The sequence below is a fragment of the Schistocerca nitens genome, chromosome 6, assembly GCF_023898315.1.
Source record: "Schistocerca nitens isolate TAMUIC-IGC-003100 chromosome 6, iqSchNite1.1, whole genome shotgun sequence".
NCBI classification, from domain to species: Eukaryota; Metazoa; Arthropoda; class Insecta; order Orthoptera; family Acrididae; genus Schistocerca; species Schistocerca nitens.
In genome coordinates, this window is record NC_064619.1 from 340,399,501 (window position 1) to 340,543,679 (window position 144,179).

General features: G+C 42.1%; 2 protein-coding genes and 1 non-coding gene across 6 annotated transcripts; all 3 read left to right on the forward strand.

The window, feature by feature from the left end:
- Positions 1–12,391: 12,391 nt before the first annotated feature.
- LOC126262797 (uncharacterized) lies at positions 12,392–87,441 on the forward strand. Of its 4 annotated transcripts, none has more exons than XM_049959618.1 (10): positions 12,392–12,477; positions 12,595–12,750; positions 13,136–13,243; positions 25,649–25,747; positions 26,056–26,154; positions 34,977–35,075; positions 35,500–35,598; positions 46,677–46,764; positions 65,800–65,922; positions 87,079–87,441. In XM_049959618.1, the coding sequence occupies exons 3-10, from the start codon at positions 13,148–13,150 to the stop codon at positions 87,201–87,203; spliced, it is 828 nt and encodes a 275-aa protein (XP_049815575.1). In that variant the 5' UTR covers positions 12,392–12,477; positions 12,595–12,750; positions 13,136–13,147; the 3' UTR covers positions 87,204–87,441. The 4 variants fall into 4 exon arrangements, with proteins under 4 accessions (XP_049815575.1, XP_049815576.1, XP_049815579.1 ...); XM_049959619.1 differs by having other exon boundaries at positions 46,677–46,746; XM_049959622.1 differs by lacking the exon at positions 65,800–65,922.
- Trnat-ugu (transfer RNA threonine (anticodon UGU)) lies at positions 30,101–30,175 on the forward strand. The gene has a single exon. It is a non-coding gene; the product is annotated as a tRNA-Thr (tRNA).
- Positions 87,442–132,235: 44,794 nt separating the features above from the next.
- LOC126263100 (oligosaccharyltransferase complex subunit ostc-B) lies at positions 132,236–138,215 on the forward strand. The gene is made up of 4 exons (XM_049960109.1): positions 132,236–132,503; positions 132,589–132,662; positions 136,599–136,816; positions 137,788–138,215. Exons 1-4 carry the CDS (start codon positions 132,365–132,367, stop codon positions 137,804–137,806), a joined length of 450 nt encoding a protein of 149 aa, XP_049816066.1. The 5' UTR covers positions 132,236–132,364; the 3' UTR covers positions 137,807–138,215.
- Positions 138,216–144,179: the final 5,964 nt, after the last annotated feature.

Sequence of the window (144,179 nt, forward strand, 5' to 3'; positions counted from 1 at the left end):
GCGCTGTGGGCAGCACAAGACCTAATTTGAGACTTCCTGGCAGATAAAAACTGTGTGCGGGACGGGACTCCAACCCGGGACCTTTGCCTTTCGTGAGCTAGTGCTCAACCAACTGAGCTACCCGAGCAAAACTCACGACCCATATTTAATGCTTTACTTCCCCAAGTACCTCATCCCATAACTTCCAAACTTCACAGAGGTGCTGCCACCCATTTCATCAACAAATGGTCTTACACTCAGCCCGACAGAAAAATTGAAGCACACAGTAGACAACGCCGAATATCCACGTAACTTCGTACACGTACACAACACTGGCAGGTACGTAAATGATTAAGAGTAGTAGGGCATCACTGCCTTTACGAAATCATCTTCAAATGACTTTAGGTATCATATTACTGTCGATGCAGATGTGACTGTCATATTGAACGCCTCTGGCGAGACGTCTGAAGATCCCCCCTAGAGGGGAGGGGGGTGGGGGAAGGGAGGGTAGGTAGAGGTCGACCAATAGCATTAAACTGAAGTCAACATGCTGTCTGTCAATCGCTGTGGGGCCTCAGAGTATAGGTGTCTGGGACAATGGCTTACAATCTCAGGTCCCCACCCTTTGATCAATTTTAATTTTTATAATTCGATCACCATCATTTGCTGTATGCACTTCATGTTGTTGAGGGGATTAAGGGGCTGCACTGCTTTCGGGCAATATGCTCTCCATTCTAGCTGAGTTCTCTGTAGTGAGGGGGTTAGGGAGTGGGCATTTGTTATAACAAATTATTCCTATCACGTGATTTCCGTCGTTCGCTGCAGTGAGAAGGAGAGACAAAAATGGCGAGCAAAGATAGTTTGACAGAATAAATGAATGACATCGTAGCATAATAGGCAAAATAGCAGAAAATGTTATAATCGGACTATTAAGGTGAGGTTATGCCTGTTTTTTCACTGCCTGCGGACGTACACATCGCTGCCTGATATAAATAACATACCTTTATGGTTGACAGTGCTAGCCGAGCGGTGTTTTAATTTCCGAACACGTCGAGACGATGCGTATATACGCAGATTGGAACAAAATTGTGTGCCTGTCTGACATTAAGAAAACATATTAATTTTCAGCCGTCCAAGACAATGAGTTGCAATATCTGTCAGTAAGTATCTACCCATCTCCAATTATTACTATGGGTCAATTCCAAACACAGATGTACACATCAGAGCAGCAACAACAGTCCATAAGTGCATATGCACAGTCTTCTGCATCAGGATATTAGAGTTTATTTGGATTTCCAAGCAATCAAGAGAAATATCGTTCAATAGAACAGCTTTCACCCTCATAATAGACCTAAATATTAGAAGTACACCCCTCCACACGCACACACACCACTTCAGTCACTCACCGAATAGAACCTGTGACGATGCAAAATAATAACTGTCGGGTATACGGACAGAAAATCCCTGTTTCGATGTTGTTGCATTCGACCTGCGTAAGTTAAAGAAAAGATATGAAACAAAACAGACATGATAACACCATTCGCTACATACAACGCGGTTTAAAATATGAAACTGTATGTGCCAGCACTACCAGCTAATTGAGCTTGTGAAAGCTTGAGAGCCGGCCGCCGTGGCCGAGCGGTTCTAGGCGCTTCAGTCCGGAAGCGCGCTGCTGCTACGGTCGCAGGTTCGATTCCTGACTCGGGCATGGATGTGTGTGACGTCCTTAGGTTAGTTAAGTTTAAGTAGTTCTAAGTCTAGGGGACTGATGACCTCAGATGTCAAGTCCCATAGTGCTTAGAGCCATTTGAACCATTTTTGAAAAGCTTGAGAACCTTCTAACCGTCGGATTTTGACTGTGGCACATTGCAGTATTCTATAGCTGTATCACGTTAAAAAGGGTGTGTTCGTTGAAAAATGGTTCAAATGGCTCTGAGCTCTATGGGACTTAACATCTGAGGCCATTAGTCCCCTAGAACTTAGAACTACTTAAACCTAACTAACCTAAGGACATCACACACATCCATGCCCAAGGCAGGATTCGAACCTGCGACCGTAGCGGTCGCGCGGTTCCAGACTGTAGCGCCTAGAACCGCTCTGCCACCCCTGCCGGCGGTGTGTTCGTCCTCATATGTATGTCTAATAGGGTTGCTAGAAGAAGACTAGTACACACACAGTGCAATCAGTTTACTACATTGGTTTGAACTTGTGACGATGGCCGTAAACGTCAATACTTACCAAAAGTAGAGGCGATGTACCAGCTCTGTAACGACGTCACAGCAATCTTGCTGCAACATTGCTGCTACGTCACGCGGTGTGTGTCCATCTCGTCCACTGGTAGGTCTCGACAGACGGCATTCGCAGCCATGGTGGCCTTGGCACATGCGCCGCAGCGCCCCTGATACATGCAATACGTGCAGGCGAGTGTGTTTGCAACTATCTCCCTTCCGCCAGCCTTAGTGTTATGCGCCAGTGTGAAGAAATAATCATTCAATATAAGCCGTCAAAGTACCGAATTATTTGTTTCACATAACACACTGCCATCGTATTTTTTTGTTACATAATACACTGTCGTAATTACTCATCATTCTTTCACATCCCGGCGGAGGTTAGAGTCCCCCCTCGGGCATGTTTGTGTGTGTTTGTTCTGAGGATAATTTAGGTTAAGTAGTGTATAAGCTTAGGGACTGATGACCTTAGAAGTTAAGTCCATAAGATTTCACACACATTTGAACATACTTTCACATGCACCATATGATGAGCGACACATGTACGGCACATGGGAGCGCAGTATGATACCCGACCTGCGCGCTAGAGTGATAAGACCGCTGCACCGTTCTCGTTCCACTTAACTCTGTAGAGACGAATTCTACTTGTGGACATAATAATAAAAATTGGTTGTCTTCTACACAGCCTCCCCCTCCTTGATGATTAAACATATCTTTTAATATTACCTCCAGCGTCGAAAAAATAGTTATTATATTAAGAAATATAGGACCTATATTTCGTATATTGTAGCGTTAACCTAGTCAAATCACACGGCATTATGAATAAGTAAGTTTTCGAAAGCAACTTGTGTAGCTGCCCCCACAGCGACAGCAACCACATTACAATACTTTCACATTGACGCATCGATGCCTATGAGAACACATTTCCTCCCGTATCAAACAATAGAAGTTGTAGCCAGCGGACTTCCCACCTTATGTTGAGTTTCATTCATACAGCAATATGCAGAATAAAGCAACCCTCCTACTTCTTCTCACAACATATGGTGTGTTCAACAGAAGGAAACCCTATCAATGGCATTACAAAAACCCTGTCTCATAAACTATATAGGATCAAAATTAATATGAGTTTAATCAACGAAAAACGTTGCCTTCTTGGCTCTCTCTCTCTCTCTCTTCTTCTTTTTTTTTTTTTTTTTTTTAAACCTGATGTTAAAGAGGAAAAGCGCCTCACATTTATCCCAGTCCGATATTTGCGTAATCGGGATGTATTGTACTCCTATATACCAGTAATCTATCCGTGTCAGCTAATTAAAAAAATTGACTCTACAATCCTCGAGCGTGCAGTGAGGAATTTTGGCGCTACGGATAACTGTTCTGTAGAATGTTGTTCAATTCCTTCACATATAGCAATACACAAATTGTTTTATTATTCTGAACTGTTTCGCAAGCAACAAGCCATGAGATCTCAGCATAGCTACCTTCCCAGGTATTGTATGGTTCTTGTTTTGTGTTCGCGTGGAAAAGATGGTTGTCGATAAATCTCTTATTTACACGCCGACTAAACGATCGAAGTTGTGTACCTCATCATATCGTTGACGGTTTCAGAGAACTACATAGCTGTTCGCGTATATGTCTTGTACTAATCCAGAAGCCACAGGATGATGCGTGGCAGAGAATATCTGATACCACTACTAGTCATTTCCTTTCCTGCTCCACTTGCAAACGGCACGAGGAACCAAAACCAAAAGACTGTCTATATACCTCCATTCGAGCCCCAATTTCTCTTATCTTTGTGATCCTTACGCGAAATGTAACAAATCTAGCAGCCCGACCTAGTAGGGAATCCAAACAATTGATCAGTACTTAAAAGGGAATCGCACTAATGATCTATACGTGGTTTCTTTTACAGATGAACCTCACTACCCTAAAATTCTTCCTTACATGTTCGTTCGCCTAGACTGTTCCAAGCAGCACACTGTGTTCGAACATTACAGCATCTTTTCTGCCTAGTTATCCGCTTTTAGAGTTATTTAGCTGTCATTCATCAAATCCACTATAAATTTTTGTGTAAGTCATCTTCTATCCTCTTGCAGTTGCTCAGCGACGACACCGCAACGTCGTCCACAGATTCCTACTGAGATTGTCCGGCAGATCATAAACACATATAGAGAATAATAATAACGGTCCTAACGCACTTCCCTGGGGCACTTCTGACGATACCCTTGTCTCTGAGGGCGACGTACTGGGCTCTACTACTTAAGAAGTCTGGGAACCTGTTCACTATGATCGTTCTTTTGTTAACAGTCTGGAGTGGCACTACGTTTTCAAAATTCTAGACTTATGGAATCTGCATGTGGATGCAAAACACATAAACCTGCATCGTCGTCTTGCAACAACCAAAAATGAAAGCCTCTCAAGTTTAGTCTTGTTCGATGTTCACATAATCGAGATGAATTAACAGCTGGTCAACACTGCCGCATAGCAAGGGACAACAAACCAGTAATCTAACAATTTCAATTATATGTGTCATCTAGCTTTTTAGAAGTAAATTTTACTTCCGGTGGCGTCCAAGGTCGAGCGGAAGGCACACGGACGCGATGTACGATTCCTGTCGGCCCCCTTCTGCTTCTGAGAGGTGCGGTCGCACAGCAGTATCATACACGTGTGCCGTAGTGCCTATCAGTGCTGCGCCACTTAAAATAATAATAAAAAAAAAAAAAAAAAAAAAAAACACCTAGAACCTGGCTCGCACCACTGCTACTGTTCTTCTAGCAGACATCAATAATAAAAAAAGTGGTCATCTTCTTTACAGGCCCTCCTCACTAATTAAACATCTGTTCATATTCAGCTCCGACACCGAAAAAAAATTATTTTATAAACAAATGCAGTACCCGCATTTCATAGATTGTAGCGGTAACTTAGCCAAAGCACACCACAGTATTTAAAGTATTTAAAATATTGCTAAGAATAACAGCAATTCGAATATCGTGCATCACAGTGCACGCGTGAATTACTGGATTGGGGGGAAATGCAGTCAGCGGCTTTACTCTTCGCTCCCTCAAGCGTTGTACACATCACTGTGAACAGGCATCCAAATGCAAGTTCCGTAGATGGCTTCCACAGCGTCAGCAACCGCATCACGGCACTTTTGCACCGACACATATGTGGCTATCAGAAAACAATTGCATTCGTATCCAACATTAGATGATGTAGCCAGCAGACTTCCCGTTTAAAATGGAGTTTTCAAATTGTTCCTAAAGCAATACGCTCAATGAAACATCACTACTTCTTCGGCTTTCGCACTATTTACAAGATAGGAAGTGCTCTACTGAAGGAATGACCATATATGGTAGAACAAAAACCCTGTCGATATAATTCGCCTAACTATAAGTGCTTCTGTGGTGATTACTGTTGTGGACTGTTAAGGCAGCCAGTCCACAGTGAAGTAGCCGAAAGGGCACACGTACACACACGCCGACTGGCGCGAAGTCTGGAACAGGATTCGTAATGAATGTGATAAAGAAAAGAACGTAGCTACTAGAACACTTAACTTTTATATCGTCCTTTGGTATACAGCATTCTTGATGATACAAGTGAGACTATCTTGAGATACATGCAATGGTACAAATGGCGCCTTGCTAGGTCGTAGCCATTAACTTAGCTGAAGGCTATTCTAACTGTCTCTCGGCAAATGAGAGAAAGGCTTCGTCAGAGTAGTCGCTAGCAACGTCGTCGTACAACTGGGGCGAGTGCTAGTAAGTCTCTCGAGACCTGCCGTGTGGTGGCGCTCGGTCTGCGATCACTGCCAGTGGCGACACGCGGGTCCGACATGTACTAATGGACCGCGGCCGATTTAAGCTACCACCTAGCAAGTGTGGTGTCTAGCGGTGACACCACAATTATTTTATCCAATACATACATGGCACTTATTGTAATGATTATTGCTTCAACTGATAGTAAGGAGAGCTTTTGGTTTACGTTCGTTGTTCATTTATAGTGATTGTTTAGACTGAATGTGTAGCAGTGCAACACTCACCCCAGTCAACAGATAAACCGTGTGGCGAGTGGAAGCTTATACTTTCCTGGCACATTGATAGAATGCATAAAAGGATGAAACTGACAGATAACGAAATAAGAAATTTGCTTGAGAACTCAGACAATGAATTTAGTGAGCAACTATCCGACAGTTCAAGCAGTGAAACTGAAGATGTAGTCGTGGAACTTCCAAATCAAGTAGTTTCTGACAGCAGCGAGTCGGGTGAATATGAACAGGGTAATTATTAATATTTATCACTGTTTGCAGATATTATTGAGAATACTATAATGTCTGCCTCGGTAGATGAGCCGTTAGGGTGCTAGCTCGTAGATATTAAAGCAACAACCCAGGCCGGAGGCACAAATTGATCCCCTTGACAGAGAAATGGCGTCCCGGTCAAGTATATCCTGGAAGACAGAAGCTTATCTAAATCAAAGGCGGAGGTCTGCTGCTGACATGGTGAGAGCTCCAAAAGGAACCAAGCCCCGGCTAGAACCCGATGTACTTGGATGATAACATCTTGGATAATATTGTGATGCACGAGTAGACCAACGAAAAGCTAGACATTCTTTGGGAATCATGTGAAGAAATTTTCGTGAAAAATTCGAAAGCTTTTGAAAGAGAAGAAATTGTGTCAACAGTTGGAATTCTGTTAACTGTGGAGTCCATAGACAGTACAAGGACAATTTTTTTTAAAATTCCTTTATTTCAAAGAACAATGTGATACTTAACAACCCACTACCTCACTCATTAGTGGGTCGTAATTCTAAATCTGCATTTACAATTACCACAGTTAATTTGTTATTACTACAGGATATGTATTCTTAGTCCACTATGGACATTTCTTGTTTTAACTATCGTTGTTTACGTGTAACATTTACTGCAAATTTATCTACTTAGTTAGTAAGCTAGTATTCTTTGCTAAGTTTTACACAAAATGATACTTAGGAAACTAATCTATACTACATGCAACGTTCCAGGAGTGCCAGTGAGACATCTACACTGGTGGCCGTGCCCACCGAGCAATTCCAGTGGGCGTGTCTCTGGCACAGGGCTGGCCCAAGATCTTGAAATTCACTGCAGTTTACCTACAATTAATTTATCGTATCTTAATATACATCTTACCTATAATACTACAGTCATAATCGTGCGTTGTCCAGTTGGTAGTTGATGCACCCTCCCCCTGAGCACCAAACGTGGAGGATGCCAGCCATAAGGCAGCTAGCCACGCCCACACCCCAGTGGTACAGGACAGGTGCATTGTGTCTTAGTTGGTATAATTATTGTTCCTTAGAAACTCTTTTAGGACTCTGGTAGGTATCTCATTGGCAAGTTCACTGAGGATCTCAAATGTGTCTTGTTGCCTGAACAGGTGGTGCATGTCGTGATTGGGTAACTGTTGCCTAAGCCGAAATGCTACTAGGGTCACTCCAAAGGAAATGCACACTACTATTGTAAAAATGCAGTTTTCATTCTGCATGTGTGAAAGTTTTACAATGTGTAGATACATCCTTCCCGCTTGTTTTCAAACTTAGTTCAACCTGTTCCCGTGAGTGGCGCCGTCACAGCATGTCTTCAGGACGGCTGCTACACTAGACGTTCGTCAGAAGCAACGTGCTGTCATACAATTCCTGTGCTGTGAAAACGAGACAGTGGGAAACATCCACAAGAGGTTGGAAATGGTGTATGGAGATGCTGCTGTCGATCGCAGTACAGTTAGTCGATGGGCAAGCAGGTTCCGTGATGAAAGCAGACACGGCAGTATTGAGGATTGTCCTCGCAGCGGCACGCCTCGTACTGCACACACTCCAGACAATGTGCAGAGAGTTAACGAGTTGGTGACTGCTGACAGCCGCATCACAGTGAACGAATTGTCACGCTACGTTGGGATAAGCGAAGGAAGTGTTTGCAGAATACTGAAAGTGTTGGCGTTAAAAAAGGTTTGTGCCAGGTGGGTTCCCAGGATGTTGACTATGGCTCACAACGAAACAATAAAAACCATATGCAGCGACCTTTTGGAACAGTACGAGAATGGTGGAGATGAATTTCTTGGAAGAATTGTGACAGGTGATGAAACATGGTTCCATCATTTTTCACCAGCGACAAAGAGGCAATCAATGGAGTGGCATCATGCAAATTCAGCCAAGAAAAAAAAAATTCGAAACCACACCTTCTGCTGGAAAAGTTATGGCTGCGGTGTTTTTCGATTCCGAAGGACTCTTGCTTGTGGACATCATGCCATGTGGAACCACCATAAATTCTGATGCATATGTGACGACACTGAAGAAACTTCAAGCTCGACTGATTATAAAAACGCAGATTACTATATTAATCACTAAAACTTCCAAGAAACTTCGTATTCACAAACAGTAGCAACTAGCGTGACACTTTTTCCAAGAAAACAAATTTTGTTTACAAGCGCGCCTGTAGACGTTGAGCTATCGAAATGCGCTGTAGCAGGTTAACCAACAAATGAACCACATATCTCTCTACAAAACACAAAAAACCTAATTCTCCAACTGTGAAAGGGCCGGAGATATAAGACTTTCTATGAAAAGATCCGGAAAATTAATACATCGTGGCAGATGTCATTAAAATTAAAAAAAATTATTATTGCAGTTATAACTGATGGACAGTAATAAATAATACATATAAATGTTGACAAAAGAACATAGTATCTAATAACGCAAAAAACTAAAAGTTGATTGTTTGAAAAATTCCAGCTTATCGTTTCACCTACTCTACTGGCGTTGGCCAGTGCAATAAAAAGCAATGGTATGCAACTGTTAACATGAGATTTGTCAACAGAAAGTACACGTCTGATATCACGCACGAGTCGGTCGCGTACCAACTTTTCCTTGAGTACAGCTGTGTATCTGAGGAAAAGATATACGACAACTGTTCCCATTTTAGCGATATGCAAACTATGTAAACTATTTATGATCAAAAGTATCCGGAATCCATATGAGAACTATCTACGATTCGAATCGGAAAGTTATTTTACAAGCAAACACTTGCAGTTGATGGTTTCCTTAGATGCGGTATAAATCTTCGATATTATGCCTCTTGAAACACCAAATACTTCATTTCTCTTGGTTAACGAATTGTCTTAGCTCTGGCGTAAATCGTTCACAAACAACTACTCAAAGAATACTATTCTCACCACGACTGACACTTGCAACGTACTGAGGACACTGAATACGGACTGTTTATGATCAAATACAACACTGAAACCTGCAAGCTTCGGTCAAGAATACCATCATAACGACCGGGAGAGCGGTGTGCTGACCCCACGCCCCTCTTATCCGCATCCTCCAAGGCCTCTTATTTTTTCAAGTGGTCTGCGAGCTCTCTCAAATCTATACCTGGAAGGAGGTGCAGCAATCTGCTGACGATGTGGTGGTGTCGTCGCTGACTGATTATAAGAGGATAGGAGACGACTTACACAAAAATTTTTAGTTAGTGTGATGAATGACAGTTGAACAAATCTAAATGCAGATGAGTAGGGCAGAAACGATGCAGTAACTGTAGAATACAGCATTAACAAAGTGCTGCTTGGTACTGTCACAGTTATTTAATATTCTGAACAGCCAGAACATTATGACCACCGACCTACTGTCGATAAAAACCCATCCAAGCAATAACAACGTCTCCTGGCGAGGAATGACTGCTAGTCAGACACATGCACGGTGTATGTAATATCAGTGAGCGTGCTGCTCATGTGCAGAAAGGGGAAGGTGCGCGATCTTTCTGAGTTCGACCGAGGGCAGATTATGATGGGACGGAGGCTCGGCACGAGCATTTAGAAAACAGCACAGCTTGTCAGTTGTTCAAGGAATGCTGTGGTATCTTCAACACGTGGCGAAACCAAGCTGAAACGAAGTCCAGACGTCGTGGCGCTGGGTGGCCACCTCTCATTACAGATGTCGGACGTTGTAGGCTGGGTAGACTGGTAAAACAGGACAGGCGGTGAAATGTAGCGGAACTAACATTGGACTTCATGCTGGGGAGAGTACAAGTGTGTCTGAACACACTGTGCACAGAACACACCTAACGATGGGCCTCCGAAGCCAATGAGCCATGCACGTGCCAACGTTAACACAACAACATCGGCAACAACGACTGAAATGGGCATTTGACCATTGGCACTGGACGTTGGCGCAGTGGCAGAGCGTTGCACATAGTCTGATGAATCCCGATACTTTCTTCATCATGCCGTTAGTAAGGGGGGGGGGGGGGGGAGCACGAATCCATCGTCTTCTGGGGAAACAGCTCCTTGACACCTGTAACTCGGGATGGAGACTAGCTGGTAGCGGCTCCATTATGCTCTGAGAAACATTCACATGGGCATCCATGTCGGCAGTTGAAATCGCAAGGCACTATGACGCCCAAAGAGTACCATACACTAGTTGCAGACCACATACACCTCTTCATGACGATCACGTTTCCCGTCGACAGTGGCATTTTTCTACAAGATAGTGTACCATGTTACAAGGCCAGAAGTGTGATGGTGTGGTTCGAGGAACACAGTGACGAGTTTCAATGGATGTGCTGGCCCTCTAAGACACCAGATTTGATCCTGATTGAACACATCTGGATGTGATTGAATGTGGCGTCAGAGCTCATCGCCTCCTCCTCAGAATTTACGGGAATTAGATGATTTGTGATTGCAGATGTCGTGCCAACTCTCTCCAATGACCTATCAAAGCCTCACTGCTTCCATGTCATGACACGTCGCCGCAGTTATCCGTGCCAAAGGTGAGTATACCAGCCACAAGGTAGGTGGCGATTATGTTCTGGCTGATGTGGCGCGCACCACACTGCGTCTTCCGTACCTGTACAAGATATATTAGTAAACAGCTACGTAATGTCTCTGACACCGTTCAACAATATGATGAGTTATAGAACTTTATCGATTAGTCGGCGAGAAAATAAGAGATTTATCGACAACCATCTTTTCCATGCGAGCACTCAGTAAGATCCATATATTACCTGGGAGAATAGCTACGGGGAAATCTCACTGCTTGTTACCTGCAACACCTCACAGAATAATAAAAACCATCTGTGTATCATTATATGTGAGGGTATCTAACGACCTTCTGCAGAACAGCTTCCCACAGCCCTAAAACTCCGCACAGACACTTAAGGATTGTAGTGCAACTTTTCATAGTCAGTTGTTTTTAATTAGCTGACGTGGATAGGTTATTGGTATATTGGCGTACAATACATCCCGAATGGGCGAATATCGTACTAGACTAAATGTGAGATGCTTTGCCGCTATAGTTTGTGCGATAGGGTTTTTACTATCTGATAGAGCCTATTCCTTCTGTTGAACACATCCCCTGTTCTGAACAAAAGAAGAAGCAGGACTGATTTATTCTGCGTACTGCTGTAGGAATCAGTCCGAAAACACCACACAATTTGAGAAGACCTCTGGCTACAGCTTCAGTTGTTTAATACAAGAGGAAATGTATTCTCATTCACATCTATACAACAATGTGAAAGTAAAGTAATGTAGCTGCTGTCACTGTGATAGCAACTACACAGCTAGTGTTTGGAAACCTGTTCATACTGGTGTGTGCTCTAACTGAGTTAACACTACAGTATATGAAAGGTAGGTCCTGCATGTCTTTATAAAATAACTATTTTTTCGACGCTTGTGGTAATATCAAAAGATATATTTAATCAGCAAGGAGGGGAGCCTGTGTAGAAGATGAGTAACTATTTTTTATTAATATCTGCTCGCAGAATTTTTCTCTGTGTATGGAATGAATTGGAACAAGAATAGTGCAGCAGCCTTATCACTCTAGAGAGTCAGGCCAAAGTATCACAACACACTGTTGTGTGTGTGTGTGTGTTTTGGCTTATTGTGCAGTGTGTATGTACATATGATCAATTACTTCGAGAGTGCATTGTTTAACAGATATAATTACAGTGGTACACCAAGTCAGTGCATTATTTAAAATAAATAATTTGGGTGCTTTGACGGTTGACGCTGAATGATATTTCCTTCACGCTGACACATAGCGCTAGGCCTGCGGATAAGAGACAGTTGCTGACACACTCGCCTGCACACGTAGCATGTATCAGGGGCACTGCAGCTCATGTTACAAGGTCACCGCAGCTGCGAACGCATGCGTCTGTCAAACATCTACCAGTGAGCGAGATGAGCACACATTGCATGAAGTAGCAGCAATGTTGGAGCAAGATTGCTGTGATGTCGCTAGTGAGCCGGTATATCACCTCATTTTTGATAAGTGCTAATATTTACTAAAATTTTTATTGCATCATCATAAGTTCGAACCAAAGTCGTAAATTGATTGTGCTGTGTGTGTACTTGTCTTCTTCTAGCATGAAAATCTGTTGTTCATAAATATGAGGGTTAACACACCCTAAATTAATGTGATACAGCTATAAAAACTGTGATGTCCCAAGGCCAGAAGCTGACGGTTAGAAGGCTCCAACGCTTTTACAATTTGAGCTAAGTATTATTGCTGGCACGCACAGGTTTGTAACTCAATGGGTGACATTTATTAGGAATTGTATATCATATCTATTTTGCTTCATATTTTAATTTCGTTAACATATGTAGATCGATGACAGCAACAATTAAACGTGCATTTTCTGTCCATTTACCCAACGAAGTTATTATTTTTCATCATCACAAGCTCAATTCAGTGGAGGGTTGAGGTATATTGACAGTGCTATGTGTGTGTGTGTGCGTGTGTGTGTGTGTGTGTGCGCGCGCGTCTGTTTGTGTATGTGTGCGTGTTTACTTGCATTGTGGAATTCAGATCTATTAGTAATATGTGTGAGGGTGGAAAGTATTCTATTGACCGATGTTCCTCTTGATTGCTTGGGAGTCTAAATAAACTCTTATGTCTTGATGCAGAAGGCTGTGGATATGCACTTTTGGACTTCTGTTCTGCTGCGGTGTGTACATCTGTGTGTGGAATTCACACATAGTAATAACTGGAGATGGGCGGATACTTACTGTCAGGTATAGCAACTCATTGTCTTGCTGGGCTCAAAATTAATTTTCTATTTTGACGTTCGGCACGTACGCAATCGCATTTCAATTTGTTTATTTACACATCATCTCGGTACGCAATGTCGATATGTTACCTCATTCAATACACTGCTCAGCTAGCATTGTAAGTTATACAGACGTGCAGGTAATTCAGGTATTGACGATGTACCGGTAGCTATATATCTTAACTGTTGAGGTATCTGAATATATGTGATTTGTTACTCATTTTAGATGGCGTATTTACACATCGTCACATGGCATTCGTTTCGTTCTCACGCATTTTAGGTGGCGTATTTACACACTGTCTCAGCGTTTTCACAAAATAATACTCAGCTAAGGTAGCATTGTAGAGTATGAAGAAAAGTTACCTGTATCAGAGATAGTGAAGTGTGGAGACACATACAGTGTGAAAGCAAATGTAACATTACCTTATTTATTTATCATGTCAGTGTGTGTGTGTGTGTGTGTGTGTGTGTGTGTGTGTGTGTGTGTGTGTGTGTGTGTTTTGACATAATTTTACACAAAAGAAGACCAAAAGTTGGACAGTTAAAGTGCATTTGGTGCAGCTCTCATAAGGTCTTGCATGGTGCAGGTGGTTTGTGATGAGGAACACTGAAGGAAATGGCTGTTAGTCTGCTCAACGCCACACTGGCAAAGAACAGAGTCCACAGAGAAACCCCAAGTCAGCAGATTGGTCTTGCATCTCGTTGTGTTTGATTGTAATGTATTGAGAGACCTCCATATTGACCACGGATGTTAGTCTGCTCACCGCCACACTGGAAAAGACTTGAGTCCACAGAGAAACTCCCTAGTCCGCAGATTGGTCTTGCATCTCGTTGTGTTTGATCATAATCTATTGACAGACCTCCATATTGACCACGTCTCCGAATGTCCAGGGGGAAGTTCTTCCTTTGGAGCCATCCATTCTCCCAAATCTCGACATTTCTCCTGCCATCGCGATATCCTTGCCGCATGTGGATTCTCGATGAGAGCCTCAGTAGTTGTCAAGAAGCTCTTTCTTGATTTCAGCCTAGGATGTGCGGGCTGACGAGCATATAGTGGATGGGCTTCCTTCGTTGTGGCCTTACTTTTCTCATATCTCGCAGCTAGCTCACGTCTGATTTCAGGAGGAGCTATACCAGCGAGGCAATGGAGTTTGTCCACAGGAGTAGGTCTTAAGCAACCAGTGGTAATCCGGCAAGAATCATTTAGAGCCACTTCTACTTTCCTGCATGACTGGACTTGTACCAAACCAAACATGCATATTCAGCAGTGGAATAACAAAGAGCAAGCGCACATGAGCGCAGTGCATGTATTAGCACCCGATGATGTACCTGTCAGTTTTCGCACTATGTTATTTGTGGCTGCCACTTTGTGTTTGGTGTTTAGGCAATGCTTTTTATATTTTAGCGCGTGATCCAGAGTTATTCCAAGATATTTGTGAGTAGGATTATGTTCGAGTACGATGCCTCCCCAGGATATATCAAAGACATTGTATCAGGAACATTACCTTAATAGTCCGATAATGTCTTTTTTGATAAATAATTAGAGCTAATTCTCTGAGAGCAGGGGGTCCCTCAACATTTGCCACTGTGTTGTAGACTACGCTATGATGTCATTATCGTATACTGTCAAAGTATCATACCTCGCTATTTTACAGCGAATGACAGAACTCATGTTATTGGAATAACATTTGTAACAAATACCCACACCCTGATACTCTCAATACAGAGCACTGTGCTAGAATGAAGAGCATATTGCTCGAAAGCAGTGCAACCCCTTCACTCTCTCAACAACATGAAGTGCAGACAGCAAATGATGGCAAGCGAATTATAAAAATTAAAACTAATCAGAGAGTGAGGCGCAACTTACACGCCGTTGGCTTAGAAGTCAACGTCCCGGGAACCCACAGTGACTGGCAGACAGCATGATGATTTTAAGGTAAAGTGACTGGTGCACCTCCACCTCCCCACTCGTCCACCCACTCCTCCCTCTACACTCCACCTCTCCCACGTCCCCTGGGAAGGGGTGTGTGAGGAACCTAGGGGGTGTGAGGAACCTTGACACGTTTCACTAGTGACCCTGAATATGACACTTGCATTGCATTGACAGTAATATGACACCAAAGGTCATTTGAAGGTTATCTGATGCCAGTAGTGATACCCTATTTAGAGGTGCAATTTTCTGCAGTAGGTAGAATAAGCCAAAGTATGCTAGCGCTCTTTAGTGTTTTACAGGCCTGGTAGGACGTAAAGAGGCGTGAACAGTGTCAGATGTTTATTGATCACTAAAGGACAAGGAGATGATGTGTACTCATGTGAGACTGTGTGATCAGTATGTAACAGATTTTGAAAGGGGTCTCACTGTGGTTTTCCTTTCGACCACCTGGTCTAATCGAGGGATATTCAGATTTTTGGAGCATTCAGGTGTGACAGTAACACTATTGGGGACTGCAAGGGAATATGAAGGCAGGCATACTGGTCGTCAAGTGTCCGTGTCATCATGCATCATCAACACTATGTGGAAGCTCTGTATTATGCACCAAGGACATACTAACCCCTTCGCATCTGCGCCTAACGTCTGAGAGCAACTAATGAACTCCCTGCAACATCTTGTGTCATCCCGCACCCTTGGTCAGAGGTTAGCAGCCGGACTGGGGCATTACTGTCCCATGCATACGATGTCATTAACTCCACAACACAAATGGCTGCTTTTGCAGTAGTGCCATGACCAGGAAGTGTGTAATGCTGATAAATGGCGCCACATTCTAATCAGTGATGAATTGGGATTCTCAACTAACCTAGATGACCATCATCGGCGAATGTGGTGACAACCCATGGAGAGGTCTCATTCTTCCAATGTTTTGGAGAGACCTAGTAGTGTTTCTCCTGATGTCATGGTGTGGGGAGCCATTGGATATAATTTCAGGTCACAGCTGGTAGTGATTGAGGGGACTCTAATAGCAGAACAGTGTGTCATGGATATCCTACGTCCTCATATCTACCTCTCTTGCAACAATATGTTGGTGCGATTTTTCAACATGTGTCAGTATGAACTGACTGTATGAGTTAAGTTAATGCTGTGGGCAGCAAGATCGCCAGATCTGTCCCCATTCAACATGTGTGGGAACAGTTCATATGTCAACTAGGTATCAGTACCTGCATCCAGGATATCAAGGAACAGCTACAACACTTGTGGACAGCTTACCACAGGAGGCCCATCCGGCTAACTACGCGGTCTGATGCGCTGCTTCCTGATTGGGAAGCCGTGCCGGGCCCCTGCACAAATCCGCCCAGCGGATTATGTGTCGAGGTCCTGTGTGCCGGCCAGCCTGTGGATGGTTTTTAAGGCAGTTTTCCATCTACCTCGGTGAATGTGGGCTGGTTCCCCCTATTCCACCTCAGTTACGCTAAGTCAGCGATTGCTGTGCAAACACCATCTCCACGTATGCATACACCATAATTACTCTACCACGCAAACATTTGGGGTTACACTCGTCTGGTATGAGACATTCTCAGGAGGGTCCACTGGGGGCCAAACTGCACAATAACCCTGGATTCGGTGTGGGGCGGCGGTGGGCTGGGTGGACTGCTGTGTCCTGTTGTGGGGTTGTGAACCACTGAGGGCTACAGTGGGACGAAACCTCTCCATCGTTTCTAGGTCCCCAGTTTAATACATGCATGCATACCTCAGGAGAGAATAAAATGGCTTTATGACAACCTTCCAACAGAATCAATGTATGCATCCAGGCCAGAAGGGTGGAACGCCATGCTGTTAAGTGGACTCATACTGTCATGTAATCAGTGAAATAACATCACATGCCCTCTGAAGCCGCAAAGTTTCATTTTGTTTCCTCCTCTCCTTCTGGGTACTTCACTTCTTTTGTCAGCAGTATGTATTCACATCAAGATCCGCCTCTGCGATCATTTCTGTCCAGCCATCCTTCATATAGCTTTCAGTAATATCCAATGTTGTATATCTTGAAGTTTTCCCGGCGTATTGATTGGTCCATCATATTTCGGGCTTGCAGCCGGATCACGTTGACATCTTGGCACGATATTTCGGCTAACAAACATGCAGCCATCTTCAGGTGAGTACAAGACTGAAGATTACTGGTTTTTTTTCCTTTATTGAGTTTCGATTCCCCCTAAAGGGGGCGGGCTGGCAGCAGCTTATTACGCCGCTCTTCAGCCTACAGAATTTGTTGTAAAAAGATGAAGATAATAAAAAAAATAATAACAGTTGGCGATAACATTGGTGACTTAAAAGTAAAATGCCAGAAAATTCTGGAGCTTAAAACATAAAACACAGGGTGGATGATGCTAATAAAATACACAGGAAGCAGAAAAATAGTAGACAGACAATTAAAAAACACGGCGACAGTCTGGGTTCTGTTCGCAAGAGATATAAAAAGCACACCCAGTGACAGCATGATTTCTGTTCGCAACACTGTGGAAAGACGCACAACACTGAACACTCACTTAAACACTGCACGAAAAAATTGGCACAAATATGACATACCACACCCGAGAGCAGGTGAGGGGAAACTGGTCAGATGACGGGAAAAAATGGGGGGGGGGGGGAAGGAGAGGAAAAGTGAAGGGGGAGGGGGGAAGGAGCCAATGGAAGATGAGGATACATAAAAGGGGGGATGCTGAGCAAACGTGCCAGGGAGTGGGGAAGGCAGAGGAGGGGAGGACAGAAGGACACACACAGATCTGTATTTGCAGGCGGCAAGCTGCCACCACCCTGCACAAACCATGGGTTTGCTGCGTACTCTGGTGCACCGGGCACATGTGGTATCTGATAAGGACAGCCTTCCTAAAGAATTAGAACACTTGCAGTCCGTCTTCAGGGAGAGTGGATATTCCACACGCCAAATCCGCACAGCTGTAACAAAGAAGAAATGTAAAGAGAAACAAGAAGAAGAAGACAAAGAGGTGGTCAGGTCCAGGGCGTTTCTTCCGTATGTGGGTAACCTCTCCTCTAAAATAGGAAGGATTTTAAAGAAGCATTGTGTTAAAGTGATCTTCCGACCACCTACGAAAATATCGGCTTTCCTTGGCTCTGTGAAGGACGATCTGGGTCTGAGGAAGGCGGGTATTTATAAGATCCCTTGTCAATGTGGCAAATCCTACATTGGCCAAACTACTCGCACAGTACTGGAAAGTTGCGTGGAACATGAGCGCCACACACGTCTACTACAGCCCAACAAATCAGCCATAGCAGAACACTGTATTTCGGCGGGACACTCCATGGATTATTGTGGAACAAAAATTTTAGCGACAACTAGATCTTTTTGGGAATCCATTATCAAGGAGTCCGTGGAGATACGATTGGCAGAAGATCTTATTAATCGAGACGGCGGCTTTCAGATGGATAAAGCATGGGATCCTGTAATTTCTTTAATCGCTTCACAGAGACATGGGTCTGCATCTAGTGCGACGGCTGACGAAAATTGATTTTATACTTTCGACTACCGCGCCTCAGCTGCGCGAAGGCGCTTTACGACAGATAGCGCAAATGTAGGTACACCACTACGCATGCGCGGCCCGCTTCTGCTGCAGAGCGCCCCAAATTAGATAGGGGGCCCGGTATTAGCCTTCTCCACTGCGCAGGCGCCGCCGCACCAATTTTCGGTATATATAGAACGACGCGCACCAGTAATCTTCAGTCTCGTACTCACCTGAAGATGGCTCCATGTTTGTTAGCCGAAATATCGTGCCAAGATGTCAACGTGATCCGGCTGCAAGCCCGAAATATGATGGACCATGTGGTGTCACCGCTAGACACCACACTTGCTAGGTGGTAACTTAAATCGGCCGCGGTCCTGTAGTACATGTCGGACCCGCGTGTCGCCACTGTGTATTCGCAAACGTAGCGCCACCACAGGGCAGGTCACAAGACACGGACTTCACCTCGCCCCAGTTGTACGGACGACATAGCTTGCGACAAGACGTATCACGTCTTCCTCTCAATTGCCGAGAGACAGATTAAATAGCCTTCAGCTAGTCCATCGCTACTACCTAGCAAGGCGCCATGTGTATCATTGCTAATTGCTTACTACTATGCAAGAGATGTATTTCAACAAGAACAAGACTACATTAAAGTTAAGTATATTAAAATCTCTCTTCTTTTCTTTATAGTTTTTCATCCAGTCTCCTGTTTCAGAATTTACGCCCGTCTGCGTTAGTTTCGCGTGCACCTAGCCACTCATTGTGTCGAGACCTTAGGGAATCGACACAACAATATTTTGGCGCCGAGGAGTGGTGCCGCGCCCACGTTGCAGTCTTTGTGTTATACTTGCTCTAATTTGCTTGTGTCATGGCTTCGCCGCATTCTCCAGATGTACTGTCCGAATTTTTTCGCTTGCAGAATCAGCAGACGCAGGCGTTATTGGAAGCCCTTGGACAGCTCGTCCAGGGTCAACGTGCGCTGCAAACCGATGCGGCGGCAGCCGCTTCATCGCTACCGCAGCCACACAACGCTGTCGCACCGCCATTTAGGCCCTTTGAGGCCCATAACGAAAGCTGGACTGAGTGGGCCGATCAGTTCAACTTCCACCTCACTGCTTATGGAATTCAAGGTAAAGAGCGGCAGCCGTTTTTGCTTTCTTGTGTCGGTGTGTCTACCTACCGTGTGATAGTGAAATTGTTTCCCCGACGCGACGTAGCAACTCTGTCCTACGAAGAAATTTTGTCTGCTTTAGATGCCTATTTCAAAGAAACAGTAAATGTAGTTGCCAAACGGTATACGTTTTTTCGTACAAAACGTACGGCCGGTCAGACTAACAGGGAGTGGGTAGCAACTTTGCAAGGACTTACTAGAGACTGCGCGTTTGCCTGTGAATGTGGCCTCCCATATTCAGATACTATGGTGCGTGATGCAATTGCACAGAACGTTTCTGATGTTCGCATAAGGGAACAGATTTTGAAGCTAGTTAATCCCTCCCTGCAACAAGTGATAGACATATTGGACAGGCAAGACACACTTGACTTTGCTCAGGCATCATTTGAAACTTCGCCAGCAGTGTGTCACATTAATCGGCCCGCCGGGCCCGCTGCACGGGACGCTCAGCGGCCCTCGCGCCCGACTTCGCTGCGGCCGCCTAGCTTGCAACCACGTGCGCCGCGTAAGCAAGCAAATGCAGTGAAATCTTGCCCGCGGTGTGCAACTAGACATTCGCGTGAAAATTGCCCGTCACGCCAAGCTATTTGCTTTTACTGTCAAAAGAAAGGACATGTACAAAGTGTTTGCCAGAAAAAGCTTAGATCAGACAATCACACAAATTCCAGGCCCTTTGCTTCGCGCCGGCATCGAATCCAGGACAATCAGGCTCGTGGACCTTCACCCATGGACATTCATGTCGTTCATTCCCACCCGTCCAGTGACACTTTAGCTAACAGTGACTGTGTTCGTCCCACCCAAAGTGTGCGTCGACGTCGCCGGAAATCCCGTAAAGTTGCAAGTGCTTCTGGACCTGTATCAGTTCAAATTGCACGAGACAGTCGCTCTTGTCGTCAACAAGACAATAAACTTTTTGTGGACCTAGACTTTGCAGGCAAAGTGATACCTTTCCAGCTCGATACCGGAGCTGCAGTTTCATTGCTTAATCACGACACGTACAAACAACTGGGCCAACCGCCATTGCGTGCCGCAAATGTTAAGTTAACTAGTTACTCAGGACAGCATATACCTGTGTTAGGACAGTGCAGCCTTCTTGCAACATACAAGGGACAGACAAAACTTGTGTCATTTTATGTTCTTCGTTCCTCTAGTGCAGTGAACTTGTTTGGCTTAGATTTGTTTCAATTGTTTAATATGTCTATTGTAAATCAGGTCCTATCAGTGAATCAGACTGTGCCTTCCGCCAGTGTTTCTAGTCTTTGTGAAGAATTTGCAGACATTTTTGCACCGGGCCTTGGTTGCGCTAAGAACTATGAAGCGCATTTGGAACTGAAAGACAATGCGCAACCGAAATTTTTCAGAGCGCGCAATGTTCCCCACGCATTGCGTGATGAGGTCGCACGAACATTGGCCGAGTTAGAATCTCAAGGTGTAATTGAACGTGTGCAGGCTTCTCTCTGGGCCTCACCCTTAGTAATTTTGCCGAAACCTTCCGGAAAATTGAGACTTTGCGTGGACTTCAAGGCAACTGTGAATCCACAACTTGTGACTGCTACTTTTCCTTTGCCCCGCCCGGGAGATCTTTTTGACAAACTGTGCCCGGGAAAATATTTTTCAAAATTGGACCTAGCAGATGCGTACTTGCAAATACCTGTGGACGAAGAATCCCAGCGCGTCTTAGTGGTAAACACGCATCTTGGCTTGTATCGCTTCAAAAGACTGCCGTTCGGGTGTGCATCCGCCCCTGCTTTGTTTCAGCAATATTTACAAACTATTTGTGCGTCGGTCCCTACTGCTGCGAACTATCTGGACGATATTGTGATCTCAGGAAAGACAGAAGCCGAACATTTGCAGAATCTCCGGACCTTATTTCAGGTCTTGCGTCAGAATGGTCTTCGCTTGAGGAAGGACAAATGTGTGTTTTTTTGCTCGTGACTTACCGTACCTGGGCCATGTCCTTAACGCCCAAGGTATACATCCGAGTCCAGAGCACCTTCGTGCCATTCAGGACTTGCCGTCACCGCAGAACTTAAAACAGCTACAGAGTGTGCTGGGTAAGGTAAATTATTATCACCGGTTTGTGCGCAATGCTTCTTCCATTTCAGCTCCGCTTCATCGCTTACGCCGTAAAGGTGTTCCGTTCGTCTGGACGACGGAATGCGAACGCGCCTTTCGTCAGTTGAAATCGGCGTTACTTTCAACTACTTGCCTTACGCCATTCGATCCCCGAAAACCCCTTTTGTTGATGGTCGATGCATCGGATTTCGGGATCGGTGCTGTGCTTGCGCACAAGGATGGCTCGCATGATCGCCCTATTGCCTTTGCGTCCAAATTGCTCTCATCTGCGCAAAGAAATTATTCACAAATAGCGAAGGAAGCTTTGGCTCTTGTCTTTGGTGTAACAAAGTTCCATGATTTCTTGTATGGTCGTCACTTTACCATCATCACGGACCACAAACCTTTGACATCGCTTTTTCATCCGAACAAACCTGTACCTCCACGTACAGCGCAGAAATTCATTCGCTGGTCTCTTTTTCTCTCGCAGTACCGCTACGATATCTTGTATCGGTCCACTGTTAAGCACGGCAACGCTGATGCGTTGTCCCGTTTGCCTGCTGCTGAGGATAAAGCATTCGATTCTTCCGAACTTGCTTGCATGTTCATTGATTCGGAAGCCGATGACGTGGTCGCATCGTTTCCGATTGATTTTCGTCGTGTAGCTACAGCCACAGCTGCTGACCCTGTCCTTGCTACTGTTTTGCGTTTTGTTGCTACGCAATGGCCCTTGTCCAAGTCACGGATCGAGGATCCTTTGGTTCGCCGTTTTTTTGCTCACAAGGAGAGACTTTTTGTCCGACGTGGTGTTTTGTTGTTGCGTTCCGATAATGATCAATCCCGAGTCGTGGTCCCACGTTCGTTACAGTCCTCTGTCTTACGGCTTCTTCACCAAGGACATTGGGGTATAGTGCGAACGAAACAACTTGCTCGACAGCACTGTACTTGGTTCGGAATCGATGCTGCGATTACGAATATGTGCTCCTCTTGCGTGGCGTGTGCCGAACAACAATCCGCACCGCCGCGGAAATTCTTTGCATGGCCGAAAGCCACTTCCCCTTGGCAACGCTTGCACATCGATTTTGCTGGTCCATTCTGGAATGCTCGATGGTTGGTTGTGGTCGATGCTTTCAGTAATTTTCCTTTTGTTGTCCGGATGTCTTCCACGACGTCTTCTGCCACCATCCAAGCCTTGTCTGCTCTCTTTTGCATTGAAGGTCTTCCGCAGACTATTGTTTCCGACAATGGCCCACAATTCATGTCCGCAGAATTTCAGTCGTTCTGCAAGGCCAATGGTATTCAACATCTGACATCCGCGCCGTTTTCGCCTCAGTCAAACGGTGCCGCTGAACGATTGGTCCGGACTTTCAAGTCACAGATGTTGAAATTGAAAGAATCGCATTCTCGGGAGGACGCTTTGTTGCTCTTTTTGTCTTCGTATCGCTCTCAGCCCCGCGATGGTCGCTCGCCGGCTGAATTGCTCCATGGTCGATCTCATCGAACTCTGATGTCTTTGCTGCATCCGCCACATCAGGTTCCTGTGCAGCGGCAGACTCCTGCTTTTGCTCCTGGCGACGTTGTCTATTATCGCAACTATCGCGGTTCACAGCGTTGGCTCGCAGGGCGCATTCTTCGCTGCCTCGGCCGCGCGATGTATTTGGTTTTGGGGGCCTCTGGTGAGGTGCGTCGGCATCTCAATCAGCTGCGCCTCTGTCGTCGCCTGGGTTCTGCCGCTCCCCGTCTGCTTTCAGCGACGGAGCCGTCCGGTCAGCGCCTTGGGGACCCATCTACTGGCTCGCCTCATCCCCAGGTGTTACCGACGATGCCTTCCATTTTGCCTCATGGCGTCGCGCCGCCGCAGCCGCCGCCGGCGCCGCCAGCAGCGGACGCTTCGCTGCAGCCGCCTCGCGCCTCCCTGGGTCACGCGCCGCCGCTTGCTTCCCGTGACCAGCCGTCCTCCGCCATGGACCTCTTGCCCGCTCCGGACCAGATGTCGTCTTCGCCCGTCGGGTGCTCCGACCACATGGAGGTCGACCCCGCGGCTCCTCTTATATCATTCCGTGCGCAAACACCTCATGTTGACGTGCACCCTGGACTAGGTTTGCAGGCGTTTCCTAGCTCCCCTCGGACCGAATGGCCGGGTGCGGGTGGCACAGCCTCGCCTGTTGTTAGGCTCCCCACCTCATCGCATACGTCAACATGGGGTCCTCCCCACGGCGGGCGGAAGCCTTATCTCACGACCGTTCGCCGATTTGCGGGGGAGGAATGTGGTGTCACCGCTAGACACCACACTTGCTAGGTGGTAACTTAAATCGGCCGCGGTCCTGTAGTACATGTCGGACCCGCGTGTCGCCACTGTGTATTCGCAAACGTAGCGCCACCACAGGGCAGGTCACAAGACACGGACTTCACCTCGCCCCAGTTGTACGGACGACATAGCTTGCGACAAGACGTATCACGTCTTCCTCTCAATTGCCGAGAGACAGATTAAATAGCCTTCAGCTAGTCCATCGCTACTACCTAGCAAGGCGCCATGTGTATCATTGCTAATTGCTTACTACTATGCAAGAGATGTATTTCAACAAGAACAAGACTACATTAAAGTTAAGTATATTAAAATCTCTCTTCTTTTCTTTATAGTTTTTCATCCAGTCTCCTGTTTCAGAATTTACGCCCGTCTGCGTTAGTTTCGCGTGCACCTAGCCACTCATTGTGTCGAGACCTTAGGGAATCGACACAACAGACCATATCCAATGTTGTTATATGTGCATTGTTACATATTCACCACATTACAGATTCACCATACCTGAACAGTTTCTACTGCCATCGTTTCATATGACTGCATCTTCATCGATTACGTGCCCATATATCCACACGCTTCATTTCAGTGCCTTTATTTAATCTTTTCTAATCAGGCCTTTGTTTTTTCATTGACTCTCTGCAGGTAATCTTCATTCCTAACTCGATCTGTCCATCATGTCTTCAGTAAGTCTCCTGAAGCACCACATTGGAAAGCTTTCTCATAGTCTCATTTAACTGTCTTCCACATTGTGCATCTTACTCATCTGCACAGTGCTATATTCCAAACATAGCTTTTCATTCATCTTTCTCTGGCCTCGTGATTTACATTTTTGGATGTTAGTGGCTGTTGCTTTTAGTAGATTGACGTCTGGCATTGTGCAATGATTCCTAGAACGTCTTTCTAGCAATTTCCTTATCTCTCTGGTCTACTTCCAGTGCTAGTTGCACTGGATAGCTGTAAAAATAAATAAGAAAACACACAAGAAAACAAATGAAAAAGCTTTTTGGAGAAGAAATAAAGATACAGCGTGTGCACACAATAATATATAGTGTATATTCCCGCTCGGCCATATTCTCAAGAACTTAATAACTCAGGAATTTAGAAAAAGTGGTTATATAGTATTAGTAAATAAGGAAATATATTTCACCTTAACTGTTTTTTCACTCTATGACTTTGCTGTTTAGCACATTGCTTTCTTTCTGGTAACAGTGTATTTAAAACGTCGTGGGTGGTGACGAGAAGCAGCTTATGTAGGAGGGAGGGGAGTGGAATGGAACTCAAAAAGTCGCAATATTTTCTAATTCGTGGTACATACTGTATTTTTTAACGTAGAAATCTTATAATCTTCATCTCTTACGTGGATTTCTACAGTAATTATTGTTTTTCTGCAGGGCGAAATTGCCGGCGAGAGTTCACAAATGTTGAGTAGCATTTCAAAGGACAGTAACGACGGACAGCGGGCAGAATCAGAGGAAGTAGCTCTCACCAAGGTAAGTGGACAATTGAAACAAGAATTTTTTAGTAGACAGCTGCAATAAAGCCAATTATTCACATAGTACATCCAGATACGCCATAATAACTGTAAAAAAATATGAAACAAAACGATATGGAATGCATGGACGTGAAGGTAAAACTTATTTTACTCCCAGAAACTTATAGACTACAATCGACGCCTCTAAATCGTTCTGGCTAAGATCTGTTACACAGTTCTGTATTTGCTGTTAACAGTAGTAACACTGGATCACGCAGGGACGTTAGAGGCTTACACATATTTCTCTTCTGCTTTCGCTGTCTGCAGAGCGATGATTCCGGTGAAGGGCCAGATATGATGAGCAGCATTTCAAAGGACGCAAGCGAAGGAGACAACCAAGAAGAGGAGAAACTCTCTGTCGCCAAGGTATGCATCCAAAGTGGTCACAATGTGCTGGTAGGGGAGATCTGTCCTGGAGAAGGCAATACACACACAAACACACACACACACACACACACACATACACACACACACTCCTTGGATGCATAAACACCTATGAAACATGATTACTTCAGAAAAACTTGTAAAGACATGACAAAGAAGTATCATGTTTGAATGGCGGATGGACAGAGGACAACAACGGCACTTATTGAAGCACTGTGCTGTGGTTTGGGCAAAATCCATGTGATTATCATAAAATTTCTGATTCTATAGCTGTAGTTGCCCTTTAAGAATGGTCCGTTGAATCGAGAATCATGTGCTTTTAGTAAACACTGCAGCATACAAGGATGGTGTCGAGGTGTACTATTCTTTCTATCAAACGATTTTCAGTCAGGTCTCATTGTGAGCGTGATGGAGAGGCTACATGATGCTTCCGTCGAACTGTCCAACATGTTGCATCCAAAGGATCATTTGTGTATCTTTCTTGGCCTCGGTAGACTGAGGGAACTACACAGGTTTAACGCATTTCTTCTCGAAGCAAATTGCGTACAGATTAACGTCTAAACATCTAAGTCTCACGAGTAGTCATTTGTATTCGCTCAGCAATCCCAGTACAAAAAGGTCGCGCCCAGAATGTCAGCTAGGACCACCAAAATTCGTTTACAGCAAGCTGGTATGAGAGAAATATTTCCGCTGACCAGATGTCCTCTCGTACTTCATGACCATGTAATACGACTGGTCTATTGTAGGGTAATGGAATTAGAAGAAGGAATGGTGCTTAATCGTGTTTAATGATAACAACATATTCTGTCTTGAAGTCAGGAATAACGGTTTTTCTAGTGCGGTGATGCCCGAGAGAATGACAGCTGTTCTATTGTACAAGGTAACGACGTAGAAAAACAACTCTGGGCTTCATGACGTGTACAGTTATAGCCTAATATAAGTATATACTTCGGTATCTGCTGGTAGAACACTGTGCAATGAAAAATATATGCAGTACATCATCTATTACATTCTGCCCTTATTTCTACACCGATAGGTGGGTATGCTCTTCCAGTAGAATGTTGCCCGTGGGCACAATTATCGTGTTACCCTCCGAGAGTATTGACACAGTGATTAAGACCCTGGACTCACATTGTGCAGTAGCGGGGTTCAAATCCGTGCCCTGCCACACAGATTTATATTTTATGGAGGTTCTATTAACAGATCAAAACGAATGCCTGGATAGTTCCTTTGAGTACGACGTGAACTATTTCCTTCCTTATTCTTGTCCAACCCGAGCTTGTTCTCCGTCTCTTGACAGAATCGTCGTCGGCGAGACGTTAAAACTTAAACTTACTTTTTTCCTTCGCGTTATCCAACGCACTCTCCAAGATGCTCCCCTCCCCACGATGATCGTTAGCGCTGTGTCGTCCGAATAAGACACAGCCAGGGCAAGAACACCACACGCGCAAAGATGTGAGCTGGTGCCAGTGCCAAAGAGACTCCCAATTGGCGAGTTGCACCAGCGCCACAGGCGGCGCTGAGGATGAAGATAATGACTTCGCCTCGGCCAATTGCCGGCCTAGTACAATCCGCCAGTGACCGGACGACAACGGACAGGAGCCTACTCGGAAGATAGAAGAGCAGCTCTCACTCACTTGCTTACAGATCACCGTTCAGGGCTATGTTAGAAGGGAACGTCGTTTAGTGAACTCTCAGAAGTGAACAGACAGTTGTAAATTGCATTTGCTATGTACTGTGAAGTTTACCTACGATTATTTGCACTTAGCCATCGATGGCTTTATCTGTGTTTTTTACACACAGTGTTTCAGATTTCATCAACCGACAAGTCACGAAGATAAGTAAACACTAAACTCATTTGTGTGACTTTGTTACTAATTTGTTGAAGTGTTGTAGAACTCTCGTTCTCCTACTCTGTAACCTGACCCGGGGGCATAGCTGTGTAATAGTGGCAGGGAGAAATTGTCTTAGCGGTGCACTGCACCAGAAGCCGTTTCACGCTCATAAACTCTGCCTAGCGTAATAACAGTGGCAACTCTGTCTCCCCAACAGTAGTGACGAGGCCTTTACAAAACTGGCGCCGAGGGTGGGATAATCGCACCAATCTCTGCAAGTCAGTGGTCTTCCCCAGTAGTTTATGTTCGCAAACCATCAGGTGAAATTAGCATTTGTGCTGATTTCAAGGCCACTGTCAATCCTCAGATAGTTACCCAATGCCTCGCCCTGACGAACTATGGATCGCTTAGGTGCAGGTCGCTGTTTGTCAGAAACTGATCTTCGCGATGCCTACCTCCAGGTTGCTCTTGATGAATCTTCGCAAAATGTGTTTGCCATCAGCACATATTTAGGACTTTTCAAGTTCCTTCATTGGCCTTTTGGTAGCGCATCAGCATCTGTCATTTTCCAATGCTACCTAGAACAGCTGACTACTTCTGTAATCTCATGTACAAATTAGCCGGCCGGAGTGGCCGAGCGGTTCTAGGCGCTACAGTCTGGAACCGCGCGACCGCTACGGTCGCAGGTTCGAATCCTGCATCGGGCATGGATGTGTGTGATGTCCTTAGGTTAGTTAGGTTTAAGTAGTTCTAAGTTCTAGGGGACTGATGACCACAGCAGTTGAGTCCCATAGTGCTCAGAGCCATTTGAACCATTTTGTACAAATTACCTGGACTGGCCGCACAGCGAAACAACTTATTTCTAGTTTTCTCTGAGGTCAGACTCAAGTCTAATAAAGAAAAATGTGTCTTTTTCCAGACGGAAATAGAATATTTAGGTCATGTTATCAGTTCTCGAGGTGTTCATGTGACCACAGCAGTTAGACCTGTCCCTCATTGCGCATGCATGAAACACAATAAGGACACATCTGGTTTCATCTGCTTGACCGAAGCGTTGTTTCACCAATATTACTTAACATTTGTACCAATGACCAAACACTTCCGACAAACACAAGCAGTTTCCTTTATGCTGATGACCTGGCATCAGGGAAACAAGTGAAATCTTTTGAAGATATTGAAGAAGTTGAAGGCCACGTGACAGGAGCATTGAAAGAGTCTAGTGTGTCTGTTAATCTGACAACCACTTCGTTCAAACCCAATTAAAACTGATCTTTGCGCGTGTCATCTTAAGCTCAATCACACACTTCGCAAAACTCAACATCACATGGGAAGGGATGAATATGATCCATTCTAAACATCTGGGAGTCACAGTGGCTCGTAGTTTGATGTACAAGCACTACTGTGCAAGTACCAAAATGAAGGGGGAAGCCAGAAATAATATTCTTAGCGAGATCAGTGGTAGTATATGAGGTTCTCGACCACAAACGCTGAGAAGGACAGACTAGCAACATGAGACAGTGCATCAGAGGATACATGGCCAGTCTGGTACAAATCTACCCATGCAAACATACTTGACAGGGCACTAAATGAGACATGTAGACATAGTACAGGTTGCTTGAAACCTACGACACCTGTAAAACTCTACCAGTTCGCAGGTATAGCACCATCAGATATTCATCGTGAGGTAGATGCCAGTGCGGAGAGAACAAATAAAGATCACCAGGAAAACGATGCCTTATGTGCGCACGTTCCGGCGACCTCAAGGCTGATGTCCAGAAGAAATTTCCTCGAGGTTACTTCAATTTTTCAAACAAGAGCACCTACAGCGAGGAAACAATTTTGGATTTAACTATATATGGCGGTAGTATCTGTTCCCGAACGAACAGTTACCGTGGATGACCATGCAGCTTTGCTAGAAATGAAATGATCATTAAATGGACACCCTAGCTGCAAACCGGCGTTGATGTACTTCATTGGGGATGGGCAAACATCTTTTAGGCGCACTACGAATGTAGTGGTGTGGACATGTTGGGAATGTGGATCTTACGGGGAGCGTGCAAGGGATAAGTCCCTGCAGTCGCACTATCCTCTGTGCCCGCGGTGGCTCAGATGGATAGAGCGTCTGCCATGTGAGCAGGAGATCCCGGGTTCGAGTCCCGGTCGGGGCACACATTTTCAACATGTCCCCAATGAAGTACATCAACGCCTGTTTGCAGCTAGGGTATCCATTTAATTATTATTTCATTTCTAGCAAAGCTGCATGGTCATCCACGGTAACTGTTCTTTCGGGAACAGATACTACCGTCATATATAGTTAAAATATGGCTTCCCGGCCATTGACCTTCTTGTGCGAACGCACACGCTATGTCCGAACTCGTACGGGACTTGGTAGATTAATCTGCCACGAGTAATGAGTATGATGGGCAAACATCTATTAGGCGCACTACGAATGTAGTGGTGTGGACATGTTGGGAATGTGGATCTCACGGGGAGCGTGCAAGGGATAAGTCCCTGCAGACGCACTATCCTCTGTGCCCGCGGTGGCTCAGATGGAGAGCGTCTGCCATGTGAGCAGGAGATCTCGGGTTCGAGTCCCGGTCGGGGCACACATTTTCAACATGTCCCCAATGAAGTACATCAACGCCTGTTTGCAGCTAGGGTGTCCATTTAATTATCATTTCAATTTTGGATTTCTGGACTTGGGATTAACACTATCTGGCGTCTCCCGTCGGAAACCCATCCCATCGAAGCATGCACAGAATTGGATCGTGTGGAGGGCACTCAACCGTCTTCATTCTGGAATTGGGATATCCACGAGTAATCTCTAGAAATGACCCTTCCCTGTGGATACTACCAACTGTGAATGCTGAGAAGCACAGGACATGTAACACCTACTAGATTGTCTGCTATGCCTTGCTTCTTGCATAGATGAAACTCTTCCGCTTGTGACTCTGAGCGCAGTTGAGGTTGCAAGATTTTTCGCAACTGCAGTTTGTCTTGGTAATTTTTCTTTCATTTGCTTGTAATGGTAATTACCATGCGATGTAATTTGTTTGTACACGAATAAAAAGAAATCTCTTGACCGGAAGTAACCCTTGAAGCAGTCACGACAATTGAAAGTAAAATGGTGCGCCTCCGTAGATGACTTGTGACACTCTTAAGATCGTTGCAGGACTGAGGAAACAGTATTACATACTGGCAATCTGTCCTTTTGTGAATGATGCTGTCATTGCGATCATACACTGAATACAACTTGCACAGTTTGGGAACAAGGCGTCATTGGTGTGCGTCTCTTGCTTTCGGAATCATTTTATTTGTCTGCAAGTGTATATTCCGTACAAATACTAACAACTGAAACTTAACCTGCCGCAATGTGAAATAGTTAAACAAAAAAGTATATTAGAAGGTCGATACGGTTCCGTCATTTTCTCTGATTATGTCTTGACGCTGACTTCTTAACAACACAACGGCATTATGTGCAAAGCTAGCTGTATGTGAACCTGAAGCCACTGCAAAAGATGAACTGTGACTGCGACAGGAAATTCCTCAACTGCGCTGGTTTCTTCAAGCCCAATCTACCTACAAACCACGTGGGAATCAGGGAAGACAAGCCAGATGACATAAAAGACAACGGAGCTTGTTGGTGTCGCAGAACTAAAGAATGCATGATTCCCTGCGGTCTATCATCCAAAAGTTGAGTGACATTCACACATCAATGAGAGTATGACTGACTGGAAGTATGAATTCACATGATTTAACTGGTCAAAAGTTTCGTCCAGCCATTGGAATCTATCCTTTGGGTCACTGAGATGGGTTGAAATAGCGCTCATTCACCTCATACATGTCGTTGCTCGTTGCAAACGTTTATTTATTCCACAGGTTTGCGCTTCTCGTACGGATTTATTAAGCCCTATTTTAATGCAACACATTTTATTTTCTGTGAAAAGGACATGCACACTTACTCGCTCTACCGTGCTCTGACATGCACCAGCACACCTCTGCGTATGTGGACTGCTGCCAGCGCCACCATGCGACGACCACAGGTCAAATGCACCGCATGGTCATCCCCCGAGGTGATTTAAGCCCGCAAACCGCCCACCAGAGCGTTGTTTCACCATGTATCAGCATTATGCTTAATTTATGAGTATGAGTGTAGTTCCGACTTACAGTGCGGGATCACAAAGAATATGTTCTCGGACGGCAGGTGCGGATGTGAATTGGTCACAATGTGCTTGGTGCACAATATGGTGATCCTCCCTATTCGTGGGCAGATATAGTCAACCATAATCTTGATAATGAGTGTGCCTGACCCTCTCCCGACCCCTGCAGTGCAGCCTGGGGCACAGTCACACCTGAATCCTTCACAAATCTGGATGTTGCACGATTCGACCAGCTGGCCAAATGGACACCAACAATTAGACCCCTTTCAATATCTATCACTTTCTGATAATGCTGTAGTTCACGAGTACATAGTATCTCCATGTCCTTCACATAGATCTCTCAATATCTAACACTTGCACTCCGTATATACCCTACTAGGCACCAACAACACTAATGCACTCTGATAGACATTCTGTCTGTTACATGCCTGCTATTGGTGTGTACTTTTTATCATCATTTATTGCACAAATGGTTGAAATGGCTCTGAGCACTATGGGACTTAACATCTGAGGTCATCAGTCCTCTAGAACTTAGAACTACTTAAACCTAACTAACCTAAGGACATCACACACATCCATGCCTTAGGCAGGATTCGAACCTGCGCCTGGAACCGCTCGGCCACACCGGCCGGCTTTCTTTGCACATATTGTTGTTGTTGTTGTGGTCTTCAGTCCTGAGACTGGTTTGACGCAGCTCTCCACGCTACTCTATCCTGTGCAAGCTTCTTCATCTCCCAGTACCTAGTGCAAACTACATCCTTCTGAATCTGCTTAGTGTATTCATCTCTTGGTCTCCCTCTACGATTTTTACCCTCAACGCTGCCGTCAAATACTAAATTTGTGATCCCCTGATGCCTCAGAACATGTCCTACTAACCGATCCCTTCTTCTAATCAAGTTGTGCCACAAACTCCTCTTCTCCCCAATCCTATTCAGTACCTCCTCCCTAGTTATGTGATCTACCCATCTAATCTTCAGCATTCTTCTGTAGCACCACATTTCGAAAGCTTCTATTCTCTTCTTGTCCAAACTAGTTATCGTCCATGTTTCACTTCCATGCATGGCTACACTCCATACATATACTTTCAGAAACGACTTTCTGACACTTAAATCTATACTCGATGTTAACAAATTTCCCTTCCTCAGAAACGCTTTCCTTGCCATTGCCAGTCTACATTTTATATCCTCTCTACTTCGACCATCATCAGCTATTTACGCCCATGGCAGAAGACAAAACTATACAAATACTACACATACATAGAACATAATGAAATGATTAACACATCACGGTCACGAATCATGAGAAAATAGTTGTAATACCACAGAAATTTATTACATGTTTGCCTATATACTTCTGTCTAGGGCATCTTCAGTGCTGGCTGTTGGATGTGCTTCTTCCAGAGTCGCTGAGGTCCTGTCTCACCACCTCGTCCGCGGACGACCACTTGGAAGTCTTCCAGTGGGCTGGTGTACAAATACTCTGTTAGGGGGAGTGCCCTCTGCTGGTACAACATGTCTACCCACTTTACCCTTCACCTTATATTAATTGACTTCCGGAAGGCATACGACAGCATTAATCGGGCCGCCCTCTGGAAGATGGTGCAGGAGTTCAGCATACCAGTGAATTACATTAGACTGATTGCAGTTTGTTACAGCGGATCAAATTGTCAAGTACGCTTTGTAGATCATTTGTCAGCACCATTCTCAGTTAAAAATGGGTTGAGAGAGGGCGATCCTCTCTCACCAGGTCTGTTCAACATAACGCTGGAAGAGGTGAGACATGCAGTTGGCCTTAATAGGGTGATGGAGATAGTTGGAAGTGATATGATCCTTGCATTTGCAGATGATTTGGTGATTGTGGGCGAAACTCTGAATGGTCGGCCGGTGTGGCCGAGCGGTTCTAGGCGCTTCAGTCTGGAACCGCGCGACCGCTACGGTCGCAGGTTGGAATCTGCCTCGGGCATGGATGTGTGTGATGTCCTTAGATTAGTTAGGTTTAAGTAGTTCTAAGTTCTAGGGGACTGATGACCTCAGAAGTCAAGTCCCATAGTGCTCAGAGCCATTTTAATCATTTTTGAAACTCTGAATGAGATGACAGTAGATACCTCTAGATTAATGCTAGAAGCGAGCAAACTAGGTTTACTTGTCAACGATGAGAAAACAAAGTATACAGTAGTCTCTCGTTGGCAAAATATGCACTCCAGTATTATAGACGGCCACAGTTCTGAAAAAAGTTGAAAAATTCATGTATCTGGGGGCAATAATGTCGAACAAAAGTGAGACAGAAAAGGAAATTCGACAAAGAATAGTAAGTGCGAACCGGGTGTACCACAGTTTAAACTACCAATACATGTCATGCATCGTATCCCAAGAAAGCAAAATACAGCTATACATGTCACTGGTGCGACCGGTGGTATTTTATGGTTGTGAGACTTGGGAAAGTACACAGACAATGGAAGAGCGCATTTGTGGGTTTGAGAGGCAGATTTTAGGGAAGATTTGTGGCCCAGTATACAATGCAGAAACTGCAAGATTGGAAAGAAGGCACAACGAATGTCTGTATCGGTGCTTTAAGAAAGCTGATATTGGGAGAATTACTGCAAGAAAAAGGTGTGTACGTTGACGAAGTTATATTGACATCCAACCATGTTTTCGTGGTATTTCCCTTTTGTGTATTTACAGATAGAAATGAATGATGTTTATTGGAAATGCACTGCAATCCAAAACTGCCTGTTTTTTGACCAGTATAGAGTGTTCAAGTGCTTCCTAATCTCTTACTAGCATTTCTACCGTTTTTATCTTTTTAATAGAATGAAGGCGTTGGCGTTGACCCCCAGATGCTGAGCAGCGTTTCGAAGGACACGGGAGATGGGATGCAGCCACAACAGCAGGAGCTGTCCTTCAGCAAGGTATGCACACAGATCTGATGCTATCATTCTGCTGATCAGGCAGTTAATGAAGTTACTCACAAGTATATACATACACTCACAAATATAAAGACACACACACTCACATACCTACTCTTGTGTTCACGATAATGCCATGTATTTGCTAAATGTAAGTGTGTTCTTTTATTACTAAGTAATACTCGGTGTCTTTTTTGGACATCTCCACTTCTTTTGTGTAGCCAAAAACTATGAAACAATAGTTACATAGATTTCAGAAAAGACTGACGGTTGTCTGACGATGACGTTCCCAAGCAGACAGTTGGCATTGTGAAAGATGTCGATTCCATTTCCAGCAAAGAATATTGTAGCTGGTTTGGCTCTTCCTTGACTCAGTACACAGACCTCTTAGGTATGTTTCACCTACGTCTACTTTTTTTTCTTACAGAGAGAAGGAATCGGCGAGTACTCCCAGATAACGAATAGTTTCTCAAAGGACACGAGTGGCGAACAGGGGTCACAATCGGAGGATGTCGCTTTCGCTAAGGTAAGCAAACAACTGGTCTTATAACTTAAAACATTTTTCTATTGGATGTTCGTGTTTTGCAGTCAGTGCTGTGTAGTTTTCTTCTCATTTTTGTTCCTCTATTTTGAGGGTAGTGCAAATGTCAGCCAATGACAACCTTAAACGTCTATAATGATCAAAGAATGCGCTACCAACTTGTAAAGTTTACACTATAACCACTGAAGATGCTCCAAAAAAAGTGAATCGCATCTGCTGAATAAGCTTTTCAGTTTACACTACGCTCGAGACAGGAAATAAACAATTATGAAGTTAAATTTCCTTTACGTCTAAGGTCAGTACTGCTGACAAGATGACTCTTGCATATGCTGTTATTTATATATACTTGACGATGCCGATGCTGACTTTGTGTTTAACATTTGACGATATCACCACGGGTGCAGTACGTTAGGACATGTTTTCAAGAAACAGGTCAGAAGGTGGACATCATAGACCGAAACCGGTAGTCTGTCGACAAAAAATTTGTGACCGTAGACGTAAAGTAAAGGAAACTTATTCTGTATTCATGTCATTGTTTTATTCGCGACCATGTCACAGCTTGTGAAATTATGACGTTTATGGAAGAGGAGGGCCATTGAAATAATTATCCCTGCCTTCGCCACGTCTTTTAAGCGTTAGCTGTTCTCTGCATATGTGAGTTCATTAAAGAGACATGTCAACTGTGGAAACCTGTTCTTCCTGCTGCTAGGATAATTGAGATTTGACAATATCACAGAATGTGTTTGGGAAGTCTGTAATGTTAAGTTACTTCATGGAGCGGCACAGAATTATCCTTCTAAATTCGCTAGATACTTTTCTCGTCATTTTCATTGAATACTCTGAGTGATTTTCTCTTAAAGTGTGAGACCGAGTTAATAAATTTAAGATTTTGAGCCGAGAAAGATCGTTTCACGCAGTAGCTACAACTAATCTCATTTTTTGCTTTGTGAATTATCACTGTGGGCGTAAACACGGCTGGTAACATTATCACTTCCTGAAGTGTAGGCTGCCTAATCTGCCAGTTCAAATCTCACTCATAAACTAAAGTCATTTTGCCTCCCATCTCTTTCTTTTTTAATCTGTCAGGTAGGAGTCAGAATGAAATTCACTAGAGAAGCTAGAAGTAGCGTTCTTACTGCTGTGTTGATGTAGACTGAATAACCATTCTGATAATCTCCAACGTTCTGCTTGTCTACGAAGAACCTTCACCATTATCTACCATGAAGCCTATAATTTTGATGGTTTTCAATTAAAAATAAATTAACATAACTAACCATTTTAACATACACTAAAAAGACCTTCTTCATGTCTGGCAACATGAAGTGAAAAACAGAACCCACGTAAATGCTCAGGTCGTCTATGACCAACCGTAGTGAAGCCTGCTTAGGTCAGGAAGACACAGAGACAGAAGCCATTGTACATTTAAATTCGGCCATCCGTAACCATTCCTGTCACACTAAATCAGTATTGTAGTGTAGTTACAGCATCCAGTAAGTAAGTTACATATTTTACAACGAGAACGAACATTGCGTAGCACAGTCCCACTAAATAATATTACTGAAACGAGTTAAAATGATTTTGTTGACGTCTAAGTTACTGAGTCGGACGCGAAGTGTATGTGTGTGCAATATTTTCCTACATCATTGAAGTGGAAACTAATTACATAAAAATTCTGCAATATTTTCACTAATTCGAGAGACCACAGAGCTCTCTACAGCCTCTGTGACAGTGGCGAATATTTTTTATCTCCTGAGTTTTTGACACTGAACGGCGTGGAAAGCTGAGTTTAGTTACATGAAAACGGATAAAGCTTGTCGATATTTTCCTTCTTATACTACATGAAATTACTGGTGTTGAGCAGTCTGAACATTTTATCTGCCAGGAATTACCAGTAACATTTAACAGCTGACATTAACATCTTTGGCGATTTGACTTTGCGTTTTCCGACAGTCTTGGCTGGTTGGTTGATTTGGGGGAGGGGACCAAACAGCGAGGTCATCGGTCCCATCAGATTACGGAAGGAATGGGGAAGGAAACGGGCCGTGCCCTTTCAAAGGAACCATCCCGGCATTTACCTGCAGCGATTTAGGGATATTCACGGAAAACTTAAATCAGGATGGCCGGATGCGGGTTTGAACCGTTGTTCTCCCGGATGTGAGACCAACAGTTTTAGCATTTTCCAAATGTCGCTACTAAGATCATGATGATGAATTAATTCAACTCAATTTCTGTCATAAAGTAATACCTTGACCAATGAATTTAGTTTAATGAAATCTACGAATTACTGGAGATACCTGATTTTAACTTCAAAAGTATTTCGTACTTAAGGAAATTATGGAATAATTTACCAGATTTGAAGCAACTACTTCTAGAGCTTCTCTCCGATACGTGTAATGATCATCAGAGCTACGACGGCAGGAAGCGTATTTACATCCCGCTGACAAGAGACGGCAGCAGTTTCCGTGTCGGAAGCAGTGAGTGGAAATTGAAAACGCACTGAGTACTAACTGTTTAATAGATAGCCGACTTTTCTTCATCGCATTTAATTTGTAAGCGGTTTTTAATGCCACTGTCAGAAAGCATGCAACCATTGCCAGTTAGAAAGCTAGTATGAAACGGTTTCCGTGGGGAAACTGCAAGGAATTGTTGTATGTGAGTAGGTACGGGGCATGTCGAAAGTACGTAGAATGTAATGGAGGTAGTTCGAACAATAATGCGATAGATCCCAGAAGTGAAATGTATCGAAGAGGCAGGAATCGACCTTCAGGGAGTCGTGGGAGATATTCTGATACTATGAAATACTGAACACACCACGCATGGTCGGCAGCAGTTTGGTAGGTTGGTGTTTCCATGTTATGATGAGGTTTCAAGATCGATTCCCACCTCAGGCGACCATTTTTAACCGGCGGCAATAGACTTTCAAATTTCTTAACGTCAAAAAATAAATAAATAAATAAAATAAAATAAAAATAATTAAAAAAGTGCCAGGTTGCACAGTTGTTAGGAATGCCCGTAAAAAACCCGGCGTTCCGCTGGTAGCAATAGTGGCGACGAATAGAAACTACGTCACCGATTAGCCCTGCTTAAACGATAAAATTTGTTTAATTTTATGAACGAATCGTCACAGAGCAGTTATTTTTTACTTCATTTGAGCATGAGATGTGATAATTTTCATACCTGACTGGATGCCCCTTTCTACGGAATTTGCCTCCCCCGAGCCGATAGTTCCATTATTTTGTTGTTTTCACTAAAATTCTGAACGCCTCAGCGTCGCTGCGAAAGGGGCGTATCTCAGTTCGAATCCCGGTCTGGAACGCAAATTATCATAGTGTCTTTGCAAGTTCTAAGTTGCGCACAGCCAACTCTTGGTGAAAAAGAATTCTATTTTTACAGTTTCCTCGTGTGTAGACCAAAATGAGAATATGTGCTGGTTTCGATTTCCAATCAGACAGAAAATTTCATCACTTACTTCAAGTTCTATTAGCTGAAGGGAAAAAGAATTCAATAGGTAGAGGCTGCATAGCCAACAAAGACGACAGGTACGGGGTTTAAATCCTAATCAGACATAAAATTTTTCGTTTTGTCATTCCAGGTCCGAATGACTCGCTTCTGGTGTAAAAAAAATCAGATACATAACATCTAATCCTGCTTAATTAATAATCCGATTAGTTTTGGGTTCGGATTTCCGTCGTGCACAATGTATTACGTCAAGTCATTTCAAGTTTAAATATGTGCACACATTTTAACTTGCAAATAACATCTGTGCAGGCTTAGTTAAAAAACGCAATAGAGGCTGGTCAAGAATCCCGGTTTGGTGTACAACTTCGCGTCTAGACTTTCTAACACGTTGATGCAAGCGAGAAGTCTGATATTTGATTAGTCGGCAACGATGATATATGCTGTGTCGAGGAGTCTTGTTCAGTAACGAAGGCTTTGATTAAGTGATATTTTCAGGTTCAAACATACGCCGATGTCGCTGATGGTGTAAAATTCCGTATGTAATGGATGACCATTCTTAGTTAAGAATGACTACGAGTGCTGGGTTTGGATCTAGACCCCGAACAAAACATTTCCTCTAGTCATTTAAAGTCCAAGATTGAGCGCAACTACCTCCTGTTCAGTATATTTACCACCTATTTTTGCTAGATATCAAGGGCGATAGGTTACTTTCGAACAGCACATAGATCCTCATGGAGTTATGAACACAGAGGAATTAATATTGATAACCTTGTGCCACTTTATCGACCGGAAAAACGGCAAGATCTTCCCGATCGAGCAAAGACGGGACGAAGCACGGCTTCCGAAAGCTAATCGCAAAAACCGGTTACTGAGTAGTCGATTCTGCGGTTAATGAGCAGTGGAATGTTAGGCTTTCATAAAGCGCTTGAGACCGTTAATAGCGGTTTTTTTAACATGTTAATTCATTAAGCAGATTATGTAAAACTACTCGCCGTGCGAACGACGATTAATAGGCGACTGAGAAATCGGTAAGCGGGTAACGGTTAATTTCCAATCCCTGGTCGGAAGCAGACACACGGTGTCAGTTTACTGCGTTCCCTCTTCTGCGTGAGAGTCGAGTCAGCGGTTACCGAAAGGGAATCTGCTCGGCCGGCATCCCCTTTTCCAGTCTGACTGTATACAAAGCATCAGAAAGACTGTCTGTCCGCACTACACGATTTATGTTTATTTAAATTTACTTCCTGCAGCGATAAGGGCACGGTTCGCTACCTTTCTGAAAAATATTTAAGCAGATCTGTACCTTTTAGAGCAAGAAAATATCGACTTATGGTAGAACTCTGGCAGTCCAGGTATTTCTACAAAATTTCTTATTGACATATAATTTTATTTTTGAGAAGATTAATGGACGAATTATGTAGTAGAATCACGGGTATTGACTGTCTCAGATGCTTCAGTCATTGTAAGAAATTCCTGTTGCTAACATTAAGAGATAGTTTACGCCGCGATGAGTCTGGAGAGGCGACAATTCGGGAGTGACGTTTTTCTGAGTATGGAATGATGTGAGAGCGATCGTCTGATTCTACTAAAATCCGAATGTAGGTCTATAAGTTTTAAGTTGGGTTGGGTTGTTTGGGGAAGACCAGACAGCGAGGTCATCAGTCTCATCGGATTAGGGAAGGACGGCGAAGGAAGTCGGCCGTGCCCTTTCAAAGGAACCATCTCGGCATTTGCCTGGAGCGGTTTAGGGAAATCACGGAAAACCTAAATCAGGATGGCCGGACGCGGGATGGAACCGTCGTCCTCCCGAATGCGAGTCCAGTGTATAAATTTTAAGTAATACACTCCTGGAAATTGAAATAAGAACACCGTGAATTCATTGTCCCAGGAAGGGGAAACCTTATTGACACATTCCTGGGGCCAGATACATCACATGATCACACTGACAGAACCACAGGCACATAGACACAGGCAAGAGAGCATGCACAATGTCGGCACTAGTACAGTGTATATCCACCTTTCGCAGCAATGCAGGCTGCTATTCTCCCATGGAGACGATCGTAGAGATGCTGGATGTAGTCCTGTGGAACGGCTTGCCATGCCATTTCCACCTGGCGCCTCAGTTGGACCAGCGTTCGTGCTGGACGTGCAGACCGCGTGAGACGACGCTTCATCCAGTCCCAAACATGCTCAATGGGGGACAGATCCGGAGATCTTGCTGGCCAGGGTAGTTGACTTACAGCTTCTAGAGCACGTTGGGTGGCACGGGATACATGCGGACGTGCATTGTCCTGTTGGAACAGCAAGTTCCCTTGCCGGTCTAGGAATGGTAGAACGATGGGTTCGATGACGGTTTGGATGTACCGTGCACTATTCAGTGTCCCCTCGACGATCACCAGTGGTGTACGGCCAGTGTAGGAGATCGCTCCCCACACCATGATGCCGGGTGTTGGCCCTGTGTGCCTCGGTCGTATGCAGTCCTGATTGTGGCGCTCACCTGCACGGCGCCAAACACGCATACGACCGTCATTGGCACCAAGGCAGAAGCGACTCTCATCGCTGAAGACGACACGTCTCCATTCGTCCTTCCATTCACGCCTGTCGCGACACCACTGGAGGCGGGCTGCACGATGTTGGGGCGTGAGCGGAAGACGGCCTAACGGTGTGCGGGACCGTAGCCCAGCTTCATGGAGACGGATGCGAATGGTCCTCGCCGATACCCCAGGAGCAACAGTGTCCCTAATTTGCTGGGAAGTGGCGGTGCGGTCCCCTACGGCACTGCGTAGGATCCTACGGTCTTGGCGTGCATCCGTGCGTCGCTGCGGTCCGGTCCCAGGTCGACGGGCACGTGCACCTTCCGCCGACCACTGGCGACAACATCGATGTACTGTGGAGACCTCACGCCCCACGTGTTGAGCAATTCGGCGGTACGTCCACCCGGCCTCCCGCATGCCCACTATACGCCCTCGCTCAAAGTCCGTCAACTGCACATACGGTTCACGTCCACGCTGTCGCGGCATGCTACCAGTGTTCAAGACTGCGATGGAGCTCCGTATGCCACGGCAAACTGGCTGACACTGACGGCGGCGGTGCACAAATGCTGCGCAGCTAGCGCCATTCGACGGCCAACACCGCGGTTCCTGGTGTGTCCGCTGTGCCGTGCGTGTGATCATTGCTTGTACAGCCCTCTCGCAGTGTCCGGAGCAAGTATGGTGGGTCTGACACACCGGTGTCAATGTGTTCTTTTTTCCATTTCCAGGAGTGTATTATCATGACTCGTGACCATTCTTGTAACGTAATTTATGGAAATGTTGGGTGAGTAGTAGTTTTCTGCTTTTTATTTAGATATCGATCTTGGTAAAATTCCTAATCCTATGGAATGGACAGAATACGAAATACGTCAGCGTATTAATTGTTGCAATATATTTCTACAAAGTACACAAATCCGATATTTGAAAATACTCATAGTGAGTAGAACATGTGTGCTAGCTAAACTGGGATGTGAAAAGTCACGTGATGGCGATATGCACATATACAAATGGTGGTGGTATCTGGTACACAAGGTATAAAAGGCGCAGTTGTCTTTTGTACTCAGCTGATACACGTGAAAACGTTTCCGTCCTGATTACGGCCGTACGACGAGAATTAGCAGACACTGAACGCGGAATGGTAGTTGGAACTAGAGGCATGGGACACTGTTTCGGAATTGATAAGGGAATTCAATATTCCGAGATCCACAGTATCAAGAGTGTGCCGAGAACACTAAATTACAGGCATTGTCTGTCACCACGGACAATTCAGTGGCCGACGGCTCTCACTTAACGGCCGAAAGCAGCGGTATTTTCGTAGAGTTGTCAGTGCTAAGAGAGAAGCAACACTACGTGTAATAACAGCATAAATCAATGTGGGACGTACGACGAACATATCCATTAGGACAGCGCGGCGAAATTTTACGTTAATGGGCTATGGCAGCAGACGACCGATTTGAGTGCCTTTACTAAAAGCGTGACATCGCCCACAGAGCCTCTCCGGTGCTCGTAACCGTATCAGTTGATAAGAGCTGATGGTAAGGTTCAAGTGTTGCACAGACACCACCAAGCCGTAGATCCAAGTTGTCAACAAGTCACTGTGCAGGATGATGCTGGTTCCTTAGCGGCGCGGGCTGATATTATATGGAATGGACTGAATGGAAATAGTTGTGTTCGGTTACTTGGAAGACCATTTTCAGCCATTCATGAACTTTACATTCCCAAACAGAGATGTCACGTCACTGCACCGCAGTCATTGATGGTTGGTTCAAACGGCTCAGATGTCTCTAAGCACTATGGGACTTAACATCTGAGGTCATCAGTCCCCTACACTTAGAACTACTTAAACCTAACTGACCTAAGGACATCACAGACATCCATACTCGAGGCAGGATTCGAACCTGCGACCGTAGCAGCAGCGCGGTTCCGGACTGAAGCGCCTAGAACCGCTCGGCCACAACTCATGATTGGTTTGAAGAACATTCTGCACAATTCGAGCGAATGATTTGGTCACCAAGATCGCCTGTCATGAATCCCACCGACAATGGGACATAATAGTGAGGTCAGTTCGTGCACAAAATCCTGCACCGGCCACGCTTTCTCAATTATGGACGGCTATATTTCTGCAGGGAACTTCCAACGACCTGTTGAGTCCATCCCACCTCGAGTTCCTGCACAACGCCGGACAAAATGAGATCAGACACGATATTAGGAAGTATCCGATGATTTTTGCCACCTCGCTGTAAGGTCCCACGATTTACGAACACACTGCAGGTAAATTCACTGAACTAAGCACTTTTAGTTTGTTTATTGCAAGCTGCCTCTTCTCTTTCTTTACGACTGGACATTACCCAAATATTTTTCGTCTTGTTTGTTATTATGATAGTTCAGTGTAAGAGTAATTCTTAAATTACGTTGATTCAATAGGCCTAATAGGCGCTGAGAATGAAATCAAAGACAGAAACAATCATATTAGTTTTGTTTTCATCTTATGCGTCTTTTGTGGTGAAGTCAGTTCCGAATAGGCATACTTCATTCTTTCGAAGAATTTTCTTACCCTCTAGACTGCAAATGATGGAACCGAAACGGTGCTGTTAAGTGTCAGGTCCTTTACACTAAGAATATATCGAATTGTCGAAGAATTACGGAAGTACAGATATTCTTGCAAATAACTCATTTTGACTAGGCGTCCTGAAGGAATTATGTGATAGAATTACAGATTTTATCTATCTCAGATACTTCAAGAAATCCTAATCAGAGTGGAAACATGTTTGAAATATTAATAATTAAAGAAAATTGAGTTTACATGTGTTAAGGAGTGTCCCGTTACTAATGACGCGATTTCTGATGTTTGCAACATCGTAATATTAGTTTAAATCTACGTCGTTCGCCATATAGGACAGTGTTCCCTGTGGTTATCCTATGATATCAAGTTAGATTAGCCACACAGAATGTACCACCAAGTGGCTAGAAAACCTAAACGAAAGCTTTGTTGCATGCATAGCAATCAGGACGACTGCCATTCAGATCGTTCGAATTTTTATGCTTATGTGTAAACTGAAGGTGGAGGGAAGGAGGGGAGCAGAAAGGAAAGGAAAGGAATTACTGGATGTCAGTAGCGACGAATGAAAATGTGTGCAATACCGAGATTTGAACCTGGGATCTCTTGCTTACTGGGCAGGTGGATTGAACACTGCGCCATCTGGGACTAAGTGTTATCGGCACCGCGCAGACTTTTTTGGCACGCCCAACTGCTGACCCACATTCCCAACGAGCCCACCTATCCACATTGCCTGTCCATTTCCTCCATTCTCGCTACTTGCGCAGGAGATCGGACGTACTTTTTCATCCGCACTGAAGAAGGTGGATTCAATCCCCATCAAGGCAATCAACTGAATGAATGCATGGTGACAAAGAACGATGATTGTCACCTGTGCTTGTTTGCAAATGTAATGTGACGTAACGACGTGACTGTCATTGAATATGACTTTCTTGAATAAAAGAAGTATAATTATGTGTATTTACCTTTGGAGAGAGTCAACCCCCTCCCTCTCCCACGCTCTCCTTTAGTGTCTCTGCACTCCTTCCTGCCTTGTCTTCCCTCTTCACCCCCCCCCCCACCCTGCCAGTCTCCTGCCTCTTGGTGCGCCCCCTGCCCCCCTTTTTCCTCTTCCTCCCGCCACCCCCCATCCCCCCTGCCCTCTTTTTCCCTCCTCTCCGACCTCCAATCCCTCAGCAGGTCCCTACAAGTGGTTTTTTATTCTTTGTGTTTCGTCGTTTCCAGTGGTTTTGTTTTTTAAGTGTTTCGCTCTGTGTGAATTTTACGCTGTGACCGACTTTTACCTTGTGTTTCACTCCAGTGATTTTAAGTACGCAACAAATTGCTGGCTGTGTTCTTTTAAATTCATGTCGACTTTTTAATTGTCCCCCAATGTCCCCGTATTAATGTATATTTTAACTCCCATGATCTCCATTTACTGTATTTTTATGTCATCCTTTTTACCCTTTTTTAAAATGTAAAAGGTCCCCTTGCATTGTTAAAGCCATTTGGCTGAAGAGTGGTGGACTGTGCCTTTGCCAGCCATCCCCTGCCAATATGGCGCAGTGGAATGAAATTACACTAAAGGGAAAAAAATTGGAGTGAGTCCTTGTTCAGTCCTAGTCGCATAGCCAGCTTAACCACCAAGACACATTATGATAGTTCTCTCACTCGCCAGCAGATTCAGAGTGAGTCATAAATGGGCAAAAATTCAGTATATAGTTACTGAGCCACAAGCGCATAACTGTTTTCCCATGTTGCTATGTCAATGCCTGGAAATGCAACTGCAGTTCAGAAGATGAAGAGTGTGAATGCGTGAGTGGTCCCTGTCTGCGTGTGTTAGCCACAGGAAAAGTGCGCCAGGAACAGACACCACACATTCATTTAATTGTTCTTTCGGACATGTCAGGAAGACCCTACATATTCATATAACTGACTCACCTCGAGGGGCAATGGATCCATCATATTCGGTGCGGATGCACAAGTATGTCTGACCTCCTGCGGGAATCTCAGAGTAGCGAGCATGAAGGAAATGGACAGGGACTGTGGCTAGGTGGCGTTTGGTTGGTATGTGGGTTGCCTGTGAGGCGTTCAGACAGTTCTCACAGTTGCGGTAACACTGTGTCCCAGATGGCGCAGTGGTTAACGCACCTGCCTAGTAAGCAGTAGATCCCAGATCGGCACACATTTTCACTCATCGCCACTGATCATGTGTAATGCCCCTATGCAGCTGACGTCAGTAATTCCTTCCCTTTCCTTTCTCCTGCCCCCGACCCCTCCCCACTCCACCTTCAATGTACATACAATGTATCACAGCTGTAGATTCCGCGTGGTGCCTGTTCTTTCAGACATGTCCGAAAGAACAGACACAATGCGTTCATATAGTTCGTGCTTACCATAGTACCATCGTAAATGGGTAATTTGTATATGCTTTTTCTCCTTATGTATCACAGAATGAAGCTCACCTTGCAATCATGTACAATGACAGCAACAACTTCACAATATAATGCAGTCGCATTGTGATTTCCGTCTGCTTGCAGGTGGGAGCCGTTGGAGAAGACTCATCTGCCGGAGAGCAGGAACCAAGTGGAGACTCCAGTGATGCTGCCGGTGAGATTTCTGTGCAAGGTGAGTGCTTTGCACGTATTGTAAGCACTTACCTTTCAAGTTGGTAAAGACAGCAAGTGTGTTAGCATTATTTTGCTTTTTGTGCCGAATTTTCCAGACAGAGCTGTCTGGAAGCAGTATCCATGTTTTACTGTTAAACGTTTTTTCTACTCATTTGGATAGCGAAAACAATTTCGAATGCGTGGGGACGCAAAAATGTGTTTGTGTGGATTAGAGTATGATGACAACCAGTCACCTGTGCTTGCTTGCAGATGTATAGTGACGTTACAACGTGACTGTCATTGAATATGACTTTATTGTGTAGTCACTTCTCTGAAGGAACAAGTCTAATTCTGTGTATTTACCTTTTGGGAGAGTCCTTGTGCAGTTCTAACCACACAGGCAGCTTAAGGACCGATACTCATTACGATAGCGAAGACTTCCTTTCTCGCTCGCCAGCAGATTCAGAGTGAGTCACAAATGAGGACAAAATTTAATATGTAGGTTTAATTTAATTTGTGGTAAGTTCCTATTGGACCAAACTGCTAGGGTCATCGGTCCCCCTAGCCTTACACACTACTTAACCTAACTTAAACTAAGTTACGCTATGGACAACACACACACACCCATGCCCGACGGAGGACTCGAACCTCTGACGGAGGAAGCCTCGCGAACCGTGACAAGGCCCCCCTGACCACGCGGCAACACCGCGCGGCGAATACATAGTTACTGAGCTACAAGCACGTAATTGTTTTTCCCATGTTGCTATGTCAAAAAATGGAAATGCAACTGAAGTTCAGAAGACTGAGGAGTGTGAGCTTTTGAGTGATTCCTGTCCGCCTGTATAAGCCAGGAATTTATGCACTTTTGTAAGCGCTGGAGGACTTGCATTGAGCGTGGGGGAGATAATGTTGAAAAGTGACACAGCTTTGTACCACTTCTGCACAATAAATAATATTTAAAAAAAAACATTTAAGGTTTTCATTTGACTCACCCTCGTATGGTTGAATAAATGGTCTCTATCATGAAACCATGCATTGCTGGACATACGTTCATTAGACCTTTACTGTTCCGCATCTTCTCATCCATCAGTCCCTAGAATTTAAACACAGTGGAAAAAAATCTCCCTGTGTATATCTATTAAGTTGGCAAGTAAGGGAAAAAGAGAAAAAATGCCTAATATTTTCCACCAAAAACTACAAACGGATAACGTGAAAACTAAATCTGACTGCTACCTCTCAAGATTAATCACCATTTGAGACTAAACTGACCAATTTGAATGAAACGGAATCCAACAGGAAACCTGCTGCAACTTGTACTCCCCAGAGTTACTAATCGCAAAAGCACCAAGTTATCTCACCAAAAACTGTAATCTGGAGCTGGCAGGCAACAGCACCAGGGCTGCGCCGTAGTACCGCGTGAGCAGGCCTGGCTACCACACAGCAAGACGGCCTTCGGCCGAGTGCTCCAAGTCGAACCACTCACTACGGAGGCCGCCGTCTGCATCAAACTACCGGAACGGCGTGTGCCGTCCGAAACTAGAATCTCGACCTACGGTTATCGCCGTCTGAATCAAACGCCTCCCTACGATAGTAGCCTGCTCAGAACAAAGTGCCTCTATATCCGGCCACTTCTGTGTTTGCACCACAACACAAACACTATGCAATACTCAAAGAGCGTCCTAAGACGGCACCGATGGTAAAATTTCACCTCAAGACTCAGTTTCCCATCAACATGTCTCTAACACACTGGAGCCAACAGCATCTCTGTCCACTCCAGCGGCGGCAAAGCGTGCTCCGTGACTGGTGTCACAAGGTGTCTGTCCAATCGAAAATTACGCTCCAGCAAAACTAGCCCCAAGCCTCACCTCACAAAAATAAAATAAAAAGGTGGATGTTATGCGTCTACACTCGGCACGACGAAGTTGTGGGTAAGTCAACATCAAAAGCTTCTAACACCGTCGATCCTACGGCTATAACCGCTGCTGTTTAGCAAGTGGGTTCCAGTTAATGGCTCGCGATCAGAGCGCTCCTTTGAAAGAAGCCAGCCTCTAAGACGCCGGGTAGGCTCCAGAACTGGCGAGGTCGTGCCTTGGTTGTTCTCCACAGTCGCTCCATAGTCCATAATTCTTCGAAAGCAGTCTGCGCTTCCTCCCCCTGCGGGTTTTGCAACAGGAGCGCCGCCTGCTAACAAATGGTTCAAATGGCTCTGAGTACTATGGGACTTAACTTCTGCGGTCATCAGTCCCCTAGAACTTAGAACTACTTAAACCTAACTAGCCTAAGGACATCACACACATCCATGCCCGAGGCAGGATTCGAACCTGCGACCGTAGCGGTCGCGCGGTTCCAGACTGTAGCGCCTAGAACCGCTCGGCCACTGCGACCGGCCGGCCGCCAGCTAACACCTACAGCGTTAGAGCACGGCCGCCGCCTCCTAGCGCACCCGAAAGCCTTTTCCACACTCAGAACGAAGCCTCCAGTAGCAAATTCATCGAATTTTTCCAAATAATGTTAACCTTCTGATACAGCTGTTGATTCAGATCACTGTAATTAGCGATTGTCAATTACTGATACCAAGGTACAAACTCCTAAATGACAAGAATATCAAACTCTTAATAAAATTAATCTGAGTGAAAGTAGGACTGTTAAATAAAACAGTTTAACGTGATCGTTATACCACGTAGCGAGTGAGTACTGGACCTGGAGGCTGAAAAGTATACTGACAAGTTCAGGAACGAGTATTAAACGTGGATGAGTGTAGCATACGGCAGTCAATGGCTGTTTAATTAGCGTGTTAGTTGGCAAGTAATTTACAAAATCACGGCAGGTAGCGATAGTTTACCGAGAACTCCTTCGGTGCAGGAACTTACTCTTGATGCACCGGAGTAGAACAAATCCTCCCACTACACTGTCACCAAGTTCCCACAGAGCGAGAGCAAGCGGCACTATATGCAAGAGCAAAGGAGTGAGGTCACAATTTGCAGAAAGTAGGAGTTTTTTATTTACGCAACTCCAGTTGTGTAGTCCGGGTTAAATCGAACTAATCTCGCTTTTCATTCAGTGCAAAACTGTATCACAGCACATTCTTTAGACTGTGTCAAGTAAGAGGATGGTATTATGAACTATACTAACGTCGATCTTAACCGAAAAGAATTTCAATAACGTATCCTAATACAAAAGTAGCCCTATCACAGTCAGATTCTCTAAACTGTAGGGAGATCCGAAAAGTAAGTGTGTAGCAACTTTTAGTAACACATGTGTCCTTCCCGACGGGGTAATTTTAACAAATCATTAGCGCACAAAACTGAGTGGAAGTATACAGGCTCTATGGGCCTCAGTGTTTACATGTTTACTCTTGAAACAAGTAAATATAGGAAGTATCTCACAAACTTAAAACAATTTGCCAACAAAGCTTCTCACTCGACACCCATGAAATCAGCGTCACAGGCGGTAGAAAGTAATATAAAACACAGTGTTTTTCATAAAGATTAACCCAGTTTCACAAGACAGTACTTTCTACACGAATGAAAATAGGGACTTGGGGTAAATTTTAACTTAGTTAGGTTTTTATTTTCAAAAGAACCATCCGATTGTAGAAGGACATATATTGTCGCTCATGTACATACAAGCTTGGTGTACCTTTTACAATGTTGTTTAGGATCAAAGTTATCATTTACCTTTCACAAGGACACACGACGAACATCCAGATGATAGTCAGATTCTCCCCATAGTTATTGAAAAGCGAGTGTTTGACCAACATATAAAAATTTAAAAACCACACATACCATAATGTCGTCTGCCTCGAAGCCGCACAATGTAATACGAGATGTCCTAAGCCCATACTGCCGATCCAGCTCTGAGGTTGCTCATTGTTAACAGATGTTCTGACATCACACTGCACAGTTCTAATTCATGGAGAAGCAATCTGCCTTTTGTTTGTGTGCTATCCCTATCCGATGTACGCTGCATAGTGAACGGGCTAACAAGCTAACTCCACCAAAGAGACCCCTCACGGGCAATCACATGATCAGTAACTTAGAACTGGCACCAAGATATTTTGTTTTGTTTCGATGCATAAGCTGAAATTCATCCCAAATTTCTATCTTCATTCGTGTAGAAGATATACTCTTGCAAAAACTGATAAATATTTTTTAAACATCCTATATGTTGCCCTGTCTGGATAGCCGTGGATCTTAAAGCCCCGCTTCCGTGACGGGGAGCGTACTGATCCCTTATTGACTCCATACCGCGGATTGACAAAGAGGGTGCGTGTGCTGGCCACCCTGGGTGTGGTTTTTAGGTGGTTTCCCACATCCCACTAAATGAATACCAGACTGGTACCCAATGTTAGTCTCCGTTACGCGATTCACAAACATTTAGCAAACTTATGCTCACTTTCACACGAATAAACTACACGGAGTCAGTTGGGGTACATATATCTGGTTTGGGGACGGGGCCGGCCTCTGTGGCCGAGAGGTTCTAGGCGCTTCAGTCCGGAACCGCGCTGCTGCTACGGTCGCAGGTTCGAAGAATCCTGCCTCGGGTATGGATGTGTGTGATGTCATTAGGTTAGTTAGATTTAAGTAGTTCTATGTCTAGGGGATTGATGACATCAGATGTTAAGCCCCATAGTGCTTACAGCCATTTGAACCATTTTCGGGGACGGGGGACGGGGGACGGGGGGGGGGGGGGGGTTACGGGGTGGCGAGAGGAAGGGCATCTAGCCATGCCTTAAATTACCCATGCTAAATGCGTACAGGAAGGGCATCCTGCCACCCCTTAAATTAACCATACCGAATCCGTTAATCGATGCCGACCCGACCCTGCTTACAAGAAAAAGAAGAAACGTCGTGCATGTTGGTATTTCTTTTTTAAGAATAAATAAGTAGTCTGCAAGAATAAATAACTAATCTATTTAAAATTATTAAATATCTTGCTGGAAAAGGAATATTAATACACCTGGAAAGACAACGTCGATTTTGATTCGATGACGGCATGTTCCACCTCCAGATGTACTGATAATGGTTTCAACGTCGACCATCAACAGATAGCGTAGTGGCATAGCTACCCGAACCAACCTGTGTCTACATTTGAGTACGGAATGTTCACAGCCAGAAGGCCGAGTGTGCTACAAATTTGTGGGGCAAGCAGGCAAAAGTGTTGTGGAGATGCACGCGTGCTTTCTACAGTCAACAGAGCCAGTTGAAAGAGGTCAAATTGTGGCTCTGCGAGTGGAAGATGGTCCTCTCCGAGAATTGCCACACATGATGGACGTGCTGCATCACTTGTACGGTGATGCTTCTATCAGTGGTCATTTGAACATTCTTATACCCACAGAAGAGGCTCAGGACGTCCACATAGCACTGACGCCCGCCAGGATCGTTGTATTGTAAGGGCAAGCAGTGCCAGATTGAACAGCTACCACAGCACAGATTAGAGGGCTTGTGAACACAGACGTTCAACACAAACTATTGTTAAACAGTTATTAGCAGTGGGACTACGGGCACGCACACACCTCTAGCCCGTCTTCCACACACTCCCCAGTGTGGACGTGCACTGCTCGACTGGTGCCGTCAGAGGATCATTTGGAAGATGTAATGGCGCGCTGTGGTCTTCAGTGATGAAAGAAGAGCCTGCCTTCACTCAAGTGATGGTCGTCTGCTCGCATGACGTATACCTAGTGAACCTAGTGAGTTATAACAGGAACTAGTAAGAGCTTTTAAACACGGGTCAATATATGGTACCTCAGAACCGCTTGTGTTATTGATCTGTAAATGTAAACATTTCATGTACTGCGTAAGCACTGTTGCATCAATAAGTCTTGAATAACCTTTAAAAGGGTGTACTAATTTTTTTTTTTCCTGGCAGTGTAGGAAGATACAGGGTGTTTCAAAAATGACCGGTATATTTGAAACGGCAATAAAAACTAAACGAGCAGCGATAGAAATACACCGTTTGTTGCAATATGCTTGGGACAACAGTACATTTTCAGGCGGACAAACTTTCGAAATTACAGTAGTTACAATTTTCAACAACAGATGGCGCTGCAAGTGATGTGAAAGATATAGAAGACAACGCAGTCTGTGGGTGCGCCATTCTGTACGTCGTCTTTCTGCTGTAAGCGTGTGCTGTTCACAACGTGCAAGTGTGCTGTAGACAACATGGTTTATTCCTTAGAACAGAGGATTTTTCTGGTGTTGGAATTCCACCGCCTAGAACACAGTGTTGTTGCAACAAGACGAAGTTTTCAACGGAGGTTTAATGTAACCAAAGGACCGAAAAGCGATACAATAAAGGATGTGTTTGAAAAATTTCAACGGACTGGAAACGTGACGGATGAACGTGCTGGAAAGGTAGGGCGACCGCGTACGGCAACCACAGAGGGCAACGCGCAGCTAGTGCAGCAGGTGATCCAACAGCGGCCTCGGGTTTCCCTTCGCCGTGTTGCAGCTGCGCTCCAAATGACGCCAACGTCCACGTATCGTCTCATGCGCCAGAGTTTACACCTCTATCCATACAAAATTCAAACGCGGCAACCCCTCAGCGCCGCTACCATTGCTGCACGAGAGACAATCGCTAACGATATAGTGCACAGGATTGATGACGGCGATATGCATGTGGGCAGCATTTGGTTTACTGACGAAGCTTATTTTTACCTGGACGGCTTCGTCAATAAACAGAACTGGCGCATATGCGGAACCGAAAAGCCCCATGTTGCAGTCCCATCGTCCCTGCATCCTCAAAAAGTACTGGTCTGGGCCGCGATGTCTTCCAAAGGAATCATTGGCCCATTTTTCAGATCCGAAACGATTACTGCATCACGCTATCTGGACATTCTTCGTGAATTTGTGGCAGTACAAACTGCCTTAGACGACACTGCGAACACCTCGTGGTTTATGCAAGATGGTGCCCGGCCACATCGCACGGCCGACGTCTTTAATTTCCTGAATGAATATTTCGATGATCGTGTGATTGCTTTGGGCTATCCGAAACATGCAGGAGGCGGCGTGGATTGGCCTCCCTATTCGCCAGACATGAACCCCTGTGACTTCTTTCTGTGGGGACACTTGAAAGACCAGGTGTACTGCCAGAATCCAGAAACAATTTGAAAGGTGGCTACACTGAGCCACAGCGCCAGAGATCGCGCTAGAGAGTATTGTTTCGCCGCCTCCACTGGCAGTGATTATTGAGAACTCGTAGCAGAGAGTGTGTCTTGAGATGTCATGGAAGGCAGTGCTTGTTAAGAACTCGTAGCAGAGAGTGTTTGTTGAGATGTGCTAGTACGGAGTGCTTGCTGAGATGTGATACTGAAAAGTTCTTGTTGAGATAGCGAATCGGTGTGGAGATATATTGTAATGATTAGAGTGATTTTGGTCAATATATGAAGGTAACGAAACTTGATTTATTTTTCATTGTTTAATGTCGTAAGTAATGCTTCATTACAGTTTCAATCAACAAAGCATCTGGCTTGTGTTCTTGGATTAGAGTGTAATTCTGGTTCTCTTGAGTAATTATGGTATTTTTATTTTCTTTAATTAATTCAGTATAAATGATATTTAAAATTTCTTGTGTTATTGAAGAAGAACCGTGCCAGATGCGTACGTTGAATCACACTTCCACACACAGAACAGTTATACTTGTGCTTTGGTTTCGTAGGTTTTATAGTTGCTGGGGACTTAATTAATTAATTGTGTTAATGAAAATTTCCATTTCATTCTTTGTTGTTGTTCTATGCAGTCAGATTGCGTAATAATACTAGTCAGGGCCAACCGTTTACGAGACTGCGTAAACGGACAGACAGCTACTAAATCAAAAAATTAAAATTATTTGCGTTTTATTATAATTAAGCCCCCATGCACGTGGCGACCGCTGCTTCGGATCGTCCCTTGGAATTCTTCTGATTGTAGAAATAGTAGACAGTAGGATTGTGTAGTAATTTGTAGTTAGTAATTGTAGTCTATATTGCATGTGTAGATTTGGTAATTGTCATTCTTCTAATGGTATTTTTTTTTTGGAAAATTTTATTTTTTGTTGTCTTGTCTATGGGTGTGACAATTTAGTGCAATTATTTCAATTGTTCGATTAATCGTGTTTGAGGGAAACATTTCGTGTGAATGGTATTGTTGGAGATAAAGAGTTTTTTATGTTTTGTAAATGATTACGCGATCGATGAAAAAGGCAAAAATGATGAATAGTGAGAATGACGAAGTTGTTGACATGGCGAACTCGCCAACACAGGAGAATTGTATGTTGAATAATGAAGTGGAAAACAATGTAATAAGTCGGGAAAATAGTCCGGAACCATTTCAAAATTTTTCTCAATCAGAAAATTCACAGAATACGAGATTAACGATAGAAGATTCTGAAATAGTATCGAACACAGATAGCTCTACAGCTATGACGAAAGAAGTTGGTTTCGCGGGAAATGTTAGGGGCGAAAAGAATTTCGAACCGGCTATTATGGAGCAGTTGATGAGTGCTATATTAAATTTGGGAGCACGAATGGAAACACGGTTAGACTCAGAGGAATCACAAATGGGAACAATTAAAACAGAGATAGGAACAATTAAAACAGAGATGGGAACTTTGGCAACACGTTTAGAAACTGATATGGGAAGAACGGAAACACGGTTAGACTCACTGGGATCACAGTTGGGATCTGAATTAAAAACAGTGGGATCACAGTTACGATCTGAAATTAAAACAGAGATGGAAACAATGGAAACACGGTTAGACTCACGAATAGGGACATGTTTCAAAAACATGAAAGCTGAATTAAAGAAAGAAATTAGAGAAGAAGTACAACCGATTTTGAATTCTCACAATAATAGATTAATTGCAGTAGAGATTAGACAAAGGGAACAGGATAGAGAACAGGAAGAAAGAGATCGCGTGATAGTACAGAAATTTTCAGAGTTAAATTTACAACGTGCACACGATAAGAAAGAAATATTTGAGAGAATCGAGGATTCCGTACCAAATGACAGATTAAATAACCTAACACAACAGTATGAACAGTTAACTACTAAATGTGTTAATACTGAAACCCGAGTCGCGACACTTATGGAAGACGTAAATAAACAGAAAGAACAATTAGGTGACTTATCGGAAAGAGTTGAGGAGATTTCAGATAAATTGACAAGTCTTAGCTTAAATGGGGACAGAGATTTGGATGATACAGCTCCATTACCATTTGCAGAAACCGAAGAGTACCAGAACATAAATAAGCATGTTGAAAATCAGGGAAAATTTAATGAACGCGTGAAAAGGGAATTCGAGGCATTACGAAAGCAAGTCAAACAAATTGAAGGGGAAATTGAAGGAAAAGACAGCAAAAGAAATTTGGAATCACAGATAGCAGAGGGGTTTGAAGAAAATAATTTGTTTCATTTACGGGATGCAACAAGAGAGCGCCAGGCGCGCGAACTTGACAATAATCGACATTCACACTGGGACAGACGCGGTAGGTCTTTGTCGCCACGAGGCGAAAACTTTGACTATAAACACTTTTTGACTGTTCGGAAATTTAAGATCTTCCGCAATTCTAAGAATGACATACATCCATGTGCATGGTTAGATCAATTTATGTATGCACTCCCACCAAATTGGCCACTAAGTCACAAACTGGAATTTATGTGTGGATATTTAGAAAACGAACCGGCGACGCGGATGCGTGCACTCATTAGAGATTGTAATAATCTGAATGATTTTTATCATGCATTTCTATCGGCATATTGGTCCGAAAACACACAAGACAGAGTCAAACATAGTCTGATTATGCAGCGTAATTTTAAACAGTCTAAGTTCCGCACGCCGGCAGAATACTTTGAAGACATGATTCGAAAGAATCAGTTCCTGTCCAACCCTTATAGCCCGACTGAATTAATTCGCATTTGTTTAACTAAGCTGCCACAATCCATAAGACAAATTGCTTTAGCCGGAAGATGTAAAGACGACATTGAGACTTTTAAGACTTTGTTACAAGAACTTGAGTATGACAACGACGACGGGACTTCTTGTAACTTTTTCAGTAACAGTAATTACGATAGATTTTCAGAGAGAAGGGATAGTGATCGGAACGGGCGTTATATGGGTAATTTTGAGAATGACAGACGTAACAGACAGGACAATAGATACCAGCCTTATGACAATAACAGACGTTCTAACAGAAATTACACAGACAATTATAATAACGGTAATTCCTACCGGAATGATCAATCATACGGAAACAGTAATCGGTATCATCAAGACAGAAATTATTCATACAGCAATAGAAATTCTTACTACAGAAATAACCAGGGTAGTAGATACAACAATAATTTCAGAAGTGACAGTCGAAATTATACAAGAAGTAGTTATGCAGACAGACAGGAAAACAGAAATTTTAATAACAGACACAACCAAGAATTTCCATCTAACAGACAGGAAGGACCTAATTGGCACCCTCCGCGTGACAGAAATTCAGAGAGACAAGTGGAAATAGTAGAAATTGATCCGCGAAATGACGGGAATAATCAAAGACGTGACGCAAACAATCGACCATGACTTGCAGCTTCGGCTTCTGGCAGCAATATAGACGGTTCAGAAAATAATGACACTACAACTTTACACTACGTACGCCTGGAAGATATCAGAGACATTTTGCTAGGCGAAAAGGAAAATAATGTAGACGCATTTTTACATCCTGTTATTGAAGTATGTGTGGGTAAGAATAAGTTCACTGCAGTTTTAGATTCTGGGAGCCCATTGAACGTCATTAGTGAATCAGTTTTTCGTATATGTGAAAGAACTATTGCCTGTCCTGTGTTGCCTATTTCTAAAACTACAATTCGAGGAGCGATTTCTGGAAAAGGTGTGGAAGTCAAACAACAGACCAACCTAAATTTCATTTGTCAAGGATACGAATTGTCTGCTAATTTTATTATTGTTCCATTACTCAGTACACAGATTATATTAGGTATGGAGTTTCTTAACACACATAAGGCAATTTTGAACTTTAAAGAAGGAAGTGTGAATTTGACTGTTGCCGGAATGCCGAAATGTTTGAAATTTTTCGAGTGTTTAGCAAGATCTGAATCAGATACAAAATGTAAGGTTTCTTACTTCTGATGCTTTCGTTGAGCATTATGACGACAGTGTGTTTATTCATGACAATGACAATAGATACAGAGACGCGATGGAGGATATAATTAGTAGCGAAGAATTAATTAATGAAAAGGTTAAGAAAGCTGAAGTGCCAGATGACGTTGCAAAAGAAGAGCTGCACCACATTTTGACTTCACATGCTACAGTGTTTAGTCATCACACAGGAACTATACAAGGCTTACAATATTTATTTAAAGTAAAAGAACACACACCATTTCGCGGAAAAACGTACGCTATTCCTTTGGCTTACAGAGACAAGGTTAAGAATGAACTTCAATACATGTTAGATCAGGGCATTATTGAGCCAGCAGTCAGCCCTTATACCAGCCCATTACACGTTGTTCTTAAAAAGGATGGGTCAATTCGTTTGGTTCTGGACTCCAGACAGATAAATAATATTATTATTCCTGAAACTGACCGTCCACAAAATTTAGATGAACTTCTTCAACATTTCCATGGAATTAAAGTTTCATCCACGATTGATATGCGCGCAAGTTTTTGGCAAATAGAACTCCACCCTGATTGAAGAAAATATACTGCCTTTTTAGCCTTTGGTAACTGTTACCAGTTTCGGAAATTACCGTTTGGACTTACTGTATCTTCTGCAGCATTCATTCGTAGTTTAAATTAAATTTTACCTGTTTATCTTCGTGACAATATTACTTCATATGTTGACGATATTCTTATTGCTAAACGTTTCTGGAGTGAGCATAACAAAATTTTGGATTCATTATTACGTATTTTTGCACGAGTTGGCATTACAGTGAACTTGGAAAAATCTGAATTTGGTCGTTCTCAGGTGAAATTTCTCGGTCACATTATTTCTACAGAAGGTATTCTTCCTGATCCAGAGAAACTAGACGCTATTCGTAATTATGCTGTTCCTACCACAAAACGTGATGTTCGTAGTTTCCTTGGTGTCTGTAATTTTCTTAGACGCTTTGTTAGATTGGACAATTTGGCCACACCTCGTTTATGTGAACTATCTGGAAAAAATTCTAATTGGTGTTGGGATGAGGAAGCTCAGTCAGAATTTGAACAACTTCGTGATGCTTTAGTTGCTGCTCCACTTCTTTCACATCCGGATTTATCTAAAGATTTTTGTTTGTCGACGGACTCATCATACAAAGGCCTAGGTGCACATTTATTTCAAGAGATAGAAGAAAACGGCGTTGTAGTACAGAAAACTATTGCATTTGGAAGTCGTGTTCTCTCTAAATCCGAAAAGAATTATTCGATTACGGAACTTGAAGCTTTGGCTGTTGTTTGGGCTTTCACAAAATTTCGCACATTTTTGTTCGGTAGACATACTAAGGTTTACACTGATCATCGAGCTTTGGAATTTCTTATGTCAACAAAATTAACTCATGGCAGATTGTCACGATGGGCGTTGTACCTACACGCACGTGATAAAGCATCTTTAAATATTGTTGCTGATGCTTTATCACGTGCACCTATGGGTTTGAAACAATGTGCTGAAGAGGACTGCAAAGAAAACCATTATTGTTTGATGTACAGTCAAGGTGTTGCGTTTGAGAATTTTATTTCGTCTTCGCTCCAGGACATCGCTAAGGAGCAAAACAAGGATCCAATCTGGAAGGACATTAAGGAGAAGTGGAGGAGAAAGGAAAGCGTAGCGATCAGACAGTATTATTTAGTTCGCAATGATATTCTTTTCAAACGAAAATCGGCCAACAACTCTGTTTGGTTAGTTTGTATTCCTGATGAGTGGGTCAATAAATTGATTTGGTACACACATTTCAGTTATGCGCACTTTGGTCCCAGAAAATGCTTTCATAAATTACGAGAAAATTGCTACTTCAGTAACATGGAAAAACGTATTCGTTCTGTTCTTGCCAAATGCAAATTATGTCAAAAGGCTAAGCCGCCAACTGTTTCTCACAGAGCACCGTTGTTTCCTATCATTCCAGCGAAACTAAAGGACATGGCTGCAGTCGATTTGTTCGGTCCAGTGGTTCGTTCTACTAATGGTTTTGCGTATATTTTCGTAGCAGTGGAATTAACATCAAAATATGTGTGTTTTACACCTTTACGCAAAGCAACAGCTCGTTCAGTATCTAATGCTTTCATCAAACATTTTCTTAAAGAAGTGGGTCATGTTGATAAGGTTATATCAGATAATGGATCACAGTTTCGCTCTAAAATTTGGCTTCGTACTCTACGGCGTCGTAAGATTAAACCAATTTTTATTTCACTTTTTCACCCTCAATCTAATGCTTCAGAGAGATGGATGAAGGAAATCAATAAATTGTGCCGTCTTTATTGTCATCAGAATCACAGAACTTGGGATCAGTATCTTCATATTTTTCAAAACATTCTGAATGAACTTCCTAATGACTCAACTTCTTTACCGCCTCTATTGATATTAAAAAATAAAGTACCAACAAATCGCATTTCTGAAATCGTTCCTTTTCCGCTTTCATGGAAACTGCGGCATTCTGAAGTTGTCAACCTGGCTCTACGAAATATTGCGTCTGCGGCTGCAAGAAGAGAGAAATCAGCTAAACGTCCTGGTCGTTTAAAAATTTTGGCAGTTGGTCAAAAGGTGTTAATTAAGTCTCATCGTTTGTCTCATAAAGGAAAAGGCTTGTGTCGCAAATTTTTTCTGCTTTATAACGGTCCATATAGGGTTCGCAAAATCATTCATGATAACACTGTTGAAGTAGAAACTCTTAAATCTCGGCTCTCTAAGGGAATACATCATATATCAAACGTTAAAATTTTTGTGGAATGACATACTTTAGATAAACTAACAGCTACATGTAAACATGCAGAGAATACAAGGATACCGCGCTGTGTTTTGGCGGCGGCACATACTCAAAGCAACAGTCAGTCTGCGCGCCGCACAAGGCAGTCGTTGACCGCAAACAATTACTTCCTACGTCACGCGCCAACAGCTGATCGAGCGCTCAGTGCGAATGCACTGACAGACATAAACAAATACACAGTCTAATTTCTCCGACTAAATTCTGTATAAAGCTATGGTGACTTGATGAATTATGTTATTAACGTTCAGTATTTTTCAGGATATGGTTGTATAAAATATTTAAGAACTTCAGGTAAATTCTGTGTGTGTCCGACGTTAAGACGACTTGCTATCGAGAAAATTTCAGGAAGAATGTAATTTCGAAGAAAAAAGTAATAAACTAAAAAAAGGTAACTGTTAATTGAGTTTATTTTTCAGGTAACATATTTCCACTTAGGTACGTACTTTAGACGTAATTTGCTGCTCGCGATTACGTGATTCATACTTTGTGCTAATTTCATGTTCTATGAATTTACTTGTGAAGCGACGTGCTTGTGTACATTTGCTGATTTTGACAATTATTGATTAATGAACAGTGTTGTTACTTATGTATATTATGCATCGCTTGGCTGCTATGCCTTTTCACTGATGTCATATTTTTTTTATTATGTGCCTGCTGTGCTTATTTATTTAAATTGTAATTGTCAACTGATTAATTGTGCTGACTGTGGTTATGTATGTAAGTTATACTTTGTGATTTATCTGCTTGCGCCTTCATGTTTACTTTTTAAGATGACACACGAACATTTATTTGCTTATGCTGATATGATGCTAATGACCTGTTTATTGTGTAAGATACGTATGTGCTGCTTTGCGTATGGATTGCATATTTACACATTTCTGTTTTGTTGTCATAAGTACTCTTTAATTTGGTGTATAGAAATGCTGATATACTGTGTACGAACATAGAGTTTAGGTTACACTGTGGTATTAATTATAGATTTTTCCCTTGGCAGAGCCTCGTTGTAGGAATTGTGCTGCATCCACTTGTTGACATTCTGTTCTCTACTGGTATATTTACTCGCTATTGCTTGTTTTGCTTATGCTCAGTGCCTTACATTTTTAAGATAAGAAAATGAACTGCAGTAATTCGACGAACGACATTAGTACAAGAAACTTCATTGAAGTCACATGAGCTGGAGGTTTTATGGAAGCTGTATAAATTTATGCTAATAGGAAGGAAGCTAACGACATGACACACCAACATTAGGTTTAGACCATTGACAGTTATTACACTGCATTCTTCGTGAGCAATTGAAATAGGAAGTGACACTTGACACAAAAAATACTCCACATGTTTGCTTCTGCCATGATTCTTGAAGTGGTGTACACACTGTGAAATATTGTGATCATTCACACTCCGTAATCGTACTTAATTTCTGAAAGTTCTTCGAACTAAAGTCTGTTAGAGGTCATGTATGCATTTCTTTTATTTAATGATGAACAAGGAAACCAAAATGTGTTTTATGATTCATAATGAGTAGAATATTTGGATCAGGTGGATTATACAGAGGTTGTGTGTGGACACTGTGTCTTCGGATTGCATGAGATGATGAATTGAGGTTTGCACTAGGATTTTGTCTGTACTTGTTCGAGGAGACTGACTAGAGGAAAGAGTTGTTATGGAAGTGAAATGATATTGGTGCTGAGGTTTATATATATCGACGTATTGAAGAGGTATGATTGAGGTATTGAGATTATGTGAAGTTGATGATTATTGGAGTTTTCGTGGACAAGAGGTAAGGTAAATGATATTGATGATCGACGTATTGAAGAGGTATTATTGAAGTATTGAGATTATGTGATGCTGATGATTATTGGAGTTTTGGTGGATAAGAGGTGAAGTAAGTGAGGAGCATATTTTTTTTTTCGTTGGTCTATATGGAACAAGGAGGATAAAGATGGCAGACTAGAACACTAAAGTAGCAGGAAGATTGTCTACACACACACTTTGTCAAATCACTAAGCAGTATATACTTTTTTTTGGAGAGAGGAAGTAATTGCATATCTTGGCTCACTGACAGTTGTTCAGCAACTGTACATTTTGATCTGGCTTGGCAAACATTGGTCTTGACATGATGACTATGACGTTGACTAAATATTATTGACTGTTATACATTGCTGCCACTACTACTTGATACACATGATGAACATAAAATTTTGACAGAATTGCATTTACACAGTTAACACTATTCAATTACACAGTAGCACTAATGTGGATGAAAGATGAGTGAGTGTTTTTTGTGTGTTTTCCTTTCCCTATCCCAAATTGGTACCAACCTATCTCCTAAATATTATTTTACTTGTTGTTGTGGCTTGCACTGACACCCATAAAAATTATAGGTTTACTGATATTTGTGTATTTGTAATATTTAATATGACAATTATCTGATATCATTTGTGTGTTTATTATGATTTGTATGTTTAGTGTAAAAGCATTGTATGTGTATTCAAACTATTGTTCATGCCTGAACTGTCTGATTAGTGATGGTGCTGCACTTTTCAACATGATATGTGACATTTAGTCATGTTTAATTTCTGCTGATGAACAGTGTGATTAGTGAAAGTGAATATTATGGACTGCAGTCAGCACCTGTTCAACATTACTGGGTGCCACTGATGGACTGCCTCTACTGAAATGATGTCACTTGTTGGTGTCTGCACCTGCTTAACATTGCTGGGTGCCACTGATGGATTGCTTCTACTGAAAAGATGTCACCTGTTGATATCTGCACCTGTTCAACATTGCTGGTGCCACTAATGGAACTGCTTATACTGAAATGGTGTTACTTGTTGATGTCTGCACCTGCTCAACATTGCTGGGTGCCACTGATGGACTGTTTCTACTGAAAAGATGTCACCTGTTGCTGTCTGCACCTGCTCAACATTGCTGGGTGCCACTGATGGACTGCTTCTACTGAAATGATGTCACTTGTTGGTGTCTGCACCCGCTCAACATTGCTGGTGCCACTAATGGAACTGCTTATACTGAAATGGTGTTACTTGTTGGTGTCTGCACCTGCTCAACATTGCTGGGTGCCACTGATGGACTGCTTCTACTGAAAAGATGTCACCTGTTGATGTCTGCACCTGCTCAACATTGCTGGGTGCCACTGATGGACTGCTTCTACTGAAAAGGTGTTACTTGTGGGTGTCTGCACCTGTTCAACATTGCTGGTGCCACTAATGGAACTGCTTATACTGAAATGGTGTTACTTGTTGGTGTCTGCACCTATTCAACATTACTGGGTGCCACTGATGGACTGTTTCTACTGAAAAAATGTCACTTGTTGGTTTTTGCACCTGTTGACCATTGCTGGGTGCTACTGCTGGAACTGTCAACTGCTTATTCTTGAGCTATGGAAAGCGTTTATGTGAATATTTGTATAAACTGATTTTTTGTGTATTACTGTTTGTGAAAAGTTATGAGACTCTTACCTGCACATATTCGTCATTGCTGACGCTATTGATTGAATTGTTTAACCACATAATACTTGTGTAAACTATTATGTAAAGTCACATGTATGAAAGAATTTGTATTGCTTACTGTATTCTATATATTAGGTTATTGAAAGGTCAGTGCAAGGCCAAAATTTTATCTAGTTATATGATATTTACGCATTAATATTATCTTTTATTTTTGTCTGTATTTTTTTGACGAATTTGGTGGTATTTTCACTACCAATGCTGGCAAAAATACCATCAAATTCTAGCCCGTGGAGGAAGGGCATATGAAAGGTGGCTACACTGAGCCACAGCGCCAGAGATCACGCTAGAGAGTATTGTTCCGCCGCCTCCACTGGCAGTGATTATTGAGAACTCGTAGCAGAGAGTGTGTCTTGAGATGTCATGGTAGGCAGTGCTTGTTAAGAACTCGTAGCAGAGAGTGTTTGTTGAGATGTGCTAGTAGGGAGTGCTTGCTGAGATGTGATACTAAAAAGTTCTTGTTGAGATAGCGAATCGGTGTGGAGATATATTGTAATGATTAGAGTGATTTTGGTCAATATATGAAGGTAACGAAACTTGATTTATTTTTCATTGTTTAATGTCGTAAGTAATGCTTCATTACAGGTTCAGTCAAGAAAGCATCTGGCTTGTGTTCTTGGATTAGAGTGTAATTCTGGTTCTCTTGAGTAATTACGGTATTTTTATTTTCTTTAATTAATTCAGTATAAATGATATTTAAAATTTCTTGTGTTATTGAAGAAGAACCGTGCCAGATGCGTACGTTGAATCACACTTCCACACACAGAACAGTTATACTTGTGCTTTGGTTTCGTAGGTTTTATAGTTGCTGGGGACTTAATTAATTAATTGTGTTAATGAAAACTTCCATTTCATTCTTTGTTGTTGTTCTATGCAGTCAGATTGCGTAATAATACTAGTCAGGGCCAACCGTTTACGAGACTGCGTAAACGGACAGACAGCTACTAAATCAAAAAATTAAAATTATTTGCATTTTATTATAATTAAGCCCCCATGCAAATTGAACAGCTGAAGCAGTACATCTCATCTGCATGTGAAGCCATTCCGCCAGACACGTTGTCAAAGGTTTCGGGTAATTTCATTCAGAGACTACGCCATATTATTGCTACGCATGGTGGATATGTGGAAAATATCGTACTATAGAGTTTCCCAGACCGCAGCGCCATCTGTTGTTGACAATTGAAACTACTGTAATTTCGAAAGTTTGTCTGTCTGAAAATGTACTGTTGTCCCAAGCATATTGCAACAAACGGTGTATTTCTATCGCTGCTCGTTTAGTTTTTATTACCGTTTCAAATATACCGGTCATTTTTTAAACACCCTGTAGGTTACACACAAGCAACAAACTTCTAACAAGTAGGCTTTCATAACTTAACGAATAATAATTCCCCCTGAAAAAGAACAGACATATACCTATTCAGTTTAACGATGACCGGCAGCTCCTTCTACTTTTTTGTAAGACTTAACCTGCGCTTTCTCACAGCTTCGGTTTCTGCCCGTCAGTTTTGGAGAAAGTGTCTGTGTTTGTACGTGTGACAGCGAGTATCTTGCGAGAGTTACCGCAGTGAATGGGCGTGCTGTGCTTATGTGTCGCAGGAGGGGACACAGGTGGTGAGGCGCGGCAGGCGCTTGCCAGGAGCTCTCGCAGCGTGAAAGCCGCCAGGCCGCAGCAGCAGCAGGCGGCGGCACTGCACGTCGGCCGGCAGCGCAGGCGACACGGTGCGTGGTGGTGAGAGCAGGGGAGGCGGCACACGGCACACCGGGCTACTCTCTCTGCTAGGCCAGTGGTTCCCAGTCTTTCTGAAAGACCTGTACCCTTGAGCGTAACGACATATTAACTGCAACCGTGCTCATAAATTAAGGATAATTGCAACGTTGCACTACACAAAACTGGCGCTAACAGCATAGGCACATAGGGAACACACACGACACATATCTGTAAGTCCACGGTATTGGTGATAAGTTGAGAAAACCGTCCCGAAACACATGTGCTACAAAACGCCGCTGTTTCCTGCGCATGTAGCCCGACATCAATATTGGATGTGATTACCATGCACACGTTCACAGGCCGCAAAACGGGTTGGCATACTCTGTATCAGGCAGTCGAGCAGCTGCTGGGGTATAGCCTCCCATACTTGCAGCAGTGCCTGTCGGAGCTCCTGAAGTGTCGTAGGGGTTTGAAGATGTGCAGCGATACGTCGACCGAGAGCATCCCAGACGTGCTCCATGGGGTTTAGGTCTGGAGAACAGGCACGTCACTCCATTCGCCTGATATATTCTGTTTCGAGGTACACCTCCACGATGGCAGCTTGGTGGGGCCGTGCGTTATCATCCATGAGGAGGAAGGTGGGACCCACTGCACCCCTGAAAAGGCGGACATACTGGTCCAAAATGACGTCCCAATACACCTAACCTGTTAGAGTTCCTCTGTCAAAGACATGCATGGGTGTACGTGCACCAATCATAATCCCACCCCAAACCATCAAACCACGACCTCCATACAGGTCCCTTTCAAGAAAATTAAGGGGTTGGTATCTGGTTCCTGGTTCACGCCAGATGAAAACCCGTCGAGAAACACTGTACAGACTATACCTGGACTCGTCCGTGAACATAAACAGGGACCACTGTTGCAATGACCATGTACTGTGTTCTTGACACCAGGCTTTACGGGCTCTCCTGTGACCAGAGGTCAGTGGAATGCACCTTGCAGGTCTCCGGACGAATAAACCATGTCTGTTCAGTCGTCTGTAGACTGTATGTCTGGAGACAACTGTTCCAGTGCCTGCAGTAAGGTCCCGAGGAAGGCTACCTGCAGTACTCCATGGACGTCTGCGCGCACTGATGGTGAGATATCGGTCTTCTTGTGGTGTTGTACACTGTGGACGTCCCTTACTGTAGCGCCTGGACACGTTTCCTGTCTGCTGGTATCGTTGCCATAATCCTGAGATCACACTTTGTGGCACACGGAGGGCCCGTGCTATGACCTGCTGTGTTTGACCAGCCTCCAGTCGCCCTAGTATTCTGCCCCTCATACCGTCATCAATATGTGTTCGTTGAGCCATTTTCAACACACACTCACCATTAGCACGTCTGAAAACGTGTGCTCACTTACTCGCTGCACCGTACTCTGACATGCACCAACACACCTTTGCGTATGTGGACTGCTGCCAGCGCCACCGTGCGACGATCGCAGGTCAAATGCAGCGCATGGTCATACCCCGAGGTGATTTAAACCCGCAAACCGCCCACCAGAGCGTTGTTTCACCATGTATCAGCATTATCCTTAATTTATGAGCATAAATGTAGTACTGCCCCCCCCCCCCCCCCCCAATCTTCAACATTAGCACCTAACTAAGCTTTAGGACGAATAAGAATTTTGTTCAACACTTTTATTAAATAATGAAAGATAAGTCATATTTGGTTCTTTTAGGAGTCCAAAATTTTCTTTCAAAGCCTTTAATTTTAAAATAATGGATGATAAATGATATTTGTTTCTTGTAGTTGTTTTACAGAACCACGAATTAAGGAGTCAATGAGACAATTGGTACTGCTTATTTCTAACATTTGTAACACAATGTTGAAAAAATTCCCAGTCCATTGCGAGTGCTGTCTACAGTTTCTCTTCGGGAAAGGAAGTTAACTACCCAATTTGAGAGTAGAGACTTGTTACTAAACGTGTTTCCTCCACACCACTGCCCTCCTAAGTGACACATGGTTCAACCATGCTCTGCAACCCCATTTGAAATCACTGTATTTACTGTTTGTACATGCTTTGACTGCTGCAATCCTTACTTCAGAAATGGCTGAAATACACTGAAGCGCCCAAAAAAACTGGTACAATTCAAATACAGAGGTATGCAAACAGGCAAAATACGGCACTGCGGTCGACAACACCTATATAAGGCAACAAGTGTCTGGCGCAGTTGTTAGATCGATTACTGCTGCTACAATGGCAGGTTATCAGTATTTAAGAAAGTTTGAACGTGGTGTTATAGTCGGCGCACGAGCGATGGGACACAGCATGTCCGAGGTAGCGATGAAGTGGGGATTTTCGCGTACGACATTTTTACGAGTGTACCGAGAAAATCAGAAATCCGTTAAAACATCAGATCTACGACATCGCTGTGGCCGGAAAAAAAGCCTGCAAGAACGGGACCAACGACGACTGAAGAGAATCACTCAACGTGACAGAAGGGCAACCCTTCCTCAAATTGCTGGAGATTTCAATGCTGGACCATCAAGTATCAGCGTGCGAACCGTTCAACGAAGCATCATCGGTATGCGCTTTCGGAGCCGAAGGCCACTCATCTACTCAAAAAAATGTGTGTGAAATCTTATGGGAGTTAACTGCTAAGGTCATCAGTCCCTAAGCTTACACACTACTTAACCTAAATTATCCTAAGGACAAACACACACATCCATGCCCGAGAGAGGACTCGAACCTCCGCCGGGACCAGCCTCACAGTCCATGACTGCAGTGCCTCAGACTGCTCGGCTAATCCTGCGCGGCACACTCGTCTACCCTTGATGACTGCACGACACTAAGCTTTATGCCTCGCCTGGGCCGGTCAACACCGACATTGGACTGTTGAGGACTGCAAACTTATTGCCTGGGCGGACGAGTCTCGTTTCAAATTGTGTGGAGCGGATGGACGTGTACGGGTATGGAGACAACTTTATGAATCCATGGTCGCTGTATGTCAGCAGGGGACTGTTCGAGCTGGTGGAGGCTCTGTAATGGTGTGGGGCGTGTGCCGTTGGAGGGATATGGAACCCCTGATATGTCTACATACGACTCTGACAGGTGACACGTACGCAAGCGTCCTGCCTGATCGCCTCATCCATTCATGTCAATTGTACATTCCGATGGACTTGGGCAATTCCAGTTGGACAATGCGACACCCCACACGTCCAGAATTACTACAGAGTGGCTCCAGGAACACTCTTCTGAGTTTAAATACTTCCGCTGGCCACCAAACTCCCCAGAAATGAACATTATTGAGCATGTCTTGGATGCCTTGCAAAGTGCTGTTCAGAAGAAATATTCACCCCCTCGTACTCTTACGGATTTATGGACAGCCCTGCGTAATTCATAGTGTCAATTCCCTCCAGCACTACTTCGGTCATAGTCGAGTCAATGCCACGTCATGTTGCGGCACTTCTGCGTGCTCGCGGGGGCCCTAGGCGATGTTAGGCAGGTGTACCAGTTTCTTTCGCTCTTCAATGTAAGAAGACTTCAGGCTGCCAGCGGTTTGTGTCTGACCACTACCACTAACAATAATAATAATAATAATGGTGTTAGGCCTTACAGAAGTATAGTACCCATTACATAGCTGCCGTTACATCATGCTGTCAGTATTAGTTCGAATCTGTCGTGAAATGAATGATGAAGCAACTACTGGTCCATTGCGGGAACTATCTCCAACATGGAGAACTCATTGCCTTGAGAAATTTAAGCTTGCGAGAGATGCATGTATAGGTGCATCGTACAAAGCGCCAATAACGTTTGTAGTGGGTAGATGATTTGAGGAAGATGTAGTTCAGACATTCGTTTCACAAGCTGTAACCTCCATCTCACTGCGTCATGCATTAGTGATGGTATTTGAGAAGGAAAATGTAGTTATTGGTAATCTAGTCATCAGCCTTATGCAGTAGTGATAACAGTAATGGTCTTTTAAAAATAATTCAATTTCGTGACTGAAATGGAATAGAACCCTTTTGTTTTTACTCCTTAGAAGATTCCATTTTACTCCTCAGGGAATAATTAACCCCAAGCAGAGAACCATTGTGCTAGGCACTTCTTCAGATTTGACATGGAGTTATTCGCAAGTACCTCCAGGATACCAAAAACCGACTGCACGAAAACTACAAGATTCAGAAAAATGACGCATATCAGTGGGTAGAGCATATCTCCAAATTTCGATTCGTAATACACGCCGTGATGTAGTTGCAGAGTGCACCACTAGGGAGCAGCCGTGTTATAACATGACGTAAAGTGGAGCGATTCGTGCGTTTTGTGTCCTTCAGTTCGCCAAATGTGGCGCGATGGTGACGTTTCGTATCAAATACACTCCTGGAAATGGAAAAAAGAACACATTGACACCGGTGTGTCAGACCCACCATACTTGCTCCGGACACTGCGAGAGGGCTGTACAAGCAATGATCACACGCACGGCACAGCGGACACACCAGGAACCGCGGTGTTGGCCGTCGAATGGCGCTAGCTGCGCAGCATTTGTGCACCGCCGCCGTCAGTGTCAGCCAGTTTGCCGTGGCATACGGAGCTCCATCGCAGTCTTTAACACTGGCAGCATGCCGCGACAGCGTGGACGTGAACCGTATGTGCAGTTGACGGACTTTGAGCGAGGGCGTATAGTGGGCATGCGGGAGGCCGGGTGGACGTACCGCCGAATTGCTCAACACGTGGGGCGTGAGGTCTCCACAGTACATCGATGTTGTCGCCAGTGGTCGGCGGAAGGTGCACGTGCCCGTCGACCTGGGACCGGACCGCAGCGACGCACGGATGCACGCCAAGACCGTAGGATCCTACGCAGTGCCGTAGGGGACCGCACCGCCACTTCCCAGCAAATTAGGGACACTGTTGCTCCTGGGGTATCGGCGAGGACCATTCGCAACCGTCTCCATGAAGCTGGGCTACGGTCCCGCACACCGTTAGGCCGTCTTCCGCTCACGCCCCAACATCGTGCAGCCCGCCTCCAGTGGTGCCGCGACAGGCGTGAATGGAGGGACGAATGGAGACGTGTCGTCTTCAGCGATGAGAGTCGCTTCTGCCTTGGTGCCAATGATGGTCGTATGCGTGTTTGGCGCCGTGCAGGTGAGCGCCACAATCAGGACTGCATACGACCGAGGCACACAGGGCCAACACCCGGCATCATGGTGTGGGGAGCGATCTCCTACACTGGCCGTACACCACTGGTGATCGTCGAGGGGACACTGAATAGTGCACGGTACATCCAAACCGTCATCGAACCCATCGTTCTACCATTCCTAGACCGGCAAGGGAACTTGCTGTTCCAACAGGACAATGCACGTCCGCATGTATCCCGTGCCACCCAACGTGCTCTAGAAGGTGTAAGTCAACTACCCTGGCCAGCAAGATCTCCGGATCTGTCCCCCATTGAGCATGTTTGGGACTGGATGAAGCGTCGTCTCACGCGGTCTGCACGTCCGGCACGAACGCTGGTCCAACTGAGGCGCCAGGTGGAAACGGCATGGCAAGCCGTTCCACAGGACTACATCCAGCATCTCTACGATCGTCTCCATGGGAGAATAGCAGCCTGCATTGCTGCGAAAGGTGGATATACACTGTACTAGTGCCGACATTGTGCATGCTCTGTTGCCTGTGTCTATGTTCCTGTGGTTCTGTCAGTGTGATCATGTGATGTATCTGACCCCAGGAATGTGTCAATAAAGTTTCCCCTTCCTGGGACAATGAATTCACGGTGTTCTTATTTCAATTTCCAGGAGTGTATTAGGTAAAAGCTCCAACGGACGAAACAATCCATGAGTGGTACAACACATTCCTTGAGATTGCTTATCTGCTGCGAAGAAAACAGGCCGGCGGTTGATCACAAGCTGAGAAGGTGGAGTGTGTGCGGAAATAACTCTTCAGGAGCCCGAAGAAATCGACGAAACGTGCGAGCAGGAAACTGCAGATAACGTAGTCAACGGCCTGGTGCATTCAACGCAAACATCTGCGTGTAAAATCATCTGGATGCAGTTGTTAAACGCGCTTACTATTTGGGACAGTGAATTTCATTCTGACTTTTGCAATGATATTCAGCAGCAACTGTAGGAAGGCAGTTCCTCACAGGAGTCGGTTTTCAGTGACAAATCCACATTTAATATGTTTGGAGAGGTGAATCGTCATGGAATGTGTATTTCGGCTACAGAGATTATGTAACAAATTCCAGTTTCACCTGAAGTTAAAGCGCTTTGTACCTTGTCCTCTTCAAATATTCATAGACCATTCCTCTTTTCGGAGAAAACAGTGTCTGGTTTTGTGTACCTGGAACGCTACAGAGTTTGCTTAATCCACAGTTGCCCGAGACTTCATTTTGCACTACGACAGAGCTCCCCCACACTTTCAGACGTTCTTGTTTACCTCAGTGCCAAACTGCCGATGTTAGAATGCATGTTCTTCTAACCATGACTCTCATCGCCGACAGTAGCCCTCATAATAACCTGATTTATCTCCATGTGATTTCGTCTTATAGGGTCATATCAAAGATTGTTTGTTCTTGTTCCCACTGTTGCTTAACTGGGAACAGTTGAAAAGAAAGATAAATAACGCAGTTTCTGATATCAACCATCACATGTTGCGATGTGTTTGGCAAGACTCTAATTATTATATTGAAATTTTCCATGCCACGAACATACCAAGCACCTGAAATGTGGGTTAAAACTTGGACAGATGCTCTGTCTATTAATTTGCATGTCTTCTAGTTTTCCCTTAGTTGTCTTCTCAAACCCCACAGCAACTTATGAACAATACTGCATTCTGCTAAAATTAATTAAATGCTTTAAAATGAAATGAATGGATAATCTTTCTCTTGTTATTTATTTTTAGTTTATTTTTGTCTATTGAATATATTTCACTGTGTTATTAGACATATCATGTTGCTGGTTTTATATGGAATTTATTACAAGTTTATAATTTATACAAAAAACAAAATTTTTTAAATGATGACAATAACAGATAATCAATAGTAACACGATATTATAGATACAGCCAAAAAACGCGTAGAAAAACTTTAAGTAATATGTAATAATGATAAATGCTTACAGCCTACATTTATTTAAGCAAAAATCTTGCAGATATAAGGAAGTATAAGGAAGTAGACAAAGCTATATAAGGTAGCCCAGAAATTTGACAAACTTCAAGGAGCTGTAGAGAGTATCTTGAGAAACAAATGAATAATAGGAACACGTGTCCCGAAACGTCATCCAACGACATTATGGAGAGTCTAAGTTATAGGGGCCAGCGCCTGCCAGTAGGCCGCCCTTTTGGCAGCAAATGTGAGTTTCTACGCTGACGGACTGTAGGTGGGACATCTCGCAATATTGTTCGTTATTCAGTGATCGCGACTGATTGCCCTGATCACCAGTGGAGAGGATAGATTTAGCTGCAGCGTAGACAAGCCTTGTCTCCTATGAGTGTGATGCTCTGTTGCCTTGGCAGATGATGGTTCTGGACACAGGTTTCCATGTGCAGTTTATTTTTCTCCTGTACACCGAAGGATATTGGAGATTTTAGAGGGTTTCAGCGTCAGGGTACAAAGTCACGTCTACTACCGAAGGGGTAGCCCACTTGCAGGTGTCGATGTCTGTGACTTTGACACTCTGTAGCGTCATCGGATGGCGTTTCTGGACACGGGTTCATCATTTCTCAAACCACCCTCTATAATCCCTGAAAGTCTGTCGCAACATTTCTGGTATGTATGCCATACTGTAGAAAAATACTAAGATACTTGTAGAGACTGAAAAACTACTCTTTTATATCACATATGTATGCCAGGCTGCATAAAATATCTAGACATTTATACAAACTGAAAAAAAACATTTTTAAATTGTATTTTCACTAAGTATGCCATTCACAATTTTAATTTCCTTTGTTTTATGATTTTGACTGAAAGTATTGCTTTAGCTTAACCAAAATCCAGAAATGAAATGTTTCTTCAGTTTTTTTTAAAAAAAAGTGCTGAGTTCTTTTATGCTCTTTACGCTAAGTGACAGCCTGTTATAAAACAAACTTCCTGCATTTCTAGGGTCCCTATCCATGAATTTCAGTCTTTTGTGGCAAATATGGTAATTGTCTCTAGCTCTTGTGTTGTGATACTGAAAATTTGAGTTTAGAGCTGCTGTACAATGTAGGACCAAAAGTATTGTCTCATGTATGTTTAGACTCTATACAGCTAATAACTGAAATTCTTCTGTGACATTAGTTTCACTATGCATCTGATGTCATTCTTTGCAAATTCTCTGAACTAGTACTTCTGTTCCTCTTCCCCATATTGGTATACAGTACAATATAAGGGGGGAGATAAGTCCACAGTACATTTTTAGCAAGGTTTCTGTATCCACTGTATAGGACATTTTCTTCGTTAACAATACGTTTGTGCTTATTTTAGAATAGATCTTATCAATGTGGTTTTCTCTTGTCAGAAATTTGTCCAGCAACATTCCCAGAAACCATCAGCAACCTACCTCTTCTAAGTCTGCATCCCCAATGCTCAGAATAAAATCCTCTGAGCCCTTAGTTTTGTTTCTTTGAAATTTTTCTTTCCTCGGGTGCAGAAATTTATGTACGTTTATCGGCACACTGTTAGGACTAGCCATACTTCGTAATCCAACATCTTTGTGAGCATCCGCAGGCCCATTATGAATCAGTCAGGAATGTTAGTTGCATATGTAGTCTTTTCACACTTCTACCAGACAGACAATTACTGTGTGATCACCATGGATTTATCTCTGCGTGTATCATTTGTATATTACAGCCTTGTCCCAACTACCTGAATTATTCAAACTTTGTAGAGATATACATTTATTAAAGTTGTATTTTTCCATGTTAACAACTGACAGTTTTATTATTTTCTACGTTGCTTTTGATTGAAAAAGTCCTGTAAATAATTGTTATTAATGTATGCCATCAGGGAACTTTGTAATAAACAGGGTTCAAGGAGAACGACAGTTCAATTTCAAATTTAGATGAACACCCTGTTTGTTACCTTTCGTGAGCTGCAGCGCCCATATCTCCTGTTTGCTATGGCCATCCCCGTCCTATTAGTTATCCGTTGTGTGACACCTTTTCATTAAATGTATGTGGGATCATGGGGAGTGATCTGATTGGTTAATTAAATTAATGCTGATCATTCTGACATCTACAGGGGAATGCCGAAGGGTCAGCCGTACCCTCACAAGAGGATCAAATTTTTAATTGGCACGACATACTTATTGTATTGCCGAAAATAAGTCACAATACAGTGTTCCCATTTAAAACACACTAAAGAATTTACCAAGCAAGGTTTGTTCTATCAAACCAGCAAGCAGCAGTAGTAATTAGCCAGCATACATGGAAAACCACATACCAGTACACTCACTGCAAGCACAGTTCCATAAGCATACACCGCTGCCCTATCATCATAAAAGAAGAGCAATATAGAACTTGCATTGCGGCCAGATGCTGTGGGTGAGGAAGAAGGGACTGAGGTGTAACAATGGCAGAACGCCAGAACGTGTACTATTTGTTTTCAATTACCTGAGCCAGAACTCCCTATTTCTGGATCGATACAAGTTGACCGAGTTGTGTTGACTCAGAAGTAAGGAGCTTTCAATGTCACACTTGAAAGAGAACTTCAGCCTAAGCATGGAGCTGGCCTGAGTGGCCGAGTGGTTCTAGGCGCTACAGTCTGGAACGGCAAGACCGCTACGGTCGCAGGTCCGAATCCTGCCTCGGGCATGGATGTGTGTGATGTCCTTAGGTTAGTTAGGTTTAAGTAGTTTTAAGTTCTAGGGGACTGATGACCTCAGAAGCTAAGTCCCATAGTTCTCAGAGCCATTTTTTTGAACCTAAGCATGGAGGTCACTGTGTGCAACTGGCTCCAATCCCTTGCTCATTCGGCAAGAATGACGCCTGCCGCTTGGGCTCTAAGGGAATTCTCATTTCCGACAGGAAAAAAATTTGTAAATTTGTGGTAACATCTTATGGGACAAAACTGCTTAGGTCATCGGTCCCTAAGCTTACACACTTCTTAATCTCACTTAAACTAACTTACGCTATGGACAACACACACACCCAAGCCCGGCTACCCCGCGCGGCTCGGACAGGAAGATGGATAATTTAGTGACGAGAGCTAGCACCGCACAAGGGGTGCAGGCCTAGTTCTCTAATTGTGGCATTGTATCCAGGGGTGAACACAGTCCTCTGATTTAGAGCAGAATGGAAGGTCTAAACCAGAGACAGTATCGGGTACGAATTTCTCGACCTTCGCCGTCGTGTGTAGAGCTATAGGGTTCCCCTTAATAGGTAAGGCGTGCACTACACGCAGGAAGAGGCTACTAGGGTAGCGGATTACGTGTGGCGTGAACATGGGCGTTTTTAGGTTAGAGTAACCCTCCTCCCCACCCCCACCCGTGTGGCGTGCAAGTGGGCGTTTTTAGGTTAGAGTAACCCTCCTCCCCACCCCCACCCGTGTGGCGTGCAAGTATGCGTTTTTAGGTTAGAGTAACCCTCCTCCCCACCCCCGCCCAAGATATCAGAGATGAACTACCTGCCAAAATCTAAGATACAAGAGCTGTATTATTCTCAGAGAATTCTTGTCCCTGTAGGTCGGCAATAGAAAAGATTAATATGATGTTAGTAAAGTGCAAGAGCATCCATGGTAAGGACCCTCAATTAGTGGTTCAAATGGCTCTGAGCACTATGGGACTTAACAGCTGTGGTCATCAGTCCCCTAGAACTTAGAACTACTTAAACCTAACTAACCTATGGACATCACACACATCCATGCCCGAGGCAGGATTCGAACCTGCGACCGTAGCAGTCGCGCGGTTCCGGACTGAGCGCCTAGAACCGCGAGACCACCGCGGCCGGCCCCTCAATTAGTATCTCTTAAAGGTAGACCCAGACACTATTAGAAACAGAAAGTTGGTCGAAACCGGACTTGAATAGCAATGAAATCCTAAATTCAGATTGGAACAATTATCGTTAGGATATGTTATTTATTGCAATAATATCTACCGACAATATCTAGCAGGGTTATCACGAATTCCGAATATGAAGTAATCTGAGTAAGTTTACACACCCTGGCCGAAAATTGTTAGCATGATTGTTTTATCCGAAAAATAAAAAATGGCTCTAAGCACTATGGGACTTAACATCTGGGGTCATCAGTCCCCTAGACTTAGAACTACTTAAACCTAACTAACGTAAGGACACCACACACACCCATGCCCGAGGCAGGATTCGAACCTGCGACCGTAGCAGCAGCGCGGTTCCGGACTGAAGCGCCTAGAACCGCTCGGTCACAGCGGCCGGCTCCGAAAAATAGTTTGGCCAGATAGGTAGAGAACCAACTCGTGAGTGTAACGCCTTAGACCTCTTAGCAACAAACAAACCTAAACTTCTCGAATCAATTAACATAGAGGAGCGTATCAGTGATCATGAGGTCGTGATAGCATCTACAGGGTGTTTCAAAAATGACCGGTATATTTGAAACGGCAATAAAAACTAAACGAGCAGCGATAGAAATACACCGTTTGTTGCAATATGCTTGGGACAACAGTACATTTTCAGGCAGACAAACTTTCGAAATTACAGTAGTTACAATTGTCAACAACAGATGGCGCTGCTGTCTGGGAAACTCTATAGTACGATATTTTCCACATATCCACCATGCGTAGCAATAATATGGCGTAGTCTCCGAATGAAATTACCCGAAACCTTTGACAACGTGTCTGGCGGAATGGCTTCACATGCAGATGAGATGTACTGATTCAGCTGTTCAATTGTTTCTAGATTCTGGCGGTACACCTGGTCTTTCAAATGTCCCCACAGAAAGAAGTCACGGGGGTTCATGTCTGGCGAATAGGGAGGCCAATCGACGCCGCCTCCTGTACGTTTCGGATAGCCCAAAGCAATCACACGATCATCGAAATATTCATTCAGGAAATTAAAGACGTCGGCCGTGCAATGTGGCCGGGCACCATCTTGCATAAACCACGAGGTGTTCGCAGTGTCGTCTAAGGCAGTTTGTACCGCCACAAATTCACGAAGAATGTCCATATATCGTGATGCAGTAATCGTTTCGGATCTGAAAAATGGGCCAATGATTCCTTTGGAAGACATGGCGGGCCAGACCAGTACTTTTTGAGGATGCAGGGACGATGGGACTGCAACATGGGGCTTTTCGGTTCCCCATATGCGCCAGTTCTGTTTATTGACGAAGCCGTCCAGGTAAAAATAAGCTTCGTCAGTAAACCAAATGCTGCCCACATGCATATCGCTGTCATCAATCCTGTGTACTATATCGTTAGCGAATGTCTCTCGTGCAGCAATGGTAGCGGCGCTGAGGGGTTGCCGCGTTTGAATTTTGTATGGATAGAGGTGTAAACTCTGGAGCATGAGACGATACGTGGACGTTGGCGTCATTTGGACCGCAGCTGCAACACGGCGAAGGGAAACCCGAGGCCGCTGTTGGATCACCTGCTGCACTAGCTGCGCGTTGCCCTCTGTGGTTGCCGTACGCGGTCGCCCTACCTTTCCACCACGTTGATCCGTCACGTTCCCAGTCCGTTGAAATTTTTCAAACAGATCCTTTATTGTGTCGCTTTTCGGTCCTTTGGTTACATTAAACCTCCGTTGAAAACTTCGTCTTGTTGCAACAACACCGTGTTCTAGGCGGTGGAATTCCAACACCAGAAAAATCCTCTGTTCTAAGGAATAAACCATGTTGTCTACAGCACACTTGCACGTTGTGAACAGCACACGCTTACAGCAGAAAGACGACGTACAGAATGGCGCACCCACAGACTGCGTTGTCTTCTATATCTTTCACATCACTTGCAGCGCCATCTGTTGTTGAAAATTGTAACTACTGTAATTTCGAAAGTTTTTCCGCCTGAAAATGTACTGTTGTCCCAAGCATATTGCGACAAACGGTGTATTTCTAACGCTGCTCGTTTAGTTTTTATTGCCGTTTCAAATATACCGGTCATTTTTGAAACACCCTGTATGACTATGGGTATTACAAGGAATGTCTAGAAAGCTAAGAAAATATTTTTGCTTGACAAGAGTGTCAGGATACAAACTGCAGAGTATCTGAGTAGTCAACATCAAATACTTAGTGTAGAGGGCGAAGATGTGGAGCATAGATTGCTGGGGCAACAAAGGATACCTGGCGACTGGAGAAAAGCACATGTCCTTCCCGTTTTCAGGAAGGGTCGCTGGACGGAAGCTCAAAATTATAGGCCTATATCGTTGACGTCACTCTGTTATAGAATTATGGAGCATGTTTTTGCTCGTGTATTATGACATTTCTGTAGAACGAAAGTCTCGTCTATAAATGTCAAGATGGATTCCACAAATACAGATCTTGTGAAACTCAGTTCATTCTGTTCCTCCATGAGATCCACAGTTGTTGTAGACGTAGGCGCTCAGGTTTGTACCATGTTGCTTGACATCAAAAAGGTATTTGAGACGCTCCGGCAGTGTCGTATGGTGAAAAAAATACGGGTTTGACGAGTATCGGACCAGAACTGCGACTGGATTCAAGACTTCCTCGGAGATGGGACTTAACCCACCACTCTTGACGGAGCAATATCAACAGATGTGAAGGTAATTTCGGGAGTACCCCAAAGGAGTGTGATAGGACCGCAGCAACACGTCAGTAAAGATGACGAGCAGTTGTCTCGTTGAAATATTGTGCAGCTTCCGCAATATTATCCGACATGAGACCCGTGAACCCATGAAGCAGGACTGTCACTGTTTACGAAGTACACTATGTGTCCGGACACCCCCAAAAACATATGTTTTTCACATTAGGTGCATTTTGCTACCACCTACTGCCATGTACTCATCAGCGACCTCAGCAGTCATTACTCATCTTGAGAGAGCAGAATGGAAGGTTCCGCGGAACTCACGGACTTCGAACGTGGTCAGGTGATTGGGTGACACTTTTGTGATACGTCTGTATGCGAGATTTCCACACTCCTAAACATCCCTAGGTCCACTGTTTCCGATGTGATAGTGATGTGGAAACGTGAAGGGACACGTACAGCACAAAAGCGTACAGGCCGACCTTGTCTGTTCACTGATAGAGACCGCCGACAGTTGAAGAGGGTCGTAATGTGTAATAGGCAGACATCTATCCAGACCATCACACAGGAATTCCAAACTGCATCAGGATCCATTGCAACTACTATGCCAGTTAGGCGGGAGATGAGGAATCTTTGATTTCATGGTCGAGCGGTTGCTCATAAGCCACACATCACGCCGGTAAATGCCAAACGACGCCTCGCTTGGTGTAAGGAGCGTAAACATTGAACAATTGAACAGTGTAAAAACGTTTGTGGAGTGACGAATCACGGTGCACAATGTGGCGATCCGATGGCAGGGTGTGGGTATGGCGAATGCCCGGAGAACGTCATCTGCCAGCGTGGTGGTGTTGTGGTGTGGTCGTGTTTCTCATGGAGGGAGCTTGCGACCGTTGTTGTTTTGCGTGGCACTATCACAGCACAGGCCTACAGTGATGTATAAGCACCTTCTTGCTTCCCACTGTTGAAGCGCAATTCAGGGATGGCGATTAAATCTTTCAACACGATTGAGCACCTGTTCATAATGCACGGTGTATGGCGGAGTAGTTACACAATACCATCCCTGTAATGGACTGGCCTGCACAGAGTTCTAACCTGAATTCTATAGAACACCTCTGGGAAGTTTTGGAACGCTGATTTCGTTCCAGGCCTCACCGACCGACATCGATACCTCTGCTCAGTGCAGCACTCCGTTAAGAATGGGCTGCCACTTCCCAAGAAACCTTCCAGCACCTGATTCAGCGTATGCCTGCGAGAGCGGAAGCTGTCATCAAGGCCGATGGTGGATCAATACCGCATTGAATTCCAGCATTACCGATGGAGGGCGCCACGAACTTGTAAGTCATTTTCAACCAGATGTCCGGACACTTTTGATGACATAGTGTATATAAATGATCTAGTAAAATGCGTCGGAAACTCTTTAACGCTGTTCGCAGATGTGGTTGCCTGTAAGAAGGCAGCAACGCCAAAAGACATTAACGATTTGCGCAAGGACCTACCGAGGATTGATAAATGATGCAGGCTCTGGCAGTTGACCCTGAACGTAAATAAACGTAACATTGCGCATATATAGGATAAGAAATCACTACTGTACAGTTACAATAAAGATGAAAAGTTACGGGAAACAGTAACCATCGTAAAATACCTAGGAGTATATATCTGGAGTGACCTGAAGTGCAATGAACACAAGAAAAGTAGACGCCAGATTGTGGTTCATACGAAAAATCTTGAGTATATGTCATTCGCCCATGAATTAAGTGCCTTACAAGGTGCCTGTTCTACCGATTCTTGAGTATTGTTCATATGTCTGGGATCCTTACCAGGTAGGACTGGTATACGTGAGAGAGAAGGTCCAACGAAGAGTGGCGCGTTTCGTCACGGGATCGTTAGAGAGATGCTCAACAAACTCCAATGACAGATGCTACAAGAGGGGCGTTGTGCAACACGGAGAGATTTATTATTGAAATTTCCTTAGAGTAATTTTCGGGAAGAGTCGGGTAACATTTTAGTTCCTCCTACACACCTCTCGTGAAATAACCACAACGAGAAAATTCGAGGATTTAGACCTAATACAGAGGCTTACCGACAATCATTCTTCCCACGCACGGAAGCGGGGAACCAGTCAGTGGTATCAGAAGTACCGACCGCCACACACCGTCAGATGGCTGACGGACTATCGATGTAGATATAGATGTGGACATACCACAAATACAAGGAATACGATAGACACCCTCTTTACACAAACAAAGATCGTTCCTAACAGACCCTAAAAGAGCCCTAACCTCAGATAGCGGTCGAAAAACACGTTTCACACCATATTTCCGCAGAATACGAATTAGCTTACTGGAAATGCTAACTACGTGAGGAAAAAAGGCCGTAGACTTGAATGCCATCCGTCGTTACCATCATCCACCACACTCACAACGGGTCTATAGAGCAGCGTATCTGTCCGCAGCTCGTGGTCGTGCGGTAGCGTTCTCGCTTCCCACGCCCGGGTTCGATTCCCGGCGAGGTCAGGGATTTTCTCTGCCTCGTGATGACTGGGTGTTGTGTGATGTCCTTAGGTTAGTTAGGTTTAAGTAGTTCTAAGTTCTAGGGGACTGATGACCATAGATGTTAAGTCCCATAGTGCTCAGAGCCATTTGAACCAAGCAGCGTATCTGATCTGTCTTTAACTGGAACCATTCTGCCGAGAGCTGACATCGACATGGGCTAACTGGTTTGACATGGCGTGGGCCATGTGAACCAAGGTATGAAGTATCCCTTCACCATGAGTCAGATGGCGACAACTACAAACCTATCGATAGAAACCAGGGTGGGTTGGCTTCCTATAGATGGCATGTCCCAATGTACTGTCAACGTTCCATCTGACCAGCACATCAAAAAAGGAAGGCAACCATCCTTTTCCATCTCTGTTATGATGCGAATATTCGAGTGGATTGATTTCAGATATTCTAAAAAGCCCTATTAAATTCTCACTTCCATGAGCGAAACAACAAAAGTACCATCTACATATCGGGGTAAAACAAGCAGGTTTAAATGACGCCAATATCAATTGACATTCCTAGAAATCTTGTATAAAGAAATTGGCAATAATAGATGACAACGCGTTGTCCATCGCAACTTCATCTGCTTGTTCATAGTACTGGTCACTGAATGAAGAGTAAATGGAAGTCACCACATGTCGAAGTAGGTTAGTTAATCCCGCACCAAACCTAGTCTCAAATATAAGTAAAGAATCAGACAGAGGAACGAGAATGAAGAGGGAGACCACATCAAAACTTATTAAAATTTCAGAATAATTCAACAAGACTCCCCCTAATCGAAATAAGAAATCTAAGAGTTCTTAATGTGATGCACACATCGATGTACAGTGGATTCAATAGAGTTACAAGGTGTTTTGCTACACGGTATGGTGAAAACTGTGGCAAACATTGGAACTACATTATGATTTCAACACCTGAACAAGGAAATTTGAAGGTTTCTGTGGTTTGGAGTTTAATACTACATCTCGACGTTACCAATTTCACGAAGAAAGCTTTGTACAAAGCAGCATTATCCGTGCTAAGGAAAGGTTTTATCTTTCCACTGACAGCTTAGCGTTTACCAGTTGTTGATTTTATACGTGCTGTCAAACAGGCTGTTTTTAAAGTTGAAACCTCTTAGTGTTTACTTAAACTGCTGAGTGAAACTGCTGCTACTGTCTCTTTACTTTTTTTATCATTCAAACACTCAATTACAGAATTTTCCCTGACAAAGACAACTCAAACTTAACCTATTCATTTATTACCCACAATATACCATGACAACATGGCTTCGAATAATTAGCACAAAAGAGTGGCACTGAATTGGAAGAAATTCTAACAATAACTCATAATTTTTCATAAGTCACCTACCTTACAGAAAATCTTCATAACACGAACTACAGCAATTACAGCAAGCAGCAACTACAGCCAGCTAAATAAAAAGATTCTAACTACTATAGACTCTAACTACTAGGAGGCATATGGTTAGCAAAAGATAGATTTTGTTGAAGAGCAAACAATGTATTTAGCAGATTTTATCTTACTCATGTGACATGCAGTTCCAAAAATTATATAGTCGTCAATATTTCCACTACCCAAACATTACCAACTAGATCCATTCTCATTTTACAATGCATGTTTTACCAACACGAGTCTCCACGAAGGACACTTGTCCAAACCGTCCGTTCGCTAACTGTTAATCTGTCCAACCACAGAGTCTCTTGCCGAGGGTGCAGAGTGCTGTCAGCGATATTAATACAGTCTATAGCGCTGTCAACATAAAAACATGTAAACAGGCTACTTACAAAGTATCTCACAATACTGCGAAGGATGTTAGTACACAAATATGTTGTGTACGTATTGGATGACGTTCGCTCAAGAGCAAGTAGAACAGCAGCTGAGAGAGCTGATATAGTTATCTTACCCACAAACAAGGGAAATGCTGCATTTATGTTGGAAAAGCAGGATTACGTTCAAGAGATCCAGTGGTTATTATCGGATTCTGCTTGTAACCAATTTTTTTATGGAAGGTTTCTGGGAACGTGCCTTGGAGTCGGGGGCGTTGAAATTTGTGTGTTTTTTCAGATGTTTAGATGATACTTTTATTTTCTGTCCTGATGAAAGTGAGAATTTAAACAGTTTTTTAGAACATCTGAATTCAATCCACCTGAATATTTGCTTCACAAGGGACATGGAAAAGGACGGCTGCCTTCCCTCCCTTGACTTGTCTGTCAGGAAGAAGACTGAAGGATCGTTGGATTAGTTTCTACCATAGATGCCGATAGCTGTCGCCATCTGGTCCAGGATGAAGGGATGCTGTGTATCTTTGTTTAAAGGGTTCACGTCGTCTCGGACTGAAATTTTGTCAACTGAATTACAATGGTTATTGTTGAAAGACAGATATGCTGCTCATTGTTCCATCGACCTATCTTGAATTGGGCGAGTGATGATAATGACGAGTGGCACTCTAGTCTACGGCCTTTTTGCCTTAAGCAGGAAGCATTTCCAAAAACACTTTCGTATTCTGCGGAAAAATGGTGTGAAATGTGTTTTTTTTTTCGAACATCTCTATGAATAGGGTCCTTTTAGGGTCTCTAAATGATGATCTTGGTTTGTGAAGTGCGAGTGTCTATACTATCCCTTGCTACTGGGGTTTGTCATTCATTGCCCAGACCATCGGGTCTGTGGAGGACCGGTGTACTGAGCATAAGTGTCACACACGCTAACAACAGCCAAGGTAATCAGCTGTTAGGGTATTGAATAGTAAGGGATAGAAATTAGAAAATTTTAGTATAACTCACATTGCCACAGGCAAAACATGCCAGAGACTGAAGTGGAAGCAGGAAGCAAATCAATATTTCTCACGTGGTTCGGGTCGACAACGCTGTCTCCCGAGTAAGGATACGCATTCAGCAGAAAGAAGACTGCAAAAGAAAACTAAAGGAAGCGAGATAAACAATTCGTTAGCTCTTAAGGCATGTTGCAAGGAACTGTACCTCTTTCATAGGAGTACATAGCGGGGACCGACACAGCAGTCAACAGCCTGTTAAGTAAATATCGCACAATAAAGAGGACACATTCAATCACTACGAACCGAGCCTTGAGTCATAGCCTCATGCTAGCTCCCTTTAAATGCTCCAGCTCTCCAGCTCTCGGTCATGAGTTGATCATTGGGATCGGTGGCATTCACAGCAATAGTACTCGATTCCATGACTGCGATACTGTATTGAATCTATGTCCTAGACGCTCCAGCACAGTCTATGAACTAGCTGAAGATGTACTGAAGATGATAGCCTTCACCTGATGAAATTCATGCTGCTCGCCGCCTACCATCTTCTGATGGAGAAACTGACGGTCTACCGACAACACCATATCGCAGAGTGCTGCCAGTAACGGATTTCAACGAGGAAGCCAGAAACAGGGTCTCTTGGGATCCACGTTCCTGTTCAACAAACAAGCGCCGTCGGGCGCTGAAACCTACCAGGGATAGGGATGACATCAACCGGCCACACGACTACCAATACCAGGTACATCATGGATGGATCATAAAGGGTGATCGTTGAATTCGGACTAGGACCGAGTACACGCCGCAGTCGGCGCGGGAACCATTCCGCCGCGTCGTCAGGGTCGCTGACTTCACCTCCTGGGCGTGCAAACGCTGAGTTGACTCGACGGACGTCAGCTAGAAGCCAACACGCAGGTGCATGAGCAACAGTCAAGGCTGGTACCAAAGAACGACGACTTGTAAACATTGTGAATATATAACTGAACTCTAATAATGTTTTACTAGCGTCGTTGACGATCCACAGGTGCTCGACAGCTACCCTGACTTCATGCAGAGGGTTTCCCGCTCGGCCCTCTGTACTACTACTGCAGAAAATTGGCTTCGCAAGAGGATATCCTGTGGAATATAACAATAAGGAGTTTCTAGCACACACTTCCAGCTGTTGGGATAGTGTTATTAAGGAAGCTGTTAAAATTAAATTAGCAAGTGACGTTATAGACAGAAATGGAAGTTTCTGGTTAAATTCTGCGGGGATCCTGCCGTCTTCCTGCTCAAACAACAGATGGATTAGCGTTAATGTTACTTCACCCATTGGTTATTAAAATTCACATCGATAACTTCTGATCATCTTTGGTTGTGAGGTTGTGCCACTGTTTACAGTGTGTGTGTGTGTGTGTGTGTGTGTGTGTGTGTGCGTGTGCGTGTGCGTGTGTAGTGTGTATTACCACTATTTCAAATTTAATTGGGCAACACGCTTTCGTTACATTTGCACCTTTAAAACGACAGGGTGTGCACCTATCGAAATATTATCGCTTATTGAAGACGTCACCGCCTTCCCGTAAGTTGTTTGAAAATTTTATGTGCTGGGAGAAACTGAAATTTCACTCTTAACAGTTTGTTTCAAGGCCACCAATGGCTATCCCTCTCGTTTTCTCTCTTTGTTGTAGGGGAGGCTAGATGTTGTCTCCCCTAATAACAGAAATGGCGGAACCATAGGACACACTCAGACTAGAATGTTTCTGCGAGACTGTGCTGAATCCTAAAACAACGAGTTATTTGTGTCAATATTCAGTGATGTGATGAAATCTTGTGATTAGCTCTCAGATGTCTTATTTAGAGTTTGTAATAAATGCAGCATTATCAACATAAAAATATAGTTATATTAATGGAAGTTAATTTCATAGTAAGCTGGTAGAATCACTTCAAAGAAAACAGAAAGAATGAAAGTCTGTTTCGGATAACAAACAATGACTTGAGCAAGACTATCAAAACTATGAGTTGAGTCGTTTAATATTAACAGACCTGTAGTAATTAAGATGTGATAGCCATGTGCAAAAGCTATACAGATCAATATTGTATAGCACTTAAAAATTAATTTTAGGTGTTCATTTCAAATTCATTGCCTGCATGTTGTCGAACAACAGAATATGGTTTATTATATAGATTATTTGTTTGTCTTAATAGTAAAACACTGGTAAAAATTTCTGTTAAATGTATACGTTGTGATTGCAGGCTCTGACAAGAGAAACCTCAAGAAGAAAAGATTACTGCCAAGGAAGAGAGTAGTCAAGTTGAACAATGTAAAACAGAAGACTAAATACAACAATGACGATAAGAAAAGCTCCAAACAAAGATAGTCACGTTAGTGGGTGACTGTACTGCATGTGATCCATAAAAAAGAGCTTATGTGGACAGCACATAAATATCTTATACACAGTCGGTGTGGGATCACCTTATTCTACCTCTAGGGTGTTGTAGAGAAAATTTAAGTTTATTTTAAGACTATATCTGCCATCAAATATTTCAAATTAATTGACAAATGTGTTTGAACCTCCAGGAAAGTCATAAAGAACACTGACGTTCTTATAAACCAAATTTCAGACCATGTGTCATTGAACATATAGTTGTTATTGATAGAATTATTAAATAACAAAATCGATTCAAACATAACTCATTATAGGTATGCACATTTTAATAAAACAAATACATGCCATTATTTTGTTTTTTACAACTCTGTTACACGAAATGTCCATTTTTACTTAAAGTAAAAAATAGATATCCATTATGGGGCCTATACCAAATAACTTTATTTAACATAAAAGTTGTCTAAGTGCCCTTGAACTGAAAAATGGAGTCAGAAATAATTTTGACTGAAATAATTGCAAATCAGAAAATTAAATTAAATTCTTCTCAGTTATAAATATATGAGTACTACTCACAATAAAGCAGCTAATTCAAATAATGAAGTTACTTAAGAAAGAAGTTCTAGAGGCAAAACTCACTTTCTGCAACAGTTTCTCCTCCAGCCTCAAGAGAAGACAAAGAGGACAAATCATTATGATTCGCAGCAATTTGTCAGTCAACAACTATACTTTGCGACAGTCCTCTAAAGATATCCATTAATTCTTTCTGACGAATTTCGATTGAAGTGAATTTGAAAGTCTTTGTGCCAACTCTTTTAAAAATATGTACTTCTTGATAGTTTCACCATGCACTACTTTTCCACTGTAAGTGACTAACTGACAATTGTGCTTAAATTTACTGAAGTCCTATTCTTGTTGTAAATAGACAGTTCTAATGCTACTTTAACTGCAAGGCAACTGTAATTATTATTAACCTGATGAACTAAGACGTTCATAAGATTATTTTACGATAGCAAAATGTCCACAGGTACAGAGACTCAAGTGCAGACAGTCTTATGAATGCACCAATTTCAGGTATTTTTCTTGCAAATAAAATAACAATAGATGAAAAATCTTTATTAATGTAGTAAAGTTGTTTAAATTGGCGATGTATGCTCATAGCTGTGCCTGCATTTTGCTTGAGTATAGCCATGACAAAAATTTCTATTTCTGTTGTTTCACAATTGTTTGTGATTATTACTTGCTTCAGTCTCTCTAGTGTTTGTGGCATATTTAAGACACATAAGACATTTATTAAATAAAAATTATCTTGAGAATTGGTAGCACCTGCCCACTAATCACAGGCATCAAAGTATTAATCCACTGAAGCACCTAGTTTTTACCCATAACATACAAAATTACTAGTTATTTTCCATTCCAACTTACCTCGCCGGCTTCAGTGGCCAAGCGGTTCTAGGCTCTTCAGTCTGGAACCGCGCTACCGCTATGGTCGCAGGTTCGAATCCTGCCTCGGGCATGGATGTGTGTGATGTCCTTAGGTTAGTTAGGTTTAATTAGTTCTAAGTTCCCAGGGACTGATGACCTCAGATGTTAAGTCCCATAGTGCTCAGAGCCATTTGAACCAACTTACCTCACTCATGAAATTAGTGGTGCTATTTGCTGTTTACTTATTTTAGGTCTGATTTTACCATAACAACTTTATGAAGTTATATAGCAATATTGTTATCTACTGAATTGCAGTTTTGTATTCATTATCTTCTTAGATATAAAATTCCTTAAGAAGAGTAAGTTGACCTTTGGTCAAAATTGATCTGTGGCATGACACAAACCAGAACATTACTGAAGAGCGCTAACTGGTATATTATTTCCTTCCCAGTTGAAATGAATAAAATATGTTGAAATAAAAATAATGGATTGATGCGGATGAAACTGCGGAAGATGCAGTTATGTATGATGATATCAACGCAAAACACCCAGACATGCTAAACTTGCAATACAATGAAGATATCAAGATAAGTAAAATTTTGTTTTACAGCAGGACTCAACTCAGAAACCTGGAATGACGCTCATATGCTCTAACTATTAAAGGGTTGGAAACCCATGCTGGACTCCTCATCTGCCACAAATTTTTATAAATCACTACTATTTATTACAATGCAGTTTCAGAGCTTCTGAACAGTCTGCAGTGGTCCATATGACGTGTCATTTCACCTTCACTGATTTCATGCTCATCGATGCATCATTCCAGTCCATTTAATTCATTTCATATACACCACTGAGCATTAAAATTGCAACGTGATGTAGGCAGCATGCAAAAAATTTGAAACTGGCATGAAGTGTGCATCTCTGAGCGCAAACCAATCACTCTCCCCACGAAAGTGACGCCCCCTGGAGCGGCAGCGCCACCGGGAAGAGAGACGAACATAAGTTGTGAGTTGCAAGTTGTAAGTCAGTCCGAGTCTTGCTAAGGAGTTCCTGCAGAACGTTCGTCGTGCCTTCAAGTCTTCAGTTCGCGAGTGAGATAGAAACACGTAGACAGTGGTTAGTCTTCAATAGAAACAGAACAGTAAATAGAATTATCGGGTATGGACGGAGACCGTCTGACTAGAGATTTAACTGAGCACTGTTAGTTACGAGTTGTTCTTCAAATAGTACATAAAGACAGAAGACTAGTTTCCTTCTGACTTAGTTCAGAGAATATTACTTGGTTTGTGTTCATGAAATTGTAGTCAGCACAGGACAGATAGGCTAAACCTGCATCCTACAATTGCTGTAACAAACGTAACCAAAGTTGAGGAATATATTTTAATGTTCACTATTATGTGTTACTTTCATTGTGTGTGTGCTGCCATGGAACCCACGCGTCGGCAGAGATTTTCATGAAAGTGTACGCCCCGAGTCCACAATATTTAGAGGAATGTCACATACTCTGAGTCAGGAAATGGACTTGTTTTCGAGACATGGACAGTGTGACGGTTTCTGAAGCACCACAGTTTGTCAGCATGGCGACCACTGACTGGGCTTCCCTCGATGCGGCAGCACGGAGGCGTGCACCGACAGTGGCGCGTCCAGTGACAACACTGGCACGGTAGTGGCACCACGTCTTCTTCCCGAAAGAGTTTCAGTTCTGTTTACAGCATCACAATGCACGTATCCACGTCTGGGGGCTGAAACGAGAGCAGCACATGGGCCCAGTACCTGATGTGAAGGTACGGACCGGGTGCTATTTGGCACACAACACGAACACCTCTACTTCTCATGCTAATTTCGACAGCAGCTATAGCGTTTCTGACCAGTTAAGACCAGTAGATGTGCCTTATCTTCGAGATCTCCGCAATGTTGTCTTTCAGCAAGACAACATGTGGCTGCGTATTACCCATGCTGTACTGACTTACTGGTATTTCGATACAGAGTGTGCGACAGGCGACCTGTCCACCACGTTCTCCAGATGTCTCAACCACTGAAAACATCTGGTCAAGGGTTTCTGGGAGCCTGCCGCGTCACTCACCAGCCACTGGTATCTGTCACTCAAACTTGGTTCGACTTGATTCCCATCTGGGTTAGAGCCATTATCATTGCCAGAGGTGGCAGCTTTGTGTACCAAATTTCTCTCCCCGTATACACTAAAATCGCTTAAAATGTAATCACGTATTTCTGCTACTACACTGTAGACAAACAATAAGTACAATTTCTTAATTTGCTATCCTTTCTGGGGTTGTAATATTAATGGTGTGCTTCCGGGTGATCTGCCGAGTTGTTGTTTCCATGTTATGCACAACATTTAGGCGACTGACCCATCCGTCTTCTTCAACCGGATTTTGCTTCAGGTGTACTCGCTGCCTGGACTCCAACGAGACTGCGAACTTTACAGCGTGAATCACCTAAAACTGGCAAATGTGGAAATGGAAAGTGATATTGATGTGCGGTTCTCGCAGAATGGACTGTTAGTCAGGAGCTCATACTGTTAGCCAATAAACATATTGTAATAATACTTAGAATGTGTGTTTTTGTGCAAACATACACTTTTTTAATGTGTACTGACGTTAACAAAATAATAGTAGAGTAAATTAGAATGTCAGTGCTGTTTATTGCAGTGCTGTATTCTCGTGCGAATCGTTTACGAGATATTGTATTTTGAAAAGTTTCCACGACGCCGCTTGTTTGTGACAAATGGTTCAAATGGCTCTGAGCACTATGGAACTCAACTGCTGTGGTATCAGTCCCCTAGAACTTAGAACTACTTAAACCTAACTAACCTAAGGACATCACACACATCCATGCCCGAGGCAGGATTCGAACCTGCGACCGTAGAAGTCCCACGGTTCCGGACTGCACGTCTAGAACCCCGAGACCACCGCGGCCGGCTTGTTTGTGACATTCAACCTGCATAATTGCTACGTACGGTGTTGTTATGTTTGCTTACAGAGTGCTTGTGTGTTCCTTGAGTGCACTGCAACTTGCTAGTCAGTTTGTGTGTGACGGTCCAAGCAGTTGGTCGTGAGTGGATGATGAGATTTACCAGTGCAGAAAAAGCTGACATGATTATGATGTAGGGAGAGTGTAGGAAGAATGCTGTTCGTTCTTGTACGATGTATGCAGCAAGATATCCCAATAGACATCTACCATCTCGGAAACTTTTTATAGGCCTCTTCAACCACTTACGTGAAAATGGTAATGTAAATCCTAGACAACGTAACAGAAGGAAACAAGTGACAACAGCAGAGGGGCAAATTAATGTTCTTGTTGCTGCTAAAGTTTATCCACACAAACGCTCCCGCGCAATCGGGCGGTGAAATGCCATGAGTCAGGCATGTGGCCCACGCATTCTCCATCGACATAGATTCAACCCCTCTCACATCTCTCTCCATAAAGAGCTGCCTTAAAACGATTGTGATAATCGTGTTAATTTCTGTGCATGGTCATTAAGACACGATACTCCTGGTGTATCATGTATCTGGTTTAGCGATGAAGTCACATTTACCAATCATGGCCAGGCAAACAACCGAAACATGTACTATGGGTCAGTTGACGATTCCCCTTGGCTTCGTCAGGTGGAACATCAGCGTCCATGGAGTGTGGTGTGGGAATGTGAATCATCAGCTTATAGACCCGTTTTTCATAGACGTAACACTGAACACATCTTCTAATACACCATCTTCCACGGATGCTAGGAAACGTTCCTCTACAGACAGAACTTGTGGTACTGGTACCAATATGATGGCTGTCCAGCCCGTAGTGCGACAAGTACTACAGCATGTCTTCACGAATTGTTTCCAAATCGTTGGATTGGACGCAGAGGACATGTACCTTGGCTGGCCCTCCTCGGGTTTGACGCCTATAGACTTTTTTCTGTGGAAGCTGAAAGTCGCCCTCTACAAGGACGTATCAGGTACATCCGATGATATTCAATGACGTGTTACTGCAGCCTTCTCGGACATCTCCGCTGAAATTATAGCACTTGTGCAGCAGTCGTTCCACACCAGACTCCAAGCGTGTACAGATGCTCCCGGTGGTTATTTTGAACACAGCATGTGAAGGTCAATTGTCTCGTTACAGATCAGCATCCACATAACTAGTGTATGTACTTATGTTGTTCTTTAGTGTGTGCCACTACAACGATTGTACAACTGCCCGTGTGGAAACTTTGCATAATACGATACCTCGTAAAAGACTGGCACTAGACTCCTGCAACAAACACTACTGATATTCTGATTTACCATAATTTTAGTCTGTTAGTGTGTATAGGAATTGTCCCATTTAAAAAAAGTGTATTTTGTACAAATAATACACTTTCTCAGCAGTATTACAGACTACTGATTGGCTAACAATACGAGCCTCTGACTACCAATCAGCTCTACGAAAACCACACATCAATAGCACTTTCCATTTCCGCAATATGTACGGTGCAAGTCTTAAGTGATTCACCTTCTATAGTGTTGGTCTCGCACCAGTATTTATAGCTGAGTGCGATTCCCGACGCTCGCTACGCCATCTGAAGCTCTTTCGTTTTTCAGAGCTTAGTCTCCTCAACACCAATTCAAAGATAGGTTGTTGGAGAGAGCGTATTCAACACTAACTGGTTCTACTGACCCTCCATTACAGCTACACTTATGGCAGTAGCTTCACCTATTTTACAATCTTCCCAGTCCGGCACACAGTTTTAATCTTACGGGAAGTTTACAAATAGCGCATGATTTGTTGCATGGCTTCATTCTGGAAACACCTTCCGGGGCTGCGGCTAACGTTTCACTACTGTTTCCCTTTTCCTCACAAAACTTGTCGAACCAGAGGAAGCGTACAACAACGTAAAATATCCCGAGTTTTTGGAAATTGTAACAAAAAAATAGGTTTAAGTTATAGGGAAATGTGGGTATTATGCAATATGTACGTGAGTCAAGAGTGAACAAAAAGAATGGAAAAGCAAGAGAGAAGTGATTGGACAAGGCGTAAGTCAACGATGCAGTCTTTCTCCCCTGTTATTCAACATGGAAGAAGTAAAAGAAAGGAATAGGAGAGGGATGAAATAATGTCAACGGTAAGATTTATTCAAACACACTTGGGAATGCAGCCGGGTGAGGTTCCCGACAACCGCCGATATTTCGACAGGTGCATAATGCCGTCATTTTCAAGGGAGAAACGCAACTAGAATGCACTGTGCAAGCATATTTGAAACCTCGGTATATGGGGCACTTGCTAGTACCACCAGAAAATCAAAGATGGCCGCAATCGGACGTTACGAGTAGTGAATATTAATTAGTAACCTGTGAGCAAGTAGCATTAACTCAATTCTTCTGTTTTGACCAAAGAGAGAGCAGGATTTCAAGCAGAATTTGAACTAAAATCTCGGCCTCTATTTGTAAGATCACGTGCTAATTTAATCTAAATTGCTACCTTAATAAGACCAACCCAAAAACTGGAAGTATATGCCAGAATCTCAGTGTTGTTTCCATAGGATGTCCGGTACCAATACAATGTTCTACAATGGCGGATTCGCGCGGCTGAAATAACGTGGGCCCTATGAAACAAGGTACGATGTACCTTTTCACGTGAGTCGGATAGTGACAACTATCAACCTGAAGATAAAAGCGGTCTTCCTTCCCATACTCCATAGTGAAGCGAATATTGGGATGGATTGAATGCAGAGCTTCTAAAAAGTTGTTTGAATTCTCTCTTCCAAGGGTCAAACAATAAAAGTATCGCTTACATATCTTTAAAAAAAGCACATGTTTTAATACCGCCGACTCCAGAGCACGTTCCACGAAATCTTCCATATCAAATTGGCACAATAGGTGACGAAGTTGTTCGAACACTATACATACCGGCAGAAACTAAAATTTCACTTTGTTTACCCCCACGGGGAGGAACTATATCGTTGCTAATTTGATTAGAAAACTGAATTGCACCGTGCAGTTCATTTTTGTTACGGTATCGAGGCCATAATGTTGTTCCAAAGGTTCTACCAAGGAGAGAACAGGATTACAAGCATAATTGGAACAAAAACCTCCGTCTCTATTTATAAGGCCACGTGCTAATTTAATCTAAATTGCTACCTTAATAACACCACCCTAAAAGCTGGAAGTACACGCCAGAATCTCACTGTTGTTCAGCTCTTATTCTTGAAAGGACTATACTCACCGACTGCTGATATTTTGCCCACGGAATTTTCGGTTTCATTTGATGACTGCTTGAAAAGTTGCGGCATTTTATTGTAATGCTTCTTGGTAGCAGTCTGACTGGGAATTTCGTTCTGTAACTGCCCAGCATTCAATTAAGTTTGAAGGATTCTATGATTTGGAATGTAATGTTACTTCACGACTTTCTGTGATGAATCTCACGGAGAAGACTTTGGACGACGCAGGTTTATCCATGCTAGCGGAGGGTTTAAGCTTTGCACCGACGCCCTAGCGTTTACCAGTTTTGTCTTTATAAGTTCTGCAGAAGAGGTTGCTTTTAAACTACCTTCTGAAGCTGCCTAGGAGGTTAGGAGAGAAGTATGTCGTATGTTGACTGGGGTACGTTCATCCGATGAGTAATATTACAGCAGCTGGGAGGACTGCTTTGCTTTCAGTCAGGTTACATCCTGATACTGTTATCTCACCACGGAAAAGGGTAATGCTACAGTTGTGGTGGACAAGCAGGATTATGATCAGTAAAAACAGTTTCTGTGTGATTCAGCGTAACGCAGATTCAGTGGTGACCTGATAAAATGCCCGCATCCCGTGGTCGTGCGGTAGCGTTCTCGCTTCCCACGCCCGGGTTCCCGGGTTCGATTCCCGGCGGGGTCAGGAATTTTCTCTGCCTCGTGATGGCTGGGTGTTGTGTGATGTCCTTAGGTTAGTTAGGTTTAAGTAGTTCTAAGTTCTAGGGGACTGATGACCATGGATGTTAAGTCCCATAGTGCTCAGAGCCATTTGAACCATATTTTTGAACCTGATAAAAAAGGTTGAGCTAAGGATTAACAACATCCTGAAGGAAAGTTACTTGTCCCAAGAGACTATCGAGAATCTTAACTCTGTGCTGTCCCTCATGGATTATATGGCCTCCAGAAGATCCACAAGGAGTGAGTACCTCTTAGACCTGTTGTCAGTAACACTGGGGTTCCGACATAACGTGTAGCGAAACCCACAAGTAAGTCGGTATGTTCCTCAGATTAAGAATTCGGCGGATTTCATATTTCGATTAGAGGGAATGCGTTTGAATGACTCTGATATCCTAGTTAGTTTTGGTATGTTCTCTCTCTTCTCTCGCGTTCCTCTGTCTGATTTGTTACAACTGACTGAAGCAGGGTTTGGTGTTGAATTAACGAAATGTTCCGAGAAGTGTTTATTTACTTTTTATTCTGTGATCAGTTTTTTTCGTATCCTAGTTCATGGGCCCCCGTCGTCTCAGACCCAGAAAGTTTGTCAGCACAACTGACCAACCTCGCAGTCACATTTACCCATAAAATAGATCAGACGCGGTTTGCGCTACCAGACAACGGTGAATCGGATGAGAGATGAAAATAACGAGGTGGTACGGCCTTTTTGCCTTACGCAGGTAACTTTTCAGCAGGTTTGGTCTTACTCTGCGGAATCGCGGTGAGAAGTGCATTTTTCGACTACAGCTGTACAGATCCTTTTAGGGTCTCTAAAGGATGATCTTGGGTTACTTAAGGCGGGTGTTCGTCGTATTCTTTTCAGTTGTGGGATATCATACATTGGGCAGCCTATGGAATGAAACTACACAGAGATTCTCGTGCGTACTTCTATCTACTGGGATGGTGTTATTAAGGAAGCAGCTCAGTTTATTAACGAGTGACTTTAGGAATAGAAACGGAGGTTCTTGCTTAAATTCTGTTTGGAATCCTGCTCTCTCCAGGATCAAACAACAGAGGAATGGAGTTAATATTACTCGTTCGAGCGTTGATAGTTTTTTCCCCTTTTTTAAAAAACTAGCTTTCGGTCCATGCCCGTTCAGCCATCTCAATAGCGTAGTGACGATACGAACGTAAGGACAAGTAAACACCCAGGCCCCGAGCGAGTTTCCGGCCTAGTCGGGATTCGAAGCCGGACCTATTCGCTTAGCAATTCGCAGCGCTGAGTGCGCAGCTACTTTTTTAATCGGTTTTTTATCAGGGTGAGTTCGTGGTATGACGAAACTTTGGTACACCATAGTGTTACATGAGCTGCAAATGGGAAAAAATTAATTATGGTAACAGAATAATAATAAAAAGAGAAAGGAATAAGAACCCGAGAACATACCTGACAAATCCCTAGCAAGCTCTCATGCTATGTATCAACAGTTTCTTATCCAGCTTTTTTTATTTCACAATTTTTAAAAATTTTAATGTATTTTGTATTTTTATTATTTTAATTTTAATTTTTTTATTTTGTATTTTTCTATTGTTTTTTATTTTTTGTTGTTAAACGTATGGAAACTTGTGTTCCTGTTGTTCAATATGAACCAGAATATTTACTTTAAATAGAACAAGAAATACTTAAAAATCCAAAGATTCCAATTTCTTTCCTCGAACTCCAAACAACTGAATTTGCTGGATTACAAGGAAAAAGAACTTTTTAACTAGACATCAATAGTCCAACACCGGACAATACCCGGAATGGAACTAGGAAGATCGGCGATGGGTATGGTGAGACAGACTCCCTATCACGCCATCCTTTAACAACTGAGTAACAGCTCAGACAGTTGGCAGGCCGCCTGCCTCACTGGGTCAGTCAGCTTTATTTGGTTTTCAGTTTTTTTAGTCATCTACGACCTATCAATTAAAACTCCTGGGAACAGGTGCGAAAATTTCAACAATTGTTTTCTCTGAGATTCGGCCAAGTGCCCAAGCTCGAATTCAGCCCCTTTACCTTGAATGTGACAAAAATTAGATGAGATCACATGGTGACAAAATTTTGACTTCGAATCCAGATGAATTTGAAGTATGTCTCTCAGTGTGAGTAATCAAGCATGCACTAAGTGTGCTCCAAAAAATATAGTTCACAGTTTCACTACCAAACGGTTTCACTCCCGACGTGCATAGTCAAGTAAGCACTAAGTGTGCTCTAAAGACTCATAGTGAACGGTTTCACTATCTAAAACCTCACAGGCCATGCAATCCTTCCTATTCTGAGTTTGCAATAAATTTTTCTCGCACCTGCTGAAGTGTCACCGTAAACAGTCCAACAAACCTCATTCACAGGTCGCAACCTTGGAAACCCAGCAATACCTCTGCAACAATTAAACCAATCTTAATCAATTAGGGAAATACTCCTACATGAGTCTACTGGTGTCCCCAGGCGTTAAGCACATAGACCGGTACTTGCGGAGGGCACCTGTGCAACTTTAACCACACTTACCTTGAGATGCCTGTGGACCTGTGATGCCTGTGGGCCTAGTAAAGGCTCCTTGTGTCAGCTGCTTGCTCCACTCTCCCACGGGACCCCCCAATTCGAAACGAAAAGCTCTGTCCTACATCACCAGAAACATATACGCTATAGACCATTGCCCTTTCTAGGTTTGACACAAGCGTGCCTCAGCGACAACTGCTCCGTCTCAGACGGTCCTAGGTTCCCACGCTTCTCATCAGCATAACCAATACTTTATATATTAACTACCATACGATCTAAATCAGCAGACGATCTTGGCTTTTCTGCAAACATCACCTACAACAGACCCAAAGATCTCATGCCCTCCAAAACACTCATTACAACTTCAGCTTAGGAAACGTCTAAACGTAGAGCAATCCTAACCGCACGTTCCTACTCAACATAGTCAGGCATGGTTTCTTCAGCAGCTTGAACCTTATGGAAATATTAGTCAGGCACATCATTCCACCTATGTGTGCCAAAACAGTCACCAAGAATTCTTTCGTGTAGAGTCGTCATAGCTTCTCTCTCCTCCAACATCTTGGTTATAAGCTAGCTTGAACAGCCATGGGACAAAGGGTTAATGGCCTGATAAACCAACGCCCCAGAGATCTGTAAAGCCGCAGCCTACTCTTGCAGTCTAACAGTAAGCCACAAATTTTCTTAGATATGACCAATGTCTTTAACAGAGAGCACTCTCTCGTTTTGAATAATGGGCAACAGTGAGTTCAGAAGTATGCTAAATTGGTTTCATGGCTCATCTCGCCTCGCCACAACTTCCCCTTCCGTAACATCCCCCACCCCCCTGTATTCTTGCCATTTAACAAAAGAGAGGACTCTCTGAACTCAAATAATTTCTTCCTGAAGGGATTATATAAAGGTGTCATCTTTGCAGTCCTTATCAATTAGGCAGAGGTAAGTACCTCTGTTTACGATATGATCCACTAAAGCATGTAATTGCAACATCTGTGCATGGAGGGAGGGGGGCGGGGCGGAATGCCTTCCAACAAACCAAAACCCTCCTGCACAACACTGAGTAAGGAGGAACATGTGGCGCATTCTGTATACATGTCATCCACCAACTGCGCCGTGATATTGAGAGGCACCCACATGCCTTTCTCATACTGTGGCATCAAGCAGTCAGGCCTGCAAGATGAGTGGTCTGCCAAGCGAGTGGATTCATTCTTATTTATCGAGTAACATGAACTCTCGTACTCACAATTAAGTTACAAATTATCCTCCTGTATGAATAATACGCAACGGAAACGCACATCTGACTATCAGTAATTTACAGAACTCTGTCTGTTCACTACGCACTGGCAATACCACACTTTTTTTTTATTTAACGGCTTTTATCAACACGTGGCCATCGCACTGAATATGAGTGGCGCACACATTATAAATTCTGGATGTCATGACGACATACAATTCCAAGGAAAAGGCCACCAATCTTTTTCTTTTCACTATCTTATTTATTCCGGTAAATTCTATAACCTAAACACACAATTTCTATAACCTACAACAATAACACATGAGAAATTCCGCCCAGTAGGGCATGGCTTTACATTGGTGAATCACTATCTTATGGTCTCGTAATTATTTAACGCTACAGTGCACTTTCTGGATAGGATGGTGGATCTTTTATTATTTCTCACACTTCGACTCTCACAATCATCATCACGAAACTTTCCTCCAGACCGAGCAGTACAAAAGGAACACGCATAAACCACTATCTCTGAAACTACCTTGCTACTCTCCCATGCAAACCACACATACTTAAATTACATGACATACACCACACTGCAACATGAAATACAACACAGGGAATAGTCACAACATTATCACTTTCAGCTTTCCCACTTCAATTAATATTTATCCAAGTTTCACACGACACTGCCCCATTTCGTAATTCTACTTTCCTACTATGAACTCTGGAGATATATGCACGTCTTCCTGTGTAATGCAAGCCAAGTGGCGTTGCTGGATAGACGGCTGACTCACCTTGTTTCTCTCTCTGAGTATTATAGTTTGAATCAAGCGTCACACGGAAACATATCTCGCAAAGTAATATTAAGAACATATTCATTACACACACGAGTCCTCAACTGATACCATGGACGAGTACTTCTCTTTATCCTTTGTCTCATACACAGATTGAGACTCACACAGTACTCACCACGTGGAAGTACTCACCTCTAATTTCAAGTCCTGCACACGCTATTTCTTAAATATTTCAACTTATAGTACACACGCTAGTAATTCAGCTTAACTTAAGCACACGGAAGTATTTCATCTTATTGCTACACGTGGTTTCATTGTGACCGTTGGTCACATCCGAAATTACTACGATCCCATTAATATTACCTGCCTGACATTTAATTCTCCCCACAAAAATTCCTGAAATAGAGAAATTATTATTTCAAACTACTCTTAAATATTCCACATGCATACCATGTCTCCACTCTTTTGTCTTTACGGAGCACAACTAAGACAGGTCTTAACAGCACAAGATCCAGCGGCAGAGTGCTGAAACATGGCCGTTCTTCAGGTCCTCTCGCACCTCTGCCAAAGTAGGGGAGCACCTTGCTACCGTATTGGTCAGCCACATTTCAGGCGCTCAAAGCTCAGGTAAACTTCATCTCTTTGGTCCCACCAAAGGTGGCCAAAGGATCATCTCAAAGATGATCATACATTCATTCATTTGACAGACTCACCAAACTGGATGTAGGGATTTATTTTGTGGGAGTGCACATGTGATCAATTAAATAAATAAATTGTCATTCTTTCCTACACTGGTATCCGGCTTCGCTATATTAATTGAAATTGAGTTATTTTACAAAAAAAATGTGTTGTTCTGACAAAAATAATGAAGTATGTTGTACCTATTTTCAATGTCGGGCGGTACTGTACCCTTTCACCACCGGCTACCCATGCAGAATAAAATGGCATGGTACTATCCTTGAAATGCGAGGGTAGTTCTGAACATTTTTTTTAAGAAAGCTGTATTAGAACAAACGTAGCAAGTCATCAAAATAACCAGGAGGAGGCCTTAGCCCCTGGTGACCTCAAATAGACGACCAAATGCTGTTACTTTACCAAATTATTGACACAGTTGTTGCATTATTGTACTCTCCACAATCTGGAGTAACGTACACATACAAATTTACATCAATCCAAATGACAAATAAAACATTACATCATACAAATAAAAAATAATGGTGAGATAAAAATTTGCTTGGTTACCGGGATCTCCGTTATTTTTAGGAGTAATCCAAACTTCACTAATTCTATGACAAACAAGAAAAATACTAATTGTACTCATGAAATTTTAAATGGCTCACCATCCAAACACAGAACAAGTAATCCGACATTCATAAATTGTGTTGTAATAATCTTTTACACGGCAATGTCTAAATACAAAACAAAATCAACAAAAGAAAAAATTGCGTACCCTACTTCCATGTATAATGTCAGGCTCCATACCATTACTCTAAAATATACATCAAACGTACAGAGAAATAAAACTGAGAAGAAAAACAATGAAATATACCACAAGTTACATACTGGTTACGTGATATAGTTCATCTAAGACATCATGTCATACCTCATTAACTATCATCACTTAAGCAATTGCCACCACTACTCGACTGTGAGTTTAACCTTATCCTTGTCCACCAGTACAAATACCTGCTGCTGAGCTAGTCAGTCCATCAACTTTGATCAATACACGGAGTAAATAGTTTGCAATAAGTGCTTGAATCCACCAGTAGCTCTCGTACCTTACTCTACTGCTCATTTCTCTGTTGTTACACATTTAGACGACAAGAACTTGCATTTAGACTAGCCTTCGTTACACTTTAATGTGAAATATCACCACTGTGATAATGCAAATAAGTGGCTTCAGTCAACACACCAACAAGATCATTACTGTCCACGACATCAAAATGCATCAGTTAATTCCGATATTTGTTGTACAATGCAAACTCTTGTCCCCTGTGACAACCTTATTGATCAATGCAACAAGAGCCACTACGTTAGTATTACGCCACTGGCTAATAATTAAAGCATCATTGTACCAAATATTCCAATAAACATGCTACGTGAACTGGTAACCCAGAACAAACAAAAACAAAAAAAAACACTAACTATTCTAAACACAAATGTTAATGAAATACAGTTACACTTGCTGTCCCTTCAGGAATGAAACATATAAAAAAAATTTACACAATTACAAGTACAAATACATTATTCCCTATTTGCGAGTCACACGGAATCATTTCATTCTGTGATTTTCTTGGGGTCAAAAAAGTTGCTGACAGGTTCCCTAGAAACACTGTCTCGGTGTCAAAGCTCTCCCATGGTTACCCAGACGAAAGTCTTTAGGTCACTCAAATCGGCATTTTGAACATGCACTGAACAGTAAACTGTATCTCACATTAAACACAAATGTCATAGTCACTCTCAGAGTACCATCCACACGAATCTGGTCGTCCAGAAACGGCTCTACCACTACTATTACCCACGGTTCTGTCCTTTCAGTTCATGTTGTAATTAAAAGTCGTCAGTTCCAACAAACAGCACTTTTTCCCGCACCAATTAAAGAAATGTCTCCTACTACAAATGCAAATGTCAATGTCCCACTTTAGTTTCTTGCGTTCATACAATAATTAGTCACCAAACGACAACTGTCCTCTTTAAGTATACCAAGCGTACCACATGCAATTCACAAAGCACACTTAACAAGTCACTGCCAAAAGTTTATGGATCCCACCGTTCAGTGGTGAAGACAAAACAAAACTATCGTCCTGTCTGCTAAAGACAAAATCTTTTCCACCACTCACAACGTGGAAACACCAGTCCTTCACTTTCCACCTTATGGAGACATACGAGCAGTCATCTTGTTTCACGGCTCCACAGTCCAGTACTAGTTAATAGTTGCTGGTAAAAAATGCCCGCCGGACTCTGCCACGCATCGTTCATTCTGCCGTGGCGCCGCCGCGCGAGCCGTTGAGCAGAAGAAACCACCTGCTGTTGCCTCTGCGGGATACTTTCCCCAGTCGTAAGGGTGGCGGAACTTATGAATGGCCAGTGGTACGTGCGTGTCGCCCCAGGCCGTTGACCTGCTGTAGTAGGCGCGTGGTGTGTACCTCGACCGGCAGTGGAGTGGGGAGCGCACCGGCTCTGTTGCCTCTCCCATGCCGACGTCAGCTTGGCTTATGTGGTATGGGCGCGTTCTGTGTAGCCCCTCAGCGCTACAACACCCAATCAGTCAGATCCTTCTGTACATCTCGCAACATTACAGACAAAAGGATATTCTTACAGTATTTAAATACTCATTGATTACATGTATGATCTATTAGATACATTGGTAATAAAAGAATCTTTGTTCTAAAAAAAACATAAAATCATACACCCTAGTTTTCTACACATACAACATCAACATTTACCTCTATTCTATATACAGCCCACACTTGTGCTATTGATTGTACCTGTCGTCCCTCATACAAACCATGAACATGTCAAAAAAACAAAAAAAAGGAATAAGAAACAATCTGTACAGCTCATAATTACAATACCAAATAGTAGACTACTCTAACATCCTATCACAGGAAAATGTTAGAAACTGTTGATTCTAAAACTACAATATACAATGAACCTTTGTGCTTCTGACAGACTGAAATTAATACTCCTTAAAAGTGTTCTACCAAAAAAATAAGAAATAATCTACACAGCTCACAATTACCTACCACATGTTGTTAAATAGTAAACTACTTTAGCATCCTAACACAATAAACATTTTAGAAACTGATGACTCTATTAATACAACATACAATGCACCTTTGTGCTTGTGACAGACTGAAATTCGTATCTCTTTATATATTTTACCTTTATTATATATAACAACATTTCTAGGACATGTATGAACAATCCATATGATGTCAGATCCTGACCTGCCATCGAGGTTCATCCAAATCAAACAATAAAGCACAATAATGTTTTAGTTATGGGGCGGTAGCATCCTCTTTACAGGAGTGTGTGCATTGATCACAGTACTCTACGACTCTCACTCACCAGACATCACATTTTCCTTCTCATTCAATCCATTAATACACTAACAGAATAGGTCTAGAAGTCAGCTAACCTTAACACCACCACACTCACGACAACATACCATACCTTTGCTCCCTTATACTCAACCACATAACACATGAAGCTGTTTCGGAGATATCATTCCAGTCTCCGAATTCGTCCTTTCACTCTGCCACCTCTCTCCATCGGCTTACCTCTGCATTCACTTTAGCGACTATTCATCCTGCTAAATATCACTTTAGAATTGCGACATTTCATCTAAGAACAAAAAATACACAAATTATTCATCCTGCAAAATAACTGTACACATTCTTGGTACCGTATTGAATAGTTATACTGGCACCAGGCTTCAACAACAACAACAAAAATTACTTTTTTTTTCACGTTGCAAATGTTATGGTAAGAATTAGATTTACACTTATATTACATCTTACGTCAGTATTCCACAACGTTCACCATCTGGATCTCATACTCCCTTTATGTCCTTTCACGTTGTGCAGTTGTCCTCCTCTCTTCGTTCGTATTTCGGCCCTCCATCCGTCCATTACTCCATCATTTCCTGGTCTTCCTTCGCCATTGGCATCAATCTCGATTGCAGCATACACAGGCCTCTCTGTAACATACATCTAAGACATCTCCACATTATTAATTCTACTCACCTTTATTTACCACTGTTTCATCACGTCGAATCTCTCTTTATTAATCACACTGCTTCACGTCGCTTCTCTCCTTAAATATCACCTTTATCAACTACTATTTATTACGTCGCTTCTCTCATTATCTACCATCTTTATCCACTCATTAATCATCACGTCGTTTCTGCTTGATCCTTATTCATATGACAAAAAATACGTACATACACCACTCTGTCGACTCCTGTTCATGAATCATTCGACCAGTCTATTCCGTCATACTTCCTGACATCCCACCTGAAAATTCTTATGTTCGATTTGACCCTGCACAACGTTACACACCACAAATAAATACACTGACTATCTACCATAAATTGCCTACTTTTGATCTATCCTTAACTTTTCCATAATTTGATGTTAGAAATGTGATGAAGCCCACACGATTGTTTTCCCTTGATCGTCTCAATCAGTACAGCATTTTCATGGACAATCCGCCTCACTCTGAATGGTCCACTATACACAGTAAAGAATTTCCTAGTTAGGAATCTGAGCTTACATGAAAATTAAATGTGTGCAGAGAATATACAAGCTGGGAGAAATGTGCAGCCCAAGTGTTAGAAACTTAGGTGCTAATGGCCTCTTTCCCTAACACCAGATTCCGAACAACCATACACAGCACTTCATTATAACTGTCACCACGACAATGACATACTATATATCAGATGGCATCTAATTTAAAAACTTCGACCACATTACTGATGTTACCTGTAACAGCAGTATAAACGTACCCTATTCCATACTGATGACAATGTTGACTTTTTACATTACGTGTTAAGTACCTGCAATAGTCAAATCGCACTAATTAAACTGGACTCATTGGCATTATTACATAACATTTTAGCAACTGGTTTCTTTGAGGAAACAGACCTTTTACTTTACTGTTTGAAATAAAAATTTGCAAATTTTTGCTCTGAGAGACCAGCCTAACAGATCCCATTACTGGTGTTTTATTCTCTGATCACAAGTATGGTATTTGCATTCCTACATATCAGTAGAGTATGTCTGCTACATAGACAATTTTCAGTGCCAGCGGCATGTGTTTTAAGGCAAGATGCTAAGGGCTGATATGTTGGATTAGTTTCTCCTATTCTTCAATCCATTATGACAAGAATGAAATGCCAGGATTCCATGCTCTCCTGTCATTCTGATAGTTTCTGCCGTTCCTATCCTCGACTCTGTCTGACCTATGAGTCGTATCGTCGTTCACAATATTGCTCTCATTACCCAGTTCCTGTAACAGGTGCTGAAATGACGTGGAATCGTCTAAGCCTCTGCCTGCTATCACTATATCTCTACGCAATCTCACTGGCAACTTCGTTATACAGATCCTCTTTAAGTATACCAAGCGTACCACATGCAATTCACAAAGCACACTTAACAAGTCACTGCCAAAAGTTTATGGATCCCACCGTTCAGTGGTGAAGACAAAACAAAACTATCGTCCTGTCTGCTAAAGACAAAATCTTTTCCACCACTCACAACGTGGAAACACCAGTCCTTCACTTTCCACCTTATGGAGACATACGAGCAGTCATCTTGTTTCACGGCTCCACAGTCCAGTACTAGTTAATAGTTGCTGGTAAAAAATGCCCGCCGGACTCTGCCGCGCGTCGTTCATTCTGCCGTGGCGCCGCCGCGCGAGCCGTTGAGCAGAAGAAACCACCTGCTGTTGCCTCTGCAGGATACTTTCCCCAGTCGTAAGGGTAGCGGAACTTATGAATGGCCAGTGGTACGTGCGTGTCGCCCCAGGCCGTTGACCTGCTGTAGTAGGCGCGTGGAATGTACCTCGACCGGCAGTGGAGTGGGGAGCGCACCGGCTCTGTTGCCTCTCCCATGCCGACGTCAGCTTGGCTTATGTGGTATGGGCACGTTCTGTGTAGCCCCTCAGCGCTACAACACCCAATCAGTCAGACCCTTCTGTACATCTCGCAACATTACAGACAAAAGGATATTCTTACAGTATTTAAATACTCATTGATTACATGTATGATCTATTAGATACATTGGTAATAAAAGAATCTTTGTTCTAAAAAAAACATAAAATCATACACCCTAGTTTTCTACACATACAACATCAACATTTACCTCTATTCTATATACAGCCCACACTTGTGCTGTTGATTGTACCTGTCGTCCCTCATACAAACCATGAACATGTCAAAAAAACAAAAAAAAAGGAATAAGAAACAATCTGTACAGCTCATAATTACAATACCAAATAGTAGACTACTCTAACATCCTATCACAGGAAAATGTTAGAAACTGTTGATTCTAAAACTACAATATACAATGAACCTTTGTGCTTCTGACAGACTGAAATTAATACTCCTTAAAAGTGTTCTACCAAAAAAATAAGAAATAATCTACACAGCTCACAATTACCTACCACATGTTGTTAAATAGTAAACTACTTTAACATCCTAACACAATAAACATTTTAGAAACTGATGACTCTATTAATACAACATACAATGCACCTTTGTGCTTGTGACAGACTGAAATTCGTATCTCTTTATATATTTTACCTTTATTATATATAACAACATTTCTAGGACATGTATGAACAATCCATATGATGTCAGATCCTGACCTGCCATCGAGGTTCATCCAAATCAAACAATAAAGCACAATAATGTTTTAGTTATGGGGCGGTAGCATCCTCTTTACAGGAGTGTGTGCATTGATCACAGTACTCTACGACTCTCACTCACCAGACATCACATTTTCCTTCTCATTCAATCCATTAATACACTAACAGAATAGGTCTAGAAGTCAGCTAACCTTAACACCACCACACTCACGACAACATACCATACCTTTGCTCCCTTATACTCAACCACATAACACATGAAGCTGTTTCGGAGATATCATTCCAGTCTCCGAATTCGTCCTTTCACTCTGCCACCTCTCTCCATCGGCTTACCTCTGCATTCACTTTAGCGACTATTCATCCTGCTAAATATCACTTTAGAATTGCGACATTTCATCTAAGAACAAAAAATACACAAATTATTCATCCTGCAAAATAACTGTACACATTCTTGGTACCGTATTGAATAGTTATACTGGCACCAGGCTTCAACAACAACAACAAAAATTACTTTTTTTTTCACGTTGCAAATGTTATGGTAAGAATTAGATTTACACTTATATTACATCTTACGTCAGTATTCCACAACGTTCACCATCTGGATCTCATACTCCCTTTATGTCCTTTCACGTTGTGCAGTTGTCCTCCTCTCTTCGTTCGTATTTCGGCCCTCCATCCGTCCATTACTCCATCATTTCCTGGTCTTCCTTCGCCATTGGCATCAATCTCGATTGCAGCATACACAGGCCTCTCTGTAACATACATCTAAGACATCTCCACATTATTAATTCTACTCACCTTTATTTACCACTGTTTCATCACGTCGAATCTCTCTTTATTAATCACACTGCTTCACGTCGCTTCTCTCCTTAAATATCACCTTTATCAACTACTATTTATTACGTCGCTTCTCTCATTATCTACCATCTTTATCCACTCATTAATCATCACGTCGTTTCTGCTTCATCCTTATTCATATGACAAAAAATACGTACATACACCACTCTGTCGACTCCTGTTCATGAATCATTCGACCAGTCTATTCCGTCATACTTCCTGACATCCCACCTGAAAATTCTTATGTTCGATTTGACCCTGCACAACGTTACACACCACAAATAAATACACTGACTATCTACCATAAATTGCCTACTTTTGATCTATCCTTAACTTTTCCATAATTTGATGTTAGAAATGTGATGAAGCCCACACGATTGTTTTCCCTTGATCGTCTCAATCAGTACAGCATTTTCATGGACAATCCGCCTCACTCTGAATGGTCCACTATACACAGTAAAGAATTTCCTAGTTAGGAATCTGAGCTTACATGAAAATTAAATGTGTGCAGAGAATATACAAGCTGGGAGAAATGTGCAGCCCAAGTGTTAGAAACTTAGGTGCTAATGGCCTCTTTCCCTAACACCAGATTCCGAACAACCATACACAGCACTTCATTATAACTGTCACCACGACAATGACATACTATATATCAGATGGCATCTAATTTAAAAACTTCGACCACATTACTGATGTTACCTGTAACAGCAGTATAAACGTACCCTATTCCATACTGATGACAATGTTGACTTTTTACATTACGTGTTAAGTACCTGCAATAGTCAAATCGCACTAATTAAACTGGACTCATTGGCATTATTACATAACATTTTAGCAACTGGTTTCTTTGAGGAAACAGACCTTTTACTTTACTGTTTGAAATAAAAATTTGCAAATTTTTGCTCTGAGAGACCAGCCTAACAGATCCCATTACTGGTGTTTTATTCTCTGATCACAAGTATGGTATTTGCATTCCTACATATCAGTAGAGTATGTCTGCTACATAGACAATTTTCAATGCCAGCGGCATGTGTTTTAAGGCAAGATGCTAAGGGCTGATATGTTGGATTAGTTTCTCCTATTCTTCAATCCATTATGACAAGAATGAAATGCCAGGATTCCATGCTCTCCTGTCATTCTGATAGTTTCTGCCGTTCCTATCCTCGACTCTGTCTGACCTATGAGTCGTATCGTCGTTCACAATATTGCTCTCATTACCCAGTTCCTGTAACAAGTGCTGAAATGACGTGGAATCGTCTAAGCCTCTGCCTGCTATCACTATATCTCTACGCAATCTCACTTCGTTATACAGATCCTAATGAGCTCCCCAGTTTCGTATGGCACATCCAAATACCTATTTCGTCTCAGCATTTCCTGATAGCACGACACTGGATCTCTTATACCACCTTCGTTACAATTTGGCATCATCAATATGCTTTGCTTAACCTGGCCCTGCTTACTTTTCGACCAGAATTCATTTAAAAACTTGTCACAAAATATCTTGTAACTACTACAGTCTTTAATAACTTCCTGCATTTTCGCTCTAGCCTCGTCCCTCAAATGGTTACACTCAATCTTCATTTTGAGGAGCAGTCCCCACGATGAAGGTAATGAATCTTGAAATTGAGACAGCCTTGGACTATACCCAGTTGGGTTTGCCACCTGTTTTATCCGACACAACCGTTCTTCTAACTCTCTGAGTTCGTCTTCCTCTTTCTGCCTATTTTCGTTTTTTGAATTTATCTCACTCTCCCTCTGCAATCTACCTGGTGGTGTGTCACCTTCGCTACTGCACGCTAATTGCAACTGTGCTAGTTCTTCCCTATGTTTCCTACTTATTTCTAATTGCACCTCTTTAAGTTGTAATAGTGATTGTATCTCCCCCTGGTTGGCATAAACCTCTCGCTGCGTACTGTCAGAGCCTGTCTCGCCTCTTATACTGATCTTTCCTACATCTGCACTAATCGTATTCATTCTGACCACTACCTCTTTGATTCGCTCATCTGGCAACATGTCCCTACGTTCTGTAATATCACTCTCTATTGCAATTATTCGTACCTCCAAATTACTGGCTTTTTCTTTCACAGCGTCACATACTTGCTTCAACGCACCCAGATTCTTCTCCCCCTCATCTAACCGATTATTAACTGCGGGCAGCCGCTCATCGATAACTGTGTGTAGCTTCCTCATTGCCTCTTTATTTCCCTTATCCATTGCCTCCAATCTTTCCTTATTTGCTTCCAATCTTTCCTTATTATCTTTATCCATTGCTTCCAATTTTTCCTTAATCTCCCTATCCCTCTCCTTATTATCTCTATTCATCGCTTCCAATCTTTCCTTAATCTCCCTATCTCTCTCCTTATTATCTCTATTCAACGCTTCCAATCTTTCCTTATTATCTCTATCCATCCTCTGTAAAAACTGCAGTAGCACATTGTCATTTGCTACTTTCGACGCACTCACCGCGTTCGCCTGAGAAGCAGTAGTTTCGCTAAGGGTAGCTATACTTTCACTGCATACCTGACCTAGTCCCAGCTCGCCCGCGTCGTCGGGAAAAGCCCCCGGTTGTGGACAAAGCCCGCCGCTTAAAGGATCACCTCGCCGCGGTCCGCTGACCAATTCAGCCCCTTCCGAGTGTTTGCCGTTCTCGCTCATTAGCCCAAGGTCGACACCTACGTCCTGCTCCACTGCTACGTTCACGCCAGAATCACTATTCTCCATGCTGACTACACTTTTCGACTGCAACATAGTTACTACGGACATTACGCAAAAAAAATTATACAACGATCTTCCAGCCTTGGGCGATATAGCAATTAATTACATAAAAAAAATAAAAGATCCTCACCAATCCAGAAAGAAATTGAAAACAAAAAAAATTTACTTCTTAGCGCTATCACAATATATTCCATTAAAAAAATCTTGACAGCAAATCCTAACAGCAAAATATCCTGCCAAAATATATCCTGGCAGGGTCGAAATTATGAGAGGCACCCACATGCCTTTCTCATAGTGTGGCATCAAGCAGTCAGGCCTGCAAGATGAGTGGTCTGCCAAGCGAGTGGATTCATTCTTATTTATCGAGTAACATGAACTCTCGTACTCACAATTAAGTTACAAATTATCCTCCTGTATGAATAATACGCAACGGAAACGCACATCTGACTATCAGTAATTTACAGAACTCTGTCTGTTCACTACGCACTGGCAATACCACACTTTTTTTTTATTTAACGGCTTTTATCAACATGTGGCCATCGCACTGAATATGAGTGACGCACACATTATAAATTCTGGATGTCATGACGACATACAATTCCAAGGAAAAGGCCACCAATCTTTTTCTTTTCACTATCTTATTTATTCCGGTAAATTCTATAACCTAAACACACAATTTCTATAACCTACAACAATAACACATGAGAAATTCCGCCCAGTAGGGCATGGCTTTACATTGGTGAATCACTATCTTATGGTCTCGTAATTATTTAACGCTACAGTGCACTTTCTGGATAGGATGGTGGATCTTTTATTATTTCTCACACTTCGACTCTCACAATCATCATCACGAAACTTTCCTCCAGACCGAGCAGTACAAAAGGAACACGCATAAACCACTATCTCTGAAACTACCTTGCTACTCTCCCATGCAACCACACATACTTAAATTACATGACATACACCACACTGCAACATGAAATACAACACAGGGAATAGTCACAACATTATCACTTTCAGCTTTCCCACTTCAATTAATATTTATCCCAGTTTCACACGACACTGCCCCGCTTCGTAATTCTACTTTCCTACTATGAACTCTGGAGATATATGCACGTCTTCCTGTGCAATGCAAGCCAAGTGGCGTTGCTGGATAGACGGCTGACTCACCTTGTTTCTCTCTCAGAGTATTATAGTTTGAATCAAGCGTCACACGAAAACATATCTCGCAAAGTAATATTAAGAACATATTCATTACACACACGAGTCCTCATCTGATACCATGGACGAGTACTTCTCTTTATCCTTTGTCTCATACACGGATTGAGACTCACACAGTACTCACCACGTGGAAGTACTCACCTCTAATTTCAAGTCCTGCACACGCTATTTCTTAAATATTTCAACTTATAGTACACACGCTAGTAATTCAGCTTAACTTAAGCACACGGAAGTATTTCATCTTATTGCTACACGTGGTTTCATTGTGACCGTTGGTCACATCCGAAATTACTACGATCCCATTAATATTACCTGCCTGACATTTAATTCTCCCCACAAAAATTCCTGAAATAGAGAAATTATTATTTCAAACTACTCTTAAATATTCCACATGCATACCATGTCTCCACTCTTTTGTCTTTACGGAGCACAACTAAGACAGGTCTTAACAGCACAAGATCCAGCGGCAGAGTGCTGAAACATGGCCGTTCTTCAGGTTCTCTCGCACCTCTGCCAAAGTAGGGGAGCACCTTGCTACCGTATTGGTCAGCCACATTTCAGACGCTCAAAGCTTAGGTAAACTTCATCTCTTTGGTCCCACCAAAGGTGGCCAAAGGATCGTCTCAAAGATGATCATATATTCACATTCACTATCTGCGGTTAGCAGACGACCATACATTCATTCATTTGACAGATCTCACCAAACTGGATGTAGGGATTTATTTTGTGGGAGTGCACATGTGATCAATTAAATAAATAAATTGTCATTCTTTCCTACACTGGTATCCGGCTTCGCTATATTAATTGAAATTGAGTTATTTTACAAAAAAAAAAGTGTTGTTCTGACAAAAATAATGAAGTATGTTGTACCTATTTTCAATGTCGGGCGGTACTGTACCCTTTCACCACCGTCTACCCATGCAGAATAAAATGGCATGGTACTATCCTTGAAATGCGAGGGTAGTTCTGAACATTTTTTTAAGAAAGCTGTATTAGAACAAACGTAGCAAGTCATCAAAATAACCAGGAGGAGGCCTTAGCCCCTGGTGACCTCAAATAGACGACCAAATGCTGTTACTTTACCAAATTATTGACACAGTTGTTGCATTATTGTACTCTCCACAATCTGGAGTAACGTACACATACAAATTTACATCAATCCAAATGACAAATAAAACATTACATCATACAAATAAAAAATAATGGTGAGATAAAAATTTGCTTGGTTACCGGGATCTCCGTTATTTTTAGGAGTAATCCAAACTTCACTAATTCTATGACAAACAAGAAAAATACTAATTGTACTCATGAAATTTTAAATGGCTCACCATCCAAACACAGAACAAGTAATCCGACATTCATAAATTGTGTTGTAATAATCTTTTACACAGCAATGTCTAAATACAAAACAAAATCAACAAAAGAAAAAATTGCGTACCCTACTTCCATGTATAATGTCAGGCTCCATACCATTACTCTAAAATATACATCAAACGTACAGAGAAATAAAACTGAGAAGAAAAACAATGAAATATACCACAAGTTACATACTGGTTACGTGATATAGTTCATCTAAGACATCATGTCATACCTCATTAACTATCATCACTTAAGCAATTGCCACCACTACTCGACTGTGAGTTTAACCTTATCCTTGTCCACCAGTACAAATACCTGCTGCTGAGCTAGTCAGTCCATCAACTTTGATCAATACATGGAGTAAATAGTTTGCAATAAGTGCTTGAATCCACCAGTAGCTCTCGTACCTTACTCTACTGCTCATTTCTCTGTTGTTACACATTTAGACGACAAGAACTTGCATTTAGACTAGCCTTCGTTACACTTTAATGTGAAATATCACCACTGTGATAATGCAAATAAGTGGCTTCAGTCAACACACCAACAAGATCATTACTGTCCACGACATCAAAATGCATCAGTTAATTCCGATATTTGTTGTACAATGCAAACTCTTGTCCCCTGTGACAACCTTATTGATCAATGCAACAAGAGCCACTACGTTAGTATTACGCCACTGGCTAATAATTAAAGCATCATTGTACCAAATATTCTAATAAACATGCTACGTGAACTGGTAACCCAGAACAAACAAAAACAAAAAAAAACACTAACTATTCTAAACACAAATGTTAATGAAATACAGTTACACTTGCTGTCCCTTCAGGAATGAAACATATAAAAAAAATTTACACAATTACAAGTACAAATACATTATTCCCTATCTTGCGAGTCACACGGAATCATTTCATTCTGTGATTTTCTTGGGGTCAAAAAAGTTGCTGACAGGTTCCCTAGAAACACTGTCTCGGTGTCAAAGCTCTCCCATGGTTACCCAGACGAAAGTCTTTAGGTCACTCAAATCGGCATTTTGAACATGCACTGAACAGTAAACTGTATCTCACATTAAACACAAATGTCATAGTCACTCTCAGAGTACCATTCACACGAATCTGGTCGTCCAGAAACGGCTCTACCACTACTATTACCCACGGTTCTGTCCTTTCAGTTCATGTTGTAATTAAAAGTCGTCAGTTCCAACAAACAGCACTTTTTCCCGCACCAATTAAAGAAATGTCTCCTACTACAAATGCAAATGTCAATGTCCCACTTTAGTTTCTTGCGTTCATACAATAATTAGTCACCAAACGACAACTGTCCTCTTTAAGTATACCAAGCGTACCACATGCAATTCACAAAGCACACTTAACAAGTCACTGCCAAAAGTTTATGGATCCCACCATTCAGTGGTGAAGACAAAACAAAACTATCGTCCTGTCTGCTAAAGACAAAATCTTTTCCACCACTCACAACGTGGAAACACCAGTCCTTCACTTTCCACCTTATGGAGACATACGAGCAGTCATCTTGTTTCACGGCTCCACAGTCCAGTACTAGTTAATAGTTGCTGGTAAAAAATGCCCGCCGGACTCTGCCGCGCGTCGTTCATTCTGCCGTGGCGCCGCCGCGCGAGCCGTTGAGCAGAAGAAACCACCTGCTGTTGCCTCTGCAGGATACTTTCCCCAGTCGTAAGGGTAGCGGAACTTATGAATGGCCAGTGGTACGTGCGTGTCGCCCCAGGCCGTTGACCTGCTGTAGTAGGCGCGTGGAGTGTACCTCGATCGGCAGTGGAGTGGGGAGCGCACCGGCTCTGTTGCCTCTCCCATGCCGACGTCAGCTTGGCTTATGTGGTATGGGCGCATTCTGTGTAGCCCCTCAGCGCTACAACACCCAATCAGTCAGACCCTTCTGTACATCTCGCAACATTACAGACAAAAGGATATTCTTACAGTATTTAAATACTCATTGATTACATGTATGATCTATTAGATACATTGGTAATAAAAGAATCTTTGTTCTAAAAAAAACATAAAATCATACACCCTAGTTTTCTACACATACAACATCAACATTTACCTCTATTCTATATACAGCCCACACTTGTGCTATTGATTGTACCTGTCGTCCCTCATACAGACCATGAACATGTCAAAAAAACAAAAAAAAGGAATAAGAAACAATCTGTACAGCTCATAATTACAATACCAAATAGTAGACTACTCTAACATCCTATCACAGGAAAATGTTAGAAACTGTTGATTCTAAAACTACAATATACAATGAACCTTTGTGCTTCTGACAGACTGAAATTAATACTCCTTAAAAGTGTTCTACCAAAAAAATAAGAAATAATCTACACAGCTCACAATTACCTACCACATGTTGTTAAATAGTAAACTACTTTAACATCCTAACACAATAAACATTTTAGAAACTGATGACTCTATTAATACAACATACAATGCACCTTTGTGCTTGTGACAGACTGAAATTCGTATCTCTTTATATATTTTACCTTTATTATATATAACAACATTTCTAGGACATGTATGAACAATCCATATGATGTCAGATCCTGACCTGCCATCGAGGTTCATCCAAATCAAACAATAAAGCACAATAATGTTTTAGTTATGGGGCGGTAGCATCCTCTTTACAGGAGTGTGTGCATTGATCACAGTACTCTACGACTCTCACTCACCAGACATCACATTTTCCTTCTCATTCAATCCATTAATACACTAACAGAATAGGTCTAGAAGTCAGCTAACCTTAACACCACCACACTCACGACAACATACCATACCTTTGCTCCCTTATACTCAACCACATAACACATGAAGCTGTTTCGGAGATATCATTCCAGTCTCCGAATTCGTCCTTTCACTCTGCCACCTCTCTCCATCGGCTTACCTCTGCATTCACTTTAGCGACTATTCATCCTGCTAAATATCACTTTAGAATTGCGACATTTCATCTAAGAACAAAAAATACACAAATTATTCATCCTGCAAAATAACTGTACACATTCTCGGTACCGTATTGAATAGTTATACTGGCACCAGGCTTCAACAACAACAACAAAAATTACTTTTTTTTTCATGTTGCAAATGTTATGGTAAGAATTAGATTTACACTTATATTACATCTTACGTCAGTATTCCACAACGTTCACCATCTGGATCTCATACTCCCTTTATGTCCTTTCACGTTGTGCAGTTGTCCTCCTCTCTTCGTTCGTATTTCGGCCCTCCATCCGTCCATTACTCCATCATTTCCTGGTCTTCCTTCGCCATTGGCATCAATCTCGATTGCAGCATACACAGGCCTCTCTGTAACATACATCTAAGACATCTCCACATTATTAATTCTACTCACCTTTATTTACCACTGTTTCATCACGTCGAATCTCTCTTTATTAATCACACTGCTTCACGTCGCTTCTCTCCTTAAATATCACCTTTATCAACTACTATTTATTACGTCGCTTCTCTCATTATCTACCATCTTTATCCACTCATTAATCATCACGTCGTTTCTGCTTCATCCTTATTCATATGACAAAAAATACGTACATACACCACTCTGTCGACTCCTGTTCATGAATCATTCGACCAGTCTATTCCGTCATACTTCCTGACATCCCACCTGAAAATTCTTATGTTCGATTTGACCCTGCACAACGTTACACACCACAAATAAATACACTGACTATCTACCATAAATTGCCTACTTTCGATCTATCCTTAACTTTTCCATAATTTGATGTTAGAAATGTGATGAAGCCCACACGATTGTTTTCCCTTGATCGTCTCAATCAGTACAGCATTTTCATGGACAATCCGCCTCACTCTGAATGGTCCACTATACACAGTAAAGAATTTCCTAGTTAGGAATCTGAGCTTACATGAAAATTAAATGTGTGCAGAGAATATACAAGCTGGGAGAAATGTGCAGCCCAAGTGTTAGAAACTTAGGTGCTAATGGCCTCTTTCCCTAACACCAGATTCCGAACAACCATACACAGCACTTCATTATAACTGTCACCACGACAATGACATACTATATATCAGATGGCATCTAATTTAAAAACTTCGATCACATTACTGATGTTACCTGTAACAGCAGTATAAACGTACCCTATTCCATACTGATGACAATGTTGACTTTTTACATTACGTGTTAAGTACCTGCAATAGTCAAATCGCACTAATTAAACTGGACTCATTGGCATTATTACATAACATTTTAGCAACTGGTTTCTTTGAGGAAACAGACCTTTTACTTTACTGTTTGAAATAAAAATTTGCAAATTTTTGCTCTGAGAGACCAGCCTAACAGATCCCATTACTGGTGTTTTATTCTCTGATCACAAGTATGGTATTTGCATTCCTACATATCAGTAGAGTATGTCTGCTACATAGACAATTTTCAGTGCCAGTGGCATGTGTTTTAAGGCAAGATGCTAAGGGCTGATATGTTGGATTAGTTTCTCCTATTCTTCAATCCATTATGACAAGATTGAAATGCCAGGATTCCATGCTCTCCTGTCATTCTGATAGTTTCTGCCGTTCCTATCCTCGACTCTGTCTGACCTATGAGTCGTATCGTCGTTCACAATATTGCTCTCATTACCCAGTTCCTGTAACAAGTGCTGAAATGACGTGGAATCGTCTAAGCCTCTGCCTGCTATCACTATATCTCTACGCAATCTCACTTCGTTATACAGATCCTAATGAGCTCCCCAGTTTCGTATGGCACATCCAAATACCTATTTCGTCTCAGCATTTCCTGATAGCACGACACTGGATCTCTTATACCACCTTCGTTACAATTTGGCATCATCAATATGCTTTGCTTAACCTGGCCCTGCTTACTTTTCGACCAGAATTCATTTAAAAACTTGTCACAAAGTATCTTGTAACTACTACAGTCTTTAATAACTTCCTGCATTTTCGCTCTAGCCTCGTCCCTCAAATGGTTACACTCAATCTTCATTTTGAGGAGCAGTCCCCACGATGAAGGTAATGAATCTTGAAATTGAGACAGCCTTGGACTATACCCAGTTGGGTTTGCCACCTGTTTTATCCGACACAACCGTTCTTCTAACTCTCTGAGTTCGTCTTCCTCTTTCTGCCTATTTTCGTTTTTTGAATTTATCTCACTCTCCCTCTGCAATCTACCTGGTGGTGTGTCACCTTCGCTACTGCACGCTAATTGCAACTGTGCTAGTTCTTCCCTATGTTTCCTACTTATTTCTAATTGCACCTCTTTAAGTTGTAATAGTGATTGTATCTCCCCCTGGTTGGCATAAACCTCTCGCTGCGTACTGTCAGAGCCTGTCTCGCCTCTTATACTGATCTTTCCTACATCTGCACTAATCGTATTCATTCTGACCACTACCTCTTTGATTCGCTCATCTGGCAACATGTCCCTACGTTCTGTAATATCACTCTCTATTGCAATTATTCGTACCTCCAAATTACTGGCTTTTTCTTTCACAGCGTCACATACTTGCTTCAACGCACCCAGATTCTTCTCCCCCTCATCTAACCGATTATTAACTGCGGGCAGCCGCTCATCGATAACTGTGTGTAGCTTCCTCATTGCCTCTTTATTTCCCTTATCCATTGCCTCCAATCTTTCCTTATTTGCTTCCAATCTTTCCTTATTATCTTTATCCATTGCTTCCAATTTTTCCTTAATCTCCCTATCCCTCTCCTTATTATCTCTATTCATCGCTTCCAATCTTTCCTTAATCTCCCTATCTCTCTCCTTATTATCTCTATTCAACGCTTCCAATCTTTCCTTATTATCTCTATCCATCCTCTGTAAAAACTGCAGTAGCACATTGTCATTTGCTACTTTCGACGCACTCACCGCGTTCGCCTGAGAAGCAGTAGCTTCGCTAAGGGTAGCTATACTTTCACTGGATACCTGACCTAGTCCCGGCTCGCCCGCGTCGTCGGGAAAAGCCCCCGGTTGTGGACAAAGCCCGCCGCTTAAAGGATCACCTCGCCGCGGTCCGCTGACCAATTCAGCCCCTTCCGAGTGTTTGCCGTTCTCGCTCATTAGCCCAAGGTCGACGCCTACTTCCTGCTGCACTGCTACGTTCACGCCAGAATCACTATTCTCCATGCTGACTACACTTTTCGACTGCAACATAGTTACTACGGACATTACGCAAAAAAAAATTATACAACGATCTTCCAGCCTTGGGCGATATAGCAATTAATTACATAAAAAAAATAAAAGATCCTCACCAATCCAGAAAGAAATTGAAAACAAAAAAAAATTTACTTCTTAGCACTATCACAATATATTCCATTAAAAAAATCTTAACAGCAAATCCTAACAGCAAAATATCCTGCCAAAATATATCCTGGCAGGGTCGAAATTATGAGAGGCACCCACATGCCTTTCTCATACTGTGGCATCAAGCAGTCAGGCCTGCAAGATGAGTGGTCTGCCAAGCGAGTGGATTCATTCTTATTTATCGAGTAACATGAACTCTCGTACTCACAATTAAGTTACAAATTATCCTCCTGTATGAATAATATGCAACGGAAATGCACATCTGACTATCAGTAATTTACAGAACTCTGTCTGTTCACTACACACTGGCAATACCACACTTTTTTTTATTTAACGGCTTTTATCAACACGTGGCCATCGCACTGAATATGAGTGGCGCACACATTATAAATTCTGGATATCATGACGACATACAATTCCAAGGAAAAGGCCACCAATCTTTTTCTTTTCACTATCTTATTTATTCCGGTAAATTCTATAACCTAAACACACAATTTCTATAACCTACAACAATAACACATGAGAAATTTCGCCCAGTAGGGATTGGCTTTACATTGGTGAATCACTATCTTATGGTCTCGTAATTATTTAACGCTACAGTGCACTTTCTGGATAGGATGGTGGATCTTTTATTATTTCTCACACTTCGACTCTCACAATCATCATCACGAAACTTTCCTCCAGACCGAGCAGTACAAAAGGAACACGCATAACCCACTATCTCTGAAACTACCTTGCTACTCTCCCATGCAAACCACACATACTTAAATTACATGACATACACCACACTGCAACATGAAATACAACACAGGGAATAGTCACAACATTATCACTTTCAGCTTTCCCACTTCAATTAATATTTATCCCAGTTTCACACGACACTGCCCCACTTCGTAATTCTACTTTCCTACTATGAACTCTGGAGATATATGCACGTCTTCCTGTGCAATGCAAGCCAAGTGGCGTTGCTGGATAGACGGCTGACTCACCTTGTTTCTCTCTCAGAGTATTATAGTTTGAATCAAGCGTCACACGGAAACATATCTCGCAAAGTAATATTAAGAACATATTCATTACACACACGAGTCCTCAACTGATACCATGGACGAGTACTTCTCTTTATCCTTTGTCTCATACACAGATTGAGACTCACACAGTACTCACCACGTGGAAGTACTCACCTCTAATTTCAAGTCCTGCACACGCTATTTCTTAAATATTTCAACTTATAGTACACACGCTAGTAATTCAGCTTAACTTAAGCACACGGAAGTATTTCATCTTATTGCTACACGTGGTTTCATTGTGACCGTTGGTCACTTCCGAAGATTACTACGATCCCATTAATATTACCTGCCTGACATTTAATTCTCCCCACAAAAATTCCTGAAATAGAGAAATTATTACTTCAAACTACTCTTAAATATTCCACATGCATACCGTGTCTCCACTCTTTTGTCTTTACGGAGCACAACTAAGACAGGTCATAACAGCACAAGATCCAGCGGCAGAGTGCTGAAACATGGCCGTTCTTCAGGTCCCCTCGCACCTCTGCCGAAGTGGGGGAGCACCTTGCTACCGTATTGGTCAGCCACATTTCAGGCGCTCAAAGCTCAGGTAAACTTCATCTCTTTGGTCCCACCAAAGGTGGCCAAAGGATCATCTCAAAGATGATCATACATTCATTCATTTGGCAGACTCACCAAACTGGATGTAGGGATTTATTTTGTGGGAGTGCACATGTGATCAATTAAATAAATAAATTGTCATTCTTTCCTACACTGGTACCCGGCTTCGCTATATTAATTGAAATTGAGTCACTTTACAAAAAAAAATGTGTTGTTCTGACAAAGTAATGAAGTATGTTGTACCTATTTTCAATGTCGGGCGGTACTGTACCCTTTCAATGTTAATCGGTTTATCCCATGCACCCTGTAGCCTTTGGTGCACCGCTGCCATGCTCCCTTGATTCAGTTCACCTCTTGTACTGAGTTCAAACTGCAAATTCTCTATCGTTAAATAGTTCACGCCCGACATACTTCTCGCTTCCATGGTGGAGAATGCTGTAAACACAGAAAATATTACAAATTACTCATGATTATAAAAAAATCTGTGGAAAGCTGGGTGATACTTAACCTAGGAGCTGGTTTGCTTGGACACAGAGGTCCCAGAGTGGAAAGACACTGGCGCTTTTCAAAATGTATTTAAACATCAGAGCACACAGAACATACATCGGTACATGAGCAATACAGTATAAGACACACTTGGGCATTACTAAAAGTATTTCTTTTCAATAAAACAAAGCAGCAGGATTGTTAATTTCAAAGAACAGTACAATTAGAAATCCCACATTAGGAAAAACAGTTCCAATTAAATGGCTTGTATAAAGTTTCTTAATTCATTAAGTTCTAGACATTCGAAACGACAATCTAACTGCACATAACCTTGCAAATTATTTTGTTAGAGGGTTGTATCTGCTAACAGTCATGACTAAGCAGTAAATCCATTTATGAAAGTTTGAAAGAAAACAGTTTGAAGCAATTAACACAGCCTTAAGCAAGCGATCATAATGACCTACTAGCTAATAAACAAATATTCTTTAACCAATAGCGCTCGTAACTGATCAAAAAAAAGAAACAATTAGATTCAATATTTACAAGCAAAATAACACAGCTTTCAAACAAGTGACCATCACTACATGGCAGCTAGCTTACTTATGAAAAAAAGCGTGACTTACTGAGAGAGCACCCAAGAACAATTGGCAGTACGACTATATGGACAAGCAACTACACTCATGCTCATAAATTAAGGATAATGCTGATACATGGTGAAACAACACTCTGGTGGGAGGTTTGCGGGTTTCAATCACCCCAGGATATGACCATGATGTGCATTTGACCTGTGGTCGTCGCACGGTGGCGCTGGCAGCAGTCCACATACGCAGAGGTGTGTTGGTGCATGTCAGAGTACGGTGCAGTGAGTAAGTGTGCAGACATTTTCAGACATGCTAATGGTGACTGTGTGTTGAAACTGGTGCAAAGAACACATATTAATGACGTTATGATGGGCAGAATAATAGGATGACTGGAGCCTGGTCAAACACAGCAGGTCGTAGCACGGGTCCTCCGTGTGTACAAAGTGTGATCTCAAGATTATGGCAACGATTTCAGCAGATAGGAAACGTTTCCAGGCGCTACAGTACGGGACGTCCACAGTGTACAACACCACAAGAAGGCCGATATCTCACAATCAGTGCCTGCAGATGGCCATGGAGTACTGCAGGTAGCCTTCCTCGGGACCTTACCACAGCCACTGGAACAGTTGTCTCCAGACACACAGTCAACAGACATGGTTTATTCGCCCAGAGACCTGCAAGGTGCATTCCGCTGACCCTGGTCACAGGAGAGTCCGTAAAGCCTGGTGTCAAGAACACAGTACATGGTCATTGGAGCAATGGTCCCAGGTTATGTTCACGGACGAGTCCAGGTATAGTCTGAAAAGTGATTCTCGCTGGGTTTTCATCTGGCGTGAACCAGGAACCAACCCCATAATCTCGTTGAAAGGGACCTGTATGGAGGTCATGGTTTGATGGTGTGGGTTGGGATTATGATTGGTGCACGTACACCCTTGCATGTCTTTGACAGAGGAACTGTAACAGGTTAGGTGTATTGGGACGTCATTTTGGACCAGTATGTCCGCCTTTTCAGGGGTGCAGTGGGTCCCACCTTCCTCCTCATGCATGATAACGCACGGCCCCACTAAGCTGCCATCGTGAAACAGAATATATCAGGCGAATGGAGTGGCCTGCCTGTTCTCCAGACCTAAACCCCATCGAGCACGTCTGGGATGCTCTCGGTCGACGTATCGCTGCACATCTTCAAACCCCTACGACACTTCAGGAGCTCCGACAGGCACTGCTGCAAGTATGGGAGGCTATACCCCAGCAGCTGCTCGACTGCCTGATCTAGAGTATGCCAACCCACTGTGTGGCCTGTGTACGTGTGCATGGCGATCATATCCCATAGTGATCTCGGGGTACATGCACAGGAAACAGTGGCGTTTTGTAGCACGTGTTTCGGGACTGTTTTCTCAACTTATCACCAATACCGTTGACTTACAGATCTGTGTCATGTGTGTTCCCTATGTGCCTATGATATTAGCGCCAGTTTTGTGTAGTGCCACGTTGTGTGGCACCACGTTCTGCAATTATCCTTAATTTATGAGCATGAGTTTATATGGACAAGCAATTTAGGCAAAGACTCCTGTAACTGACAAGTAAAAGATAGTTAGATTCAATACTTAAGAGCAAGTAACACAGCAGTAAGCAAGAAACCATTACTGGCCAGCAGCCAACTTACATTTACAATACCAGGCATGATTTTGAGAGAACGCTAAAGAACAACTGGTCTCCGAATAATCAAGTCCAGTACATTTACAGTACTTACGTTAACAGCAGGACTAGCAACGTGCTTTGCAAATAATGTCCAAACTCGGTTACTATTTCTATGAGTTATCACCATCGTCCCACTGATTACAGCTATCAGCATTGAGTCTGGTAACCACATGCTGTTTAGTATGTATCTCAGTACATTATTGTTATTATTCTATCGATTGAATTGTGAAAACATCACTTCTATTACCATTAGGGAAACCATATAATTCTAAACCGAACATTTCACAATTAGCAGTGTCGGGATGAATCATGCAGAACAGTATTTGTCCGGGGGATAATGCGCGTTATGTGGAACACTGAACAGGCCTGACGGCGTGTTTATACTTTGTGTGCTGCCAACCAGACAGCGACTAGTTGTGAGCGGAGTAACACACCTGTGTCAGACCCCAAAGTACATGCATACATATATCGAATTTTCTAATTGTAAATGTCAAAAGCAGTGCGGCAGGTGTATGGCATACACAAACGATGAATATGTGGATATGCTTCTGGTCCTTGGTGCATCTGATAACCGAGCTGGTGTTGCCATTCATGAATATGCTGCTATATCCTCGTCGACGCCATCCAGATAAAAAAGTGTTTTGTCATCTGGAGCTGTGCCTTAAGGAGTCAGGTTCTCTCCTTCCGCCATCGCGTGACAGAGGTCGTCCACGGACTCACCATACTCCAGCTACTGAGGAAGCTATTCTGGACGTCATACACCAAGTATCTCAGCGAAGTACACGTATCGTAGCAAGGCAGCTGCATGTCTTGCAATGCACGTTCATTAACATGCTGCACGAGCATAGGCTGCACCCCTATCATTATGCTTTCACGCAACACCTGCATCCTGCATATCGCCATCAGTGTTTGCAATTCTGTGAATGCTTCCAACAACAGCAGGAAGCCAACAATGACTTCGTGAACACTGTAATATGGACAGATGAAGCAGCATTCACTCGTAAGGGTGTCTTCAATATGTACAATGTCCACCATTGGTGTGAGGTTAACCCACACATCACCTGCAACCGTGGGTATCAGTTTTGTTCTGATACCAATGTCTGGGCTGGAATATTGGATGACGTGTTTGGGCCCCTACATGTTGCCTGACCAGTGACTGCATGAACTTATCAGACATTCCTCTCAAACTATCTGCCTCATTCGCTGAAAGACGTTCCACTACATGTTCGTCAGAGGATATGGTTCCAACATGATGGTGCACCTCCATGCTATGGAATTAATCTGCGACAGTATTTGGACAGAAAATTTCCAGGGAAATGGCTTGGACATGGAGGTCCAGTTGTATGGCCACCGCATTTACGTGACATAAATCCCCCGGATTTCTTCCTGTGGGGACACTTGAACGAGCATGTGCACTCTACTCTACTGACGAATGTGGAAGAATTGGTTTCGTGTGTTCATGCAGCAATGCTGCGAAGGGTCCAGAGCTGTATGATCCGGCGGGTTGCTCTATGTTTGGACGTGCATGGAAGTCTCTTTGAGCATCTGTTCTTCTGAGGACAACGTATTCTGTTGTAAAGGCCATGCAGTTATTAATATAGGCATTATTATTGTCACTGGTTGCTAATGCGCGACATCTGAGCACTCATATTATATGTAATAGAAATGAGAAGTAGATGTTGTGTTATTGTACTGTGTTATCGTCTTGAGCATCTTGAAATTGATATTGTTTTTTTAGTTACTCTGTCCTATGACAAGTCATTTGTTTCAAATGTCTATTTCTTATTTGTTAGCGTTACAAAATGTTTTAATTTAGGAAAAATGTGACCTAAGAAATCGTGTGTATTACAGCAGGAAATGTTAGAAAGAAATTAGCAAATAAAAAAAATGCACCCCAACCCAGGATCGAACCATCGACCTCCAACATGCAAACGCAGAACTCTATGCACTGCACTAACTGTACATAATAACTAACATTTTCTGAAAGAGGTAGTTACCATACACTTGGTTACAGTGTTGCCAGATTGCCACACTTTAATGTCCTTTTTCTGCCGGATGTACTCACTGGACGAAATTTTGTGATAGACTTTTTTTTTATCGCTGGCATGTGAGGAGTCGCACTGCGACGCCTGAGAGCGTGAATTACGCTTCACCCTGTATATGCATGTGTATATATAATTCAGCAATGTCCTTTATCGTTATTAGATTAGATTAGATTAGATTAGTACTTGTTCCATAGATCATGAATACGACACTTTGTAATGATGTTGAATGTGTCAGGTTAATAAAAGATGTCTATACAAGATATTACATTACACAAAATATTACATGACACTTAATATTTTTTGTGGGAGTTGGGGAAATTACCCACTTACTATATCCAAAAATTCGTCTAATGAGTAGAAGGAGTTGCCATTAAGAAATTCTTTTAATTGCCTTTTAAATGCTATATGGCTATCTGTCAGACTTTTGATGCTATTAGGTAAGTGACCAAAGACTTTTGTGGCAGCATAATTTACCCCTTCTGAGCCAAAGTTAGATTTAACCTTGAGTAGTGAAGATCATCCTTTCTCCTTGGGTTGTAACCGTGTACACTGCTATTACTTTTGAATTCGTTTGGATTGTTAATAACAAATTTCATAAGTGAATATACATATTGTGAGGCTACAGTGAAGATCTCTAACTCCTTAAATAAGTGTCTGCATGATGATCTTGGATGAGCTCCAGCAGTTATTCTGATTACACGCTTTGTTCAATGAACACTGTTTTACTCAATGATGAGTTTCCCCAGAATATGATCCCATACAAAAGCAGAGAATGAAAGTAGGCCTAGTAAGCTAATTTACTCAGACGTTTATCGCCAAAATTTGAAATGACCCTAAGAGCATAAGTAGCTGCACTCAAACGTTTCAGCAGATCCTCAGTGTGTTTTTTCCAGTTCAACCCCTCATCATTGCATACACCTAAAATTTTGAATATTCTGCCTTAGCTACCGATTTCTGATCGAAGTCTATATTTATTAATGGTGTCATTCTACTTACTGTGTGGAATTGTATATACTGTGTTTTTTCAAAGTTTAATAAGAGCCCATTTGCAGAGAACCACTCAATGATTTTCTGAAAAACACCGTTTACAATTTCACCAGTTAATTCTTTTCTGTTGGGTGTGATAGCTATACTAGTATCATCAGCAAAAAGTACGAGCTTTGCATCTTCGTGAATATAGAATGGCAAATCATTAATATATATTAAGAACAGCAGAGGGCCCAAGGCCGATCCATGCAGCACCCCATTCTTTATTGTTCCCCAGTTTGAGAAATCACCAGTTTTTTGCGTATTATGTGAACTGCTTATTTCAACTTTCTGCACTCTTCCCGTTAGGTATGATTTAAACCATTGGAGCATTGTCCCATTCATACCACAGTACTTGAGTTTATCTAGAAGTATTCCCATGATTTACACAATCAAAAGCCTTTGATAGATCACAAAAAATCCCAACGGGTGACTTCTGGTTACTCAGAGCATTTAATATTTCATTAGTGAAAGTATATATAGCATTTTCCATTGAAAAACCCTTCTGGAAACCAAACTGACATTTTGTTAAAACTTTATTTTTACAAAGGTATGAAGCTACTCTACAATACATTAGTTTTTCAAAAATTTTGGATAAGGCAGTCAGAAGAGAGTTTGGGTGGTAGTCATTGACATCAGATGTTTCCCCCTTTTTATGCAGTGGTTTAACGATGGCATAATTCAGTCTATCTGGGAACATACCCTGCTTCAGAGAGCTATATGTGGCTAAGAATCCCACTTATTTCTTGGGAACAAGATTTTATTATCCTGATGGAAATGCCATCAATTCCATGTGAGCTTTTATTCTTGAGAGAGTTTATTATCTTCCTAATTTCAGCAGGAGAGGTGGGTGGAATTTCAGTTGTATCAAATGGTGTGGGTAAGACCTCTTCCATTAACTGCCTTGTTTCTTCTAATGAACATTTAGATCCTATTTTCTCTACAACATTTAAAAAATGATTATTCAAAATGCTTTCGACTTCTGGCTTGTTGTTTATCAAGTTTCCAATCGCTTCGATGGTGATGCCATTATCCTGTACTCTTGGTTGCCCTGTCTCCCTTGTAATAATATTTCAAATTGTTTTGATTTTGTTATCGGAGGTATTAATCTCAGACATGATGCACATGTTTCTGGACTTTTTAATAACCTTTCTTAATGTAGCACAGTTTGGCTGTTTCTGGGTAATTACTCTTTATTGTTGTTGGATACAGTTCCCTTTTGTGGTTACAACATATTTTTATTCCTTTAGTAAACCAAGGTTTTTTGCATGGTTTCTTATAATTAGATTTAACTACTTTCTTGGGGAAACAGTTTTCAAATACTCTTACAAGTGTATCATGAAATAAGTTATATTTTAAATTAGCATTGGGTTCCTTGTACACCTCATCCCAGTCTAACTGCTGAAGATTTTCTCTGAAATTTCTAATTGTTGAGTCATTAATTGAACGCACAACTTTGGAGGGTAGTTTTGAATTACTGAATGGAGCTATGTCATATACTGTAACTTGCTGAGCATCATGATCATAAAGCCCAATCTCAACAGGACAAGAATTTATGTTTTTAAACCTGTCTTGGTCTATAAAAGTGTTATCTATCAATGTGCTGCTGTCCTTTACTACCCGAGTAGCAAAATTAATGACAGATCTCAAATTGAAAGAACCGAGCAAGACTTCCAGGTCATTCTTCCTATTACACTCTTTCAGTGAATCAACATTGAAGTCCCCACAAATAATAATTTGCTTTCCCCTACCTGACAGATAGCACAACAAGGCATCCAAGTTTTCCAGGAATAAATGAAAGTTCCCTGAAGGGGACCTATATACTGTTACAATTACAAAAGAGCCCTCCTTCAGTTTAAGTTGACAGGCACATGCTTCTATATGTTGCTCTAGACAAAGCTTTTTTGTATCTAAGCTTTCTACACAGTGATAACTTTTGACACATATGGCAACTCCTCCCTTCACCTTATTCTCTCTACTCATATGTGCAGCTAGTTTATAACCACTGATATTTACTTTTTCCATATCAAACAAAATGTGCTGCTCAGACAGGCATAGTATATATATTACATTACCAGATTCAATGTCATCTAAACGAACCATGAGCTCATCTACTTTATTCTTCAATCCCGGAATATTTTGGTGAAAAATGGTAACATTATTACTATTTCTCTGTTCTAAAAAATAGAGAAAAATATGAATATTCTAGTATTGTATTAGAACCGAAATGGTAAACAATTAACATCATTACAGAAGGGAGTCAGATACACAGGTACATATGTATGTGTTGCTGTTACCACATGCTCCTGTCAAAACTCAGTGGTACTGTTTTTGATATGGTGTTAGCTGGGACCATTCCTATGGGTACTGGTGTTGTCATTCGAATTATGGTTTTAGAACTGAACCAAGAATCCAGTGAGAAGAAGAGAGAGCATAAATGTTGGATTTGGGAGAAATTTTATTCAGAAATACTCTAGTACCATCAGACAAACTGCCGGCCGGTGTGGCCGTGCGGTTAAAGGCACTTCAGTCTGAAACCGCGTGACCGCTACGGTCGCAGGTTCGAATCCTGCCTCGGGCATGGGTGTGTGTGATGTCCTTAGGTTAGTTAGGTTTAATTAGTTCTAAGTTCTAGGCATAGTGCTCAGAGCCATTTCAGACAAACTTATAATGGAGATACCGCTCATAAACAAAAACTCATTCAGGAATTACTTTTGAATAGTACAGGCAATTTCGAGTACTTCTTGAGCTGCAACTCAAGCTCTATCAAAAAATACAATACTCACATAACAAACGTAGTCGTAGCTCAAGTAAAACTAGAACTTACACTTCGATATTTGACATCTGGCGGTTACCTGTCATTTTTCCAATATTTGTACCACATTCTTACAAGTACAATTTCAGAGTTCTTGTATGATGTATTGGATGCTATTCATGATCCCCCAGAGACTCATTTAAACCTAATATTACACCCCATAGCAGTTAAATAAGAAGCTAGATTAAAGTTATTTTGTAGCGAATTCTGGAGTTATGATTTATGAAAATGCACTAAAAGACACTGTAATGTAGTTGATGAATTCCATTATTAAAAGCTATACTCAAGCTGAAATTGTATTGCCACCAGAAACTTTGCTACTTCGTTTCTCAAATCCACTGGGAAACTGTTTAAGAGCATTGAAGTTGCTAATACCTGTGTATGTTGCCAGCATTGCATTAATTTTCATCATTTGTAGAATTACGTGAACTGCTGTGAAACCACAAATCAGTTTCAGCAACTACTCTATAATATTTGCTTACTCACACAAAAATCCTTCAATGCATCATGTACTATCATCACCTAAATTAACCAATATGTGCCTGTAACTGCAATAGCAAAACACTGAACTGCCAGGAAATGTAAATGTAGAAAGTTTGTATTGTGTATTTGTTAAAATAAGCACCATGCTGACTTGGTTCAGGACACATACACTATAGAATAAAGCAACACATACCATACTGTCACGGTAGTTAGTACTCACCATACGTAATGGAATCATACTCCACATCAGTCTGTCATGATAGCTGTGCTGTTACCATACTCCATGTAATGATCATTTTTTTGTGTTGGCTTGAGTACATGTATTGCATTATTTTTTCGTGTTTTCAGATCTATATAACTTGTATATTAAGTAAAGGGTAGGATATTTTTCTAAATACACACAAAAGAAAGTAATAAGGTTTTTAAGTGGGCTATAATTTATTTTATTTACAACTATACAGCTGTACACAACTTTCAGAAATCAGTCTTTTTGTGTGCAAGTTTGTTCTGCAGATGGACAATTCTTAAATTCTTATAATGCTTCAACAGTTTGTTGCATTCATTGATTTAGGCATTATGAATGTTTCTTGGACAAACTTTTACAATACCCAGTATGTAAATCGCAACTGGGAACATTTTTGGTACTGTGAAGCACACACACACATAGCAAAACCAATAACACGTAAAATCAAAATACTGCGATGGTGCTTCGAACTTCAGCCACAAGATGATTGTCGAGTTGCGTTAATCGGTGGCGGGGGAACAAATGTGGCGTTACAACGTTAAAGCTACTCTAATTTTAGCGACGTGGCTAACGGTGGGTCACTTGAGTGGCGCCGCAGAAATTTTGGTGTTTCCACATGCAACTTCGGTGACTACACTGCAGTGGCGGCCAAGTGGCGTCACTTTTGCTGCTTGTGGCAATGTGGTTTAATGTAATATAAATTGAACAATTGGTTTAGTAGGTACCAGTCTTCGAATTTCTTGTTGGTTGTCATTATTCTCATGGATTGTTCTAGTCGTATAAAAGAAATACGGGACTCAGAACTATTACCCCAGAAGACGAGGCGATAATAACAGTGCATGGTAGACAAGTTTCAAAGTATCTATGTTTGTGACTTCTTTTATTGAACTCAGTAGTAAACAGTGTTTGCTGAGCATTTTTGTTAGTAGCTCGGAATATACTTCCAGTTTAGTTTATACTGTTGGAGAATTCAAGAAATTTGGTGTACTGTTCGTTAATAGTTCTGTTTATGACATTATGAGTTCGAAGCTTACACTTTATTGTGTGTTTCCCTCAAACTAAGATTTTGGATTGGGATTTTTCTTTCAAAAAACATCGCTGTCACCAAATATCCTGCATTCGTTCAATAATTCTACGTCTTCGACTCGAGACCGTACTTGACCTATTCCTTTTTATACAGGCATATTGATGACGTAAGAAATTTTTCATCGATTATTTTAAGTAGATTATCTTTTAAGTATTATACTACGTATGCATTTTATACCACTTTTTTCTTTCTTCTGGTATGTGTATCTTCCAGTATTCGCTGGAGTATTCGCTCTCTGCTAGTTACGTTAATGTAATAATAACTCTGTTCCATTAATACACACGTGTCCGATGTGTGTACGTGTGAAGATGCGAAGTAGCAAGATATGAAAGTCTCTGGTTGGGTTGCGTGTAGTAAACAAATAGAGACTGAGGGAATATTTTTGCGAAAATAACAATGGAATTTATGTATAGAATACCTTTTTATGTCTTAGAAGTTCCTAACTTAAAAATAAAACGACCGTCATGGTTTCATCAACCTTCTGCTATGGTTATGTTTTCTCTTGTGCTGGTGTCTTATTTTCTGGTAACCGGAGGTTCGTTTTCGGCTGACAGACTTTAATGTGTTTTAAAAAACCAGCGCATTGTTTATCGTTATTCAAACGCATTATCCCTTTTCAGGTATTATTTATGACGTAATTGTTGAACCGCCGAGTGTTGGGTCGACAACAGATGAACATGGTCACTCGAGACCGGTACGTATTTCACAATAAGATTTTTCTTTCTTAATTCCGTATATCAGCTTTGCCTAAGTCATGGCCTTTTTATGTTTGGAATATGTTTTTTGTTTCTGTAAATGTAGGCATTTTTTCTGTTAGAAACGTTATTTCGTTATATCAGTTGAGCAAGTAAATTATGCAACTAAAATGTTGATTGCACTGTGACACTCATGAGGGAAGCATAGTAGGATGCAGAGCAGCAGAAACAAATTTTTCTGGATTAGATATCTAATTTAAAAGACGTGCAAGCTGTTGAAGAAGCAGTGTAATACTGAGGAAAGTATTGTGTGAACCTCTGAACAAATGCTACATTATTAAAATATGGTCAAAGTGTAGTGATGGCGAAAAAGGTGTTCCATTAGTTTGGCTCTTCTAGCGCAATTCCACTCACGCTTCCTCTTTATAACTATGGCAGTTGATGCAACACTGCATGTAAGTACTATGTGTTTTACTTCGCATAATATACTGGCAAATGTTTCGCAACTGTTCGAACAGACTAAGGAAAGTCGCGTTTGGATCATTGGCAATCATTTCTTATGTGATCAGAGCGGCACTTAGTATGTTTGTTGTCAATTTTATGCTTTAGGCAAGCTGCATGTGGTGTTTGCAAGTATTCCTAAATAATGTATCTCATAGTGTTACAGTACACAAATAATGCCTTTCCAGATCTGCCCTTTGTCTTTATTTTGTTTGTTATGACTTTACATCCATCTACTGCAGCTAAAATGGCTCTTTAAACTTGTGCATTAGTAACAATGATGGCTGCACTTTCCACAAGCAGTCTTTCTGTTAAATAGCTGTTCATGTAAATTTTCTTTTAATTTAAACTCGTTTTGCTTTCGTCTGTACAGGCAGTTGGATGCAGTATTGGATGTAATTTTAGGTGTGTAATGTTTACCTGTTCCAGTTTTTTAGTTTAACTCACCACGTCATGATCGACAAGGAAGAGAGTAACTCACTCACATTGTAAATTTTATCATCAAATGCAATGTACAGAGGGTTATGGAATGTCGATGTAGATGGTGGACTGCAGATATATGGGTGCAAGGGCTGAAGTTGTGATTGAGGGGAGGACACTTCTCCGCTACAAGGGTGACAGGATTAGGGAAATTATATTGAGTTGCTGTTTATATTAGTCATAGTGTTCTTGGGCATTGTTAGTTTAACAAGTTGAGTGCCATGAGGCTGGTGGTAACCATAGCCGCACCTCGCTCGTGACATCTTGTGCCAACGGTGGCAACAGCAGTATCTGACACTGTGTTGCCTGGCGGTGAAACATCCATCACTATGCACGGGCAGTCAGCATCTTAATGTAGAAGCTAAGCTCTCTCAAGCTGTTACTTGTTTGTTTCTGTAATTTCATTCCTAAGTGCGATGTGTCGGATGTTACTCCGATAATATTTGGCAGCAATCATACTTTGCATCTCATTGCATGCAATTCATTAGGGTTTTTGAATATTTGTTATGCTCCACAAAATTTAAGCTATATTTGAAAGCTGGTATTCCTAGTCTTATTAAAACACCATTTTTATTTATTAATTTATTTTTTGTTAGTCCGTAAGCTGTTTTAATACACGTTTTGCTCTGCTATAATAACATATACCTCTTTTATTCTACACTGTTTCTCGAGGCTCATTCTGATCTTCAGAATGACTCAGATTTACTGTGCACAATAGATTGATTGCATCATCAACATAGTGAAGATAAAAGCCTCAAGAAACAACCAGTGAATGATATCAGCAACAATATGACAGCATTACCAGAACAAAAACTGACAAACAGTGTATCCCTGGGAACAGGGGGTCCTGGGTGGGGATGGTGTTATAACTACATAAAACACACAACTCATAAATTAGCATTTTCATTGGGGAATGTGCATTGTAGCAAAAGAAATGTTACAATCATTAGTTTTGCCAACTAACAACTAAACTGTGATGGCTTTTTGTTTTCTTGGTATGATTTATTATTGGTGAGCATTAAGGAGTACAGCAGAGTTGTTGATCCCATTTCGTGCAGAATATTTGGACGACCAACACAGTTGGTCATCTTCAGGTATGGTGAACTGTCCTAGACATATTTGCTGCCTGGACTCAAACCAGATTGTCATATATTGTTGATGTCACATCACTGTTTATAGTCAGGCTTAATTTCTGGTGGCCTGTAGGCCCTTCAATGCTCATTTGCATTTCAGAGCCTGCAGTGTTGTTTCATAAAACACATTCTTGCAGTGTTCCCAGCTTTCGTGAATGAAATGGCTACCAGGATCTTCATAAAAACTTAATTTCAGACCCCAAGCCTCCGTCGTGTTTTATTAGGTTTTTTGACATCTTTATTTCAGCACAGACAGACATCTCGCTTGTGCTGTCCCACAAATGTGGCATTTTCGCGATTGGTACTGGTCTCATCATGTTCCATTTCGTGACTATATTCAAGACAATATGTGGTGGCAGCAGATTTGCTTGGTTGTTTTTGTCAGATGTCTCACTGATTTCCCTTGCACATACCTTCAGTTGTCCTAATAGCCTGCCACACATAGTACATGGAATGAGGTACACCCTGGTTTTTGGAGACCTAAATCATCTTAAATCATAGAAAGAAGACTTTTTGTCTTTGTTGAGACAAGTGAAATGTGCCCATAGGAGTCTGCCAATCTTTACACTGATTGAGGCTGTGTAAGGCAGATATGCGATTTGTAGGTTTTCTTTTTCTGCCTCAAACTCTTCAACATGATTGTGACTGCAACACCCAGTCAGTTTGTTGAGCTGTGTATCCATTCCTTTGGAACACTGTTGGTAAGTGTTAGAATTCTTTAGCATGGCTTTTCTTTGTCTGCCAGTTTTTGACCCCTCGGGTTCAGTCTTTAACAGGCAATTTCTTTGTGGTGGATGGTAATGGCTCGAAGTGTGGAGATGTCAGGATGTGTGGGTTTTCTGTATTTTGCTTGAGGGATCCATTTGTTCTTGTAGCTAACAAATTAAAAAGCCCCTTGTTCAAGTTCCATCATGAATTATGAGGCTACATATGTCGTAGAAACATGCTGGTTTCAACTTGGCAGATTCTGGTGTGTTTGCTTCAGTGTTCCACGTACAGCTTCACTACAACAAGCTGTAAACCCAACATCACTAAGCACAACCAAATGAACTCTTCCATTGTAACCTAAACCTTGGACTATGCTATGGATCAGCACAAAAAAAAAAAAGGGGGGGGGGGGACACTCTTTACTGGTCAAAGCTGAACGGCAATCATCCTCCGCCCCCAGTAGACCAATTATTCAACCAGAATGTTATTGCACTTGACTGTTTATGAAAACGTGTGGTGATGTTAAGGTAAACAAGTGTAGTGGTTGCTGTCGACACTACATCACACTGTCATTGTTTCAGTTCAGCTGTGCATATGCTGTCAACCTTGATTATATGGTGACTCAAAATATGCCAACCGAAGCATCCTCACTGCCAGGTGCCTTAATATTATGGTCCACTAATATACAGGTCTAATAAAGAATTTCATTCAAGCCAGCACCCCTAAAAACTTAACGAAGTAGGGCCTAATCTAAACAAAACACATTTTAATGACGTGTACCTCTCAGCCATCATCTATGCATCATATGACATCAAGTTCAGATAGTGTACCAATGGCTTCTGTTGTTTACTAGAACTGATGGCACTCTTTTGCTGCATGCTGTGAAGCTGTATTATTCAGTTATGAGATATGATTCATAGATTCTTTTGTACTCTAAAGAAATCACATTCCAAATTTCTTCTGTCACAAAGAACTAATTTTATTTTTCTCTAATTCAAAGTTTTCTCGTGTTTACAGAGTCACGCATATTCAACACTGTTATATACATTTGTTTTATATGTGTAAATTTGTGTAATTGTATTTCTCATTAATGTTGAAACTGTTATTTAACAGGTTGCCTTCATGCCGTACCGTGTAAATGGACAGTACATAATGGAAGGATTAGCATCCAGTTTTCTTTTTACAATGGGTGGACTGGGATTTGTTGTGTTAGACCATACGCACAGTCCATCTACGCCAAAGCTCAATCGGATACTTCTAATATCTGTTGGATTCTTGTGCATTCTTGTGTCATTCTTCACATGTTGGATATTTATGCGCATGAAGTTGCCGTAAGTATATTCCTTCTTAATTTCATTTCGCTAATAGAGATTCATACTTTATTCTTTACAATAATAATCTTTATTAACAGGAAAAATACCATGATATAGGATATAATATGTTTGTATAGAAATTGCTGTAATTCAGTTCAGACAATTGTGCTCCACAAACACATTTTGTTTTACATGCTGTTGTAGTCTCCTGTCAAGTGACTGGCCTGATACAGCTCTCTCTGCTAATCTACCCTGAAGAAGTCTCTACATCTCTGAATGATTACTGGAACATACACTCCTTTGAACCTTGATCTCCTCCTAAAATCGCCCTCCACCACCGCTCTCTCTCTCTCTCTCTCTCTCTCTCTCTCTCTCTCTCCCTCCCTCACCTTTGTTATCAATTTTTCATGCTGCCTCGTGATATTTCCTATCAACCCACCCAGTCTTTTAATCAAGTTGTGCCACAAAGCTATTTTCTCTCCGATTTTATTCAGCACCTTTTATAAGTTACTTGATGTATCCATCCAATATCCACCATTCTTCTGTAACACCACATACCAAATCTCTTATTCTGGTCTTGTGTGTATTGTCTGTAATTCACTCCAGTGTAATGCTACACTGCAGATGAATACTTTATGGAAAGACATCCAAACCTTGAAATTTATATTTCATATTGGTAAAGTTCTCTTTTTCTGAAAGTTCTCGTTATTGCCAGTCTGCATTTTATATCCTCTGTACCTCAGCCATCATCAATTATTTTACCAACCAGGTAACAAAATCCGTCTACTACTTTTCATGTCTCGTTTAATAATCTAATTCCTTCATCTTTGTCTGAGAACTCAAAATTACACAAATTAAATACTTTTAGTCACCATGTGAGTTTGAGCTCGTGAAAATTTGCGTAAAACTCACTGTAAAAATCTGGATATGTTTGGACTGTGCAAACTGGTTATGGTAATAAACATCTCATGATATATTTTTCTTTACAGGGGATACCTGCAATCATAAAGAACATAAAAAATATTTTTGAAGATAAGTGAATTGTGCATTTTACAAAACTGGTGATTTTGTATGGCAATCATTTTCTATGTGGATTTATAAAGAGAACACATTAAAACATGTTTAATAGTAAACTAAATGAAAGAACTTGTATGAATTATTATTGGCATGGATTTTTCAGCCTGTGCCATTTAACTGATTATATTATCACTTACCTGGGAAGGAAAATACCTGTTAAGTTGCTAAGGTATATAAATGGCGTAACAGCGATCATGAATAATGTACATAAACATTGAAGTATAAGGTGAATCATATATCAGTCTGGCTTGAAAATAATGAGTTTAAGTGTGGCATGAACACATTTCACAAATGAGTGGTGTATTTGAGATATTAAAAATTAGACTAATTGTGTCTGAAATGGTTTTTGGAGTGCTAAAATCCTGCCTAAGTCCCTTTGATAACCTTAATCATAATGCAAATTGTTATCCTTTCATAATGATGCTTGGAAAATGGCTGTAATTCTGTTTTAGGTGATCTTCATTATTACATATTTTGAAGAGAATAATTCTATAAATAAATGAACATTTAAAGTTGTGCCCATCATGCCGTAGTACTGATAAGATGTAATACGAGTGTATGAAAATTAAGGCAGCTTAGGAATAACGTTTGTTAAATAGTTTGTCAGTTTCTACTTGGTGTATCATGTAACAGAAGGAGTGAGTTATATAGGTTCCAAGAGATTGTCACCAGGCTGAAACGATACAATACTGTTAATTGTTTGAACTCACCCACTGTTTATAGAATAATTCTTGTTTCTTACACATTCAGGCAGCCTATAAAACAGAAAATAATGAATTTCTACTGGGTGCAATACGGCTGAAATATTTTTCTGATACTAAAAAGGAGTTGTTTTGTTTTAGCTGATGTTTGTGTTTACTGTTGCACCTAATTCTTTGGTAACTGATTCCTGTATTCACAGAAACGAACTGCAGAGTCACACAGTGTGCTTTTTGCCATTATTAACAAAGCATGTTCCGCATTTCCAAGTTTTCATTTACATTTTACCTGTAAGGCCACAGAACAAAAATTAGGTAAATTTACTATGTTTCGTAACTGTTCCAGATATATGAAAGGGGGGTCTTAGATGCTATTCAGGTGGCATTGTCCTGAGGCAGTATGAGGCCACCACTAGTGTGCAACATGAGCTTAGCCTCTGGCCAATTTGCCCAATAAAATGGGATGCTTTCACACTGATAGCCAGTATTCTGTTTACGTGATGCTGTCTGATATTAATTAAGTGTAGTTACAATTGTGCTATGGACTAGGTTGCTGCTTGCATTCATCTTAAAATTGTTTCTATCTATGATAGCAAAAATTAAGTATCTTGTGTTGGTTTTGATGTGGTTTTTTCACAGATTATTAGTCCACTTATTGTATCTCGAGATTACGGGGTTTCATGCAGTGTAGCTGCACCAAATGTGTATGTTCCTATTGTGCAATTGGTGTTGACTCAGACACTAAAAGGTGCTTATCTGTAGATTCTTTATTGAGTTCACAAAAGGTTTTTCCTAATCTTCTCTTGAACGACGATAAAAAAAATCCCTTTCCTATTTTCATGACAGCAGCAACTTCAGTTCTCCTACATGAAAGGCACTTTCTTCATATATTTAGTCCAGTTCGTAGTAATCAGTGTGTGATGTGTTGCATATTTCAAACATATGACATGTTTGCCAGCTTTGTTGGCAGCCATCTTGTATCATGCCACAAGCAGAAATGTACCATATTAAAGTCCGGAGTGTACAACCCGTCGAGAATGTCCATGGACCACTACTTGATTTAGAGAAGTCCAGTGACTGCATAGATTATATTAAATATAATTTTTCTTCCATAAAAATCCATAGTGAGATTGATCCTAAAGGATGTAGAACGTGACACAAATCAAGAATACATAATTCACTGAAGGAAGAAAGAGAGAGGCAAATGTTCATTTTCAACTTTTCGCAGCGTAATGAATAGTCCATTGAATTTCTGGCATGCATCCATGCAAATAAAATAAATTACTGTGAGAATGGCCAGATGATATGCGGCCAAAATGTCAGTGGAAGAAATTTTATTTGCGTGGCTGCATGCCCAAAATGTAAGGGACTAGGCAAATGTTCCTTTCACAGATCTTAACAGACTTCATGGATGTGAAAAAAATAAAACAACCTGAAACATTCCTATTTCGGAGATAATACCAGCCTTTTCACAAATGTGTAAATTCGCGGTATATACAATGAGGTTTATATTTCTTAGGATATTGCAACCACACGTCATCAGACATAAAACAATTGACAACACATATTTACATTCATCACATTACTGCACTGAAGATGTGCAAAAGTCAGATTTTACTGACAGTTCCATTAAGGAAACTACTGTGTTTTCAGTATCTCTACTAAGCATGTCATCAATACGATAGAAGTAGTTTGATATCAATCATTCCTTTACTCTCCTCTTAAACTGAACGTTATTAATATATAAACTTTTTCTCACTGCTGGCAATTTATGTCTATGAGTTATTGACCCCTTTCTGGGGACAAAAGTAAGTGACATTGCATATTTGTGTAGGTTATTCTTATCTCTTGTATGATTCCATGAAATGAGTTGTTGGTTTGTAGAAAAAGAGTTAATAAAGATTTGTGTAGGTGCATCAGCAGTTCTGTGGTGTGTTCCTCCCGGGTGAATTTTTCATCAAGTTGTAATCCTGAGAATTATTTAAGACATGTATTGAAAGGGAACATTCAAGTTTTGAACTGTGTACATTCTAAGTTTAATGACATTGGCTAGGAACCATATATTATAGACCATGAAAATTTCACAAATAGCTATTTTTAAAACTATACATTTTGTTGTTATGATGTTAATATCATCAGCAAACAAAAAGACTTGGCATTTGGTATTGTTACAGATGAAATATCTGAAGAAAAAGTAAGATTAAACATAGCGGCTCACCACATGTAATTATGTTCCAGTTGGGTGATTACTGATAGCTTAATATGGGACTCTTTCATCTCAAGAGATACAATGTGAACCATTTTGACATATGTCCTGTTACACCGTAATATTGTAATTTACCTAAAACAGTGTGATTTAAGCAAACACCTTTGACAGACACAATACACCAGTAGCCCATAATTATAGCCTAATCAAACTATGTACATCACTACTGTTACCCTTTAGTAATCCAAACTCTAACAATATATTAAGAAGTCACTTTTGTGAGGTGGTGTTTTTTAAATCAAGGATGTTGGCTACTGAAATCGGACTGAAGTTTGATGGTATTTCATTAGACCCTTTTTAATACAACTTCAGCATATGTCAGTCAGGAAAGGCTCCAGTGATATGACCGGTTAATTTTGTGATATTTTATTATAACCACTATGATTTTGTGGTTGACAATACTTCTGGAGTAGTCAGGGGCATATTGGTATTACTGACATTACCTGTAATGACTATCTAGATATTTTGTCACAGGAGCCTGACAAACCAATTTTTTCAGCAACAGTTATGAAATGCTTGTTAAAAGGTTTTACTACACTGTATGCATCTGTTACCAATGTATCATTTGTTTTTAAGGCTATCTGCTCCTAACCTTTGGTTCTACCAATCCCATATTGTCTTGAGGTGTTACCAAATGTGACTGTCTTTTTCTCATAGTACAGTTGCACCAATTAGGCACTAATTTCCTCAGTGTTTTGCTATACTATTTTTAACAAGCTACAGCATCAACATCAGAAGTTTTCTTTTTGTCCTACAAGATACCTTTATTCCTTGGGTAATATGAGTTACTTTAATGGGAAAATAGTTTTCAAATAAAGTAAAGACTGCATAGTAATGTGCTATATTTTTCATTCATGTCATGATTATTGTAGACATCTTGATGTTCAAAACTAAGAATTCACTGATGCAGAGTCGGGATGTTTATAAAACTGTTTAACTAGTTTTACAAGACAAACAGCACAATAGAGTGAGATGTACATATCATATTTATAATGTTGCGAGAGAATGTGATTATCATCTGAAAAGGTACAAGGGTTGTCCAGAAAGTAAGTTCCGATCGGGCGCGAAATGGAAACCACTGGGAAAATCCGGTAAAGCTTTGCACAGATGTGTTGAGCAGTGTCTGTAGTATGCCTGTCTATCGTGTCATGTCGCTCTTTTCAATTCTGAGTAAACAGTGAGTACGTAAAGTTGCGTAAGGAATAGCGTCTCCCGCCAAGTACGAGGGCCTGGTTAGAGATTTCGCCTGTCTTGCAGCCCACATAACACAACTGTCGAGCAGTTCCTTCTTAATGCCAATTCTCGGCCGCACACTGCAGGGGCAATGAAGACGATCCTGCAGCGTTTCCGATGAGAAGTGTTTGACCACCCACAATACAGTCCGTAGTTGGCTCCTCCTGAGTCTCATTTCTGCTCACAAGAACCGCTGGCTATGAAGACAAAATTTTTCCACAGACAACGAGCTGCAGACCAGTGCAGATAACTGGCCGAAAGCAGAGGCAGCTGCTTTCTATGACAAGGATACTGGAAAGTTGATACAACGCCATGACAAAACTTGAAGTTGGAGCGGCGACTATGTAGAGAAGTAGGTGGAAGGTGTACCTAACTGTTGCAAATAAAATGTTTCTGGTTTTCACTTTGGTTTCCATTTCGCGACCGATCGGAACTTACTTTCTGGACACCCCTCGTATAAAACACAATGTGCAGACAACAGCCCCATGTACATTAAGATCTTATTTTATAACAGGATTCCAAAGAATTTAAAAAGTTCAAGTGGAAGCTGCTTTGAAATGGCCTTGATGGAGTTTCTTGCTGTAAATGTTTTACAGTAATAAGGAATTCCTTTCAGGAGTAAAATACATTAGTTTATGCCTATAATATTTTTAAGTAAAAGACATCAAGATATACAAAATGGTTTTTATTTGTGATTGTTCCTACAGAGTTATGACCACAATCAAAACATATCCTGTATTTGTCTTTGAGAATACACAATAAACAAATTTTAGGTGTTAGACAAGCTGTGTGTTCCTGAAAAAGGGCAATAAAATAATTAAATTGATTGATTGTAAATTGTAAAAAAAGATTGTTATATGATTGTCATACAGTTACAGTTTAACACCAAAGCCCTGATAGGAAGCTCTCATCACTGTAAGCAAATACTTACTAAAATGACACAATTTCAAAGGCTTGACCAGTCTCATATGGATATGAATTGATGAATATAGACTGAAACTTTGTACCAAGGCTGGGAATCAACCCGAGTCTCCTGCTTACTAGGCAGGTGCATTAGCTACTAAGCCACTTCGGCACAACAGTTCAGTTCACAGAACTACACGGGTTATCCTGGCACGCCTCCCTCTTTGATCCAAACTCTCACTGCTGCCCCAGCCTACTTTAAATTCCCCCTTACACACAAACAGAATTGCTGAGGCTCTCCATGTTCTGGAATAGCACCTCAGCATCGAACGTAAATGGGGGATCCAGCTATTCCAGACTGTGGAGAGCCTCGGGAATTCTGTTCCTATGTAAGGGGAGTTTAAAGTAGATTGGGGCGACAGTGAGGATTTGGATTGAGGAGGGAGGCATGCCGGGGTAATCCACACAGTTGTGTGAACCACAGTGGCTAATGCACCTGCCTATTAAGCAGTAGTCCCAGGTTAGATACCCTGCCTTGGCACAAAATTTGTCACTGCTTCAGTCTATATACATATAAACACTTATTGGTCCTGAGAAGTGAAACCAAGACCAGTGTACAAAAATGTGTGTAGCATGTTCATGCATACTCTGCTGACCACTGAAGTGCGAGGGAGAGGGTACTCCCAAATCTACAGTGTATTAGTTTCATTCATTCCTTTCACTTACATAATGTATTTGTTGATTCTTCACTTAACACTAGTTCATCAAACTTTGTAAGTGGGCTTTCGAGGGATATTGAATACTAACTTCTAGTATCTACCTATTCAGGTTTTTTCAGTATTTGTGACTCTGAGAGTTCAATAAACCAGTGAGAATTTCTGCTACTCTTGTTTGTATGCATCATGGTGGTTCACATTGCAAGAAATCATAGTGAGGTCAGATTTTTGTATACTGTAGTATATTAAGATTGCACTATACTGTGGATTAATGCAGCATTGAAACATCTATCAGTCTAATTTTGCAGTTTCACAAATATACTGTATGTAGAAAGAAGAGACCCTGATGGGATAGTTCAATGTAAAGTTTTGAAAAGGGGGGGTGAGAGATCGGGCAAAACAGTTTGCAGAATAAATTCTGGTGTTTAGCCTGCAGAAAGGAAAGGATCACATCCCACTTGCAGAGTGAAGGAATTGACACCAAAGAG

Coding starts and splice junctions, on each gene's coding strand:
- LOC126262797 (XM_049959618.1), top strand. CDS start 13,148: ATGCACTTTTGGACTTCTGTTCTGCTGCGGTGTGTACATCTGTGTGTG. Junction 35,599..46,676: donor AGGATGTCGCTTTCGCTAAG/GTAAGCAAACAA, acceptor GTCTGCTTGCAG/GTGGGAGCCGTTGGAGAAGA. Junction 46,765..65,799: donor CGGTGAGATTTCTGTGCAAG/GTGAGTGCTTTG, acceptor TATGTGTCGCAG/GAGGGGACACAGGTGGTGAG.
- LOC126263100 (XM_049960109.1), top strand. CDS start 132,365: ATGGAATTTATGTATAGAATACCTTTTTATGTCTTAGAAGTTCCTAAC. Junction 132,504..132,588: donor TTATTTTCTGGTAACCGGAG/GTTCGTTTTCGG, acceptor ATCCCTTTTCAG/GTATTATTTATGACGTAATT. Junction 132,663..136,598: donor AACATGGTCACTCGAGACCG/GTACGTATTTCA, acceptor GTTATTTAACAG/GTTGCCTTCATGCCGTACCG.